We start from the raw sequence: 144,179 nt of genomic DNA on the forward strand, positions 1-144,179 counted from the left end.
TTGCCTATTCAAACCGAGGCGGCTCAAAGGAAAATCAAAAATAAAATCAGAAGTTTTCAGGGATTTGCTATTTGCTGACGTCTGTGCCTTAAATGCCTGATCTGAAAATGATCTGCAGAGCATCGTCAGTGACTTCATAAGAGCATGCTCAGACTTTAGCCTTAACCATTAACACCAACAAGACTGAAGTCTTATATTTGTCTTCTTCAAGGAAAAGGCTACACGGATCCAAGCTTTAAGGCAAATGGACATGATATAAACGCAGTGGACAGATTCACATATCTTGGCAGCACACTCCCCAGAAACGGAAAGATCGATAATGGAATCGACCTGCGTATCGTCAAGGCCAGTGGATCAACACAAATACAAAGCTAGAGATCTATCGAGCTGTCATCCTCCCTACATTGCTCTATGCCTCAGAAACGTGGACAATGTACAGAAAACATGCAAAGAAACTAAACCACTTTCACATGACATGTCTAAGAAAAATACTAAATGGCAAATGGCAAGTAAAAAATACCAGATACAGAAGTCCTTCGATGAGCGGGTCTGGAAAGCATCCATACAATCCTGATGCAGTCCCATCTGAGATGGGTAGGATAGGTCTGCGGAATGGAAGACCACCGCATCGCTAGGGTAAGGAAATCGCTCACAATGTAGACAAAGAAAACGCTTCAGGGACATGCTCAAATCTTCTCTGAATGCGTTCAGCATACACCCAACCGCCTGGGAGACAGAGGCACATGACATTGCATCATAGCGTCGCGCTGTAAAAACTTTAGCAAAATTGTTTAAGCAGTTTTCGATATACATGTCGACGCATCTTATTTTTTTAATCCACTTAAGAAGAGATTGCAGATTAGTAGTAACTTGGTTCTTATACCATTATGACAAATGGTCATGTTTAAAATATATTTTGAAACTAATTTCAAAAAAATTATAGGCAGCATTATACATGCTACACAAAACAAACTTCATAAATTTATATTAATAATTTAATTATAATGAAAAAGTGTAAAAAATTAAACACTGATTTTTTTTTTATATTCATTTTGCAACATATTTTATGTATCAATAAATAAAATAGTTGTGACTAATATGTATGCCTTTTATTATTAGGTGTGCATAATCAAAACTATGCCCCATAAATTCACCGAACACTACTTGGTAATGGCATACATTCCGTTGGTCATTTAACTGATAGAAAACATGAGCGTTACATTCTCTTTTCCCATAGATCAACATCTGAAAGGATCATTTTAACGCCTTTCAACTTTTATGCAGCTGTAATATATTACCAACTTTATTATTATTATCATGGGCGTAGCCAAGGGGGGGGGGGGGTTGGGGGTTCAAACCCTCCCCGAAATTAAATTCATTGACTGATTTTTTGCTTTCATTTTGTTTATTTTTGGTGTGATTTTAATACTAAATCATCACATATCACAGCATAGCCGAGGGGGTTTTGAATTTAAAAACCCCTACCAGGGGGTTTTGAGTTTTAAAAAAAACCCTATCAGAGGGTTTTGAGATAAAAATCCCTCTACCAGGGTGTTTTGAGTTTAAAACCCCCTACCAGGGGTTTGGAGTTTAAAACCCCCTACCAGGGGTTTTGAGTTTAAAGCCCCCTACCAGGGGTTTTGAGTTTAAAACCCCCTACCAGGGGTTTTGAGTTTAAAGCCCCCTACCAGGGGTTTTGAGTTTAAAACCCCCTACCAGGGTTTTGCAGTTAAAGCCCTCTCTTCTATAAACAAAACTAAAAAAAAGCAAAAGACAATCCTCAAATTCCAAGAAAACAGCTAAGGAAGATTTTGACTTTAAAACCCCTCAAAAAATTACGATAAACACCCTCTCAATATAACAAAAAAAGCAAATTACACATTCAAAATAATATGAGCCAAAGGGGTTTTGAGTTTAACCCCACCCCCTCCAGTTGGGGTTTGGAGCTAAAAAAATCCTATTCAATATAAAAAAAAAGCAAATTACACACTATAAAATCTATGCGCGTAGCCAGCCAAAGGGGTTTTGAGTATAAAAACCCCTGCCATTGGGGTTTGAAGCTGAAAAATACCTCTTCAATATTAAAAAAAAGCAAATTACGCACTGAAAATCTTATGAGCGTAGTCAAAAGGGGGTCTTGAGTTTAAATCCCCTTCAGATGTTTTTGATGCTAAAAATACCTCTTCAATATAAAAAAAGTAAATTACACTAAAATATTTTGAGCGTAGCTAAGCAAATGAGGGGTTTTGAGTTGAAATTCCCCTCCTCCAGATGGTTTTTTTTTAAATTTAAAACCCCTTCAGGTGGTTTTGAGTTTAAAATTCCCCTACATAGCGTTTTGAGTTGAAAATCTCTCTCTTCAATATTATTTTAAAGCAAACTACAGTCACCAAATTCTATGACCGTAGCTAAATGGGGTTTTGAATTAAAACCGCTCAACAGATGATTTTGACGATAAAACTTCACTTTTCGATATAAAATCTAAAGCGAAATACATGCATGTAATTCCAAAAGCGTAATAATAATAATTTTAATAATTTTATTTATAAAGCGCTGTTAACAAACAAAATGTAGGCTCAAGGCGCTGTAACAACATTACTAACAATAACACGAGAGCTAAAATGACAGTTAATCTAAAAAAGTTTTAAACAGATAGGTCTTAATGTTCTTCTTAAAAGTGGTGTAGCATGTTGTCTGTCTGAGATCAATGGGGAGTGAGTTCCAAACCTTTGGTCCGTGAACTGAAAAAGCACGCAGACCGTAGCTTTTGAGGGAGAAACGTGGCACTACTAAAAGCGTTGAGTCCATTGAGCGCAGGGCTCTCTGGGGAAATATGGAGTAATCAGTTCGCTAAGGTACAAGAGCATCTCATTGTTATATATACACTGATGACAAAGTGTGGCGATCTGGTAATCGATTCTCGCTTTCACGGAAAGCCAATGGAGCGTGCGCAAGAGCGTAGTAGCAGAATCTTGTCTTGTTTTTCTAAGCACTATTCGTACGGCGTTGTTCTGTATACGTTGCAGCTTGGCTATTTTGTCATCGGGTATACCTGGTAGCACGGCGTTGCAGTAGCCAAGGCTGGAGAGTATGAATGCCACAGCTAGCGTTTTTGTTGACTCTGTTGTTAAATATGGTCGGATCTGGCCTAATCTGCGCAGCTGCAGATAAAGACCTTTGCAGAGCTGACTTATGTGTGGGTCGAAAGATAGTGTTGAGTCGAAGAAAACTCCAAAATTCCGCACTACATGGACAAAAGGAACATGGCAGTTCGTGATAAAGAGAGAATCTGTGCTTTCAACTTTTGAGACATTGTTCCTAGTGCCAATCTTAATTATTTCTGTCTTGTCTTCGTTCATCTTGAGTTTATTTTCAACCATCCAATCGCTCACCCTTGCAACGGTACTACTGATTTTCTCTGCCAGATGCGACACCTCTGAGGGTACTGATGAATCGTATAACTGTGAGTCATCGGCAAAGAAATGGTATAAGATGCCGGTTGGCCGTATGACACCGCTGAGTGGATATGTGTATATAGTGAACAGTACTGGGCCTAGAACTGATCCTTGGGGTACTCCGTACTTCAAAAGTAATCTGATACACATATATATATATAATATTTTTTCGCTCTGGGGGGGGGGGGAGATTCTCTCCCCCAAAAACCCTCCCCGAAAAAAATCCTGTCTACGCCCATGATTACTATGAGCTTTAAACTTTTTTTAAAAAAAGGTTAACATAATAAAAATTGTTATAGCCAACAAAACAAACATTTACCTTGGCATTGTACTAAAGCTACAGCTGTTAAAAATATCCACCACATGATTAAAGATTTAGCTAAAACAAAGCCGAAATGACGAATGTTTATTGAAAATGGAGATCATGTTTTTTATTAAGCGAACATACGCCTACATATATGCACAAAGAGTATCTAGAGATGTGTCTGAATTTTTTTTCCCTGACTGAACTTTTTTCAGTTAAACACGGAAGTAAAATAAAATGCTTAGAGCAGTTGAGTCACTAGGGGATGGGAGGAGGGTGCGGGCAATGTGCGGGACACCTGTGTAACGCCCATAAAAAGGTGACACTTAATCGGGAAAAAAATACTGTTGCAATAGCAGACATAACAAAATCACATATCCGAACATGTTCTTATTAATGTTTATAAATATTTTTTTTTTCTGATACTAATAATTATTGCTGAAATTCCATCAATACGTCCAAACGTTACATCATGATTTACATCTTCGAATGTTATGCGATTAATAAAAGTATTTCTGAATATATGTCGCTTTCACTACTACTGTTTTAATCATAGCAAAAGATAAGAGAGAGAGGTATGTAACTGAAATGATTCAATGACTTTTCTGGGTCAAGGTAGGCTGAATAGTTTCGGTGGTATCTGACACGATATTCAGCCATTGGTGCATTTAAATAAAGTAGATGTGTTTTATTTTTTAGCGGCCCCCGAAAGGAAATTAGTTTTGTGTGGTCTGTCTGTCCTTCCACCCGTCCCGTTTAGATCTCAGAAGTATCAATGGATTATTATAAAATATATTTTCCATTTATTAATTAACTCATTGAAAGGAATACTTATTGAAATGTTGTTTTTGAAAAAAAGTATATTGATACGAACTTTGATTGCGTTATAAGTTAAAAAAAAAACTAAAAAAACGAACTACTTTTATAGCGTGCAGTTTTGACATATCCTCGTTATACACTTTACAGTTTTAATAAGACTTAATAGAGCCCAGATATATGCATATATATTAAAAATGTAATAATAATTTGAACAAAATTTAAATTATCAAGGCAATAGCTGACAGCTAAGGGGTGCAGATTTATTTATTATGTAAGCAGTAAATCACATTAAGGAGTAAATTGGATGCGAACAGCATAAATGATCTATTACCCGGTACGAGAAGGCCTACCGATCCTGATCATAATATTGGCCTAGGTCTAGTAATTTTAAGATGAAACGTGTAAAATCATACGAATTCTAGTCTATATCTTGATTCTAAATCAACATTCTTGTCTAGTTTTGATTCTAGATCTAGGTCTAGACCTAGATCTAGACGTCTAGAGACTCTACATCTAGCTCTAGATCTTTCTTAGATCTAGTCAATCTAGTTCTAGATCTAATTCTAGATATAGATCTAGGTCTAGACAATAGGAAGATCTAGAGCAGAGGTTCTCAACCTTTTCAGCTCCACAACCTCGTAATTAAATTTTTCACCAGGGCGCGACCCCCAACAATAAAAAAAAATTTGTCATTGGTTTAGGAAATGTGATTTATATAACTAATATCCATGATGTTAACTAAATTGTAACAAACGTAATCCTATTTATTTAGTGTAAAATAAATATGTGATTTAATTTTTAAAAAGCAGATTTTATTATTTAATTTTAATTTTTTTTTTTACTTTTCATAGCGTGTTTATAATATTCACATTACATACATATTTTCTAATTTAAAAAGTATTAAATCGTGGAAACTGTTGAGACAGTATTTTCAAACACGTCAAAGTTAGTGCGAAGATTGAGCTAGTTTTTATTTCACTAGTTTAAGAATTTCCATCAAGTTTATCTTTGTTGATCATTGACAGGCAGAAAAAAACAACGTTTCACAAAGATACAGTGTTGGAAATGAAAGAGGAAGTCTAGAATAATCTCTTATAGAACAGAATGACTGCAAACACTTGATCCAAAATTGTGTAACTGACATTGAAGAGAAATATTTAGATTCATTGCTACTGACGTTGCTAATATATGTCGATGAATCATTAATGAGTTACAATCTTATCTTATATAATACAGAGGTTACTTCAAAAAAGAAGAAGATTACGTCCTACGCGACATGCATTTAGTCATGCATATTAACCAATGACTTAAATTCTGCAAGTCACTAGTTTTCCTGGCTAGCTCAAGGCAACCCATTCCATGCTCTTATAGCACTAATAGGAAAAAGGAGTATTTGTACAAATTTGTCCTAGCATATGGGACGAGGAATGTACCTTTATTTTTGTGTCTTTTAGAGTATTTTATTAAATTTTGTTTTTGTATTTGAAGATTATGGTTCAGTGTTTTATGTATAGTTGCTACTTTACTTTTGAGTCTTCTGTCCTGAAGGCTTTCTAAATTTAGTGATTTTAATAAAGGTGTTACTCTAGTCAAATGTGAGTATTCGTTTGTTATGAATCGCACTGCTCTATTTTGTGTCTGTTCTAGTTTCTTAATGTTTTCTTGAGTGAGGGGTCCCAAACAGAGGATGCATATTCTATTATTGGCCTAATCAAAGTTAAATAACATTTTAGTTTTATGTTCTTATTTGATTTATAGAAATTTCTTTTAATAAATCCTAATGGTTTGTTTGATTTTTTTATAGTTTAATCAATATGGGGATTCCATTACAGTTTTTCATTTATTATAACAGCTAGGTATTTTGCGTTTTTAGTCTGTGTTACTGGTTTACCATGAATAAGATAAGTGGAATTAATTTGTTTTAGTTTTTTTGTTACTTTTAATAACTGACATTTTTTCTGGGTGGAAAGACTGCTCCAATTTGATTCCCATTTCTCTAATTCATCTAATTCTCTTTTTAAAATTTCTTTATCTTGTGTTGTTTTTATTGTTTTTTATATTATGCAATCACCTGCAAATAATCTAACTTTTGTTCCTGAACTAATGCAATTTGGTAAATCATTTATGTAAGCTAAAGTAGTAGTGGACCTAAGACTGTTCCTTGTGGTACACTGAGTTTAATGTTATCCGTGTTGATTTAGAGACATTTATTATTACAGTTTGTTCTCTCCCTATCAGAAAATCTTTAATCCACTGATGCAAATGGTGGTGAACATTGTCAAAAGCCTTGGAAAAATCTAGTAAGATAGCATCTATTTGCTCACTATTACCTAAACCTTTTGATAAATCAATTAGTCCTATTAGTTGTATTTCACATGATCTATATTTCCTAACGACATGTTGGTATGGTGTAAGGACATTATGTTTGTCTAAGTGGTTTAAGATGTTGCTACATATTATGTGTTCTAGGATTTTACATGTGATGCTGGTAAGAGATACTGGTCTGTAGTTTCCTGGGTCTGATTTATCTTTTTTTTAAATAGGGGGTGACATTAGCTCCTTTCCAGTCCCTTGGTACTCTGCCCTGGTTAACATGGTGGTAGCGGTGACAAAAGTTTAGAATATATCTAGATATCTGGCATGATATCATTGACGTAGCCAGGGAAGGGGGTTCAAACACCCGCCACCCCAAAATGAACCCGGATCGGCATTAAGTTAATGATTTTTTACTTTGATTTTCTTTAATTTAGGTGAGATTTTAGTACTAAACCATCACTTGCCCCAACACAACAAGGGGGGTTTTGAGTTGAAAACCCCCTTACCAGGGGGTTCGAGTTTAAACCCCCCACCAGGGGGGGTTCAAGTTTAAACCCCCCTACCAGAGGGTTCGAGTTTAAAACCCCCTACCAGAGGGTTCGAGTTTAAAACCCTCTACCAGGGGGTTTGAGTTTAAAAGAGTTGCAGTTAAACCCCCCTCTTCTATAAAACAAAAAAAATGCAAACGACAATTCCCAAATTCCAACTGCACAATTAAAGAAGATTTTAAAACCCCCTCCAAAATTTACGATAAACCCTCTCTTCAATATAAAAAAAAACGCAAATCACACACTCTATGAGTGTAGCCAAAGGGGTTTTAAGTTTACACCCCCCATCTTCTTCAGTAGCGTTTGCAGCTTAAAAATACCTCTTCAATAAAAAAAAAAAAAACAAATTACGCACTAAAAATGTTATCAGCGTAGCTAAATAGGTTTTGACTAAGTTTTAAGTTTATACCCCCCTTCAGCGGGGTTAGAAGGTAAAAATAAAAAAATACCTCTTTGATAATAAAAACAAAGCAAATTATACAATCAACTTGTTATGAGTGTAGTCAAAGGGGTTTTGAGTTTAAACTCCCCGCCAGCGGGGTTTGAAGCTAAAAAATACATCTTCAGTGTAAGAATAAAAGCAAATTACGCTCTTTAAATGCTATGAGTGTTCCCAAAAGAAGTTTTGAGTTTAAACACCCCTTCGGAGAGAATTGATGCTAAAAAAAATACCTCTTCAATATACAAAGAGCAAATAACTATAATTATTTGAGCGTAGCCAATCCGATTGGGGGTTTTGAGTTTAAAACCCCTCCAGATGGTTTTGAATTTAAGATCCCCCTACAGAACATTTTGAGGTGGAAAACCTCTATCTTCATATAATTCTAAAGCAAACTACAGTTACTAAATTCTATTACCGGAGCTAAATGGGGTTTTGAATTTAAAAAAAAACAACAATAACAACAGAGATTTTTTTAGTTTAAAGCCCCCAACAGATGATTTTGACGATATTACTTCCCTTTCTGATATGAAATCTAAAGCAAACTACAGTTACCTAATTCCAAGAGCGTATTCAAGAGAGGTTACACATTTCTACAAGTGGCGGGGTTTCATTAATAAATTGAAGTGAATAGTCATCTGCCGAAATTGGAAAAGACTAAATGTGGCTCAATAAAGATGGTTAAGACAGAATTTAGAAATTAGTTATAAAGATCGGGTCTAAATCAAGGAAATCTTATGCAGAACTCGGAGTCGACCCCTTAGTAAGATTGTGACAGAGCGTCGCATTAGGTTTGATGCTAAAAATTATCTCTTCAATATAAAAAAAAAATGTAAATTACACATTAAAATTCTTTGAGCTAAGCAAAACCAAAGGGGGGTTTTGAGTTTAAACCCCCACCTCCAGAATGCTTTTTTTAGCCTAAAACCACTCCAGATGGTTTTGAGTTTAAAATCCCCCTAAAGAGAGTATTGAGGTTGAAAACCCCCTTTTCAATATTATTCTAAAGCAAAGTACACTCACCAAATTCTATGAGCGTAGCTAAATGGGGTTTTGACTGTTAAAAAAAAAAAAAAAAAAAAAAAAAACAGAGATTTTTTTGTTTAAAACCCCACAAGATGATTTGGACGATTAAACTTCCCTTTTCGATATAAAATCTAAAGCAAACTACAGTCACCTAATTCCAAGAGTGTAGCTAAGAGAGGTTACACATTTCTACTAGTGGCTGGACTCCATTTATAAAGTGCATTGAAAAGTCATTTGCCGAAATTGAAAAAGACTAAATGTGACTCAACAAATATACATAAGACAGATTTTAGGAGTCAGTTATAGAGATCGGGTCTCAATAAAAAAAAAATCCAATGCCGAACTGTGAGTCGACCCCTTGGTAAGCGTCGCATGAGGTTTGCGGGACATGTATTCCGACAAAATGAATTACGCATAATAAGAGTTGCAATGACATGTAGGCCATTACGAGGAAATCGCAAACAGGAACATCCTAGTACAACTTCACGCCACACTTTGATTGAAGTCCTCAGAGCAGGCGGGAAGAGGCTTCAGACATTTCCAGTGACAGATTTTTATGGAAACAGCTTGCCGCCTAATGAGCCGAACGGCGTGTGAGGATCTAAGTCAGTAAGAATAGCACATGAGGTTTTGACATGAAACCTGTTAATAGCAGAACAATGCAATGTAGATAACTCAGAATATGTAGTTTTTAGGCTTTCAATACCGGAAATAGTGCTTGGCGGCGGGGCGTCTACCCGCGCTGGGGGAGCTCACAGTGCTTCCCAAGACCCAATTACAGACATGTGCTGGGAGTCTACAAGTTTTCCACTAACTCCAGGAAGAACCTATTCTAGGGGAACAATAAACGTCTTCCGAAAGAATGAAGAGTCAGAATGTAATAAATATTAATTATACACACACACACACAACCATATATATATATATATATGCATTGTTATAAGTTATAACCCTATTGGCGGCGCGATAGGGTTAACTGTAGGCTCAGTTAACACACGTGAACCAGGCAAATCAATGGCTATCAATGGCAAGTGACAGTACTGCTATTACACACAAATATGACGTGTTATGGTCATGTGATCGTATGCCTGCGTGAACCAGAGTGTGTAAGGCAGAGCAGTTCAAGATAGGATACGGAGGAGACCGGGACTGTTAGTCTGGCTATGAAGTCGGTCCTGGTTGAGTCCTCAAGTGAACGTACGAGTCCAGGAAGAGACAGTAGAGTTTATGAGTTTAGTTCGGTGATATACAGTCTAACGATTTGGCAGTTGATTGTGTTGCCAATTGTGTCGTATTGGCTGTTTGATTTGATCATTATTAAATTGCCAGATTATTGTAGAGCTCTTGTTGTCAAGTTCTTGATGTATTGTGTTGTGTTTAGCAGTGTTTACAGAAGGCCTGAGTATGGGAGATCGTTACAATATATATTGTTATAACTCTGCCATTCGCACCGCCATCTAAGCTAGAAGTTGCGCACTGTGATAAACTAGACTAAAAAGGATGTCAACATTAGAGGAGAACGATTTCCGCCCAAGTAGAGAGCTAATATGGAGAGATTGTGCCTAAGATAGATGTTGTTTTGTGTACCTGTGGTGTCGTGTAAATAAACGTCTATGTCTCGTTTAGTTGCCTCACTTAAGTTATTACAATATATATACCCAACCCCCCCCCCCCCCCCGAAAAAAAAAATCCTGGCTACGCCCATGATAGCGCTTAACATGTACATTATGCTGTTTGCGTTCCATCCCTTTCATATTGTTATACTACCCCCAGGGCCGGTCCTAACAATTGCGGAAACTGATTGCGCGGGGCCTAGTCTGGGTGGGAATAATGATAATTAGTGAAAATTAAGATTTTGTATTAGAAAATAAATTCGACTTTGAATTTTATTCATTTATAAAGTACAAAATTGCAATCGAATTAACTTTACTTTACGGACCTTGTAACCTATGGCATATTTATATGCCAGTGACTATAAAAAATAAAAGAAAGTATTGGAACTCCGATTAGGGTGAAAATTCGCCCGATTATTCCATCTTATTTCATGAAAGATGACAATGCCTTTTTTGCTTTAATGGCGCGTATAATTAAGACTAAGACTAAGACTATGACTAAGACAGCTTTATTGATCCTTACGGAAATTGTTGTGATTACAAGGACTCTTTTCTCATATAAAGACAACACAACAGAAAAATACACATAAATACAACAGACAACATAAAGAGTTCATTCAGCGACTACACACAGGTATCTTGGTGCATTTCATGTTCCCTGATCAATGAGTGGCGGTGATAGAGTCTGACCGAGTGAGGTACGAACGAGTTTTTGTACCGCTCCGTTCTTGTTTTGATTGACAGAAGTCGCCCACATCGCGACGACATGGAGATGTTTTTGTTGAATATTTTGTAACTCATAATAAGGCAGTGTGGTTTTTGTTCCTAGTCCAAGACAGTTGGACTTTTGGATATAGATATAGTCTAAGTGTAGACTCTAATTATTTTTCTGTTTTGTCACTATTCAGTCTATGGAATATTAAGCTGTTATATTTTTTAATTGATACCGGATACTTCAAATGTCTGAACTGATTCTGTATTATAGTACAGATAATGTAATAAACATGTTATATGTCTGTGAGTTGGCATTCTGAATCTTCGTTCTGTCGTTGTATGTGTCGTTATGGTATTGCCCAGGACTTGGGTATATTAGAGAGGAAACGAGTCTTGACAATATTTTACTTCTCCGACTGTATGTCCGAAAATAGATTTGGTGAAACCTTCTTTAGAACACTAAGGCAATGTCTTCAAGTCGATCAAGGAAAAGTGCATTTATTTTCTTAAGATATCTACACTTTACTATGTAACCTAGAGATTTTGCATCATTTGATGTCTAATAAAACTAAAAAGTTGTGCAAAAAGGAAAAAAAGTGACCAACGACTTTTCTAGACTGTAAGTGGGCCCCTTAAAAATAATTGTGTTTAAATTACATTGTACAATGACATATAGTAATAACAAGATTGCAAGGTCTAAAAAATGGAACTTTAGTTTTACTATATGTTTACTATATTGTAATAAAAGAACATACATACATTTTTTAGGAATGAAAGTGGTGTCTCCATGGCACATTTTCGTCATCACGAAAACGTTTCTAAAATGAGTTCGGCTCAAGATAAACTTTCCCTGGCAAATCATTCAACTGAGCGACTGATGTACTAAGTACTAACACTGGATACAGAAAATACAGTGACTATACAACCTGTTCATTTTATTGTCAAACCAATTCTTATAAAATTAAGACAAATTGACATATTTCGTTTATATTTCAACATTCTAAAGTTTCAATAGATTTAAGAGAGCATTGATACAACTATATATATCAAAAGTCTAACTAATATGTAATAAGAATATTACAAAGTAAGTATATAAAAAAACGCTGTCGTTTTATTAAACAAAGCAATTTCTGTATCAATAAACAAACATGTTTAAATCTACATTTTCAAAGCCACACTCTTGAGATACCCAATTCTAATTGTTACGTGGCATACGTTTTTGAAGTAAAAGCGGTTGTCCGTTTTGCTGGTCTTATGCCACCATCGTTAAACGTCGGCGCTAGAAATGGATCACATTTACATCATCTTCACTCATAGATCCTGATTGGGTACACATTAATCTTTATAATACAGCTTTAATATATTTCCATTGCTGAATGACTTATGAACTGAAAAAAAATATAGGTCCTAATGATTAACAATACATACTGCTATAGCCAACTACTTAGAACTACTTAGAATGCATTTACCTTGGCATTGCACTGAAGCTATAGTTATCTTATCTTATCTTATATAATACAGACGTTACTTCAAAAAAGAAGATGATTACGTCCTACGCGTCATGCATTTAGTCATGCATATTAACCAATGACTTAAATTCTGCCAAGTCACTGGTTTTCCTGGCTAGCTCAGGCAACCCATTCCATGCTCTAATAGCACTAGGGAAGAAGGAGTATTTGTACAAATTTGTCCTAGCATATGGGATGAGGAATGTGCCTTTATCTTTGTGTCTTTCAGAGTATTTTATTAAATTTTGTTTTTGTATTTGAAGATTATGGTTCAGTGTTTTATGTATTATTGCTACTTTACTTTTGAGCCTTCTGTCCTGAAGGCTTTCTAAATTTAGTGATTTTACTAAAGGTGTTACTCTAGTCAAATGTGAATATTCGTTTGTTATGAATCGCACTGCTCTATTTTGTGTCTGTTCTAGTTTCTTAATGTTTTCTTGAGTTGAGGGGTCCCAAACAGAGGATGCATATTCTATTATTGGCCTAACCAAGGTTAAATAACATTTTAGTTTTATGTTCTTATTTGATTTATAGAAATTTCTTTTAATAAATCCTAATGCTTTGTTTGATTTTTTTGTAGTTTCATCAATATGTGGATTCCATGACAGTTTTTCATTTATTATAACACCTAGGTATTTTGCGTTTTTAGTCTGTGTTACTGGTTTGCCATGAATAAGATAAGTGGAATTAATTTGTTTTAGTTTTTTTGTTACTCTTAACAACTGACATTTTTCTGGGTGGAAAGACATGCTCCAATTTGATTCCCATTTCTGTAATTCATCTAATTCTCTTTGTAAAATATCTGTGTCTTGTGTTGTTTTTATTGTTCTATATATTATGCAATCGTCTGCAAATAATCTAACTTTTGTTCCTGAAGTAATGCAATTTGGTAAATCATTTATGTAAATTAAAAATAGTAGTGGACCCAAGACTGTTCCTTGAGGTACACCTGAGTTTACTGTTATCGGTGTTGATTTAGAGCCATTTATTATTACAGTTTGTTCTCTCCCTATCAGAAAGTCTTTAATCCACTGATGCAGTGGACCATTAATGCCGAAATATTTTAATTTTTTAAGCAAACTATGGTGGTGAACTTTGTCAAAAGCCTTAGAAAAATCTAGTAAGATAGCATCTATTTGTTCACTATTATCTAAACCTTTTGAAAAATCATCAATTAGTCCTATTAGTTGTGTTTCACATGATCTATATTTCCTAAAGCCATGTTGGTATGGTGTGAGGACATTATGTTTGTCTAAGTGGTTTATGATGTTGCTACATATTATGTGTTCTAGGATTTTACATGTGATGCTGGTAAGTGATACTGGTCTGTAGTTTCCTGGGTCAGATTTTTCTCCTTTTTTAAATAGGGGGGTGACATTAGCTTCTTTCCAGTCCTTTGGTACTCTGCCCTGGTTAAGTGAAGCCTGAAAGAGTATTTTGAACACTGGGGCTAGCTCATTACTTAGTTCTTTGAGTAATCTAGCTGGAATACCATCAGGTCCAGAAGCTTTATTTGGTTTGGTGTTGGCTAATAGTTTTTGAATTCCATTTTCTTGTACTACTATATCTTCTATGTTGTCTACTTGGTTCAAATTGAGTAATATGTCTTTGTCTCCTGGGGCTGAGAATGCTGATGCAAAGTATTTGTTTAGAATGTTTGCTTTAGTTTCATTATCATTATGTATTATGTTATGTTCATCTTTTAATGGCGCTACGCCTGTTGTTTCCATTTTCTTAGACTTAATGTATGACCATAGGTTTTTGTTGTTGTCTTTAGATATTACATTGTTTATGTATTCACTCTGCAGCTGTCTGCTTACTTTTTGGGTTAAGTGTTTAATTTTTATATACTTTTTGTAAACTCTTTCTGCATTAGTTTCTTTAAATTTTCTATATAGGTTTTCCTTCTGTTTACAAAGCTTCTTTAGTCTATTATTAAACCAGCATTTATTTATTTTGTTTGATGTGTATTTAGTTGGTATTTGATTTTCTATAATACTTTTAAGATGGTTTTTAATGAAATTCCAGAGGTCATCAACTGGATGGTTAATGTCTTTTTCTAATAAGAAAGTTTGTTGAAAGTTTAATGCAGCTTGGTGTAGTTGTGTTAGGTTACATTTATTCCAGAGTAAGATTTTTCTTTTGGGTTTTATATTGGCTACTGCTTTTATCTGACTGTGTATTTTTATGATCTCATGGTCTGATAGACCAGGGATAATATCATAATCAACTACTAATCCAGGTCTGTTGGTTAAGAAGAGATCTAATGTGTTGTTTAATCTAGTTGGCTTTTTAATGATTTGATCTAAACTTAGGTTGTGTAAAGTTTCTATGAAAAGCTCATTTATGTCCTTAAGGTTTTGGTGTTTATCTATGGTTAGTGTTTTCCAATTTATATCAGGTAGGTTGAAATCACCCATAATCCAAAAAACTGCATTTTTATGCAGTTATTACAAATATCCACAACATTATGTCTTTTTTTGATAAAATAAAAGCCTAAAAACGTAGAGATTTGTCTTTCATAAAGTGAACAAGTTTTCTATTGAGCGAACACGGGCCTAGAAATAATGCACAGGGAATGGTTAAATATGTGTATATATTTTTATCAATCGTTTGGAATCCTGCTTGGAAACACGGAAGTAAAACAAATGCACGTAGGATATATATACTATAGTAATTTTAAAGCAAGCATTGAACCAAATGAGGTAATATTAGACGTTATGTTTTTATATACAGTTAGTTATAAAATACACTGTTAGTTCGAATAGTTCCGCCGGACTCAATATCTGACGTAAAGGCCAAGAGTTGAACTGGTTGTCAGGGTCTATTTAAGACGCATGCCATTAGGAAGCATTTTATAGGTACTGGAGTGTTTACATCCATTACCACTTCCGGCAATGACAACTTTGCTGGCTACCCACCTAGGAGAAGGAAAACTCTGAATTCAAACCTCTGTTGCCTTGCAGCTTTACCCAGTCTAGGGAAAGGCTTTGAGAGTCAACCTGGGGAACGAGCTGGAGCTGTCAACCCTAAGGCAGTTTGCAGCACCCAATGCCACATTCTAGCAGAACCTGAGACGCTGCTGACCTCAAACTGTATCGGCACTGCCGTTCCTTTGGATAGATCAGCTGCGTGGAGGGGAGGAAACTGATGTGTGGGCGACATCGTTCCGACCACAGCTAATGCCCAGGCGACTGAAGAAGGCCATAGTTATAATTTATCTAGACTGAATCTAGAACCAGAGATATGTCAGGCACCTATACTAGAATGTACATCTAGGTTTTAGAATTGAGATCTAGATCTAGATCTAATTGTGTAATCTAAATATAGATCTAGATTTTACTAGATTTAGATTGTCACAAACCGCTGTGAGTCCACAACCGTTTGTGTGTGTGTAGCAGAACAACCGCAGTCCGCTACCATGGCCTTAGTTATTGTGTAAAGTTTTAAGTTGATTTCTGTTATTTATATTTTAGATCTAATGTCATTATTTATGTTTTAATATATTTTAATTAGATTTGTTTTATTATTGGAAGTTTTATTATTGGAATGTTTATTTTGTTGTCACGGGACCAGAGTACCTAGGCTACAACGAGGGCGGGGTGATCTGGAAAATCTGGGGAAAGGGGCAGTTGGCGCGGCCTACGTCATCACTGGTCAGATACCGATAATGCATGTAGACGTAACCACTGATGTTATGCGTCACTGATGATGCAAGGGGACGTAACCACTGTGTTGCGGGGTAGTCCACTTGGGAGGTTTTTTTGCGCTGGAAACGCACAGTTAGTTGGCGTGGGTCTTGTAGAGCGGACGGTCGTATTTCCAGCTTCTGATCGTTTCCTAATCTGGTACGAGAAAACTATAGCAGAACGACTCCATGATTAGAGACATAGTCATTAGAGATCTGAGTTTAGTTTTAGTAGTTGATGTACCTGTATGTAACGTTTCATTTGGAAGATTATATGTTGTGTGTAAATAAAGTTACAGTTTAAAGTTATAGTTTCTAACTATATTCCGGTGTTTAGTTTCATATCTTAATTATATAGACTAACACCAAAATCGCGACAGGGCTAAAGCCACCAAAGTTCCAGCGTCAACAGTCGGGCCTCCAGAATCACCCTAGACCACGACCAGTTCAAGCAGGCGCCAGCACACTGCTAGCGTATTGTGACATAGATATAAAATCTAGATTATAGATCTAAAATCTAATTCTAGTCTACATTTTAGCTCTAGATATGACCAGGTGTGTAATAGACTTAGATTTAGACTACTGGCTAGATGTAGCAATCAATGTAAGCTGTAGGTTTAGATTCCACTCTAGTAGAAGAGGTTCCTCAAAAACTCAAGATATCTCTAATCAAACTATGTTCCATAACTTGCAGAATGTATCTTATGTGGTAGCTACTGTTATAGTCACTAGCGACTAGCTAGGTTCCATTACTTATGAAGGCCTAAGTTAAAAAAATGAGATCAGGGGCATTTAAGACAGACTCAGTAGCAAAACTTTTTTTTATATTAGAAAGAAGTTAAATTATTAATTAGGATTATCTGCCTGAAAAACAAATATTTAAAATGTTTGTTATTAGTGATTGTACAGGATGCCAAAGCTTTCATAGCAAACAGCAAAAAAAAAATCTGGAAGAAGAAAATCTGAGTGATATAAAATATTTCCAGTGGCTGGATACTTTGTAAATAAATTGCCTATAAACAAAATTACTTTTATAAAACTAGATGTCACTGATCCAGCTAAATGTTCTGTTTCCGCTATTTTGAATGTGAAGTACACAAGAAGCATTCTGATCATAAGATCATTGCCAGGTGACAAGAACGTTGTCATTCTAACATAGTCTAGAAAAGTCTAAGACAAAGATTAAAAGTGTAAATATTTTGACTTGTATACAAAATCTCTGATATAACTTTATGCTGTGTTAACTTTAGGATAGCTGCTTTTCATGTATGTTATGTGCTTGATTGATTTAATTTTAGTCTTTCCTGGGTATATTTTTTATATTTAGGAAAATACGCATTGGCACCTCAAAATATGCATTTTCAGGTCTGGGAATAAGCATTTCCATTTTGGAATGTAGCATCTCTGCTTGAGGACATAGATGTCTATGTAAATCACTTAACAAGGCTCCTTTAGTATTTAATAAGTTTAAAAAAAATAAATAAATATAAATGATACATTTTTATATGCATGACGCTTATTACGTGATTATCTTCTTTTCTGGAAGTAACGTCTGTATTATATAAGATAACAAGAAAATATAAGATCTGACTGTACTTAAATGTCCTTGTAAAATTCCAAAACTGTGATCGAAAGTGGAAATATTTTTAGCTTTTCCATCAACATGCATGGTTAAAAATGGATTTAGTGCGTGCTAAGCTTAAATAATAAGTAATTTGAAATAATGTGTGTATTATTGTCACGTACACTGTATCTATATTTAGCCATATTCTATAATTAGCTTGTCGGCAGAATTTTAGTTAGCTCGGGAATTTTCTATCACGCAGCAGGATTATGTTTTGAAATAAATATGATTGGTTTAAAGTATTAATTATTGTACTTTGAGCTGCATTTATTGGTTGGCCATGCAGAGAAGAGATCTTGGTCACGTGGTAACGCTCTAGAGCCCGGGAAGGATACTAGATTGCGCCAGTCTCGTGCGGAACGTGTTAGAGAAAAGATATACTAAAATCCTGTGCAGAACGTGTTAGAGATAACATGTACTAGAGTTAAGCGTTAGAACTCAATTACATTATTGTGTAGATCAGTTATTCTACATTTAACCATTGTAATTATTTGTGAATAGCTTTTTCAAGTTTTGAATTAAAGTAATTGTTTTAAACGAAGAAAAGTTTCTTCACTGAATAGATAATAATATACTTAGATCGTCTTGTCAACTAGTAACTTCTAGATGATCCTCTTATCAACTGGCAACTTCTAGATGATCATCTTATCAACTGACGATTTCTGAATCCTCGGCAATTACGATCATTGATTGTGCTTTAACGTGACATCTTGGCATCAAGTTTGATCGTAACATCTAGCACTATTGATGATCGTAACAGTTACAATACTTTAAGAACATAACATTCTGTTATTGATACTAAGAAAATTTATAAATAAATGACATATTCTTCAATTTTTTTTCTCTCGCCTCTTTAGATAGGGGCGCTGGCGGATTTTAGGGCAAAAAGGATTGAAAACCACGGTTCTATGGTGTTATTATAGTAGACTTTACTTGCACAAGATTTTTCGTACAAGCGCACATCTAGGTATAGGCAACGACAAAGATTATACAATGTATGGGAGTTTAATTACAAATCGTAAGTAAAGAAGTTTGAAATATACAGATTATGTTATTGGTTGTTGTACAATCTGAGGTTAATTTAAATTTCCTCATTAGATGTTATGGGCAAGTGGTTCAAGTGTCATTAGGCACGATGCTTTTTTTTTTTTTAGCCTGAGGGAGCAGTGTGTAGACAGGTGTGGGTAGTTGCTGTGGCTGTCTGCTGTTGGGCTGCTGGAGTAGATCCAGGCTGTTTGCAGTTCAGCAGTGGAGGCAGAGATCTGAGATGAACTCCAATTGGTGACAAGGCAGGGAGACCTAAAAGCTTTTTTTTTTACTCAGAAGTGGAACTTCATTTAGAAAAAATCTTTAACCGGGGCTTCCACATACTTAAATATGGTTCTGGCTGAATCATGATCACGTGACCTTTATGTTGGAACGAATAAAGGCAAGTATTGAGAAAAGCCAGTGGGGCTAATGTTATATCGTGGATAGATGAGTTGTCTTGAGTCCTGGAAAGTGTTGAATATATTCTTTAGTCTTAGGAAACATTAAGAAAAATCTAACATGGAAAACATAATTCAAGGTTCCAGGTCATTTCATACCCGGTCACTTCATCCCCGGTCACTTTACATGGTCGTACTATCACCACAGCTTGGCCTTTGATGATAAGTTATCAGCGGCACAGTCATAATTATTGTAATCGCACTTCTATCTCTCAAATAATTTTCACAACTTCCACCAAACCTTGGCCTTTAATTATTACGTCACGCGCAGGCTAATATTATATTATAACATCCAACAGAAGCGCTATAGCTAAGTACACACCCAGATTTACAATATATTATAAGATTTCTCATCAAGAATGCAAAGTGGAAGATGAAACACAATAAACGCATAAGTAACATGTCAAAAAGCATTCTACATAAAAACAAGATTACAAAGAGAGAGTTTGTGTGATCACACAAACTCAGATGCGGCCCCCATGAAATTCACCAATGGACGAGAAATATATTCAAGCCTTAGTCTTGTTTTGATCGTTTAAAGTTTAAAGAAATTGTAAATATTTGGCGTTATATTACACATAAAAGAAAACAAGATAACACGTCGTCTTTGATAAGACTCTTCTAACTCATCTGGAATAAGTAGAGCGGCGTTAAGTGATCACCTAAGATCAGCTAATGGTTGCGGCCGTTGCTACCGCACCCCTCGCACCACCTCCTCCTAGTGACTTTACTGCTCCAACATCTATCTCGAGATTTCATTTATATCTTTTCCAATATGTCTTCTTTTTGCCAAGTTAAATTTTTTTTTTGTAATTGGTTGCAACCCCAAAATGGTGTCGACCGGTGCGGACCGCATCCTCAGCCCGACCCCCCCCCCCCCCAATTGAGGTCACTGCTCTTAGATACCTACTTCTTCCCAACAATTTCGATTAATACATTGGAGTAGTCGTAGTAGATATAGGAAATAAAAAACAATGATCCGCACAACTAAACAGGTTTTCATACGAACAACATAGGCCTAATACACTATTACTCTAGGTCTAGACTAGATCCAGAATATAGAATGTATCTAGAATCTAGTAGTAAAGCGCGAAGTTTGATCGGATTAAGCCCGCTGGCAGCAATTTTGTTTGGATTTTTATAGCACTGTAACGGTCTGACATATGAAAAAAAACTGATGGTATCTCTGAATTCCTCGTCCTTTTGTCTATAAAAATAAACCTGACAAAATGTATCACTAGGCTTAGTTAAAATCAAATATGAGTTCAAAGAGGTGTAGGGTAAGTATCGCGAAGCGTACTTTACCTCGAGAGGATTTTTCCCCAGTTTTCCTTACTTTTTCCCCAGCTCGATCGGGTTGATGGAAGGTTCGAACAGATCAAAGAAAATATATCTAAAACATTTTTTAATCTTTAATTTTCACTATGAAGTCATTTTCTTTTTACTCCAGCGCAAGAACACCATCTACTGCCACCTTTCCGATGCTTCGCAACTTCAAATTGTCTCTTTGAGCTAATGAGCCATTAGACTCGAAAATAGCCTTAAGCCCATGACCCATTTCCTTCACTACCGGGTAGTAAAAAAAAAATAATTCCACACCTCTTGAGTTTGACCTCATCACGAACCACTAGCGGATCCAGAACTTTGGAGTGGGGGGGGCGATTTTTTTCCAAACCCTAACCCTAACGCCCAGTAAACCCTAACCCTACGCATAAACGTGCATATAGCGCACACGCACACACACAAGAACACACATATATATGTATATATATATATTTATATTTATATATATATGAGAGTAAAAAAAGCAGCATTTCTCAACCTTCGGCGAAAACCAAAACAACTGGGGCAGCGCTATAAGGTTCTCTGGTGAAGTTCGGGGCGAAGCCCCGACGCCATAAGCGTTTTCTTGCTTTTTTCACTGCAGAAACGCGTTCTCCTGACAAGTACAGCTCATTATTCATCAATGGAGTTCGGGGCGAAGCCCCGACGCCAAAAGCGTTTTCTTGCTTTTTTCACTGCAGAAACGCATTCTCCTGACAAGTACAGCTCATTATTCATCAATGGAGTTCGGGGCGAAGCCCCGACGCCATAAGCTTTTTCTTACTTTTTTGACTGCAGATACGCATTCTCCTGACATCTACAACTCATTACCCATAAATGAAGTTCGGGGCGAAGCCCCGACGCCAAAAGCGTTTTCTTGCATTCTTCTCTGCAGAAACGTATTCTCCTGACATCTACAACTCATTACTCATAAATGGAGTTCGGCCGGCGCCAAAAGCGTTTTCTTGCATTCTTCACTGCAGAAACGCATTCTCCTGACCTGAAGCTCATTATTCATACTATTAAAAAACGACCTTTCGAATAATGTTGTACTTGAAAAATATTCTAATTTGAATTTATAGACCCATAATACATTGCAAATAAAACCGATTTGTTCCTTGAAAAGATAGGATACCCCACGTATTTAGATTTTTGCTTTGAGGATCGCCGCCGAAAAAAAACTTATTCGATAAATAGTATTCAAGAAAACTCTAGCATAAATTGTGAGTTATAGTCCCAAATTTATTTAGCTAGAAAAATATCAGATTGAGTAAAGGTTGGGAAAAGGCGACTATGAAAACGTTATTTGAGTCTAGAACTCATCTCAATCATGACTTATACTGAAAAATTTCGTTTGAATTCTAACTTTTCAAATTCAAAGTCTTTCTTAAAATACTTATGATAACTTCATGTGAAATTACAAAAACTCTGTCTGGAAATGGGAATGGCGGTAGAGTGAAAACGATTAATCCTCGCTCCTTTACTAATTTCTGCTAAAGATTGCATTTGGCATTAAAGAATAGGTATGGGGTGACTCGATATAAGAATTTAATTTATAGTATATATAAATTATATTAGTGACAGATTTGTTTAATTTTGTAATTTCTTAACTATAATACAAAAAGAAAAAGTATTGATTTGTCCGATGGGGGAAATGCGATTGCATGTATCGCCCCTCCCACCTGGTACAACCCTTTTTCATTTAAATTTTCTAATGATACAATTTGAGATTAGAGTGTGGTACGACATATTTACAATGGGTCACATATCAATACGTAGTTTATATTATATAGATATTCAACTAATTTTATTCACAAACTATGATTCTCCACAAAAATAGGACCGCCCCCCCCCCAGCACTCAGAGGGCTAGAGTGGGGAGGGCAGTACTTGCAATCGCCCCCCCCCTTACCCCACCGAATCGGCCAAAATACCAGAAAGGGAGCGACATAATATAAAATTTATATATTAATTCAACTAATTTTGTTCACAAACTATGATTTCTCAATAAAAACGGACCGCCCCCCCCACTCAAAGGGTTTAGGTGGGAAGGGCAGAAGAGATATTCGTCCCCTCCCCCCACCAATCGGCAAACAGGGAACGACATAATATAAAGATCGGTTAAAATATCAATAACAAGTTACAAGGATATAGATATTTAATTGATTTTGTTAGCAGGCTGTGATTTCTACCAATAAATTGGACCGCCCCCCCCACTCGAAAGTTAAGGGGGGGGGGGGCGGGATTGATACCATCGCCCCCTCCCGACCCCACCAAATCGGCCAACATACTAGAGGGGGGGGCGAAATAATCTAAAAATAGGTTGAAATATAAATAATTAGTATATATTTTTAACATAAGTAATAAATTCGTATACAAATTGTGTGAATCCTATACTAAAGTTCGTCCACCCCCCCCTTTCGGGGGGGGGGGGGGTCGGCCGAGTGGGGGGGGGGCGATCGCCCCTACCGCCCCCCCCCCCCCTGGATCCGCCAGTGTCACGAACTTAGCCTTGACAAGAAAAAGGAAATAGTATGTGTCAGAAGTGAAGAAAAAAGGTGCATGCGCAGTAGCAATATAGTAGTAATTTGGTAAACATTCAAATAAAAAGGTTTTAGCAATAAAAGTGAACCAATCGAACCTCTATACAAATTGGGGCTTCGCACTTTAATCTATAGTCTAGATCTAGATTTAGATCTAAGAGTACATTATTAAATAAAACCATTATAACGTATATAAAATAACAGGGTTTTCGCGACCTCCTGATTTTCTAGGGCCTCCAAGAAATCTCATGAAAAGGCAAAATATACGATAAAGTCCTGAACTTTTTTTGAATTTATTCAAATCTCCTGAAGAATAGAAGAATAGAAGAATAGACGAAATTGACATTGTGGGGTGCCAATAAATAAAAAGTGGCATTGCGAGCTTTCATTTGATAAAAATTGCAAAGACGAAAGTAGGCCTATTTTCTAATTCAAAAAAATAATTTTGACATTATGCTTATCCCTACCCAGACTAGGCCCCACGCGATGTTTTTCGCATAGGGCCCCGCAAATGCTAGGGCCGGCCCTGCTAGTAGATATCCCTCTTAAGAACTTTAAAAGGAAGGGTGTGATAATAACTTCAAAAGGTGATAATATTATATGATATTACATCATTGTTTTTTGTTTATGTTTTGTTCGAAACGTAATGGCTGTTGGTCGTTGTGCTGGCCACATGACACCCTAGTTAAGCGTATGCCACAGAAACAGATGATCTTTACATCATCTGTCCTATAGGCCACAAGGTCTGAAAGGGGAACTTTACTTTACTTACTTACTTTGTTCGAAAGCAAAAGGATTAGATGGAAATAAAAAGGGAGTTTCCATTGGATTGAGGAAAGATGAATAGAGGGGTAATAACTCGAGTGTGAAGTTTAATTCTGAAAGTATAGACGCCACACCCGAATAATGGTTTATTCTAGCATTATCTAGAATAACTTTTAGATCTGTTATACTAGATTCTGTAAATTTTGCTTTAAGGTTAATTAGTGTAGCAATAAAATACTCGCCATTTAGATCTATCATTAGTAAAGGTAACAAGATACCTGGAATTCGCAGTATATCATGCAGTTTTTTTTCGGGGCAACAAAGTTTATAATGTAAAACTAACTTTAAAAAAAAAAACTTTGATCTTTGTGGAAAAAAATATGTTTAAAATGTTAACAAAGTCAATTTACTAATAGACCTAGATCTAGGTTTAGTCTTTGTGATAAATTTAATCCATAAATGTTGAAAAAAAAGACACCCGTTGACACTATTTGTCAATCAAATATATTAAATTTATGTATTTACAAATAAATTTCGGACACCCATTTGGGGTCCCCCGGATGGAGGCCCGGGGGGTAAAATTTTCCCCATCTCCCCCCTTAGGTACGCCACTGGCTTAAAGTCAAAGCCTTAACAGCGCAATTAACAATGAAAAAAGAAAAACACTTAATTTGGGATGAAATCACCGGGGGATGAAATGACCAGGGGATGAAGTGACCGGGAGATGAAATGACCAGGGGATGAAGTGACCGAGGATGAAGTGACCGAGGATGAAATGATCGGTCACCTAATTCAAGTTACAATTATTTTTTATATCTAATCATATAAAATAATATTAAATACAAGAGACTCCACAAAACGTAGAAATATATGGTATAAGAAAATAGATCTAAATTAAAAAGCGCTACCATTTGTAAGCTATTCTTTTAAGACAGGCATGCTCTATTGTATCCACACAAACTACACATAACAGAGATGTACGAAAACATGTATACATTTTCAGGGGCTACATATTTTGTATTGTATTGTATTTGGGTCAGTGCAACATCTTTCCGTCCATAGCTATAGCCTAGACATCTTATTTCTATGAGATTATCCATAGTTGCTTCGCGACTGAAGAAGGTCATCGACATCTACAATCAATAGACTTCATTGGATTGGTAATGTCGGTTAAATCTAATTCAATCAAACAATTTTGTTAAAGGTTTCGATTTGTGTCCAAAGAATACACCAATTTAAAAACATCAATCCACTAGCAAAGCTGTTGTATGCTCACGATTGCCTTGTCCTAGGAAAACAACACTGCTCTCGATGTGTGATTTCAATCCTGCGTTACGTAACGTAGTACAACGTAGAACACATAATGAATTGTTTGCGGCCCATTTTATTCTCTAATGGTTCATAACATTTACCAAAAATTTCAACTCTTTTTGATCTTTGAAACTATCAGCCCTATGCGGCGAGATCAATGTTTCCTTATAAAGAGACCATTCTCTATCCAGTCATTTCATCTTAGTGAAACCGCAATTCATACTCATCTTTTTAATATCACCTTCACCTAGATCTATCTCTTGGTCTCTTTGGCCGTTAGGATACCATACAAGATCTATTCACTTTGTCCATGCCTCTCTGTCATTAGCCTTCGATCTCTTTCAATGACAGGCTGGTATAGGCCCTTTTATTGTTTTCCTTTCGCTTTCTCTGTCTGACCTTGTAATATTATGGTTGGATTGGGGGGGGGGGGGGAGGGGGCAGTAGGATTCAAGGTAAAGAGGGGATGTTATTAATGTCAGGTACTTTTTCTTAGTTCACTCGGGGTTACTTACGCATTGATACTGTGAATCGGTAGTAAAAACGTATTGCTAACAAATATATTTCTAAAAGAGAATCCAGAAAAACTTGATCTCTCATGAAATTACAAATGTATTATTTATGTAGAAAAACTGCGTAATAGCAAACAAACATCCGTCCTCTTTTACTATCTGACAACTGGCTATCTAACTGCCTAACTAACAAGTCCAGCTAACAACTGTTCAACCTTTCTGAACTGGGAACGGGACCCCACTGACCTAACACACTCTCTCGCACACACAAGAAAGACTAAACCATTCAGTTCACATCACTTGCATGTCCACCTGGGAGTAAACCTGGGAGTATATAAACTAAGGGATATAACTCTTTCATATAAAAGTTACAACAATACATTCAAACTCTCTATACATACCCCTGACAATGCGTTAACCGCAGCAGTTTTGGCAATCTCTTGCAAATCCTTTAATTAGATTCTTTTGTTCATGAGACTGCAGCTTTTTGGTTACGTTCTGTTCAAAGTTATTTTATAAAAAATCAACATACGTCTACAATTAAACTATTAAGTTACGTTTTATGTTATATGAATATAAAAGTGTGCCTCTTAATAAACACACATACACAAGCCAAAATGTTTATTAAAGAAAATGATGTGAAAAACAAACACACATTTACATTTAGTACGTGAAATTTATGTCTTAACACAAACACTCAAGCAAAACATAGATATGAATAATTCTTTTAAAAGAAATAATACAATAAACGTACATAACGTATTTCGCGCCAAAACGTCCCGTCGCCAAAACGGCTCGCGCCAAAACGACCTTCGCGCCAAAACGGCGGGGCCAAAACGGCGTCGCCAAAACGGCGGCGCCAAAACGTCCTGCTTCAGTTATATTCACACCTACATGTTCATTTTTAGTAAAAACATTTCGATTTAATGAGTCGACTTCTTTTTTTTTCTACCACAGTTCGTTTGAATATATAGTCATATAAAAATGATGTTCGGATATTTACATTTAGAGATTTTTTTACGAATTACTCCTTCCGGCTTCGATACTGGTGCACACACACACACAAACACACACACACACCTCAATAATTAAGTCATCCCTTCCTCATCCCATATGCTAGGACAAATTTGTACAAATACTCCTTCTTCCCTAGTGCTATTAGACCATGGAATGGGTTGCCTGAGCTAGCCAGGAGAACCAGTGACTTGGCAGAATTTAAATCATTGGTTAATATGCATGACTGAATGCATGACGCGTAGGACGTAACCATCTTCTATTTTGAAGTAACGTCTGTATTATATAAGATAAGTCAAAATGCAAGAAGACTTGTCAGGAAATACGTTCTATGTGTGTGTATTGTCCTTGCCTGAATATTGTGTGTGTTGTCTACTATAACACTACATCACTTACTTTACTGCGCGAGTCAGGATACAGCCAAGGGACATCACAATTAATTATGATGTAAGTACGTGCGATTTGCGCGCTGGACTGTAGTTCGGACTTATCAATGGTCCCGGGTTCAAACCCTGCCCGCTCCCGTCCCTCGGTTTGGACTAGGAAATAAATTATCTTCAACTCTGAAGGAACATCCGAAACGGAAAGCACATTTTACAATATTTAAAACTGATAAAGACTTCGTCTGATATTTATTTACAGATGGGGAAGCTCGTCTTGTCTCTATCCGTCCTTTACTTATCAGTCCATCACTATAGACCTCATTCACCAATCGTAAACAAACAATATTTAGTCACGTGATAATATTGATCAAAACAACGATAAAAAAAACTGTCAGGTAATAGCCACTGTGTATAAATATAAGATCGTAATTTGTATAGAAGAGATAGAGAATCTAAATGTTGTTTGTTTACTATTGGTAAATGAGGTCCATTCTTCCTTCTCTAAGCCCTAGCCATCTTGTTATTCCATGTACCCGCATTCTGCAACGTCATTCGTCTACGTCAGCACATTTACTGTCTCTAAAAAACAATGCACAATATATTTATCTACAAATCTAACATAATCTCTAAACTAATCTCAGTTGTCACATTGACCTAGTCCTTTTGTGTCCTAACATTTACCAGTTCTCACATTGTTGTAGTCAAAGTGTTGTCTTTCAGTCACTTTATTTAAACATCACCTTACCCAGTGGAGTAATTAGGAATTCGCTACCTTTTGGTGGCCCTGGGGACTTAACCTCTTTAAGGGCCCCTGCATTTTAACATTCGACATCATGCCATGAGAAAATTGCATAATATTTAATGTAAAAAAAAAAAGTCATTTAGGGGGGTCCCTTCAAGTGGGGCGCAGTTGGGTTTTCAAATTCTCCCCCATCCCCTACCATAGCTACACCACTGCAAGTGCCTGGCCTTCTAAATAGGCTACATTACTGTAAAAAAAATGTGTTGAATATTGACTCAAAAACGAAGGACGGCAGGGAACGCCAGTTGCGGGATTTCAAACAGGGGCCATTTAAAGGACAGTTCAAAACGCAAGTTAACCATGTTATAGTTTGTTTGTTTTCTGATGTGGTGGCAGCGTTGTAGTCATCAGATCGCTGATAGTATTAAACTATAATGGGAAAAAGGAGTGGCCTAATTGTATTCCTAAAATCTTTGAGACTCGCTCATTTACAGACTCCGCCCCCGTTGACGTATCGTACTAGTTTACATCCTTTTACAACAGCCAATCCGAGCCAGTATAAGAGTTCTGAAGCTCTGACCCTTTATTTACCTGTGTTGGAAAATGTAAAATGACACTTACGTACAGGTAGCTTTATACACTACACAAGAACGACTCCATAAGGTAGTCCGTTAATTACTAACCAAATCATACTTTTTTTTTCTTTTCTCTCTCTTTCTCTCTCTCTCTCTCTCTCTCTTTCTCTCTCAAGTCAATATATGGCTCCTTTTGTCTCGAAAGGCAATGGATGCGCCCAAATGAGTCACTGGTTTTGGCTTTATCTTGAGACGGGGCAGAATCTGGTGTGGCTAATCAAGCCAATTCTAGAACGGCAGACTTTGCCACAATTCGTACATGTGTATGCCTCTGATTTAGGGCTAGCAGACAGGGCAGCTTTCTTTTTTTCCCTCTTGCTTAAGGCCGCTTCAATTTTTTTTGTTTTCAGCAAGGGTTGTCCCAGCACGCACAGTCTGTCTCCATGCACTCCGGTCTTTGGCTATGTTTTCCCACATACTTTCGTTGATGCCTGTGGCTCTCATATCTTGCTTGCAGACATCTCTATATGTTAGTCTTGGGCGGCCCTTGGGTCTGACTCCTTCCACAAGCTCGGCATATAACATATCTTTCGGGATTCTACCATCTGGCATGCGGGTGACATGTCCGAGCCAGCGTAATCTTCTTTGTGTCAGGAGACACAAGTCAATATATCTGCACAAAGGATACAAGATTATCTATATTTGTCGTGACATCTTTATTTTTTTTTAAATTTTTTACCTTAAATTTATAGATCTGTAAATTTAATCAGCATCTGGTTGCATGCGGCCTCAGAACGAGATAGCTGGAGGTCACTCACAAAGGCCGCGGGATACAATTGAGACCTAAAGGAAATCCTCTGCCCTGGACGGACGCAGACGGCGAATAGAGAATCGAAATCCACCCCCTGCGGACAATGGTTATACTTGCTCTGAATAAGGTTAAATATGTAGGTCACGGCTGGGGCTGCGCAGCCAGTGGAAATACTGCATTCCTCTGTAATCTTCGGACTCTAATTAAGACAAGCCTTATTATAATTATTTTAGTCAGCTATCGCATAAATGCAATAAATCTTTAGAATGATACAGAGCACATTTATCTTTCTCTGATTCTCTCTTTATGTAATAGTCTACTAGCTTTGCGTACTTTGGTGTATATCTGAAGACAACAGTATACACAACAGTTTCTCAGACTGTTGGGTGCGACTGCTTAGATGTCTTCTCAAAAGGGGGGGGGGGTCGTAACGTCATGATAAAATAGGTGGGGGGGGGGCGACTTTATGAAAGTCGAGTTCTGCATGAAAGACGGTCTGGACAAGGATTTGAAAGAGAACTGGTTCAAGTGCTGTATTAGGGCTGCCCTTGTAGGGTGGCAAGGCGACCTTAATGACCACTTCCTTTCACGTGCTCTCAGCATGGTTCGCTATTAATAAGATTTCTGATTGGGGGGGGGGGGGGCAAAGTGGGTTAATTTATAGAGGTGAAAAAAGAATTTGTATATTCATTGTAGTTATAAATGCGCATCTCTTGAAGGACCATGTCTCCAATCAGGAAGTTTTGAGATTGGCCGTCATACACCATACGTATGCTCTTCTGACACAAAGAAGACTACGCTGGCTCGGACATGTCACCCGCATGCCAGATGGTAGAATCCCGAAAGATAGTTTGTGGAGGAAGTCAGACCCAAGAACCGCCCAAGACTAACCTATAGAGATGTCTTCAAGCGAGACATGAGAGCCACAGACATCAACGAAATTATGTGTGAAGAAATAGCCAAAGACCGGAGTGCATGGAGTCAGACTGTGCGTGCTCGGACGATCCTCGTTGAGAGCAAAAGAAACGAAGCGGCCTTAATCATGAGAGAAAAAAAAAAGAAAGCTGCCCTGTCCGCCAGCCCTGAATCAGATGCACACAAATGCATCAATTTTCGCAAAGTCTGCCGCTCTAGAATTGGCTTGATTAGCCACACTAGTCTCAAGACTTAATCAAAATCAGAGACTTTCGAGTTCATTGACTTTCAAGACCAAAAAAGCAATATATATATATATATATCAAACCATGAATATTAAGCTAGTAAATGACATTATCACCAATGTTTTAAAACTTACAATATTTTATAAGATATCCTCTAATTGTATAATAAGAAGCTTTTCAAATGTCTTAGTGCTAGAAAAGTCTTAAACTTAGCATTAGTCTTAGTTTTAGTCTTAGCCTTAGTCTTAGTCTTACCATTAGTCTTAGCATTATCCTTAGTCTTAGTTTTGATCCTAGCATTAGTCTTAGTGTTAGTCTTCGTGTTAGTCGTAGTCTTAGGCTTCTTTGTTTCTACATTACACTTAACACCAGGTCCTCAGCTAGGTAAAGGCCGGGGGGGGGGCATTTTTTAATTTTAATTTTCGGAAAAGTGGGAAGGGCAATCAGTAAAAGTTTTAGAAAGACTGATCTACCTTTAATTAATATGTTGACATAAATAAGAGAATTAATAAATTAATACAATTCCCTACAATAATGAATAAATCATTTTTTTTTATTTAGGAAGTTCATTATCACTAAATCTGTATTGATCGTCAATACATTATGTCAGCGAAAAAATTGGAATCCACGGATGTCTGCGACAGTCAGCTAGACTTACTAGCCAGGCCTAACGACAGGAGCAGATGCCACATGTATGCCCTAGCAGGATTTGTCTTTTTCATTCTGGTTGCCACGGGAGCTTTTTGTGTTTGTGTTGTCATCTATTTCACAGGAGGCTATAGAGAAATGGTTAATAGATATGATCCTGAGACAGTAAGTGGAGAGAGGTCTGACTGCTTGAGACTCGCCAGTCAAGGATATAAAGAATTATGTAAGAGAATAGTGTTTTTATTTCGAAATATTTAAACAGTTTGCTCTCCTGCATTTTATGTGGAGAGTTTGATCATTTCAATTTCCAAATTGCCAAATACTTTTTAATGAAGTACTATTATTAGTTTTTTAATACATTTGGTATCTTTTCTTCTTCTTAATATCGCACAAGCAGAATGGTCTTTTGCTCTCCCGCGCTGGGGGAGCTCACAGCGCTCCCCCAGACCCCATTACTGCCATGGGCTGGGAGTCTACAATTTTCCCACTAACTCCAGGAAGAACCTATTCTAGATTCTAAGGTACAATAAACGTCTTCCGAAAAAATAAAGACTCGGAATGTTATAAAGATTAATTATACATAAACACACACAAATATATATATATATATATATATAATTCTCTATATGGCTCAAAAGTTTGGACACCAAGAAATGGAAAGATAACTTTTATTTGTGCAAGTCGGACAGGGTAGAGTTATCCCACGTAGTTTTTGGAGGCGAAAAAAAAAGATTGGGACGGGAGGGGGGGGGGGGGGAGAACACGTAGTATTCACCCGTCACTAAATAGCAGAGCGGACTTAACCATTGTTATCAAGATGTCATTGAAAGAGAACAAGTAATTTAATCTGTATTCACCCGTCACTAAATAGCAGGGCCGGACTTAGCCATTGTGACCAAGACTTCAATGAAAGAGAACAAGTAATCTAATCTGTATTCACCCGTCACTAAATAACAGGGCCGGACTTGACCATTGTGGGGCAAACTGAGTAACGGATTTCGCGGGGCCCAGTTTGGGTAGGGGTACGGAAAATAAGTGAATTTTAAGAGTTTCTTTTAAATATATTTGTCTTTGCATTTTATTCATTCTTTACTATGTACAGAATTACTACACGAGCTTTGCGTGTAGCGAAGTCTTACAGTATATCATAAACTAATTGTTTTTCCTACATTAGATCACTCTCAACAGTAAGAATGAGACTTTTTCGTATATTTTGCAATTTCAGATTTCAAGTAGCTCCTGATAAATTAGGAAACCGCGGGAAATATGTTATAAGTTATAAAAGTTTAATTTAATCATTTATATACCTAGAATTAGCGTGGGTCCTATGAAAGTGCGGAGCACAACGCGGACGCATTGGTTGCATTGGCCTTGCAAAAAAGCGGCGTATGCTACGCCTCCGATCGACTAGAATCATAAGAATACTGTTTCCTACATAGCTCACGCTTAATAGCAAGAATTACCAAATGTATTAGTCTATTTTTGAGAATTGTTGACCTTAAGTAATTTTTCATTAGTTTGAGGCATGAGAAGCTTCTTTCACTACATTCCACTATTACGGGTATTGCATAAATGCGTAGGATTGGCGTTTTCCATATTGAATGACACCCCAAAATGACAATTTCGGCTATATATTTTACGAGATTTGTATGAGTTTTCAAAAGATTTAAATAATTTCGGGATATTTTCAGGAATTTTTCCAGGAGCTTCTTCAAATAGCGGCGTTTGCTACGCCGCCTGTTGACTAGTATATATATATATATTTATAATATATATAAATGGTTATGAAACAGTGCACTAGAATGACTGCACCTTTAGTTCGTGGTTCTCAATGGACATCTCTTAGATTTGGGATCTCCACAAAAGAGATAAAAGTATATATCCGAATTTCGACGGGTCAGAAATTCTCAATTATTTTTTTTTGTACGCTCGGAATTAATAAAATAATTCCGGGTTTTCGAAAGTGAGTTTACCAAGGACAATCCCCTGCTCAAAATATAAATAAATATTCACATTTTAACTAAAATATGCATATTGAATATTTTTTTAAGCAAAGTGAGATTAAATTTAGTTATTTCCTATTCAATATAGCATGATCTTAGATAAAATCAATCATTAAAACTTTCGAAAATTGTTGGGGCCTCCACAAATGTCCTGCTCCGGGGCCTCTGCATTAATATATCCGGCCCTGATCTCTTCCTTTAGCTGTTATATGCCAGTACCTTGTTTTAGGACTATATTATGTTCTATCCTTCCCCAGGTGAGAAATGCCCAGCTCTTAATATCTCTCTCAAAGGACTGCATATGAAGCGGCAAGCGGTGCCTTGCCTGCCACTCGTCGACAATTCAGCCAGTTCAACACCTTCATTCAACATACAACAAACACCAACAGTGACGCCAAAACTGACCAACTATCGGATCCCCACCTCCTTGTACCCTACCCATTATAATATTGAAATACAGACTTATATCGCTGGCGATAACTCAGCAAATTTCTTCTTCAAGGTAAACTAGTAACAAAATAGTTTTTTTAAGTGACATTTTACGAAGCTGATGACTTTATGTTAGAGTGACTTTGCTTTACTTAGACTTAGGTCCTCCCGCACAGTTCGGCGCATTGAGCGGCAAGCTTTCTCCACAAAGATCTCAAAGCCTCCTCCCACCTGGTGTCCACTGTTTTGAGGTCCTCCAAGAGAGTGCGGCGCCAAGTTATACGAGGACGTCCCTGTTTGCGCTTTCCTCGTATTGGTCTCCATGTCATCGCAACTCTTGGTAGGCGTAGTTCATTTTGTCGTAGATCATGTCCCGCAAACCTCATGCGACGCTTTATCACAGCCTCACTAAGTGTTTGACTCCCGGGTCGGCATAGGGTTTCCTTGTTTGAGACCCGGTCTGTGTAACTGACTTCCAAAATCCGTCTCCAGCCTTTTTTGTTGAGCCACATTTAGCCTCTTCTCAATTTTGACAGATGACTTCCATGTCTCACATGCATATGTTGCTGTTGGGATGACAATTGTGTTGAGAAGGTGTATTTTTGTCTCAAGTACTAAGGTTTGACTCGTCCAAATAGGCTGCTGTCTTTCCTATTACGTCATAGTTGGATTCCCCATCGTTTGTTATGATGCTGCCAAGTTATGTGAACTTGTCCAACTCTTCATCTTTGACTCGCCAAGTCTGACTGGGGCACCCTTTGCCTTATATCCTACTAGCAAAATTTTAGTCTTATCCAAGTTTATGCGGAGGCAAATTTTGGGTGTCTCTCTATCTAGGCTCTCCGTCATTTCTTGTATGCATTAATTTGTAGTGATCGATAAAAAACAAATAAAAAAACATTAAACTACTTTTTTAAAGACAATACCTCCTTTATACAGTTTAAAGTATGCTGTTTTTTTCTCTTAAAAATTAAAGCATGTCATTCAGTGAAAAGTATAACAAATAAACATTAACATTTTTTTTGTAGATGTTTTATTTAATTACATGAAACACATTATTTCTTATTAGTCTTTCTTTTTCACTGGTATGTTTATTTTTATTTCTTCTTTATATTTGTTTATTCCATTTCTCAATTGTTGTAAGGAAACTCCTCACTTGTCCATTTTTGTTTTCACGCCAGGGCCATGTCAAGATTTGGTTGCGATGTGACGAGCCTTCGGACAACGTCACGCTTCACCTCAATGGACTCACAGTGGACTATTCAAGTCTAGGTTTCTACAGCAAGGACTTAGACCACAGTAGTCCGAACTACACGGATTGGTCAGCAGATAAGAAAAGAAACTTTTTTATACTAAACCTTGACGACTTCACGGAGGTAACAAAAAAAAAAGCCGCGTTTTAAACACTTTGTTAGCATGAAGACACTATATTTATGTACTTATATTTAAATTATTTTAGCGGGGTGGAAGTGAGAAAAAATCCCCCCACCCCACCCCCGAAATAAAATCCTTTCTACGCCCATGATACAGACACTATATATATATATATATATATATATATATATATATATATATATATATGCCTGAGTTTAATGAGGCCAGTAAATTACCAACAGATTCTACTCCCCCAAGTAAGCAAGTACCAATAGAGTTGGGTTCACTCCAAGATGTCTTTCAAATCGAAAGTCTGCACAAGGATTCAAACTCCCGACCCTTTCTATCGTAAGCCAACAGCCAAGCGCTTTATCGTTTGACAACCAAAGCCCTAATTATAGGAGATATACTGCATAGTCTTCTAATAAATAATCTATCATTCTATTCAGCCATGTTATTAACTCTATCTACAGGCTGGTAAAACGTATGTAATAGAAATGAGCTACACGTCGCCTTTTAGTAAGGAATTAAACGGATTCTACCTCAGTTCATACAAAGGAAAAAATAAGATCCAGTAAGTGACAAAAGTTTTAGCATTGAAATTTAACAATATAGAACTAGACATTTAAATAGAAATAATGTAATTATAATTTAATTATCTAGTAAACGAAAAGAGATAAACTTTCGGTCCATGGATCAGATGCAATGAAATATTGAAAAGCCATGAATGCTTTAATTAAAAATCCCATGTTTAAAAAATACGTTTATTACATCTGCTGGCTTCGCTGCTTTGCTATTTTGATTACTAAACACTGTAACTTTTAATGTTAAGCAGAAAATTTAAATGCACAGATTGACTTATTGACTTAATTATGTGCTTGAGGGCTCCATGGTCGTGAGGTTTGCTCGCTGGACTGTCGTTAGGACTTTTCGATGGAACGGATTCAAACTCTGCCCGCCCACATGACCCGTCGTCCTGCTGGAGGTTAGGACTAGGAAGTAAATTATCCTTAACACTGAAGGAACATCAGAAACGTAAAACAAAAGAAACACTCCCAGGCGAGCACAGGGCCGCCCCCACACCTCTCCACCCAACTCGGTTCTGAACAGCTTTCTTTTTCTGCTTCCATGTCATTCCAGTACCTTCAGCTTCACTGACTACTGACCTCTTCCAAGTTTGCTTGGGTCTGCCCACTTTTATTCATTTTTGTGTGTTTGTGTGGGTTTCAGGAAAGTGTAAAAGTTATGGTATCTATAACTGGGTTAAGCAGTTTAATTAATAACACTAATGAAATACAGTAATGTATTTGAGGGATTTTTATTCTGTTTAGATATCATTCTAGGTCTCATTATTTCCCATGTTAATTATATGCCAATATGGTTAAAGTATTGTTAAAGTATTGTACAATATTGTCAGAGAGATCTTCTCTGTTTTACAAGTTTAACGTGGGCTTAAACTTTTTTTTTAATCTAAAAAAAAAAAAAGAAAAAAAAATAATAATCAATTGGCAACATTTGTATCAAGAATTGGAAATCCAAAATGTATTTTTTTAAATGCTTATAAAAATACTAAGCTCTTTATTTCACTAACACCAAATCTCGGATGAGGTTAAAACTTAAAACCAAATATTTATTTTATGTAACACCAAATACATTACAAAACAACAAATTAATTATTGGTATTAGTTACGTAGTTTGGTATTAAAAATAGGGTAGTAACTTCTACATTATTGAGAGATATAGTTGTGGATGTAGAGACAGTGAAGTCCTTCCAATTAAGTAAACTTTGAAAAAAAAAAACGAATTTGTATATTTATCTTGTTTTCAATTTTAGCTATCAGGCTGTAACTCAGTTTCAACCCACTGATGCTAGAAAGGCATTCCCATGTTTTGATGAGCCTGCCATAAAGTCAACCTTCAATGTGACACTTATACGACCAAGCGAGTTTACCTCAATATCCAACATGCCTCTTATTGGCAATTCTACAACATTGTAAGTAGAAAGTAGATTTTAAAAAAAAAACTAGTTTGGTCTACTAAGTGTCTCGTAACTGATATTACATTTACACCTTAAGTTTCTCATGTATCGGAGCCACTGTGGCTGAGTGGTAAAGCGCTTGGCTTCCGAATCGGAGTTTTCCGGGTTCGAATCTTGGTGAAGACTGGGATTTTAAATTTCTGGATTTTTAGGAGCGCCCCTTAAATTCGCCCAGCTCTAATGCGTACCTGATATTAGTTGGGGAAATGTAAAGGCGGATTGTCGTTGTGCTATCCATCCACATGACACCCTTGCTAACCAGTGAAACAGATGACTTTTACATGATATGCTCTACAGACCACATAAGGGGTTACTGGATAGCGAAATTTATTTTTTTTATTTTTGCTTTAACTTAATAACTATTGTTATATTATATCATATGACAACTCAATAATAAAAAATATATATTGAATGTTGTCTAATGTTTCCGGGTTGCCATGGTAAAGGCAGCCATCTTGAAAATAAACAAAAATTTGTTCATATAGGAAAATTCTAAAATTTTTCAAAATAGATAAATTTCAAAGCTAAAAATACTTACACCTTAAAGTATAAAGGTGGCTGGAAGGAGCTAGCTAGATTTTATACATTTTCCCTTAGTATTGTGCATTTTATGATTTTTTAAAAAAGGGTGATTTTTTTCCTGTAAAATGCATTCACATTTTCTTTCCCAAAAGATCATATATTAAAAACTTCTTCAGCTAAAGTCATTAAAACTAGCTGATTCTCTGTATTATTTATCTCTGAATATGTGTACCAAATTTGACTCATTTATCTCTATTAGTTCTAGAAATTTTAGAAATATGTTACAGGGGGGGGTCACAAAAAATGCATTCACTCAAAAACAGTGAATTTGTATTAAGAAAAATATGAAAAATAGTGTTCACCACGCATCATTAAAATGCTTTTTTCAATAAAAAATGCTATTTTTTAGAAAATTTTTGGTGCCAGTTTATAAAATACATGTCCACCTATTTAATTACACCAAAATTGAAAAATCGATTTTTTTACCCAAAATCGGATCCAGTAACCCCATAATCTGAAGGGAGACTTTACTTTTGTTTTCCTAGATCTAACGTACAACATTTACGTGGTATTACTGCTTTGGCGATATTTTTAGGTTAGAAATAAAAAAAAATTAACTAGTTAATTGTATTCTAAATAAAGTCCCATCAAATTTGAATATTTAAAGATTTAAAGCCAAATAAATTAAATATATTATATCCTAGTGTTATGAGCGTAATGAAAACACAGTCGAGAACCATGTCTGTATAGTATGGCTTTAATACACTGAATGACTACACAACACACATTTCGTGAACACATTCTCACGGACGAGTTACAAGCACATGTAAACATAAGAACGACAACCGATACAATATATAATTTCACAACACCTAGTTAACTGAGCAAGTGATTGAATAGAAAAGACATTCAGGCATCCCCATCAGAGGAACATTACCTTTTTCTCTTTCTCCTTCAGTTTACTTTATCCCTTTTCTCCCTAAACCTACAGATGACCTTTTTCCTTTCTCTTCCGTTTTACCATCTTTTTATCGTCCATTTAACCTTCTCTATTTTTCCTTAAGTTAACCCTCTCTCTCTTTTTTCTTTCAGTTAACCTTCTCTCTTTTTTCCTTTAGTAAACCCTCTCTCTTGTTCCTTTAGTTAACCCTCTCTCTTTATCCTTCAGTTAACCCTCTCTTGTTCCTTAAATAAACCTTCTCTTTTTTTCACATCTATTGACTATTAAAAGTAAAATAAAAACAACGCAGTTGACTTTTTAGTAAGGGAGATAAGTATTTATTATATTTGCAGCACATTTATGCAAACTGTTTTAAGATTCTTTGTCATTTTTTTTTATGTATTACTAAATTAAATAATTTTCGTCATATAAACTACTACATTTACACTCACACACACACACAAAATCCTTTTTTTAAATTAAAAATCTATTTAATATGCATTTAAGTACAAAACAATAATTAATAACTAGTATTTTATTTTAAAGATGTAAAAAGCAGTATGAATGTATAATGTCATACCCGATATTAATTTAAGCTTTGAATAAGGGATTGGCTTTTTACAAAACAATCAGATTAATAAGATAATCATTGAATAACATAATTGACGCTAGGTTCACATTTAACTTCACTTTCACCTTTCCTCCTTGTCTGTTAGACCGTTGGGGCACAACACAAGATCTGTCAACCATTCTTCTCCATTTCTCTGTCCATTGTCTTGAATAGAACTAGTTGAAGTAACTATACAACAATATCGGCAACACTGTCGACACGAGCGGGTCTTTTCTTTTTGTATCGATGGAGATTTGAGTGTTATTGATGTTTGTAATTCAAAGATTCTAATCATCATCATGATCACTCCTTTGAGTTCCTCATGGAACATAGGGCCTCAACAAAAAAACACGCCACTCTCCACGGTCTCTTTCTAGCTTTTTTTTTATGGTGTCCCAGCTCTTCCCGGTCCTCTCGGCTTCTTCAAGTACACAGCATCGCCATGCTCTTTTTGGTCTTCCTCTGCGTCTTGTTCCCTGGGGGTTCCACTCTAAGGCCTGTCTAGCTCTGTTGCTGGTATCTTTTCTAAGGGTGTGACCAATCCATCTCCACTTCCTCTCTAAGAGCTGCACTTCTATATTTTTCTGTCCACTCATCTCCCACAGTTTGGTGTTTTCTACTTTGTCGTACCAGTGTATTTTTAGGATATTTCTCAGACATCTGTTGATGAAGGTCTGTATTTTTTTTTGTTGTCGCTTCAGTTGTTCTCCATGTTTCAGAACCATACAGTAGGACAGCCTTGACATTAGAGCTAAAGATTCTTAGTTTAGTCTTAGTTTAGCCTTCCTAAAAATGTTGAAACCTTCCCTTTTGGCTGAGCGGATCACTTCGAGTGCCGATTTAGAGTTTGTGTTTTTCACACCTTGTGAATTTTTAGTCTAGAATCTAGATCAGTTAAAAAATTAATTGTATAATTGATTCAAAATATTTAATGTATTTTCCCCTCAATATAAGACTGCTAATATTATGTTTGTTACATTGTTTGTTTAGCATGGAGGACGGTGTGACTTATGTTAAAGATGTGTATGCTCAGACCAAAAAAATGTCCACCTACCTACTAGCATTCGTTGTGTCTGACTTTTCCTATGTTCAAACTACAACTAAGGATGGAGTCCTGGTAAGCTTTTTATTAAATTACTAGACAGATATTACCCGCTGCCCGCGGGTCTTAACTTGCGTATTGCTGATATAGTCACTGATATAGTGCATTAGAAACAATTGACGAAAATAATAATGTTTTAAGTAATTATAAGATTATTTTTCTATTTAATCAATTTGATGAAACCAATTTTCTCTACTTAAGTCAATCTTATAAATTTATTCTTATAAACATTTTCTAACCGTTTATACCGTAGATGAAAATTATTTTAAACTTTTTATTATTCATTGAGTAAATCCAAATCTTTCTCGTGAAGCATTTTAAGAAGTTCATTCCCCCCCCCCCCTCTCCCGGCATCTTGTGAGAATTTTAGGAAGTAGTTCACCCCAGCCGAATCTCTATTCACATCCCCTTCGTCCCCCACCAGGAAAAAAAACAAAACAAAACAAAACAAAACCTATGTAAATTGACACACTTTTTTTTTTCTTTTTCTAGTGCAGAGCCTGGGCCAGAGAAGAAGAAGTCTCCAATACTGCGTATGCTTTGAATATTACTACTCAAGGTTTAGCCTTCTTTGAAGAACTCTTTGGTGTTAGTTTTCCCCTACCCAAACTAGGTAAGACCAAAGTAGGTCCAAATGTATGAAGGTGAGAGGACAGACAGTTGTCACAATGAACCTCAGTCACTCATCGTGAGCAAACAAGATTGAGTTTGGTGCTTCTCTATCTCTTCTATACAAATAACACGATCTAATTATAATGAAGAATACTTATCACGTGACATTTCATTTCATTGTTTTATCTATATTATCACGTGACCGTTTATTTTGGTGAATGGAGTCCATTATTGTTTGTAATAAAAATGTTTGATGTAAAATGTTTTACATGTTTCGGATGTTACTTCAGAGTTGAAGATAGTTTACTTCCTAGTCCAAACCTCCCAAAGGACGACGGGGGATGGGAGCGGGCAGGGTTTGAATACTCGATCATTGATAAATCTGAACAAAAGTCCAGCGCGCAAACCGCATAACCAGGCAGCCATCCGCCATACACAGAACTAACTATTTTATTCATATTATTATATCACTGCTCCTTTACTGGTGAACACAAGTGTACTGTTAAAGAGTTGTTATGAACGCAAGAAGAGACAAGATTGTTGACTGTTTATTCCGGGTAAAACAGTACTAGAGAAAGTTTAGAGCCGAATGAGTTGTAGAAGGGATCATTGCCGGTGTGGTCAGTAGATGAGAAGCAATGTAGATTGTCTGGTCAGGAAGAAGTCTTGTGATTAAAGCTGTTGAAAGGGTCCTTCTTGTTAGTAGAAGACATTCCTGTAGTTTATATAGACTGTCGTTCTACAGACATCGAGAAGGTAAGGAGAGGCCTTGTGTTAGTGGCGTTAAGATGTTGGCGAAGAAGTGGAGGCACAAGTGAACCTTGCAGGCCAGAGCTAGATGAACTCGTATCCAACAAAGACATGTATGTTCATTGTAATCGTCTCACATCTTTTATCCCATGTAACAAACAGTAACATAGCGTAACAACTAGTAACGGATCTCACTTCCTCAAAGCATGAAAGAACTAACACAATATAGGACAAAAACAATACATGCTTAATTGAGGAAAAAATATGTGATAAAAAGATGGACGGATTACAAAGTTGTATAACTTTAAAATTTCAGGAGATACAGAGATACTAGCTTCCCCGGCACTATCCAAAATAGACGATTATCCAATGCTACGCTTAGAAATAGCATCAGCAGTGAAAACCCTGAAAAGGGAAATCGGCAGGAGTTGACAACATTCCTGGTGAACTTCTACAGGCGGACAAAGAAACCATTATAAACACACTTTTTTATGATTTGCAACAAGATTAGGCAGTCAGGAGAATGGCCCAAACCCTGGACCCAATCACTCATCATAACCCTTCCAAAGAAAGACATTTATAACTCAGTCAAAACTATCGCACCATCAGCATCATAAGCTATCCAAGCAAATTACTTTAAAAATTATTATATTAAATCGACTAAAACCAATAGCAGACACAAATATATTAGAAGAATAGAATAGATTCGTTATACTATTATGTTTTCAGATATGATAGCTTTACCAGACTTTGTTACACTATTATGCTTTCAGATATGATAGCCTTACCAGACTTTGTTACACTATTATGTTTTCAGATATGATAGCCTTATCAGACTTTGTTACACTATTATGTTTTCAGATATGATAGCCTTATTAGACTGTGTTACACTATTATGTTTTCAGATATGATAGCCTTACCAGACTTTGCTGCTGCTGGTATGGAAAACTGGGGGCTTATGACTTTCAGGTAAAACAGTGAAAACGCTAGAATGAAATTCACCTTCGCATTGATTTCACTCTTTTTCCTCGAAATTATTTTCTAAAGGAATTATTATATATATATATGCGTTTATGCCTAGGGTTAGGGTTTACTGAGCGTTAGGGTTGGATTTTATAAAAAATCGCTCCCCCCACTCCAAAGTTCTTGATCCGCTAGTGGCATAAGAGGATTAAGCTCAAAACCCTTTGAAGGTAGTTTTAACTTAAAGTCCTGTGTACGAGTTTTTTTAAACACAAAACCCATCTTGTATACGCTCATAGTTTATGGTAACTGTAGTAGGCTTAAATTTTAAATTAAAGAGCGGATTTATCATAAACCAAAAACTGGAAGGGGTTTTAAACTCCAAGTCCCCCTTGGCTACGCACATTAACATTTCACCAAAATAAACAAAATTTAAGCAAAAAAAAAAATGTCATAAAAAATCTACACATCCTCTGCAGCGCGGGGGGAGGGGATTTTGTTTCGGGGTTGGGGTAAACCCCCAACCGTTACACACACTTTAACACAGGTTCTCAAACCTTTTTTTTTTACCCTGAAACCCCTTATACATAGTCAAAACCTGCCCACTGACCCATGAGTGAAAACAATGTACACAAATGCAAAGCATATAAATACGTTCGTCAAATAATAGTGCGTATTAAACATATAACAGCAGTGATGAGTAAGTTGATTCTTATAATACAATTGTCCTATCGGATAAAAGATATTTTTATTGTATACTATTTTCAGATTTCTGCATACCAATTATGGTTGTTTTACGTTGTACTCAGTGTCCGTAGACCACAGTTTGAGTGAGAACCACTGCACTTTAACATCCGACTCCCATACCCGTTATCCACAATATAGAATTGTATACACCATTTAATATCATTAATCTATAATATCATTAATCTTCCCCGTTACATACCTTAACATCTTAAACCACCCACCACCGTTACAGGCACTGTAGCATCTTACACCCCCCAGTTACAGGCACTTTAGCATCTTAACACCCTGTTACAGGCACTGTAGCATCTTACATCCCCTGTTACAGGCACTGTAGCATCTTACACCCCCTTTTACAGGCACTGTAGCATCTTACATCCCCTGTTACAGGCACTGTAGCATCTTACACCCCCTTTTACAGGCACTGTAGCATCTTACATCCCCTGTTACAGGCACTGTAGCATCTTACACCCCCTTTTACAGGCACTGTAGCATCTTACATCCCCTTTTACAGGCACTGTAGCATCTTACACCCCCTTTTACAGGCACTGTAGCATCTTACATCCCCCGTTGCAGGCACTGTACAGTCTTAGCCCCCCCAGTTACAGGCACTTTATCATCTTACATCTTCTGTTACAGACACTGTAGCATCTTACCCCCCCGTTACAGGTACTGAATCATCTTACACCCCCCCCCCCGTTACAGGCACTGTAGCATCTTACACCCCATCCCGTTACAGGCACTGTAGCATCGTACACTCCCTGTTACAGGCACTGTAGTATCTTACATCCCCCATTACAGGCACTGTAGAATCTTACTCCCTTTTCAGTTACAGACACTGTAGCATCTTACATCCCCCATTAAAGGCACTGTAGCATTTTACACCCCCCCCGTTACAGGCACTGTAGCATCGTACACTCCTTGTTACAGGCACTGTAGCATGTTACACCCCATCCCGTTACAGGCACTGTAGCATCGTACACTCCCTGTTACAGGCTTTGTAGTATCTTACGCCCTTTTCAGTTACAGACACCGTAGCATCTTACATTCCCCATTACAGGCACTGTAGCACCTTACACACCTTCCCTGTAGAAGGCACTGTAGCATCTTACCCCCTTCCCCGATACAGGCACTGAAGCATCCTACCGCCCCCCCCCCCCAACAATAGAGGCACTGTAACATCTTAACCCCCCCCCCCCCCGATACAGGTTCTGTAGCATCTTACATCCCACCTTACGAACACTTTAACATCTTACACTCACTATAACATTTTACACACCTGTTTCACAAACTATAGCATTTAACAACCCCCTGCCCTCACTATAACATCTAATACAGACTCTAAAATCGTATACACACTACACCACTCCCCACCCGTTAAAGTCTGAGGAGTATTATTCTAAAGACATGTTTATCAAAGCAACATGTACAATGTTACTGTCTAGCCAGAGTTCACCAACTTTGGAACACAATAAAGGTTATTTATAGATACTTTCATTGTTTATAATAATAAGGCTTTTCTTCGAGTTTGAAGATAAATGAGGAATGCAGTATTTCTCGTGGCGACGCAGCCACAGCTGCTACCTACATGTTTTGCCACATTTAGGGCAAGCATTTGTTAGTGACCTCTAGCTATTTTGTTCTGAAGCCGTATGCAACCAGGTTCTCTCTTCTATTCCAGCTAAGGGAAGTTGGCGCATAAGCTAGTCTTTAAAGGGTTTCCTTGGGGAACCTCTGTTTCGTCAACCACCTTTTAGCTCACAAAAAAAAATGCTTTTTGCATACTTTCGTCCACCATATGGATACGTTCCTTGCTTAACGTAACTATCGGACCATAAGAAGTCCCTATATACAGTCATTACCAGCGTTCGCAAGGACATCGCTGTCTTTCCACTGTATGTCCACAATGGAGCGCAGGCCTGTTTGGGAAAAGCGTTCAAGTAGTCTTAGTTGCTTTCTGTTACCTTTCTCTCCTAATCAGGCCTTCTGTAAACACTGCTTAACACACAACAACACATCAACACTTCAAGAACTTGACGACAAGGCTCCAAATAACCTGGTGCTTTAATAATGGTCAACTTAAACAGCCAATAGGACACCATTGGAAATACATCAACACTAAAAATGCTATACTGTACATCACAGTACTAAACTGATAAACTCTACTGTCTCTATCTCTTCCTGGACTCGTACATTCACTTTAGGTCTCTACCAGGACCGACTTCATGGCAGACTAACAGTCCCGGCCTACTCGCTGTCCTGTCTTGAACTGCCGCTTTCCTTCACACTGTGTCTCTGGTCCACGCAGGCTTTCGATCACATGACCATAACATTGGTCCTATTTTCGTGTAATCGTATAATCTGGAGATTATGTTCACTGTGAGCTATCAGGACGCAATCATCGGCATAGAGAAGCTCTGTCATGAAAGTGTCTTTTTTGTTCCTTGTATGGAACAGTAGATGTCGAAGATTGAATACAGTGCCGTCTGAACGAAACTTGAAGTTTTTGTCCCAATTGAAACTGTTTGAGAATGGATAGTGGGCATCCATACCTGATCAAAGTCCTCCATAATCCATCGCGACTGAAAGCCTCGGAAGCCTTGGTAAGGTCCTCAAAGGCAGCGATAAAGCTTAGGTTCTCTTTGCATTTTTCTTGTAATTATCGATGCACAAATTTCATAGAGATATAAAATAAAATGACGATTTATGCAAACTAGGAATCAAATACACCATGTTTTTAAATATCAAAATATTTAGAAATTGTGTTACTTACATATGCATGTATGTAAAACCATTTTTTTATTGACAATATCAGAGAATGGATCATGTTATATACTAAGGGAGTCACCAGTACGGCATACCAACAGATTGTGGCTCTTTATGTGTCTCACGAATTAGCACACCAGGTAATTGCCTTTTAAGAAATCTTATATCAACTTATTGGCGTCAGTGCGTCACTAGGGGGTGTGGTCCGCACCGGATGAGACCTAACAGAAGGTGATACCCAAGTGGGGAAAATGCAATTTCACAAATCAGAGAATTGTAACTAAAAAATGTATCTATGGCTTAATATCCGAATCTATATATGCACATCTCATATGTTTTTTTTCTGATTAATTTTTTTTTTGAAATGTTAACCATTGTCCAAATCGTTTAACACAATCAAAAGCAAAACAATACACCGTACTTTAAAATCTGTACTAGGTGCCCTAATTAACAACTCTTTCTTTCAAAAATATAATTTCTTGGTATACTAGAAGAGTTAGGGAAGAACCGACAGAACAGGAGGCACAGTGGCTGAGTGTTCAAGAGCTTGGTTTTTAACCCTCAGGGCCCGGGTTCGAAGAAATGTGAAGACTGGGATACTTAATTTCGGGAGCTTTGGGCGCCTCGGAGCCCAACCAACTCTAATGGGTACCTAATATTAGTCGGTGAAAAGTAATGGTGGTTGGTCGTTGTGCATGCCACTTGGAACACTTGTTAACGGTATGCCACAGAATCAGATGACCTTTACATCATCTGACCTACAGACCACAAGGTCTGAAAGGGGAACCTCATTTTACTTTACTGAAAGAACAGTAGATTGATTTATACTTATCAACGACATAATGGCCGAAGGTCCATCACACAAGACTTAACACATACTTATCACAAGCTCAAAGTCATATAATTTTTTGTAAATATGATATCTTTAAAAGCCTGGACAAGGATGTGCTTGACTTTATGATATCTCAAGCTCACGAATAAGACAATGCTACTACAGTGTCTGTAATCCATGGAGTACATGCAACTTTAAGAACCATAAGAACAACTATTTTTATAACAATATATAGAACATAAACATACGTGCATTATATGGTCAAAATTTTTTTTTTTCAGAAAATTCTTCTTGCATAAGCTTTTTGGTACAATTAAATTTTTTTTCGCGTTTTTTTTGTCTCTGAAAATATAGCCGCTTTATTATCAGACCAAAAATAATTCCCAGATGTCTGTGATATTAACTTTTTTTCGGTTATTTTCTTTAGTGCCAAACTAGAGGTGATTTAACTTTTTCTTAACCAAAAGTATCATAATTTAGAGCAAATATTATTGAAAACGCTAGCTAAAAATATATGGCCATATTACAAGGTCTTTGGGGTTCGCAAAGACCTTCCTTCGGGGAACAATACCAGGAAAAAAAAAGGCAGACAGAGAAAGCGATGGGAAGACAACGTAAAAAAAATGGGGGCGGGCCTGCCATTGAAAGCGGTCATATATATATATATATATCATCCCATTATCAAAGGAAGTTAGAAATACAAAAACTGAAATCCATTAATGATTAATCTAGTGACTTTTGACAATCCATTGATGATAGATCTATAGACATTTAAAATATACTGTCGAAAGATCTAGTGAATTTTCGACAAACCATTGATGACACATCTAGAGATCTTTAAAAATCTACTGGTGACAGATCTAGAGATCTTTAAAAATCTACTGGTGACAGATCTAGTGAATTTTCGACAATCTTTGATGACAGATATATGGACTTTCAACACTCCATTAAATACAGATCTTGTGGCTTTGGGCAATCCATTGATGACAGATCTAGTCACTTTTGACACTCCAATGATGATTGCTCTAGTGACTTTGAACAAAAATAGATGACACTTCAACAACTTTAGGTTCAAAATTCAAAAAGATTTCTAACACATTTTTGCAGTGGTTTGGTGATCTTGTCACACCTAGTTGGTGGGATGACTTGTGGCTAAATGAAGGTTTTTCTTATTATATGATGTACCTTGGAGCAGACCATGCACACCCAGAATGGAGCATCGTAAGTATAATGGTTAATATTAGAGCAGACAATGTACACCCTCAGTGGAACATTGTAAGTATGATAGTAAAGACTAAGACACTCAATGTACACACTTAGTGGAACATTGTAAGTATGATAGTAAAGACTAATGCAGTTAATGTACACCCTGAGTGGAACATTGTTAGAAGGATGGTTAAAATGAGGGTCAAATATTCCGTGTATAAATCTTATAATCTTATTGGATGGCTGCCTGGCCGTGCGGTTTGCGCGCTGGACTGTCGTTCGGATTTATCGACGGTCGAGGGTTCAAACCCTGCCCGCTCCTATCCCCCGTTGTCCTGCGGGAGGTTTGGACTAGGAAATAAACTATCTTCAACTCTAAAGGAACATCCGAAACATGTAAAACATTTTACAAAACAAACAAACAAACATAAATCATTTCTAGAATGTTAATATAGTTATTTTTAAATTTGTACATATATAAGATAACTAAGCGTGTAATGATGTTTTTAGATAAACATGTAAGGCAATTCTATATAGAAATAATTTATAATCTGTGAATAAATACTGTCAAATCTGTCACTATTTTTAGCGGGCAAGTTTCTTATTCCATACGCTAGGACAAACTTGTATAAGTTCTCCTTCTTCCCAAATCCCAAGTACCACAGAGCACGGAATGGGTTGTCTGATCAGTCAAATAACCAACGACTTGGCCCAGTTTACGTCACTAATTAATATGCAATTATCTTTCATTAAACGATTGGATTAATGAGTGGATAGAAAACCACCTACATGTTTGAGTACAATATTAGTATGCTATCTTTATTTAATTTTGATATCTATCTATCTATCTATCTATCTATCTATCTATCTATATATATATATCTATATATATATATATATTATATATATATAATAATAATAATAATATATAATTGCGACATGTCTATCATTTTTATCAAGAAACAAAAGTTTTTACGCATACATTTATTTTATAAATATTTTTTTAGAAAATGCAAATGATACATTTTTGGGGGATTTATTATATTTCATTAGTTCGAGTCATTTGCTACGTATGTACAAGAAGCTCTTGCTAAGGATGGTATGGTCTCCTCTCATCCGATTTATGTACCAGTTGGCCATACAGATGAAATATTTGCAATATTTGATACCATTTCATATGTGAAGGTAAAAAATCTTTTATTACTATACCTCTATTCAAGTCAGATCTTCATGGAACCAGCAGAACCTGAATCCAAAAAACAAGATAGCTGATCTCAAAAATAGCTCTATTTTAGATAATTTATCAGTTGATTTCTGTTGCTGAGAAAAGAATTACTAACTCGTCGGCCAAAAGGGGAAAAACTCTAGTTTAATCTTTATAATTTTTCACAGTAAAAAATAAATGTAAATTTGATTAAGACTGTATCTAGGTCTCTAGCTAACATTGCATAGTCAGCGATATTGCCCTGACTTTGAGACAACGCAACATTGAATGATGTTTTTAAGCATTGCTTATATTTTTACTCAAATTTTCTAGAGATTACTTCTAGATTCTATACTAGATATGAAGAGTTCTAATCCAGATATTTAGATCAAGTGTTAGATCTAGATGTCCACATAATGAACATACCAATAAATAATCTCAAAAGTACGATAAAAATAATAATAATCATATTGATCTTTATTATCCGTAAGGAAATTCGTGTCACAGTGTGTGCATTATATCAGTTTCTATTTAATGATTTGACTGATAGTGGAACAAAAGAGTTTTTTGTGTCTCTTTGTCTTTGCTATCAGTGTCTTTGTATCTCTGTTATGATGATTAAAATCACAAAATCCTGATACAAAGGGTGATTCTTTATTTCTATATTTTTTTTAGTTTTTTTTTTTATGGATGTTTGTCTCTACAGCTGCCCAAAATGAGGTTGTTTTTTTTTTTGCCAATGACTTTACCAGCAGCATTTAGGATTTCTATGAAGTTTATTTTTATTTTTAAAGTTGAGATTGCCATACCAGGCAGTGGTATTAAAACTTAAAATATTGCAGATGTGAGCGTGATAAAACATTAGCCAGACCTTACTCGCTGGCCGAAACAACAGAAAGGTATAAGTTCTAGCGGCTGACGAGATACAAATTCGAATTGACCCAGAATTTATTTTTTTTAAAAGTATTTTACTTTATTGAAGTTTACTAATGTAGGTATTATCTATTTTTAATAAAATATTTTTAGTATTTTTTTTTATTCTGTATTGAAAAAGCGTGACTGAATACAACTGGCTGCATTTAAAAAAAACAAATATGAAAAAAAAAATTGTAAAAAATAGATTTATTTTTCCCATCAGTTGTGCATGTATAAATTTTACTACAAATGTGCCATTTCTGGTGTAGATTTGATTTATTTTACAGGTATTAGAAGTTTCTTTATTTTATTTTAAAATTTACCATCTAGCCTAAACGTTGCACAGGAACGAGCTCAGAAACTTTAAAATGACTGTATACATATTTTTTGTTTAACCCTCAGGGAGCGGCAGTCATCCGTATGATGAAACACTTTCTGGGGGATGAAACATTTACAAAAGGAATGACCGTAAGCAATAGTACATTGTAGTCTTTATCTAGATATTAACTCTTTCTCTCCTGACGATACCAGCGTTGATTCCACCAGAATGTTGTAAATAATTACGGAGAGAAAGAGTTAAACTACGTCTACATGTGAATGTGCTTGTCAATCAAGCGATTATCTTATATTATGTTGAAATATGATTAGAGCGACGGAATTTTATTTTCCATAAAATATCTACAAATATTTTAAATAATTTTCTAAATAAATAATAATAAAAAAAAACTATAAATTGTTTTAAAGAGTTGATTGGCAATGCATTATTGTATGGAACATTACGTAAAACATCTTTTCAAACATTGCATTCAGTTTAAGATCCATCATCATTTCAAACACAAAATATGATATAAAATATCACATCCAAAATAATTTTCAATTTCATACTAAATTTTAAGTCCAAGATCAAACTAAAAAAAAAATATTAGAAAAAATGAGATTAAACATCAAACATCAAATATATGATTAAGAAGATTATAAATATATTATCTGCTTCACCCAAACCTAAAGGTATAAACTTTGTCACATGTAAATTATGAGTGCGTCTGGTGTGAATGTACACTTTGGTTTCTTATAGTTATAATGTTTTTTGTTTGGTGTAATGCACAAATTGTAAGACAAATTTCCTTACGGATAATAAAGATTATTATTATTATTATTATTATTATTGTATAATCATCTTTCTCTATGTACATTATTTTTTAAGAAAGAAAATTTATTTTCGAAAACAAAAAATAAACACTAGTAGTTTTTACACAAGAAAACTCAGACATTGTGTATCAGTTAAAGTTTATATATAAATGCTCCCAAACAGCACTTTTTCTTAATTCAAACTGATATTATTATTACCATTATTATTATTATTATTATTATTATTTAAAGTAAAGACTATATGTCTTTTATGTATTGTTTTAAAATATATTTTTCTATCGAAATATCTGATTTAAAAAACAAAAATGTTTTTTTCCAGAGATACAAAATATTAGAAGCTACAAAATATAAAATAAACATCTTGCCAGTTTTCTTTAGTTTTGAGCACTCAACTTGAAAGACGGAAGGACACATACATTTTCTTGCACACATCTAATAGCTTTTCCTTTTCCATTATTTTTATTGTCGCATCAAAAATTAGATCAATTATCAGAAAATACAACAACCCACCACTCAATGAGACACCAGATCAAACATAAATATTTAATAGATCAGATCAAATATCGAACTTTGGAAAACAATGTAATTTTTTTTTAGTTAGATAGAAAATCAGAGAACTAAAAACAGGATAATTCTAGGTTTTTAAGAAATGTAAATGTGTACATCTTATTAATGTTTTTTTGTATTAGCACCTATATTGTCATTGTTACAGTAGTTATGGTCAAGTGTTGTCAAACTGAATTTTCATTTTATGCTATCAATAAAAAGTATCTTATCTTCTTCTTATTTTCTTAATATTTTGAAACAGTTGTACCTTACAAGCAATCAATATTCTGATGCGTCTCACGATGATCTTTGGGCATCCCTCACAGAGGTAAGCTATCATCAGAAGCGTAGAAAGGGGGGTGGGCAAGGGAGATGATGCCGGGGGGTACCCTCAGGCGCCACAAACTTGGCAATGGACTAGTGGGGCACCAATAAAGCACATTGCCCGGGTTGCACGTTTCATTCACTACGCCTCTCTATCATGTATCTGAAGCGCAATAGTTGGCGTATTTCTTTTCTTCACCTAAAAAACATACTGCATACATTTTAAATATATATTCAGGGTCGTAATAAGAATGTGGTGGCCTGGTGCAGTATTTTTATGGCGACCCCTTTAGTTTTTGTAAAGCTTTAATACAAATCCACTCACTGCTGCTGGCAAAAGCATTGGCAAAAAACAAACCCCATTTGGGCAGTTGTTTGAGACAAACATCTATAAAAAAGCTAACAAGGTCCTCGAAATAAAGAATCACCCTTTGTGTCAGGATTTTGTGATTTTACCATCACAAAAGAGATACAAGACACCGATAGCAAAGACAAACAGACACAAACACTCTTTTGTTCCCCTGGCAATCAAATCATTAAATAAGAACAATCTGGTATAAACTTTGTCACATGTAAATTATGAGTGCGTCTGGTGTGAATGTACACTTTGGTTTCTTATAGTTATAATGTTTTTTGTTTGGTGTAATGCACAAATTGTAAGACAAATTTCCTTACGGATAATAAAGATTATTATTATTATTATTATTATTACTAATACTAATACTTATATCTTAAAGCATGCCATATTTTAGTAGAAATAAAATAGGTATTCGTAAATTTAATCTATGTATCTATATGCTTATTTTAGTCTAAAAAATTACATTTTTGTGGTTTATGCACTTACTGAAATCCAGAGCTACTTTTATACATTATGAGCTACGTTACAAATTGGCTCTTCTTAACCACGAGAGTGTTGCCAACTGTAAGATTTACATGTTTAAAAAAAAATAATGATCTACTACCTTATGTTTTCATTTTCTCTATTGTGGAGGCCCCTTGGCAGTCAGACCTTTCAATGTTACGTCGCTATGTCCCTGTGGCCTACAGTTAGCGAGGGTGTCATGTGGCTAGCACAACGACCTTCACTTTTAGCCAACTAATGTCAGGTGCCTATTAATGCTGGGTGGACTTAGAGAACTCCTAAAGATCCCGAAAGTAAAAATCCCAGTTTACATTGAGATTTGAATCCAGGATTCCTCGGTTCGAAAGCCAAGCACTTTACCACTTAACCACCTCGCCTCCTTATAATTTGATGTGGTCAGATCAACGATGGTATCGTCAATTCGGAGAGAAAGAGTTAAAAATGTCACTTGAAAATGTGTATTATCATTTTAGCAAGTAATACTGGACAATAAAACGCTAGACGTGAAAGAAGTGATGGACACATGGATTCTACAAATGAACTATCCCTTAGTTACAGTGACACGTGACGACAACAGCAATGCAACTCTTAGAGTGCGACAGGAGAGATTTCTACTGAATCGTAATGCGGCAGATCCAGGAACATATACATCACCTTTTAAGTAAGAATTGATTTACCATTTAAGTACAATTTACTTCACCGTTTAAGTAAGATTCACTTCACTATTTGAGTAAGATTTACTTTACTAATCAAGTAAGATTTACTTCAGTCTTTAAGTAAGATTTACTTTACTAATCAAGTAAGATTTACTTCTGTTATTAAGTAAGATTTACTTTACTAATCAAGTAAGATTTACTTCAGTCTTTATGTAAGATTTACTTTATTAATCAAGTAAGATTTACTTCACTAAGTAAGATTTACTTTACTAATCATTTAAGATTTACTTCACTATTTAAGTAAGATTTACTTCAATATTTAAGTAAGATTTACTTCACTATTAGAGTAAGAATTACTTTACTAATCAAGTAAGATTTACTTTACTATTTAAGTAAGATTCATTTGACAATTCAAGTAATATCTACTTAGCTATTCAAGTAAGATTTATTTCACTATTAAGGTAATATGTACTTATTAATTTTAGTAGGATTTTTTTCACTATTCAAGTAAGATATACTTCACTATTCAAGTAAAGCTTACTTCACTATCAAACTAAAATGCCACTTACGGCTAACGAGGGTGTCATGTGGCCAGCATAATGAACAGCCGCCTTTACTTTTCCCCAACAAATTTCTTCACCAGGATTCCAACCCAGGACCCCGGTTCAGAAGCAATGCGTTATACCACTCAACCACCGCACCTCCAGTGAGTGACTTAAACTTTGCCAAGTCTTTGGTTTTCCTGGCTGATTTAGACAACCATTCCATTTCCTAGTGGCACTGGTGAGAAAGGAGCACTTGTAAGAAGTCTCTTTACATATGGAATAAGAAATGTGTCTTTCTGACTATGGTTCATCTCGTCGAACACTTGTTCATTAGACTGTGGAGCCCTGTTCTCGATATAAATCCTGGTCTACATGTATCCCAGGTTAAGGTGGCTTTTCTATCTGAGCTGAATGCAAGGCCTTGTCAACATCTCACTCCACGTATAGAGATCTATGACTATGTCTTTTCGGTAGTCAGCATTAATGCTTTGTTAACATCTCTCTCCACGTATAGAGATGTATGTCTATGGCTGCCTGGTCGTGCGGTTTGGACGCTGGACTGTCGTTCGGATTCATCGACGGTCGAGGGTTTAAACCCTGCCCGCTCCCATCCCCCGTCGTCCTGCGGGAGGTTTGGACTAGGAAGTAAACTATCTTCAACTCAGAGGGAACATCCGAAACACGTAAAACATTTTACAGTAGTCAGCATCAATGCTTTGAGGTCCCGTTTGATTTCGTCCATGTATCGGAGGTGGGGATTGCCAGGTTTTTCTTGAGCCTGTCACGAGTTGACCATAAAAAGAACACTTTTGAAATATGATTTTCCTCTATCCTGCGAATATGACCTAGCCAGCAAAGGTGGCGTTATCTGAGCATTTCAATTGTAATAATCTTGATTTAGATTTTATATGAATATGACACTGCTGTGTCTTTGAGTCAAAATTATGAAGTTAGGATTACACTAGACTTACATTCCAACTTCCTATTCCTATGTTACCTGTTTCTTGAGATAATTTGTCTGTTGATTACATTATTTACTCTAAGATAATAAATAAATAGGATGGCTGCCTGGTCGTGCGGTTTGCGCGCTGGACTGTCGTTTGGATTTATCGATTGTCCCGGGTTCAAACCCTGCCCGCTCCCATCCCACGTCGCCCTGCGGGAGGTTTGGACTAGAAAGTAAACTATCTTCAACTCTGAAGGAACATCCGAAACATGTAAAACATTTTACAAACAAACAAACATCTTACATTAAATAACAAGTGGAACTTACTTTAATCATCCTCAGTTATACTTGGAACATTCCCTTGACATTTGCAAGTAGTTTAACCCTAAACTTTGATCCGACAGATGAAGATGTTTACTGGCTTTGGAAAGATGAGGAGTCAAGTAAGTGCATTACTTTAGAACACTAAGATATGTACATTTGTACTTACCAACTGGACTTCATTATTTAATGCCACTTTTGTCAAGTAAATTGTAAGTAGTTTTTAAATCGTGGATAATAATCTTTACAAAGCTTATATCAACTTACTGTCTGTATGTCTTATAAGAATTATGTACACGTTATTTCTCCCATACCCATTCTTGGTACAATTACTCATTGACATAGACAAAACATGAACCAATTAAAGGTAACCACCTAAACAAATAATTACCGATAATTCATTATTTTGTTTAGTAGCTACAAGGAAAACTAATACTGAAGTATTCACAGATGTGGCTAAATTTGTTGTATTAAGTCCCCTTAAATAATTCTTTGGTCAAGTTGATTTTTTAAACAATTAGTTTTTTGTACCTAACAAAACATGAAATTAATAAACAGAAATACTCAATTAGGCAATTAATTATTGGTTGATTTGTGTATGTTGCTCTATCCAGAGTTTCTTCTTTCCATTCATACTTAGTCGATTGCCTAAACTCACCCCATTTGGACAACAGTGTTTTTCATGAAGTGTTCAACCGTTACAAAATAGCGGTGTATGCTACGCCGCGGTCCACTAGTTATTTTTTATTTTTTTTTTTAATTTTGCTTCTTTAAATACGTTTTATACATTTGTGTCTATTAAATTTAATTATTAATTATTGATTTTAAAAAATGGTTTAAGTGTAATTATCTGATCATATGGTACACCCTTTGAACTATTGATTAATGGTCTAGATCAGTGTTTCCAAAACTGTGTTCCGTGAAATCCTAGTGTTCCGCGAGGTCTGAATAGGTGTTCCTCGAACTGCTAGAATATTTAACCATTGGGATACCGCTTGAATAAATCACTCTAGAAAAAAGTAAGCGACATACTCAGAATGTGCAAAGTGTGTCTTAAGGAAAACGTTTGGGAACCACTGGGCTAGATGATCCTGGTTTTGAACCCCTCCCTACGGCCATCCTGCGATACATTTGGGATAAGATGTAAGTATCTTCAAATCTGAAGAAACATCTCTAACTTCATCTGATATACAGAGCTGGCCGGTAGGAATACTTGTTATCATTAAGATAAGATAGAAAAGATAACTTTATTGATCCAAACAAATGGAAATTAATATTGACTACAATTGACAACGTCAGCCTAACTACTGTACAATAACAATATAGATGCAATATATACATGCACACGGAAAAAACGCATACACACTCATAACCAGCGCTTTATAAATAGACTTCTATGTACTTCTCGATGACGACAGAATGTTAATTTTTAATGTTGGTCATCCAGGGTCTATTATTACTGAATGTTTTTAATTTTATTCTTTGATATAATCATCTTTTCACACAACTGGATGTACGAATTAACAGTTGTGTTAAGATTGTATTTGTGAAAAAAAATTTTTGTTAGCTTTTTTGGTTTTAACGCCAAAATAAATAGTGACAAATATTCTAATGTATATGTATTTCGCTTTTGGTTTTTCAGAGAGTATATCTTACGGTGATTTGGCACCAAGTGACTCTGATATGTCGTGGTTTATCTGTAATGTCGATTTAATTGGATTTTATAGAGTTAATTATGACTTATCCAACTGGCAAGCTTTGGCCAAGCAACTGAAGACAGATCATTCGGTTAGTAAAAACTTTTTTTTTATTTACAAATTATGTTTAAAAAAACATTATATTAATATTTTCTTATGGCTTTCTTCAGTCGCGATGCAATTATGGATTATACCATAGAATTTAAATGAGATGGAAGCCTGGGCATTAGCTGTGGTCGGAACGATGTCACCCGCAAATTAGTTTCTCCTTTTCCACGCAGCTGATATATCCAAAGGAGCGGCATGCGCCTATACTGTTTGGGGTCAGCGGTGTAGCAGGCTCTGCCAGGCTATGGCACAGTGTTCCACAAACTGCCTAGGCTTCACCGGCTCCTCATTTTTCATATCTTCTCTTAATAAATGTATGTTCCCCTGTCATGGCCGGCCTTAGGGCTCAGTAACCTATGCTGCCGTAGTGGGCCACGCACTTTTATTGGCCCCGCGCTAACATTAGTAGTAAATTATTAAATTAAAGCCATTTAAAATTATAACGTATCCTCCTGATTTTCCAGGAGCTCCTTGCCATCTCCAAAAATGCAAAGTATACGAAGAAAAGTTATGAAAATAGCCTGACACTATTTTAAGTTATCATGAAAACTCATAAAAATGTCCTGAGAAATAGACAAAATTGTCATTTTTATGTGGCAATAAATATGGAAAAATGCTAATCCTAATCGCGTTAAATAAAAAAAAAAATCATTATCATTTTTCATTTAATAAAAAATAATAAGGTGAATTGAAACCAAAACAGGAATTTCCAATACTTAACTCACAGTAATAATAATAATAATAATAATAATTTTATTTATAAAGCGCTGTTAACAAACAAAATGTAGGCTCAAGGTGCTGTAATAACATTACAAACACAAACACGACAATGGAAATATAAAAAACTAATCTAAAAAAGTTTTAAACAAGTAGGTCTTAATGTTCTTCTTAAAAGTGGTATAGCATGTTGTCTGTCTGTGATCAATGGGGAGTGAGTTCCAAACCTTTGGTCCGCAGACCGTAGCTTTTGAGGGAGAAACGTGGCACCACTAAAAGCGTTGAGTCCATTGAGTGCAGGGCTCTCTAGGGTACATATGGAGTAATCAGTTCACTAAGGTACAAGGGCATCTCATTGTTATATATACACTGATGACAAAGTGTGGCGACCTTGTAATCGATTCTCTCTTTCACGGGAAGCCAATGGAGCATGCGCAAGAGCGTAGTAGCAGAATCTTGTCTTGTTTTTCTAAGTACTATTCGTGCGGCGTTGTTCTGTATACGTTGCAGTTTGGATATTTTTTCATCACGTATACCTGCTAGCACGGCGTTACAGTAGTCAAGGCGGGAGAGTATGAATGCCACAGCTAGCGTTTTTGTTGACTCCGTTGTTAAATATGGTCGGATCTGGCCTAATCTACGCAGCTGCAGATAAAGACCCTTGCAGAGCTGACTTATGTGTGGGTCAAAAGATAGTGTTGGAGTCGAAGAAAACTCCAAAATTCCGCACTACATGGACATAAGGAAGCTGGCAATTTGTAATAAAAAGAGAATCAGTGCTTTCAACTTTCAAGACGTTGTTCCGAGTGCCAATCTTAATTATTTCTGTCTTATCTAATAGTCAGTGGCATGTAAATATAGATTTAAATCTATCTCGATCTCTTTAAAAAAAATTATAAAAAGCGATATTTTGATAGTCTATAGTAAATCAAAAAGGCAGATTCGAATGTTGAAAAACTACCTTTTTTTTTAAATGGCTCATACTTTAATTTGACCGTGATTTTGCAATTAGTAAAGAATGAATAAAATGCAAATGAAAAATTTATTTTTTAATAAAAATTCTTAATTTCCACGTATTATCTTTATCTCTACCCAGACTTGTCCTCACGCTTCGCATATGGCCCCGCAATGTGTAGGACCGGCCATGTCCCTTGTTTATATAACCTAACTTTTATGCTTACGTACTGTGAAATTCCGTAATAGAATTTATTTTATATTGTTGGTGAAATGGATTGTTTGTACTATTCCGCTTTCGGTTATCCGGACGATCGAGTATACGGACTGACCGCTTTCCCAATTAATGTTCTACCGTATTTTCTTTTTAGCAGGTTTACACAAACACATTGTAAATGTATATCACTAATTTTTTAAAGCACTAACACACCTTAAGTAGAGTTTAACATTATATTAGGAATAAATATATTAATAATTTCTATATAGATGTAAATAATTAATTACTGGTATTTCAATCAATCAATTGTTAATTTTAGGTTATACCAATCGTAATTACTGGTATTTCAATCAATCAATTGTTCCTTTTAGGTTATACCAATTGTAAATAGACTTCAACTCATTAATGATGCCTGGAACTTGTATAAGTGAGTAACATATTCTGTTCGCTATACAGTCATCTAACTTGTTCCGTACACAGTTTCTACTATTACACATGAGACTGGTCACTATTAATGTGTCGCGAATATCGTAGAGTGTTGGGTTCGTGCTTCCTGGAGTCACACTTAGCACGAGACGAATATAGATGTTACAGATTAACATGAATCCTCTTGGGCAGACAAAATATAAAGTTTATTTGATGACAATAATAATACTACACTTCTAGGCAGTTACATGATCTAATAAGAAACAAAGTCACATCCGTATAACAGCGGTATCAAATATATCCGAAATGTCAAATTTTCCAAAATAGACTTCAAGTAATGTCCGCATCACAGTGGGTAACAAAGACTTCAATAATAATAATACAGAATAATAACTACTAGAAATACATGTCTCAAGTGACCACTGGCTTCGACTGCCCAAAAGATATTTCTTAACTCAAATTACTACTTGACTCTTTAGGTCATTACTACTGACTGCACTGGACCAAAGGATACCACTTGACTGCCTGAACTAAAAGTCAATTTAGTCATCATTACTTCCTGTTTCTATATCAGGAGTGTCACATGTCTTTTCACCCTCTTAACCAGGGGTGAACATTGAACAGGCAATGTCAACTGAGACTGTGACACATTATTCATAGATATAGTATTAAAGGCAGAGTTCTTTCCCTATATCCCTATAAGTTAAGCTTTCTTTCTAACAAAAATATTTGTTACAGTGTGCTTGTCTTATTTTTTATAATACAGACGTTATTGTAAAAAGAAGCTGGTTACTTCCACGCGTGACTCTGTATCAAACTAGTCATGCTTTAATCAATGACATAAGCTCTGCCAAGTCATTATTATTCCTGGCTGATTCAGGTAACCTGAGATGAACTCCTATGAAAGGACTACTTATCCCGTAGTGCTATGGCAAGAAACTGGGCCATTTGGAGTAATGCCTCGTAGCTACCATGCATGTCGAGTGACTGCACAGACACGCTCCCCATCAACTCTCGGAGCTGGGGACACTTGTACAAGATATGCAGCGACACTATTTCGACGCTTTCTCTTGAGTGACGGCATCGATAGTCGTAGTTAGGACTGAATTGGGCAAAGGATGTCCCAACAGGACAATGTTTCGTCTTACACTGTGCAATAATTGTTTGTTCTGACCTTTTCAACCGCTTCCACTGATCGTCGCGATCAGGGTGACGCATATGCTGCCAGACACCACTGGTTCTGTCGAATACCTCCCAGGACTTTATTAACCACTTCTCATGAATGAGTGCTCGGATTTCTGCCGTAGCTTGTCAAAATGTGCTTGGTGCTTCGAGGTGAGTGGCTGCTAAGGCTCCCTCGCGTGCGAGGATGTCAGCCACCTCATTGCCCATTACACCGCAATGAGAGGGCGCCCACTGCATGTAAGTGATTGCTTCAAGGACTCAGCGGATGTTATTTGAATCGCCGACTGCCTCTTCTTCTACGTCGACCCACCACCGCCACTACCCGTAGCTAGTACACTGGAGCCAGTGTCGGTTTCGTTTTGGTTCATTCGGGCTCTAATAGCCTCAAATACCCTAGTTGTCCCTGTTAATTCAGCGTCCATGGAACATGCAGCGAAGCCGCATGCGACAGACAGTCGATCAGGTTCTGGTCGGTCTATGTAGTCTATTAGTTTTCCAGGCTGGCTATGACAACCAATGCCATGCTCTACTAGCACTAGGGAAGACGGAGCATTGGTACACATTTGTCCTAGCATATGGAACTTCGATCGTACACTATCCTTGTGTCTTTCCGAATATTTTATTATATTTTGTATTTGTGTCTGAAGAATATGGTTCAATGTTTCATGCATAATTGCAAAGTAAAAGTGGAGAATTGGCAAGTTTTTTTGTTAATATCATTGAACAAGTTATTATTTATTGTCATTTGATTTGAGTTAATCATGCAGAATAGTATTTCTTTCCAAGTAATATTCATTTAATTTGAGTGTGTCTTGTATTGTTTAAAATTAATGTTACACTCTAATTTGTATCTGACAGATCGGGCTACCTAGAATTAGAAACAGCTTTCTTAATTATGGAATACCTTGAACATGAGAAAGAAAATCTACCGTGGACTGTTGCAACTACGGAATTGGGTTATATTGGTCGAATGCTGACATTGACTCCTGCATATGGCAGGTTTCAGGTCAACCACCATGGTTATAAATAGTACAAATCTTAAGCCTAAAATAACTATTGCAAATTTACTTTGTAATTATCTTATCTTATCATATTATATAATACAGACGTTACTTCAAAAAAGAAGATGATTACGTCCTACGCGTCATGCATTTAGTCATGCATATTAACCAATGACTTCAATTCTGCTAAGTCACTGGTTTTCCTGGTTAGCTCAGGCAACCCATTCCATGCTCTAATAGCGATAGGGAGGAAGGAGTATTTGTACACATTTGTCCTAGCACATTTAATGGACCTCATTCACCAATCGTAAACAAACAACATTTAGCCATGTGGTGCTCTATCTTTTATATATAATTTACGATCTCAAGTTTAATTCATGATGGTTGTCACGTGACAGTTTTTTTTCGTTGTTTTATCAATAAGATCACGTGACTAAATGTTGTTGTTTATGATTGGTGAATGAGGTCCATTACTCTGTATACGAGAACTTATCTTATATAATACAAACGTTACTTCAAAAAAAAAAAAGATGATTACGTCCTACGCGTCATGCATTTAGATCAAACGAATTCTGTACGGAAGCTTTATGCAGGAAAGCGCTCACAGGGAAGAGGGGTCAATACAAACGCTATAAATACACCCTTAAAAGCTACCTTAAAATGTGTGATATTGTCATTCACAGCTGGGAAGCACTAGCTATATGTATTTATATAGTGTTATAAACCTGGTGGTGACACAGTTGGTCGTAGGCTGTGTGTGTTTTTTAGCCTTGGCAAATCGCACCAATCCGGCACTGGACGAGCGGTCAACCGTGTTCGGCAACGACCTGTGTGTTAATATTAGGCACGCAATTCATGGCGAATGTATTCAACTGGAGTGGTCAAGCAACGTTCCATCCGGTTTAAGAAGGCCAGTAGAGACCCTGTATAAGCGAGTGTGTTTGAGTCTAGACACTTTACGTTACCTCGCAATGTGACCAGTACGAGGCGAGAACCAGCACGGTGTGTGAAGTCAGTGCGGAGCAGAGACTAGGCTTTTGTAAAGACAGTGTTAATATCGTTGCCAATTGTGATGTATTTGAAATTAAACTGACTGATACTTTGGAGCCCTGAGTTGTGAGGTTCTTTCAGTTTGTTATGTCGTGTGGTGCAGTTTGAAGAGAGCCTGGTTAGTAGGAGAGACGTAACAATATATATATATATATAAGAAATCAAAATACCTCTCTCTAAAAAAATATGAAAAGGAACACATATATTCATGAACACAAAAACCAATTCTGTCTTTAGGTTTGTGTTGCACTTTTGGCTTAAAATGCCATATTAGATTATGGGCAGCATTGAAAATAATATCATAAACACGTAGCGTAATTCTTAATTTCCACATTAAAGTCCGAATGTGCGGATTTTAGATAGAAAGAAAACAAGCATTGTCGGGTAACCAGTCGTCCGACTAAAGAAAGACATGTTCTCTTTTTTTTCGGCTTTTATCTGTCAAAATCCAGGCATTGTTCTCAAGTGTAAAAATGCCCGGGTTTTTTAATGCTGTTTGCAGCAATGGAATAGGTCATATCTTCTGGTTTAAACACAAACACTTCTTTAACATTGCAAGTTCAATGAAAAGTTATCTTATCTTATCTTATAATACAGACGTTTCTTAAAAAAAGAAGATGATTACGTCCTACGTATCATTCATTCAGTCATACATGTTGACCAATGACCTAAATCATGCAAGTCACCGGTTTTCCTGGCTAGCTTAGGCAACCCATTCCATGCTCTAAAAGCGTTTCACTACTAGACCAGCGGCGTAGCTAGGATGTGGAGAGGAGGGGGAGAATTTGAAAATCTCCCGGGCCTCCATATGAGTGTTTTTTTACATAAAAAATAAAATACTACGCAAAATGCAGGGTCCCCAAAGAGTTTAATCCCCTCGGGCCCCCAAACGATGGAGTATTCCTAGCTACGCCCCTGTAGTAGACTCGGGTTCACTTGATTTGTATAGTCTTTATATATTTAGTGACGTGATAAAAACACGTGACTACAAAGTTTCCCTTTCAGATCTTTATGGGGCCCATGATGTAAAGGTCATCCTTTTAAGTGGCCTACGGTTAACAAGGGTGTCATGTGGCCAGCACAAAGACCAACCTCCTTTACTTTTCCTCAACTAACGTCAGTTACAGGTTAAAGTTGGCTCCCAAAGATCCCGAAATGAACAATCCCAGTTTTCACCAGTGTTCGATTCCGGGACCTCAGGTTCGTAAGCCAAGCGCTACCACCGGTCCAGCCCATGACTATATGTTTAATCAAAAAACTAAATTCCAGTTTTTTTTTTATTAATTTACTTTGTCTAATTATTTTGTCATCTATAGTATCACTTTGTCCTCCTTTAGGTAAGTAGGTGTCTGGTACACCTAGCATTATGGTACCATCCTTGATAAAGAAAATTTAAGAAGAATATTTTAAGATAAGGGTAGTTACATGAAAACTATTTAATTACAATTAAATTAAACAAGTCTTTTTCTTTTGATCAGGCATTCATGCGAAAGCTAGTGAAAACTCCTTTTCAGAACTACGGGCTTAACTTCTCAGGCGTTTCACCCTCAGAACAGTAAGTACTCAGACCCAAACCTGTTCAGAATATTCTATTATAGCAAACACATTAGCATATTCTCTATATTTTCTAACTGTTTGTTATGATCGAATATTTGAAGCGTTTGCCCTCTTTCCTTTTTTTAAGTAAACACAAAAAAAAAAACATTTTTGAAATCCTGAAAACTCCCAGATTTTTATGCATGCTGTACAAATCTATATATATATATAATTCTCTTCATGGCTCAAGAGTTTTGACACCACGTAATGGAAAAGTCACTCTTTTATTTCTGGAAGTCGGATGGATTAGAGTTACCCTACGTAATTTAAGAGGAGTAAAAAAAAAAAGGGGGGGGGAGTAGTATTCAACCGTCACTAAATAGCAGGGCCGAACTTTACCATTGTGACCAAGAAGTCATGGGAAGAGAACAAGTAATCTACCATGTATTCATCCGTTACTAAATAGCAGGGCACTTAACCATTGTGGGGCCAAATGCGGAACTAATTTCGCGGAGCCCAGATTAGGTATTCTTTTATATTTTGCTTGTAGTTATTTATTTCCGTTACAAAACTTGTATCTCATCTGAGAGTTAATCGTGTCTTTCTACACGTTGTCAGTGTGGGGTATTTTTTTTAATTAAACTAAACATTGACCAGTAAGTTGCAGCTTTTACACTGCCATTATCCATATTTTATTGAGTTCTGTTACCCTTTACTTGCTATGACTTAGATCATCCCTCGCCGTTCAGCGCTTTGGGCTGCAAGCTTCAAAGATCTATCACTTTTAAAACCTTTACTACAAGCTTCAAAAATAAATTATTTTAAAAATACATGTTTACTACACAGAGCTTACACATTAATAGGTGCTACATATCTCAGCACTTTTAAACTTGATCTGTGATTTCCATGGTTGTAGCTGGGCGTAGCTAAGGGGGTCGGATATCAGCGTCTACGCCCATGGTCATATTAGCATGGCATCTACCATTATTATTTGTTTGAAAGTTCAAGTATGCACTGTGACAAGTCAAAAACTCGCTGTCAGTCACTCAAATTTATCACAGCATTAATTATTATTTTTCATTATTTATTTATTTTATTTTAATTATTTCCCCATCCTACCCCTAAATTATTCACCCGCCACACCTTTTCCGCTCCAGGCTAGACTTAGTTGACCACATTGGAGATAGTTAAGGCGCGTCCTTTCATTTATCTGCCCTTGACCGGGGCAAAGATACACACGGACTCTTTGATCTTATCGCAGGATGTCTGACAGCCGCAGTGAACACCACCTTGTGTGGAATGCAAGTCACTCCCCCCCCCCCCCGATCTCCTATGTCTCTCTTTGATCTAGGAGACCACGAGGACAAACACGCCCCTTGACCTCCCAATGTGCGAATCCCATCTCAAGTCTACTTCACCCACGTGTAAGATAATTCTAAGCCTAGGACATTTCCTGTGTCCGCCCACATTTTCCAGGCCTTTGTATATAAGGTAAATTAAATCAGGCTAGACTCTCTTTCTCATTCGAGCTGAGCTATCGAGTCTGGACTATATCATTTATTCTCCCTCCTAGAGGAATACCTGGTGCCTCCCTCAGGTGTCTGCCTATTTATCGGATTATTTACCTGCCTATTTATCTATTGGATTAATCACCTATTTGCTATCAAGAATTACTTACCTGCCTATTTATGTACTTAGTGCTATTCAGCACTGCACTTGCCTACTGAGATCTACTCAACTCTACTACTTGGCGCTATCGGCATTGCCCGCCTATTCGACAGCCCACCTGTCAAGCTATTAGGTGCGACGTCCCTATAGATTCAGATCTGTGTGAGACGTCATAGCTACGCCAACCCTCTGCAACTCACTGGACATATACTGTCAACTACGCTGCCCACGGCAGATCAACTCTGCCCGCAGTAACCTTGTGCCCACGGTAGTCGGCCACCCGCCCTACTGTGCCCACTACAGATATTAGATTTTGGGGATTGAGACTCCACAAGAACTATATCACCGGCGTCCCTCTATCCGCTAGAGCGCCACCTCCAGCTGCAGAACCTCAAGCCAGGACACAGCCAGCTGCGACATCAACAGGAATACCAGCTAAGTCAGAGGACAAAGTGACATACTCTCTTATTAGATGCAAGAGTGATGATTAGACCTAGTATTATTTAGAGATAGATGCAACCCCCCCCCTTTTTTATTCTTATATGTATATTTATGTAAATAAATATTCTTTTATTTTAACTTTTGTATCTATCTTTCATTGCTTGTTACGTTGCGTGCCTGCTCCCGATTCATATGCTGATAGGTTGGTGTGTGATAGCTTTAAAAATAATCATCCCCTAGACATAAAACGCGCCAAACACACGTCACATTTCCCCACCTGTCACATGCACATAAAAATATCAGTAAAATGGACTGCAAGTTTAGGATGTTCCTTCACAGTGCCGTAGCTAGGGTGGAGGGAGGAAGGGGGGATTTGAAAATCCTCCAGGCCCCACTTGAGGGGGGGGGTCAAATAAGTTTATTTTTTACAATTAATACTATATAACTCAAAATGCAAGGGCCCAACAATTTTGCCATATATATGAATAACAAAGTATTAGTATCTCTTGTTAATGAATTATCAGTAATTAACTTTTTGAGAGGGGGGGGGGGGGCTTAACACTTTATTTCTCCCACATCCATTCTCGGATCAATCTGAAACTTTGCATAATTATTCATAGACAAGTCATGAATCTATAAAAAAAAAATAGTAATCAAAAAGTCAATTACTGATAATTCATTAACAAGAGATACAAATACTTCATTAGTCAATTTATTAATTAATCTGTTTGATATCAGACAATAGAAATAACTCTTACATTATTGGTAGATATAGTTTTGATAGTTGTGTTACTTTGTTTATATTTCTAAAACATTTGATATATATATATATATATATATATATATATATATATATATATATATATATATATATATTATAGAAAGTAAAGCTACCCATTCAGACATTGCTTTCTGTTGGACTGATGATGTAAAGGACGTCTGTTTCTTTGGCCAACGGTTAGCGAGCAGGATGTCATGTGGCCAGCACAAATGACAAAACGCCTTTACTTTCCCCAACTTTAGTCAGGTATCCCCATTAGGTGGATATATATATATATATATATATATATATATATATATATATTTATATTTATTTGTTTGTTTGTAGTAGCAAGGGCGTACTTATAGCTGGTTTAGCATGTGTATACCAAGTTCCTGAATGTATTGATGCTGTCAAAAGCCTGTACAAAACATGGATGGATAATCCCAAAATTAATTTGTAAGTTGTTTGATTTTTTTTTGACAAACCTCATATTAAAATTAACTCAATCTGCCTGTCCGTCTGTATGGTCAAAAGTTTCTACATGTTTTGCTTTATACGCTCAATCTTAAAATGACTAGACTTAAATAAGAACAATGTCTTGTTCAGGATTAATAGGCTTGCAGGTAATAGTGTACATCAGTGATGACCAACCTAATTTGACCAGCGGGCCATTTTAATTTCCGACACTCGTGTCGTGGGCAACAAGACCGAAAAGGTAAAAAAAATGAACTAAAAATGAAATTGACTTTAAACTAATTTTATGAGAAACCCATGGATGTAGTACTTACATTAATTAATGGGATATTGGAATGTTATTGTTTTTTTCACGCGTCGGAAAATAGGTTCATTTCTCTACTTCAAATGTGAGCAACATTTTAACAAGTCTTACCACCGACTCATTTTCTTCTCTCTTTTTGTTAAATATTCTCACCAATGCCGCCATATTTATTTCATAATGCTGTTCATATGTGTTCTTGTGTTTAAACAGCCAGACACGTTCTTTCTAAAACAAATATGTTGGCTTATTATCATGTTCCACAAAAAGTAAAAAATCCGTTCACTTTTCCTGGTACATTTCCCATTAAAGTGTTCAATGTTGTCGTACCAATTAGATTAAATGAGGGCCCTTACGTAGGTAAAGCTTCATTTTTAAACCTTTTTTTTTTTTGAGTGGGGGCGGGGGGATTTTTCTAAACTTTGAATCGACGTTTCGGCATGCCGGATAGAACCACTTCGCGGGCCGGATCTGGCCCGCGGGTCGTACTTTGGGCATCACTGGTGTACATTATGCTGGTTACTCCCAATACTCATCTTAATGTGATACTACCATATACTTAATACATAAATCTCCACTCCTGAGCTGTCGAAAGATAAGCTTTTTTTTTTTTTTTTTAATAAGTAGTAGATGTAATTTGTGTTGAAATTATTAATACAATTATATCTAGATATATATATGTATATATGATCTCTATTTAGTCTGATTGTTGTCAAGTGTGTAACGAGGATGTGTCAGACTACGTGTTATGAAGCAGTAATTTTTTTTACTTTACTAATAAAGGAAATGTCAAAAATATTTTTTAAAGCAAAGTTTAAATCGGAATTTCATTCAATTAGTTAGTTAAAAAACATAAAATGTAAATTTTCCATTGTAATTTTATGCAATTTTTTCTGTACCATTGTGCGAATAATGCTTGGATTATTAATGAAAAAGTCTGTAAACATTTAAAAAAAACAGACATGTTTCATTTAAAGTGGTGTATTTTTATGAAAAGTCTTCTTGCATAGTTTATTTTAAAAATTCAATGTTTCACTTTCAGAAACAAAAAAGTAGCCGTTGCATTAGAATTGTGAATGATTTAAAATATCATGATTTACAATTTTCAGTTGCTGTTTTAGTTTCTGATATCTAAACGGGTAGGACGGACAGACGGACAAACCACACAAAACTAATACAGACTATTTCCGTTTAGGGTAACGCTAAAAATACAGTCCAATATTCATTTGAGCTGTGGTTCTATAGATTTTGGTGGTAAACTAGGCAGTATAAAGCTCTAAACATGTATGTACTCCTCAAGTAATAACTTTAAGGGTTAACAACTTAATAATAAATGTATTCTTGTGTCCATAGAATTAGTCCCAACATAAGGACGCTCGTCTATTGTAGAGCCATTGCTGCTGGAGGATTAGAAGAATGGAATTTTGCTTTTAAGGTCAGTTAAATATGTATCGTTATGAACGATTTTAAAAACCAACTCTGGAACATAATACCAAGAGGGCTTCAGATACATCCTAGGTATTGATACTTATCCATTTTTTAGGTATGATCAAACTACTTAAACTAAACTGTGTGAACATTTGCAGTGATTTGCAGTGATTAAGAAAAAGAATTGCGATTTTAAACATGAAACGCCAAAGGTTTCTGACTAATCCTAGTGCATGGAATGGGTTGCCTGAATCAGTCAGGAAAACGAAAGACATAGCAGAGTTAACTGATTAACATGCATGACTAGATTTACATGTGAAACGCGTAATAAGTTATTACCTTTTTTATAGTAACATTTGTAATTTATAAATAAGATAATTAAGTAATAATGTGTATTTTTCTGTTGTGTTGTCTTTATATGAGAAAAGAGTCCTTGTAATCACAACAAATTTCCGTAAGGATCAATAAAGCAGTCTTAGTCTTAGTCTTAGTCTTAATATTAGATGATATAAGTAATGTACGTAGAATTGGATATGGGACATACTTTTTAAACAAAACTTTTCTTGTGTTATAATCATTTAATATCAACTGTAATTACAACATAAGTCAATGCTCCAATAGAAACACTTTTACTAGCAATATGCTATAAGGGGGGGGGAGGGACAATTAACGTGTGTGTGTATAGCTGGACACCATGATGTAGAATGCTGGGTTCGTGTGACCTGCAGCTACACTTCATACGTAACAAACATAAAATGTAGAGATTGACTGGATTCCAGCTTTAGCAAACAAATATATATATATATAGTTCGTCCATCGTGGTTCGATGATGACCACTTTGTCATCCAGAGGGCTGAGGGCTTTGCACTGGGGTTTTATGCCTCCTCATGTGGCTGGTGAGACCTATGTGAGCCCTGAATGTTCGGCCGCACACTTGGCAGGTTATTCTAGCTGGAGCTAGTGTCGTTTGCCTTGCTTTTCTTCTCTGGCGTTTTTCTTCTGCCAGCGTTGTTCTTTTTTTCTTAGCAACCTGTGTGCCAGTTTTCACAGCACTACGCCATGATGCTCTGTCATGTGCCTCTGTCTCCTAGGTGACTTGGTTTATTCTTAACGCCTTCAGAGAAGCTTTGAGGGTGTCCATGAAGTGCTTTCTTTGACCACCTTGCGAGCGCTTTCCTTCGCTTAGTTGGCCTTACAAGAGTTTTTTTAGGGATGCGGTGGTCTTCCATTCTGCAGACGTGACCTGCCCATCGCAGCTGGGAATGCATCAGGATTGTGTGGATGCTAATGTTAATAATATTTGGCAACTTCAAGCATTCAATTACAAATCACTGGTTAAATAAGAAATGGCCTGATATCCTTCATAGCAGATACATAAACATAGTGAAGATGTTGTAACACAGTTACATCCGCATCACAGCGATATCAAATATATCAACTATACTAAGTTCTAGGATAGGTGAACATATAATTTCATTTCTAAATCACATTCGCATCCCAGCGGGGACAATACAATTCTATCAACGTCTGTACTGCTCCAAGTACCTAAGACAACTGCCACATACAATATGTGTACTGTCTCAAGTCCCCCCAAAACGACTGCTACCAACCTAAAATGAATTTAGTCATTCTTACTTTCTCTTTCTATATCAGAGGTTTCTCGTGCTTGACTGAAATCTACCTTTTTTTCGGTCAGAATAGTCCTATCCCTGTACAGCACATTTTCAGTAGACTCGAAATCCTCTTGTGGAGAGTATTTATAATAAGGAGGAGTGTCCTTACCGATCAATTTGTACTTCAAAGCCAGGTGTTGGTGTATTAACTTTGCAACTTGGTTATAGCGAAGTAGGTAGGCTGATTCTGATAGGGCTGGACATCTTGTCATAATTTATTCAATCGACTCGCCAACATTTCCACATTTTCGGCATTTGTCGACAACAGTTAGTTTCAGGATATGCTTCTCGTATTTTTTTGTTTAGATAAGGATATAATTTGTTGAATTCCTGGAAGAGTTGTTGCCTATAATCTGGAAGAGGTTTATCATCACAGTTGTTTATATGGTGGAACGATTTGATATTGTCAATATTCATTTCTCTCGTCAATTTGATCCTTTTGGCTCCTCTTGTTCTACCACCTGATTCAGATGTCGTTAAGGTCCGAGAACGTCCCGTTCCCTTTTATGGACCTCTTGACCAAGGAAAAGTTTTTATCCATGGCCAGGATTAGGCATCGGCTCTTCACTAATCCCTCTGTCCGAAGTCCCGCCTTATCCGAAGTGATCATGTATTCACACCCGGCGTGTCGCTAGTCACGACCCCCTTGAGCCAAGCACGAGTTCCCTCTCCCTTCGTATGCCTATAATGTCCCACCGAACCCGTGCGAGGGTCCATCACAACGCATATGGCCCCCGTTAGGGAACGAATCGATGGGGGGTTGGACGGGTTAGCGAGCCTTTGTTACATCCCTACCACGTGCAGTGTACAATCTCTCGACCATACGTGTGGTAGCCCGCTGAGAGCTATGTGTGCTACCTTACTTGGCCTATCCGTTTCCCTTGGCGACGGGAGCATTCCTCCTGTGTTCTACCACCAACAGCACCTCCCAATTGTGTGGGGTGCGAATCAGGGAATAGACCGACCTCTTGGGTTTGGTTATTATTATTATTACTATTATTATTATAGTTATTGATATTGTTGTATTACTTTTAAAAAGAATGTACATTTTTTTGGTAATGTGTATGTTACAAATTAGTTTTGCTCTGTCCTTAGTTAAATAAAATGTTACTTATTATTTTTTTTTATTATTTTTCTACTCTCATATGTACACAATTAGGACCTAGGTTTAGGCAAAAGGTTTAGAAGATAATAATAGACATTTTTCATTATAGCCCAATTGGCTGTTAAAATATTTCTTTCAATTTTCTATAATCCCGTATGTTTCTATTTTTTCCATTGTATTGCGCCCATTGTGTTCCAAGTTGTTTACCCCCTTTTTTCTTCATCAGCTGTTTTTAAAAGTTGCTAATTATCATCATATCTTTAAAAAAAAAGTAAAGTTGCCATCTTATAGGAAGATGATTTAAAAATCATGTTTTTTTTTGTCGCTTACGGATAACGAGATTGTCATGTGGCCAGCACAACGATCAACCGTCTTTACTTTTCCCAAACTAAAGTCAGGTACCCATTAGAGCTGGGTGGACTCAGAGGCGCCCACAGATCCTAAAATTAAGAATCCTAGTCTTTTCCAGGGTTTGAACCCTGGACCTCGGTTCGGAAGCCAAGAGCTCTTCCGCATAGTCCCTACGTCTCCCTTCCTATCTATGCTAAAAACTTCTTTTTTTTCATTTCATAAAAACACTAATATTTAACATAAAGACAAAACAAAACAAAAACCTATAGGTCATAGAACATTTTTATAATAGAATTACAAAAAACAATCAAATAAATAATTAAAACATGTCCTTATTATTTTTAATTAGATGTACAAGGAGACAGATGTGGCCTCAGAAAAAAGCAATCTTCTAACGGCACTATCTTGTACTAATGAGCCATGGATTCTTATTAAGTAAATATGTTTAAATGCTAAATGTTAGTTTCTTGAGTCAAATACATAATAATAATAAATAATAATGATAATAATGAAAATGATGATAGAACAAAGAAAATATGGGAACCTAGGCTTGGAGATTAAGCGTCTATGGAAATTATCTAAAATAACAATATACCCCATTGTCATATCAACCGAGGGAATAATAACAACTGACCTGACAGATACCTTCAAGGCCCTTGTCATTCCTAGGAACATTTTCGTTGCCTGTCAGAGGGCGGTACTTCTGCAGACCTGCCACATCACCAGAAAATTCCTTGGTGGAAACTGATAAAGGGACTACGATGAATTTTGTTTTCCTTTAACGAAACTCGACCCTGGCTTCGCCAGAGAATGAATACTCTTTCTTTTATAATAATAATAATAAAAATAATTATAATAATAAGGCTTGTCTTCTAGTCTAAAGATTAATGACGAATGCAGTATTTCCCATGGATTCGTAGCTCCAGCTGTGAGCTACATATTTTGAAACATCCAGGGCAAGCATAACCATTAACCGCCGATAGTTCATTCGAATACAATTTCTTTCCCTTGTTTAATACCAAACAACTTGCCTTAGCTAACATAGAAGAGAGCACCTGTTTGCACGCTGGAGCTGAAGGTCACTCACAAGGGCCGCGGGATACACATTTGTGACCAAAAGAAAATAAATTTGCAGCCGAGGATAGACACAGAGGGTTAAAAGATATTATAATTAATACTAATGATTATTGGTGGCCTCAAATGTTAATAACCTCTGTAAGAGTGACAGCTGCGTTTAGTTTTAAGGCCTGTCTAGGACTCTTCTATCTTAGAAAGCTAAGAATATTAAAAATCGAAAACAAATAAATAATTAAACTTTTGTATACAGCTACCATCAGCAATCTAATTAACTTTGCCATCACTTGCTGGTATGGTAATCATGGGCGTAGCTAGGATTTTTTTTCGGGGAGGTTTTTTTTTGGGGGGGAACGGCAGAAAAAAATTATATATATATATGTGTGTGTACATAATTAATCTTTATTATATTCTGACCCTTTCGGAAAACGTTTATTGTGCCCTAGAATAGGTTCTTCCTGGAATTAGTGGTAAACTTGTAGACTTCCCGCCCTTGCCCAGGCACGGGGAGAAGCCCCGCCGCCGAGCACTATTTCTGGTAATGAAAGTCAACAATATGCATATTCTGAGGTATCTACAATGCATTACCTTGCTTTTAAAAAAGTTTTATTTCAAATACCTAATGTGTTTTTCTTACTGACTTAGATCCTCTCACGTCGTTCGACGCATTTTCCGTCAATCTGTTTCCACAAAAATCTGTCACTGGCAATGTCTGAAGCGTCTTCCCACCTTCTCTGAGGATCTCCATGAATGTGTGGCACCAAGTTGTACTAGGATGTCATTGAAACTATAATTATGCGTAATTCATTTTGTTGGAGAACATGCCCCGAAAAACCTCACGCGACGCTCTGTCACAACCTTACTAAGGGTTCGACTCCTAGTTCCGCATTTGATTTCTTTGATTTAGACCCGATCTCTATAACTGACCCCTAAAATCTGTCTTAGCCATCTTTGTTGACCCACATTTAGTGTTTTTCAATTTCCGCAGATGACTATTCAAACTTTATTAATGGAGCCCAGGCACTGGTAGAAATGTGTAACCTCTCATGATTACGCTCTTGGAATTACATGCATGTATTTCGCTTTAGATTTTATATCGAAAAGGGAAGTATTATCGTCAAAATCTTCTGTTGAGGGGTTTTAAACTAAAAAATCTCTGGATTTTTTTTTTATAAATTCAAAACCCCATTTAGCTACGGTCATAGAATTTGGGGACTGTAATTTGTTTTACAATAATATTGAAGAGAGAGGTTTTTATATCAAAACGCTCTGTAGGGGAAATTTTAAACTCAAATCTACCTTAAGGGGTTTTAAATTTTTTAAAAGCCATCTAGAGGAGGGGGATTTAAACTCAAATCCCTCATTCACTTAGCTACGCTCAAAGAATTTTAGTGTAATTTACTTTTTTTATATTGAAGAGGTATTTTTTAGCATCTAAAGGGGGATTTAAATTCAAGACCCATAATGCCTACGCTCATAGCATTTTCAGTGCGTAATTCGCTTTTTTTTTTTAATATTGAATAGGTATTTTTCAGATTCAAACCCCGCTGGCAGGGGGTTTTAAACTCAAACCCCTTTGGCTGGCTACGCTCATAGATTTTATTGTGTGTAAATTGTCTTTTTTTATATCGAATAGGAACTTTTTAGCTTCAAACCACAATTGGAGGGGGGGGGGTTTTAACTCAAAACCCCTTTGGCTCATATAATTTTTAAATATGTAATTTGCTTTTTTTTATATTGAGAGGATGTTTATCGTGATTTTTGGAGGGGTTTTAAAGTCAAAATCTTCCTTAGCTGTTTTCTTGGAATTTGGGGATTGTCGTTTTTGTTAGTTTTGTTTATAGTAGAGGGGGCTTTAACCGCAAAACTCCTGGTAGGGGGGTTTAAACTCAAACCCCTGTAGAGGATTTTAAACTCAAAACCCCTAGTAGGGGGGTTTAAACTCAAAACCCCTGGTAAGGTTTTTTAAAACTCAAAACCCCTTGGTAGGGGATTTTTAACTCATAACCCCCCTCGGCTGTGCTGTGGTAAGTGATGATTTAGTATTAAAATCTCACCTAAAATAAGCAAAATGAAAGCAAAAAATCAATCAATAAATTTCGTCACTCCCCTGCGGGGGGGGGGGGGATTTCATTTAGAGGGGGGGTTGAGTCCCAACCCCCCTTGGCTACGCCCATGATGGTAATACTTTACTGGCACAAGGACTTAGACTAAATAGACTAATGAACAGCTACCAACTCTTGAAGAACATTTTCAAAAGACTTTAAAATTTAAAACCAAAAACACTATTTTTGTGTGATTATTACAAACTATGTCGTTGTTGTTTTTCCCAGTTATTTGAATATTTTACTTGAAGACAATTCTCCATTTCCAAAACAAGATTCTCCTATTGTTGTGATCTCTGCATCTAACAGACCATTGGGAAGATTCATTACTTGGCATTTCTTAAGAGAAAATTTTGAACAGCTGAAATATTTGTAAGGTTCTTTATACACATAATTAATTTTTTGTAAAGTATCTGATTATGTTGATTTATTTTTTCTTATCTTATAAATTACAGATAGACACAGTGGGCTAAATGGTAACGCGCTTTGCTTCTGAAGTGGTGGTACTGGGTTCAAATCCTGGCAAAGATTTTTAATATCGGGGTCCACCCAGCTCTAATGGGTACCTGACAGTTGGGAAAGGGTGAAGGCAATGGGTCGTTGTGCTGACCAAATGACACCCTCGTTGACCAAATAAACATATGACCTTTACATTATCAGTCCCTATACATCGCAAAGTCTGTGAGGGGAACTAAGGAAATACAGACGCCCTTTAAATGGGTATATAATTACGTCCTTTTTAAGTTCATAACAAGGATGTACTATTTTAAAGTTCGATGTTTGTGCTTTATGGAAATGAACTATATGCTTGTTTATTGTATTTTACATACTCAATTTCATGTTTTAATTTAGCTTTGCATTATTTTATTAAATAACGTTAACGTAATTATAGCTGAAACCACTAATTTTAAGGTTCCTTTATTTTAGAGTAGCTGAAACTTTCCACTGGGGAAATGTAATACTTTCTGTTACTGAATCATTTAATACAAAGACTCAACTTGAAGAAGTAAGTAAAATCTGATGAAATGTACAAATATTAATCATTCAGAGGAATATCTCCATCTTTTTTTCAAGACTAATCCAGCATCTCAGTCTTTACAGAGATTGGAACCACAGATCTTTCGGTTCTGAACACTTAGTCTTAACCAATCAACCACCATATCCTTCCAGAATTTTTAATCTTTAGTATATCCCTTTTCTGTAGGACAGTGTGGACAGTCTAGAGGCACTAAAATTGGGTCGGACACTTATTCTTTATGGGGATAACCATATTCCAAAGCCAATTTTTTTGGCAAGTTTTAAATATTCCTAAAGCCCAGGAAGAATCAAAGGTAAACTCAGGACCGTCTTAGGTGCCAATACACCCTTTTGGCAAAAGAGAAAAAAAGATGACCTCTGAAAGAGAGAACTGGAGAATTCTCATGAATGTGACAGGACACATTTCGATCCAAAACAAAGAAATTTCCAAAAATATAGGCAGGTGACAAAAATAGATCTAAAATAGAAAGCTGGTGAAGATCTTTTTTGTGTAATATACGGCAAAATATGCTGGTCGCAACTAGGTCTGCGTAGTTTCGTGAAATACTTTAGTTAATGTATAGTGTTGATGACAATACCATATAATTTTTGGGAGTTGGAATATATTTGTGCAAAGCATACTTGTGCCAATCTGGCCGCAGCAGAATATGACCAGGCCATACACCTATCCCGAGGAGGAGCTCCAGCATGACGCTAAAATGAAAAGTCTTTTCACGACTTATTATATTGTTATAAATCTGGTGGTGGCACAGATGGGGTTAGTGGTGTGTGTGTGTAGTTAGCCGACGCAAATCGCTCCAGGCCAGCGCTAGACGAGCGGTCAACCGTGACGAGTTACGACAATCGGCCGAGACGAGTGTCAACATGATGGTTCGGGAAGGATCGACGTCGTGAACAGAGCTCAGAAGTGTCACGAGGGATGTAGTCATCTGACCACCCAGAATGGTCGAGCGACGTTCTGTCCGGTTCTAGAAGGCCAGCAGGGACCCTTTATAAAGAGCTAAGGTATCAGAGACCAGTCAGTCACAGCTTCCCGATCTACAGTTCGTTACAACGGCTCAGTACAAGTCCGAGACGAGACAGAGAGACCAGTGCAAGAGTTGATACGGTGGAGAGATATTTGTACAGTCTTATGTTACGTGCTGCCAATTGTACAGTATTGGCTGTTATTTATTGACATTAAACTATAACGTTATTTTGAAGCCCAGAGTTGTCAAGTTCTTTAAGTTGGTGGTGTCGTTTGGTGCAGTTTGCAGAGAGCCTGGATAGTGAGATTCGTAACAATATAAAGACTATTTTTTTTTTAAATATTGAATAAAAAATGAGTTCCTTATTTACCCATTTCAATAAAAAATTTTATGACACATAAATCAAGTGGATTAATTAACATGTTCGAATCCGTACCTTACACTGACCAGACATTGGTCTATTGGTGTAGGGGTTTCCCCAGAGAAAAAGTGCAACACCTCTTCTTATTGGATTTATAAATAGCATGCGACCTAAAAAGGATTAACGTACCTTGATAAGACCTTGCTAAGACGACATGAGTTATGAATTCATGCTGCTGTCACATTTGTTTGCTTGGAGATGGACTATAGGACCCATACATACTCGTGTGATCTTTGCCTTTACCTATCCCTAAGTCTGTTAGACCATCGGGGCACCATGCAGGATTTGTCGACTGTCTTTCTCCATTTCTCTGTCTATTTCCTTAGTTAGAACATTTTTGAATGGCATGACCGTCCATTCTTTTATGTTGTCTTCCCATCGCTTTCTCTGCTTCTTCTTTATTTCCTGGTTCTGTTCCATGAAGGAAGGACTTTGCGAGCCCCTAAGATCTTGTAATATGGCCATGTATTTTTACCTTGCGTTTTTTTACTATCGTTAGCAGGTCATCATGGGGTCCGCACGCTCCAGTAACCCTGTCTCTAATCTCTTGGTTTGTGATGCAGTCTTTAAATGTGATACCTAGCATCCATCTCTAGGATCTCAATTTCATTGCTACCGCACCATTAGCATCGTGTGACCAACGCATTTTTAATATTCTGTACTTTTTAGTACAATTGGCATATATATATATATTTTTAAATTTTAACATTTTTCAGGTTTGTATTTTGAGAATCAGAGTTAATTAGTCAGTAGTTAAAGACCTTTTCAGATTTTTAGAAGTGAGGTTGAAAGGCGCTTACAATTGTGTTTAAAATTTGATTATTTGTTTTGAATTGGAATAACAAGAATATAACACATCTGTTCAGAAGAGGTTAATGTATGCTACTTCGGGTATCAGTAGCACGGACCTAGTCAAGAAATAATGTTGGTTGTTTTTTTTCTAAAGTGATATTAAAAATTGTTAATTCCAAAGCTTATAACAACTCACTCTATCTCTGTCTGGCCAAAAGTTTGTACACGTTATTTCTCCCACACCCAATCTCGGATCAAATTTAATTACATGACTGATCAAAACTAATTAATACACTTATTCTACGCAATTTTATTTTCTACTTTTTGGGGTATTTTGCTTGTTTTTCTTTTATAAGTTACAATTATTGATATTTTACCTGATAATTTGTTTATGCTACCATATTGCTGAATATGATGAATATCAGGACATGTAATTTTTTTGAGCCAGGTGTGTTTCATAGTTATGTAAATATACAGGCACACATACAAGTACTCAACTGCCTGCTGCAGTTTGGATTCGTGCATATTAACATTATTTAGTTCATAATTATTATTGTCGAGTAACCTTTCTATTGTGGGTGTGGTGGCTGAGTGGTAAAACGCTTGGCTTCCAAACCAAGGGTTGTCGGGTTCAAATCTCGAAGTAGACGATAGTTTGGGATTTTTAGAACGTCTCTAAGTCCATACAACTCGAATGGGTACTTGACATTAGTTGGGAAAATAATAAAGTCGAGTGTCATTATGCATGTCACATGAAACCATTTTTATATCATAGCTATTGTTATACAATGTTAGTAAAAAGTGATTTTGTTAGTCTCTCCAAAATGTAAATTGTAATGAATAACTGTAATCTAAGATTTTATGTCTGCTTTAGAAAACAATAAAGCATATTATTATATGCTCTATTAATTATTTTTATATATCAGTAATTTTTAGTTTTTCGGTTGTTACAAAGCTTAAATCAACTCACTCTATCTGTCTGCATGGCCAGAAGTTAGTACTCATTACTTCTCTGACACCCAATCGCGATCAGATGAAATTTTTTTTTTCACAATTATGTCTTTTATCTGACAATACATGAATCAATAAAGAAAATTAACCAATTAGTTAATTAAAAATTGGTTATTTATATCTTTTTTTTATATTTCGAACAAGAGAAAGAAATTGTAATTGATTAAATTACTTTCAATTATAGGTCACTCCTTTGAAGTTAGTTTGAAACAAAAAATAGATAACTATATGATCTTCTATTTTCATAAGCACTTCACTAGCAGAGTGGTTAGTATGCCGGATTTAGTACGCTTTAGCTATGAGTTCGAATTCGAATTCACATAGTTCCTCCATTTTTTTAAATTAATAATTGTATTAGTTTTTCAGTTGCTTTTTTTTTTATTTTTTTTTTACTAATAATATTTCATTTTATTTTCAGCTCCGAAGTTTCAAGGCAAGTCGTGAAGGTCAGTTTGATAGTGGACAGACAGCCATCATACAGGCTATTGAGAACGCTGAGACCAATGTGAAATGGATGAAGAGGAACTTCAAGCGTATTAGCGCTTGGTTGTCAGCTCATACTATTTAATTTTCTTTTCAACTATAGCAATTGACTTTGATTTCAAAATACTATCGAAGACATTGTTTTTACTTAGATTGTAGCAATAGGATAAAAAAACATTTTTTTTTCATACATAAATATTAATCCTTGGAAAATGTATTTGGTAGCCCTAAATGAAATTTAAAAAATTTAAAATATGCAGCGAACAATTAAAATTACTCAATTTATTTAAAAACCTGCATGTGTCTATATCTCAATTGACAAACAACTGAAATTCGTATATTGCAATTTCCATAAAAGAAATATAGTTACACTAGTAAGCATTGAGTCATTGTACTGTACTAGGTTTGAGATTTTATCAAAGTTTCGCAACTGTTTCTTGCGAAGCACTTACTAATTGGAGGACCTAGGTAGCTGCCTGATTTACCTCTACCTCAGGCCGGCACTGATTAATCACACTGAAATATCATTTTTATAAGTTGGACTCTCTAATCAAAAAGTGATTAAAAACCTTACAAAGAACATCTATTTTGTAGCAATAACTTTCTTTCCTTAAAGCTTAAAGATATTTCCTTAGATTTAATGTAGAAATGCTTAAAAATGTACGATCCAATGTGGCCACTTCATACTCTCAGTTACTTCATAAGCATCACAATATTTTTTTAAATCTTTGGATTACTGCCTAAGATAAATCTAAAGATTAAGCTAAGAATCTAAGTATTTGTTTAGTATTATAAATTCTTGTTTTTGTTTTCACACTTTGTTACATTAATTGATGGTAGAAACTTGAGATTATTTATTAGTTTTTCTTACTTTTTCATGCTAGAATAATTAAATTTAAATTGTAAATTTAAGATTATATATGGAAATAAATGTTATTGATATTTAAAAAAAAAATCACATTGCGTATCACTGGCTTATATTATTATCATGATTAAAAATGTTGTTTTAAAATGTTCTACTGGATAAAGACAGGAATTTGTCACCAGTTGTGAGCCTGAGGGCCCCTAAATTGTGTGTAATATTTAATATTTAATGAAAAAAAACTTAGTCAGTTGGGGGTTCCAATTAAGTGGAAGCCCAAGGGGATTTTCAAATTCTCCCCCTTCCTTCCCCACCCTAGCTACGCCACTGCTTGTTGACTGACAATACCAAAGCATTAGTCTACCGGACCTGTGTAATGATATACGGAAGTGAAACATGGTCAACATGCTCATGGCAGGACAAAAAAGGTAAATGTCTTCCATCTTTGATGCCTAAGGCGGATCTTTAAGGTGGTAAGATACACTAATGAAGAAGTGTTACTAAGAGTAGGGTGCCGGGACATCAGCCATGTTATCAGTAGCAGACGACTTAGTTGGCTTGGCCATGTTCATAGAATTCCAGAATGTCGACTTCCACAAGACATTCTGTATGGCGATCTAACAGAAGGCAGGAAGATGTATGAAAACACGACACAAAGCTTTCAAAATCGACACTAGCAGCTGGGAAAAGGTGGCACTCGATAAACCCACATGGAGAGCAGGCATAGAAGAAGGGTCCCAAATTGCATATGCCATACACAACAGTAGTAGAAAGAAGGGCGAAAATACAACGGCGCCTGGTGATTACATATGCCCAACCTGTGACCGCGGCTGTATATCAAGAATTGGCCTCTTTAATCACATAAGAAGTTGAAGTGTGAAAAGTTCTGTATCCAGGAACCTAAGAAGCTGCTCTCAAAAGCTGCTCTACCGATTTACCTAGAAATTAAGTAGTTGCATATCGCTGAGAAAAGACTTACTAGTTCGTTGGCCACATCGGAAAAAACTCTAGTGCGACTCTTACTTTTTTAAAGTAAAAAAAAAATTATTTATAAATTTGGCTAGAGCCTAAATCTTGATCTAGGTCATCGGTTTTGAAAAGACTCATGTTTGTATTTTTTATTTAAGAGTATAATACAATTATATTTAGGAAACAATTGCTCATCATTTTTTAAGTCTAGATTTCATGGCGCATCTTTTGGAACTACCATTTAAAAAAACTTAACTTCGCCAGTAATAGTGTAGTGATTATGCGATAACTTAGTAAATCTGATCTTTTATCGCCTGATCTGCACACCAGCCCAGTACTCAACACAAAAAAGGATAATAATGTTGAAAAAGTGACATATTGAATCCTTCAGCCTAAAGCAACAGACCATGATTACAAAGTCTAGTGAAGAGAAATAAAACAGCTGGCATCTGATCCTGATGTGAAACTGCATTAGGTATTGTTGCTTTGAGAAAGGTCAGGCAGAAAGGAAATTAGACTACGGGCGTGAATTTGAGTTTTAAATGATTTTTGTATTTAAAAGGAAAAAAAAAACTTTCATTAGCTGATTACCTTCGTTGAGTTGCCTCTCATAACGTTTGTACAATATTTAAAGCGTTCATTAAAGATAAGTTTAGTAATTTTCATGAAAACTCAGATCTGGTTACGACCCACATAATAAGCCACTAAGACATTTTAAGCGCAAGTCTTAGTATTTAAAATTCTGTTAGTTTCAAATATCCCGCATGAATGTGTCAGCTCGGCTCTAAGAGCCAATGTAAAATTTGAGTCTTTTATTTCAACTTAAGTTCGTCTGTTTTTTTGTACCTCTCGTATGTTTCCGGCTTATGTTTGCTTATTATTATTAACACTCAAATGTTTCCGGCTTATGATCGCCTTTTATTCTAACTCTCGTATGTTTCCGGCTTATGATCGCCTATTATTCTAACTCTCGTATGTTTCCGGCTTATGATCGCCTTTTATACTAACTCTCGTATGTTTCCGGCTTATGATCGCCTTTTATTCTAACTCTCGTATGTTTCCGGCTTATGATCGCCTATTATTCTAACTCTCGTATGTTTTTGGCTTATGATCGCCTATTATTCTAATTCTCGTATGTTTCCGGCTTATGATCGCCTATTATTCTAACTCTCGTATGTTTCCGGCTTATGATCGCCTATTATTTTAACTCTCGTATGTTTCCGGCTTATGATCGCCTATTTTTCTAACTCTCGTATGTTTCCGGCTTATGATCGCCTATTATTTTAATTCTCGTATGTTTCCGGCTTATGTTCGCCTATTATTCTAACTCTCGTATGTTTCCGGCTTATGTTCGCCTATTATTCTAACTCTCGTATGCTCCGGCTTATGTTCGCCTATTATTCTAACTCTCGTATGCTCCGGCTTATGTTCGCCTATTATTCTAACTCTCGTATGCTCCGGCTTATGTTCGCCTATTATTCTAACTCTCGTATGCTCCGGCTTATGTTAGCCTATTATTCTAACTCTCGTATGCTCCGGCTTATGTTCGCCTATTTTTCTAACTCTCGTATGCTCCGGCTTATGTTCGCCTATTATTCTAACTCTTTTATGTTTCCGGCTTATGTTCGCCTATTATTCTAACTCTCGTATGCTCCGGCTTATGTTCGCCTATTATTCTAACTCTCGTATGCTCCGGCTTATGTTCGCCTATTATTCTAACTCTTTTATGTTTCCGGCTTATGTTTGCCTATTATTCTAATTCTCGTATGTTTCCGGCTTATGTTCGCCTATCATTCTAATTCTCGTATGTTTCCGGCTTATGTTTGCCTATCATTCTAATTCTCGTATGTTTCCGGCTTATGTTCGCCTATCATTCTAATTCTCGTATGTTTCCGGCTTATGTTCGCCTTTTATTCTAAGTATCTTTTTTTTCTTGTTCAAGTTAGTCTTCTTTAATAATTGTTTATTATGGGAAAAAGAAAATCCACCTCTGAGGACAGACGTAGACGCGAAGAGAAAATCTAAATCGACTAGCGACTGACAATGGTTATGCCTGCGCTATCTGTGGCAAAATATGTAGGTGGCAGCTTAAGCTGCGTAGCGACGGGAAATACAGCTTTCTTCTATAATCTTCTGACTCGAAGATAAGCCTTACTATTATTATGAGAAAAGTAATAAACAAAAATAAATAACAGCTGCAACACATAGAAATAAATACATTAGTTTTTCTCTGTGTAAAGCTGTTACATGCGAAGTATTAATTTACATTCTCTGCAGTATCCACGCTCGGTATCTTGTAACATCTGTGTACAATGAGGGTTGGCCTGCTGAAATATTAACAATAAAAACACAATGACACATATGCATAATATTAGCTGATTACACTTTTCTTCTTATTGGATAAACTCAAACAATTAATTAAAGGCACGTGAACTGTCTTTATGTATACTTATTTGATGGTTGTGCTGCATCCGAAGGATCTTGAAAATTACATGGAAAGAAAGAGTATGCAATACTGAGATCGTCACTCGACCTAGCCTCTTTACAGTCCTCAGGCAACGCCGCCTCCGGTGACTCAAAACATGTTCACCGGATGGAGGACTATCGCATCCCAAAAAATCATTCTCTTTAGGCAACTCGCGTCTGGCTCAAGAAAAACTGTTCGCCACCAATTCCGTTACGTGGATGTAATTAAACGGGACATCAAATTAGTGAACATTGATACTGACCATTGGGAAGACATAGCCCTAGACCGCAATGGTTGGAGAGAGACGGTGACCAATAAAAGCTATGGACAGCGAGAAAACATGGGCCTCAGCTCTTAAAGAAAAGCTAGCCATACGAAAAATGATTAGCTTCTCTACCACCAAAGCGAAAGCCACCTTGATCTGCAATAAATGTGGATTGGAATCCATCCACCATCGCAGTGGCGCTACAGCCCATGGAGGGCTCTGGCCTGCTTTAACACATCCTTCCATTCAGATCTCTCCTGGGCCTTTCGTCTCCACGCCCTAACCCCAAGCTGCTTCAGATCTGCTTCCACGTCATCTATCCATCGCTTGTATACGATTTGCCTGTATACGATTTTCGCCCCTCTGTTATCTGACATTCTTTCAAGGTGACCTGCCTAACGTAATCTGTTCTTTTTTATTTCGTTCACTATTGGTGAGTCTTCATACAATTGATATAATTAGATTGGAATATCTCTCCGAAATAGGGCTCCATAGCTATAAGAAAAAGTGTTCGAGATGAACCATATCCGTTCTACGACTGTAAGAGGCCAATAAATATTTAATGGTAATGCAGATTTATTGCATCGAGTTTATCTAGATGTAAGCAGGTATTAACCTTCCAGGCTATGCTATTCTGCCTCAATTCGTCCCCTGGGTGGAAACAATTACTTGAGGAAGTAATTAAGCTAAATGAATAGCAAAACAAAACTTCTGTGGGAGTGTCCAAGGTAATGGAGAGCTTTCCCATTGCACGGTGCGGAGTTGAAAGAGAGCTTCCACGTCTCTGTCGATAACCTATGCAACGATCCTCAAGGGACTGTTATATTAATGACGAGTCCTGCAAGGTTACCTTGATACAATATAAGACAATGGTGGGGATTCACGGTGTGCTCGACCTTCGACCATGTATTCTAGTCCATGCGCTGGGAAAGCCAGATTCGTCGGAAATAGCAATGTCCTACTTATGCATTGACTTGTACCTCATCCAGACAGAACGGTTGGTTCATGCAGACGTACACGCCTAGAGTTCGAAAAACCTTAGGATCAGATCTTTTGACAGTGAGACAGTATTAACCTTTGCATACATTTTACATATGTCTTATTGAAAACAATAAATAGTAAAAAAAAACAACTTTATTTTAATTACATACCAAAAATGTACAATAATGTTATGTGTCCATACTTTAGGGACATTACAGACAGGCCAAGGGGTGTTGAACAAGGAACATTGCTGCTAATGCACGCATTATGACCAATGTTATGGTCATGTGACCAGATAGCCTTTACAGACAGGAGACAGTGTGTTAGAAAGGACAGTAGAGTCCAGGACAGCAAGCAGTCAGGACTGTGTGCTACGAAGTGAGTCCTGTAGCTGTACGAGCTAGAGAGACTTGTAGTGACTAGTTAGGCAGTTCTGTTGTGTAGCAAAGCATTAGAAGTTAGTGTAGTCAATTGTGTTTATTGGCTGTTGTTGATGTAATTGTAAATAAACCGCCACCTTGTTTATTGAAGTTCTTGTTGTCAAGTTAATGTTTTAGATGTGTTGTGTTGTTAGGAAGTGTTTACAGAAGGCCGGATAGAGAAGATCGTGACAATATAATGAATATATATATATATATATATATATATATATATATATATATATATATATTAGACGTTTCGATTCATTTGTCCTGTCGTAAACCGATTTTCGTTATAGGTCGGAAAGCAAGAAATGGGGGATAAGCGGCAAAATGGGCTGTGCATACTGGGGTGGGAGAGAGGGCAAGGGAATCTGGAAATGCACAACCTGAGGAAGTTGCCAGAGATACGTCCACCATCTTGTTCCTGCACACTTTAGGACACCCTAAGGAAGTTGCCAGAGATACGCCCACCAACTAGTTCCTGCAAACTTTAGGACACCCTGAGAAAGTTTCCAGAGATACGCCCACCAACTAGTTCCTGCAAACTTTAGGACACCCTGAGAAAGTTGCCAGAGATACGCCCACCAACTAGTTCCTGCAAACTTTAGGACACCCTGAGAAAGTTGCCAGAGATACGCCCACCAACTAGTTCCTGCAAACTTTAGGACACCCTCTGGAAGTTGACAGAGATACGCCCACCAACTAGTTCCTGCACACTTTAGGACACCCTAAGGAAGTTGCCAGAGATACGCCCACCAACTGGTTCCTGCACACTTTAGGACACAAATCACTTAGGTCAAAACAAAGCTTAATATAGTATACGGTAGATGTGTTGTAACCACAAAACAAGTATTTAAATAGTAATAGGTCGTAATAATACTCTGCTTGTTTAATATCAAACAACCCAATTCTCTGATTTTTTGACTGAATATGACAGTGTGTTTATTATCACAGGTCTCCTCATTCAAATTATTTCATTAACTTATTAATAGTTTTTTTTTTAATTGATTCCTGTGTCCATCGACAATACATAGTTTCGCAAATTGTGAGCTTAACCCTAAAATGGGAACTTGGATAAATATCGTGCAAAATATTCCATCCAGACAGACACAGTTTGTTTATATAAGCTTTGAAAAAGACACCTACCTTTGCAATACACACCCATCATTTTCGCAATTCCAACAAGAGTATCCTTGTTCGGACCACACAACAAAGGGGTGCCTAAATTGCCCATACAAGGGGCGCTGTTATCACCTGATTAAAGAATATGGATATTAACCTAACCCTAAAGTGGCCAAAAGTATGTTACAATTAGAAACAAAAAAATATCAATTTAATTGCAATACATAATCGAGTTTCCGAAAGACTTTTCTTTTTCTTTTAAAAAAAAGGTCACACATTTCAACACGCGGTTACTAATAAGTCCACTCATATTACGCAACTTTTTATTGTACCAGACAAGACAGAAAACACTTAAAACAATTAAACAATTAGTTCATAAATTGAAGGTGATTAATTTAAATTCTTTGATTTCGAAATATGGGGAATAAATGCTGCTTATTGATATATATATATATTCACAACAATAAGAAGAATTTATGTATAGATATTGTCACGAATCATTAATAGTGCTAATGTCTATTGAAGATTATCTTGATCTTTATCGCACTATTAATGATTGTTTTTACCGAGGATTCAGAAATCATCACTAATAAGATGATCATCTAGAAGTTGCCAGTTGATAAGAGGATCATATAGAAGTCGACAGTTGATAAGAGGATCATCTAGAAGTCGCCAGTTGACAAGATGATCTAAGTATATTATTATATATTCAATGAAGTAACTTTTCTTCGTCTATAACAAATACTTTAATTCAAAACTTGGAAAAGCTATTCACAAATAATTACAGTGGTTAAATGTACTTGAATAGAATAGATGATCTACACAATAATATAATTATGTCTTCTTTCTTGAGTTTTTACACTAAACTCTAGTACATCTAATATCTAACACGTTCCGCACAAGACTGGCGGTAATATCTGTCAGCTTACAAAGCTTGGGCGTTACCACGTGACCAACATCTATCCGCTGCATGGCCAACCAATAAATGCAGCTCAAAGTAAAATAATTAATAACTCCAACCAATCACATTCATCCCAAAACATAATTCTGCTGCGTGATGTAAAATTCCCGAGGTAGCTAAAATTCTGCCGACAAGCTAAATATAGACTAAGCGTACGTGACATATATATATATATATATATGGATTTAGTCCCTTTATTATATTTTGACACGTTTTTTTCTCCCACTTCCAATTCTGCACTCAGGTTAAAATTTTGAATAAGTCCATAGTCAATAACAACAATAACAATACACAAATCAATTCAAAGATTAACCAGTTAGTTAATCATTTACTACTAATTAATTAGTTTCGTTTTCTATAGGAAAAATGAGAGAAAAACTTTCGTAATTTTCAGATAGATAACTGTACTTAACGATCTGATACACTTTGTTTTTAAAAATGTTTTTTTTTTCTATAGATTTTTTTTTATTATTACCTTTTCGGTTTAAAACACAAATTATAAGTCCAGAACTTAACGGATACTGGAGGTCTTTATAGGATCTCTCTATGCACTCGTTCTTTGAGAGCAGCGTTTTTGACACTTGTTCCACCCTGCTTCCACTCCAGCCGTATGTCATACACGATGTCTCTACATAGATAGAGCTATTAACTGCAAGTTTGGCTACCTGAGAAAGGAAAAAGATAAACTTGACCAGTAATAGATCTAGTTTTTTTTTTTTTACAAACTTCTGGACTTACCGAACACTTATGTAAGATTATTCTTTGTTGATTTCTCATCAGCTTTCAACACAATACAACTTCATTTAGCAAAATGGAAAAAAGTGAAAGCGTTGAAGATGAGTCCATATATAATACTATGGGCAAATGAATTTTTGACCCGAAGACCTCAGAAGGTAAGGGTAAACTATGGGTTTTTATTTGCACGCATAGTTAACACAGGGGCACCCCAGGGGTGGTTCATTTTGTACACCAATGATTTTCAATCCTTCACAAAATTCGCTGATGATGCGGCTCTTCTTGCCATGCTCTCAGAGAGCTCAGAGGTAAATGAGTATTTCAGAGAAATAGAACACATTGAAAAATACTGTAAAGATATATTTTTATTATTAAATGTAAAAAAAACAACAAAGAAATGATAATCGATTTTCGTAGGGACAAGAAGGAAAATGATATTGTTTCTGTAGCTGGAGAGACTATTGAAATTGTGCAAACCTTTAAATACCTTGGTGCTATCCTAGACAATAAACTAAATTTTACTGCAAAAACTGATTATATCAGCAAAAAAGGGCAGCAAAGATTACGATTACTGAGAAGACTGTCCTCGTTTAATGTTAGCGAAAAGGCCTTGGCTATGTTTTATCACGCTCACATCTGCAATATTTTAATTTTAATATGACTTCCTGGTATGGCAATCTGAGCATTAGAAATAAAAATAAACTACATAGAATGCTGCTGGTAAAGTCATTGGTAAAAAACAAACCCCATTTGGGCAGCTGTTTGAGACAAACATCCATTAAAAAGTTAAAAAGATTCAAGAAATAAAAAATCACCCTTTGGGTCAGTATTTTGTGATTTTACCATCACGAATAAAACACAAGACACCGATAGCAAAGACAGACACAAACACTCTTTTATTCCCCTGGCAGTCATATCATTAAATATAAACAATTTGATTTTGACATTTTTATACATGTAAATTTTGAGTGAATCAGGTATGAATGTACATTTTGTTTTTTTTATAGTTACAATGTTTTGCTTGGCGCAATGCACAATTTGTAAGACAAATTTCCTCACGGACAATAAAGATTATTATTATTATTAGGAAGCGTGGTCGAGAGGCTAAGTGCGCTTGAACTTGGCTTGTCTTGACTACCTAGAATGGGACTCGAGGTTCGACACCCGACTCGGGCAGAGTTACGTTTACTGAGCGCCTAAAGGCAGCACGGAAAACCAACTCCTAGATACCTCCTCCACCCTACTGGTCCACAAATAAGATTGGACCAAAGCGCTCTGAGCATGCTATAAGCATGAAATTAAAGCTATATAAAATCTATAATAATAAAAAAAATTATTATTATTATTATTAGTTTACATGTCTTCGTTTATGTCCACAAATTGTCGAGAAACAAAGGAAACAGCTACAAAATGTTCTATCCGAATTTAGAGAAACTTTTAGACGGAAGAATAAAAAATTGAATTAGAAATAATACTAAACCATAATATACAACTAGAAAAACCAAACCTAATGACTTACTGTTATAGGTTTAGTTCATCGGGAATTTGACGAGACTATAAATAGACTCTTTAGACGGAACTAGGGAATTAATTAACCGGATAATGAATGATGAGATTATTTGACAGTTAGAAGTAAAGGACTCACTCTTTAATGGCGTAGTCAAAAACATCTGTTGATATATGGACTGTGCCCCTTCGTTTTATGGATTAAAGACTCTTTATAAGTTACACAGTTTTTATCAATTAATTCATACAATTTAATATATGTTGTCTGGTTGAAATCGAACCCCATGAGTTAGTAAGAATGACTTCATTATTATAGACCTAGATCTAGATCTACTTCATAACTATTACGAAAACTACCATAACAATACTCAGAAAGACACAAAGATAAAGGCGCATTTCTTATTCCATATCCTAGGACAAAATCGTACCAGTGCTCCTTCTTTCCTAGTACCATTAGAGAAAAGAATGGGTTTGCTGGATTTGCTAGGAAGACCAGAACTTGCCAGAGTTTAAGTCACTGATTAACATGAATGTCTCGATGACATAAAAAGTATTAGAAATACTGCTTGAGAATTTCAGACATTACGAAATAATCTAAAAGTGGACAAAAAAGATGACGATGAATTAAAAATAATACTGCTGCGAGATTTGCTTTCCCCCTGGAAACGTGTAGTGGTGACAAGAGGAGCATTAAGTTATTATTTGTGTACCATATACCATAAGTTTACAATGGCAACCTATCCTTCTAAAATCTCTCTCTTATCTCTATTTCTTTCTTTATATATATATACAATGTGACAGTATCGGGAAGTCCTTCACAGTGTTCTTCACCTGGTGTCAGAAGTGGGATCTAATTACGGCTGGACAAACTTGATTTGTAAGAACGTAAACAAAAGCTTTAAAAGCGAGTACAGAAACGCTTTAAAAGAAACACTTAAAGCTCTACTCCTAGTGGGCCTGTTTGGAGACACGAAGATAGGTGCACTGTAAATACTTGTTTTAAATTCAATAAAATATTAAACATGTGAAGGAACTATTAACTGTACGCGTTGTTAAGCTTATCCGTGCGGCCCGTGCATCCCTAAGGTCGATGTAACAAACATTGTAATTTCCAACCATTGCTGCCGAAACTGTCAATAGCTTTACTAATGAATTGCTTCTTGTGGTGATGGACAAACTGTCGATGAACTCGGATCATGCACTAAGCGGAAATTCTTCTTCCTATTCCAGCTATAGCACCTTTTATGAAAGAGTTAAAACAATTATTACTGCTAGAAAAGTGAGACGTCAATGAAGAAAATAACCAATCAGATTACGGATATGTTTTTGTAATAACTCCAAAAAATCCAAACATGTACTTTAATTTAGGTGTGTGTGAGTTGACCGCTAATTCTCGGCAGCACCAACTCAGTATCAAGTTTGTCTGCAAGTTGTCTCGCCTGACTCAGAATGCCATCCCTGAAGTGTTTCTCAGCCTGGTCAGTGTAGTTTTTGAATGAATAAATTAGATTGCTGATGTGCCGATGAGTGGCGAATATGTTAGACAGATTGCAACATTGGTAAAACTGGTTTAAGAAGCGATTAGCATATGACGAGAATAAAAAAGACCAAGTAGACACACATTAGCAGCAGACATTTGTTACACATGTGCTGTTTGATTGTTTTCACTTACAAGGTTAAATCTCTGAGACGCCCTACGGACTACAGCTGCTTTAGAATAGTTTTCATTAATACTGTCATGAAAACAGTTCTGAATGCTAGCCATCAAGGGCCAGCCATCGAAGCCTTGTTCGTGTACTTTTGTCCAAATCTAGATTTACTTAATGTATTCGATGACAATGACGTTAGACACAGGCAGTGCGTCACGCTAATGAAGCCTTCTCAAATACAATTGCCATCAACAAACCCAACAACAACAACAAAACAATGTGTAACCTATTCTACTAGTTCTAGGCCTTAACTAAATATAATAATAACTAAAGGTATGTGCAAAAAAAAACAAATCGTCTCGACTAATGTGCTAAGAATATTTCATACGTTTTATAGTATAAAAAATTGCAAGCCCATAGTAAAACTTACATGGTCGGCCATCAACCCCTGATTAGCCAATATGAGTTAATTACAATATTACGTTATCATTACCGTTGTAGGTCAGTGGAAGCACAACTTGTTGAATTGCTACTTAGAATATTTTTTTTAAAAGAATAAGCCAAAATTTGGCTACCGGTTCTAGAATCTAGAAAGGTGCACATTCAAGGTCATTGATCTATTCCCGATAAGCCTAGGCTAGTCTACTATTGCATTACCTTATCCTAACAATGTACTTCAGTGGAGGTACTACTTGTTCAATTACTACTTAGAATTTAATTGATTTGATGATTAAAAAAATGACTACAATTTGACTTCTAAGAATTCTAAAGGGGGGGGGGGTTAAAATGCATCAATTTGCTCCACCCTACAGGCGCCCATATATATATATATATTGTTCTTTACTAGCGAACCGAATGATTTTTTGGGCGCCCCAGAAATAAATAAAAACAACTGTAATGGAAATGAACATTGATTGAAAAAAAAATGTCAAGGTGGCTGATCGTTGTGCTGGCCTAGAAGAACCATGCGTTCTACGTGCGCCTCAAGATGGCCGAGTTAAACACATACCTGCACATTCTTGTCAAGTTTGGCTGGAGTGGACAGTGTCACAATTGCGATGTCGTTTGGCCACTCATACCATTGAAAATCTTCATGCTTGTCTACTCTTGAGACGTAGATAATTTGTTGGTGCGTTTTATTGACCTTCCCTAGAGACACTCGAACATCCTTGGGTAGATGATATTTTAGGCAATTTGCAGGCGCAACGACCTACGAGCCAGAAAATAAATTCAACATTGTTGTTAATGACTTCACATACCAAGACTAAATTAGATCGATGAATTTTGATTCAATTAATATTAACATTAAATACCACTTATATTAAATATTGTTTTAATTACTCAGATGTAAATGTGTCTGCAGTGCAAGAACTTCAATCATAGTGTCTAATTTGGTATAAAGTTGCTGAAAAATTTCGCTAAATTGTGGAAAAAGGAGATAGTTAGATTATTATCTTTATGTATGTTATCTTTGACACGATTTACGAAACAAAAAAAAAGCAATTGATGTAGAGAGAGAACGTTTAATATGTATACGTTGTCCTCCTGTCTTGAGGACCTATTTAGTGGAGGATTTGTTACAAGTAATAGAAGTCTTTAAGACTACATATACATCTTTATTAAGGTAGGACCTATTTAGTGGAGGATTTGTTACAGGTAATAGAAGTCTTTAAGACTACATATACATCTTTATTAAGGTAGGGCCTATTTAGTGGAGGATATGTTAGAAGTAATAGAAGTCTTTAAGACTACAGATACATCTTTATTAAGGTAGGGCCTATTTAGTGGAGGATTTGTTACAGGTAATATAAGTCTTTAAGACTACATATACATCTTTATTAAGGTAGGACCTATTTAGTGGAGGATATGGTGACGATCACACTTGCCGGGGATTATATTATCAAACTTGACAATTCAATGAAATGAAGAAAGAAACATCTCTCTGTATTTTATTAAAATTTCTCCAATAATACTTCTTCAACTTTCACATAAAATTAACTTCTTAATTTAACAACAACTTGACTTGATCCTTCATTAATAAAACTTGAAGATACATGAAACTTCACTTAGTTATAACTTCAACTTCAACTAATAAAACTTTAATTAATGGACCCGCTAATATCACAAAACTTATAACCATTACTAATCGAGGACTAATCGATGACCATCGCTCTACAAGAACTACTACTAAGCAAGGACACCGTCTAAATGACTTTCCCTTAATTTATACCTTTCTTAATCGTACATTCCAGAATCAAGGAAACTTCTCCCCTAATTATTTTAGTAGCTTTAACCTTCTAGAAGCTGACGTGTGCTATTTCTATCCCTTAAAATCTTTCTGTGATTGGATACCGAAAATTAACTTGTTTACGCTAGTCAGTTGCACTGGTTTGACCTCGTTTCTAGAAACTGGGCGAAATAGGTCACAGAATCGACTCGTGACAGACATGTTACAAGTAAACGAAGTCTTTAAGACTACAAATACATCCTTATTACGGTAGCTGCTGAAACTACAAACAAGAATTTTGGTGTAGAAATGTAAATGATAGCATGTTTGAAGTTTGGTAAAAGAGGTCACAGTTCAAAAGAATGCTATATGGAAAGTACGAGGGTAAATCGACTGAGTTAAATTTATAAGAGAGCCTGACATGTGGCAAGTGCTAGAGATGTAACACATGGTGGATACCAGGAGCAATCTGACAATAGAAGTAGAAGAATAAATGACAGATGCTACTAATTACAATGATGCAAAGTTTAGATATAATGAAACAGAAAATGACAAGACAGAAAGAAATTCGTAATTTGTAATTCTGGTAAAGAGGGAAATACAGAGAAACCGAAAAAAATTGAACAAGTTTGTGAGCAAAGATGACTTAGTTACAAAATTTTTATTGCGGTCGTGTTGAATAAATGGAATATTTTCCGCCATGTGAGCAGTTAACAATTTGATATATGGTAAAAAAACTTAACAAGTAGATCGATAGGAGGTCACTCAAAAAAAACTCCAAAAATATTGGGATAAAAAAGTCACGCGAAAAAAAACAAAAATTAGGATAGAAAAGTCAAGGGAAAAAAACAAAAACCAAAAATTGGGATAGAAAAGTCACGCGAAAAAAACAAAAACCAAAAAAAATTGGGATAGAAAAGTCACGCGAAAAAAACAAAAAACCAAAAAAAATTGGAGTAGAAAAGTCACGCGTAAAAAAAAAAAAAAAAAAAAAAAATTCGAATAGAAAAGTTAGTACAGAACTTTTTGCTTAATGAGATACGAAATATAAATACATGCCTATCGCTGTTTCAGACAAATTATTTTCTTTTTCTGGTCTTGATAGATTTAACTTCAGTAATCAGTTGCTCGGTCCATTTATCTTTGTAAGTCGAATGAGCACCCACTCCGGTACTAATATGGTCTGGTTGACGTAGCTACTTGTATTTGGGGGATGAATCGAGTGCGTCATTCCGCCTGTTAAAAGCCTCTTGACTTTCAAGTGTTCCATTAAATAAATACGGTGAGTTTTATGTGAGCTCATAAAGGACATAACAAAAAGTAAGAGAGCTTTGGCATGTGCAGTCACGTGGTGGTCATGTTATTGGTAGCCGATTTTCCGTTTTTTTAACTGGCGAATGTTTTCCTGGTAGTCAAGAGGACTACTTAGGGCACATTTTTCCTGTCTAGGTTGAGAACCCTCGTGCAGATTTAACACCAGTTGTCACATCGTACAACGGGTCCCACGTTTTCCTCTTCCGGAATCTTCTTGGCCAGCGTTCTTTTCATACCTTTAAAACACTGTTATGGCGTCGTTAGACATTGTCCTGAACCACTGCCAACTCTCATTATGACTATTCTGTTGGCGGCACCACATGATTGAACTAATACCTTGTCTTCGCTGGTTTTGCGCTAGCTACTAATTCTGATAGCTTTCTTTAACTGTGGATCTCAACTAGCATTAACGCTGGCAGCAATGTCTTGATAGTTTCATATTATCTGGAGCAGTTTGTTGACCTTACCACTCAACTAAAATTAACGCAGGCAGCAATGTCTTGATAGTTTCATATTATCTGGAGCAGTTTGTTGATCTTACCACTCAACTAAAATTAACGCAGGCAGCAATGTCTTGATAGTTTCATATTATCTGGAGCAGTTTGTTGACCTTACCACTCAACTAGCATTAACGCAGGCAGCAATGTCTTGATAGTTTCATATTATCTGGAGCAGTTTGTTGACCTTACCACTCAACTAGCATTAACGCAGGCAGCAATGTCTTGATAGTTTCATATTATCTGGAGCAGTTTGTTGACCTTGCCACTCAAATAGCATTAACGCAGGCAGCAATGTCTTGATAGTTTCATATTATCTGGAGCAGTTTGTTGACCTTGCCACTCAAATAGCATTAACGCAGGCAGCAATGTCTTGATAGTTTCATATTATCTGGAGCAGTTTTTTTTATCTTACCACTCAACTAGAATTAACGCAGGCAGTAATGTTTTATTTTATTTGAAACTTTTTTTCTCCCATTAAACCCCTTTTCTTGTTCATGGACTTTCTCTTATCATTCACTTTATCAGTGGTGGCGTTTACCCATTTGTATACTGAAGGTGATTAAGGTTGGATTCGTATGTCTATCTTCTAGTTTCTTTCTGTCTTTGATTGAAACTATCATACCTCGTGTGGTAGTCATTTGTTTAGCCATTATGTTGACGGTCGTTGACTTGTAGCACCAAACTGCTGGTAGACAACAAAACCGCTATAGACGTATTGTATCTTAGCAAATAAATCTTGAAATAACTGGAGTAAATTCTTTGTTACTATATTGAATTATGTTGCAATTCTTGGGTAGGCACTTAACGAAAAGGCAGGCAACTCAACACAGTTTAACAGGAAATAAATACAGGTGTTTATTCACTAGGGCAAACACATAACATCTTTCAGCTTACTCAGAGTCTCACTACTAAGTATACCAGTCCTTTGCTTCTTAACCCGAATGTGGACCAACGACAGCCTTTCCCGCTTCGCTTCAGGTCTCTTCCACAACCTTCAGGCAGCACAAAAGTTGGTCTCTTAGTTTTCCAAACATTCATACTCTTCACAATCCCTGATGCACTGTTCTTCTCGCTATCCATAGACATATATATATAGACTGGACGATGAAGTAAGAATTATTATGGGAAACATTTGGGAAAAGATAAGTTTGTATGAGTTATACAGCAGTTATGTGCAGTGTAAAATTAAAAGTATTTATAGTTGTTGTTTTTTCAGCCATAGCCTATATAATTGATAGAACCCCTTCTGTATTATTATATCTCTTATTGTGCCTACAAAATTTATTAAATTTACATAATTAAAATAATTATAAATAGTTTTAAATACTAGATTTAGATTTAGTCTATATAAATACTACAGTAAAAAAATACTACCTACTACTAGTAATATACTACTACACTATAAACTATAATTGTAATCTGTATAATCTAGTCTATAGTTGGTATATAAATAGTCTAGGACTATATTGTCACTATATCTATAATCTATACTTATACTAGATCTAGTCTATAGTCTGCATGCATAGATGATAGACTGACTAGTTTAATAGTTAGTAGTAAAAAGTATGAAAATTATTAGACCTATTTATTACAAATATTAGTCATATTTATTAGATTTAGATCTATCAATATTAAATTAGTGACAATTACAGTCACAGTGATACTGAATTATTCTGACTTACTGAAACTGAAAGTTACTGTGTATAATTTTCATTTTTTTTTCAACCTTTAGAATGTATCCTCTGGCTTATCGTACTACGAACATTAGAGCACGTTCTGCTCATTTTCTTTGACGTTTTTGACTAAAAACTAATTCTAACAATTTGAATCAATAAGACGACCGCCATACATTAATAAAGAAGCCATGTCACAAACCTATATATATTTGCCTATGTCTTGATTATGAAACAAAGGCAAAATATTGGGAATACGGCAGTTTTGTACTTTTCAAACCTAAAGATCATAATTATATATTGGCTGAAATGTTAGTCCTAGAATTTATAGCTCAATAGCCGCCGTTTGTTTTTCACATAGATATAGTACATCAAACATATTTGACTTCCCCCAAATAAAAATAACTTTCTACTTCCAGTCTAAATTTATTTATGTCTATGTCTCTATCCTTGTGTCTTCCTGTTTACGTTCAACAGTGCGCTAGTGTGCACCTGAAGCACTGGTGCAAGGCAGGGTTACAACAGTATTATTACTATTATAGCAGGAAATAAATCATGTTGATATGAAACAAAATACATGTACTAGATTAGGAGTGCTCAACTATATACACTAGTGACAATAACTAGAGACTAATATTAGTGGTTTCACTCTGTTGCTAAATGTTTTTAGTGGGACGTCTAAGCAGAAAGTGTTGATGTATATCTTATCTTATTTTTTTAGAACGTCCAATTATATATCACTTTCAAAGTTCTTGCTAATTAGTTCGTCTCATAATTCTATTAATTAGTTCGTCTCATAACTCTATTAAAATATATGAGTCTTAATACTCAGTGCTATATTTATTTCTCTTTGGTAATGTAAATTTATGATTAAGATCGACAGAAAAAAAAATTACTTTGTTTAATGCAATCAGAACTCCGTTACAAAAAATGTACCATAGGTTGAAATGTGAATACCATACAGAAACCTCTACTTGGGAAGGGAATAGCGGGCCATCTGGCTCTGAAAACAGGACAAGAAATAGTGTTAGGAAAGAAAATATTTAAATATTTCATTTACTGATAAGCGGGACTGTCAGACATTTTTAACTTGGTTGCTGGCTTTTGTTCCACATTTATTGTATCATTCTATTGTGTCCATTTCTTTTTTCTTCAAAAACAAGCCCATAGAATAGATAGTGAGTATACATTTGTATCGCTATTCATCACATAAGAAACAAATCTTAATGCAAAACAAGCGAAATACAAACAAGATTACAAAGAGAGTTTGTGTTATCACATAAACTCAGACGCTGCCCCCCTTCGGATGCTAAACTTTCTAATAGAATCTAGTGCTTACAAACAATACAAAGAATAGTGAAAGAAAATATTGGAATATTTTAGATACTGGTAAGCAGGACTGGCGGACATTGTGGACTGGGTAGGTGGCTTTTGTTCCTCTCCAACTGTCACAGTCTCGGTTGACATTGCTTGTTATTTCTTCACCTCGGGTCATTGATTGAAAAAAAGGAAGTAAGAATGACTAAATTGACTTTTAGTCGGTAGTATCCTTTAGGCAGCCGAAGACAGTAGTAGTAGTAGTACCTTGAGGTCACTTTAGACGGTTTTTTTTTTCTGTACTTAGAGCTGGACACATATTATTGAAGTTGATTGTTGACCTGTGTGATTGGCCTGAGTCATGTGTATCAGTAGGCCGCACACACATTAACCCTTTCAGTCCACCACTGGAGCTACAACAATATAAACATGAATAATCTTACCCTGTTCGCTGTTCACAATGCCTAAAATAATGAAGATATGAAAACTGGTTGAAATAAACGCGTTCATCGTAAGAGTGTTCTTGTATCTTTTGATGTTTCCTCTGTAGTCGCTGAATGAACTCTTTATGTTGTGTCTTTAGTATTTATGTGTTTCTGTTGTGTTGTCTTTATATGAGAAAAGATCAATAAAGCAGTCTTAGTCTTAGTCTTAGTATATACTTAAAATTACGGACTTCTATTCTGATTTATCAAACTGACAGCAGCTTGTCAATATTTTTTTTAAAGCCAGTCTTCAACGTATAGGCAAAAATTTATTGTTAAATCGATTAAAACGCAGATAACTCTGGTAAATCCTTCACATAAACATTAGAGTCAAAATGACAAATCTAAATAGTGTAGTCGTATATGTCTTTGATTTGTTCTTCTTGAATTAGTAAAGCAATATGTCTAAGTGATAGCACAAGGGTGCGGGTTCAAAACCTCTGGACCATGCACTAAAAAACAAATTCAGCAAACCTTGACTGCATAGATCCAGTGTGGCACAACATGAAGATTTTTTGTTTTACCCACTAGAATAATGTTAGAAATTAATAATTTGTTAATGTAAAAGCCTGTTATTGTGTGTTAAATGTACAGGAAACCGGGTAAGTGTGTGTGTATATATGTTTGTCTGTTAGTGTTTTCTAAGTTTCCAGTAAAGAGATCCCATGAGGAAGTAGAATAATATGAATGTATGTTCCATGTACTAACTTTAAAAAAAATTTTACTTTATGCCAATGATTTAGATTACGTCATACAAATGTCTTCTTTTATTACGTAATACCAATGTCTTCTTCATTACGTCATACCAATGTCTACTTTTTTATGTCATGCCAATGTCTACTTTTTTATGTCATGCCAATGGCTCTTTTTATAACGTCATACCAATGTCTACTTTTATAACGTCATACCAATGTCTACTTTTATTACGTCATACCAATGTCTACTTTTATTACGTCATACTAATGTCTACTTTTATTACGTCATACCAATGTCTACTTATATTACGTCATACCAATGTCTACTTTTATTACGTCATACCAATGTCTACTTTTATTACGCCATACCAATGTCTACTTTTATTACGTCATACCAATGTCTATTTTAATTACGTCATACCAATCTCTCCTTTTATTACGTCATACCAATGTCTCCTTTTATAATTTCTTTTTTTACGTCAGGTTTTGCTCTTAGCATTTCTGATCTCAGTCTCTCCCTTTTGTTATTTGACTTCCTCTTCTTTATTTTATCTTTTTTGCCTCTTTCACTTCTTTCTTTTTTTTTTATTTCTTTCTCTTTTCTTACGTTTTCTTTTTTTCTCTCCTTTTTTTCATTGTCGTTTTTTTTCCATTTCTCTTTCACTTTTTTTTTTCTTTTAAAATATTTTTCTCTTTCATCATTTTTTTTTCTTTTTTTTATGTCTTTTTTTACTCCCGTCTACTGTATTTTATCTGTTTTTTAATGTTTTTCTTCCTTCTTATTTTCTCTTTTTAAATCGTGATATTTATGTCTTTTTATCCCTTTCTCTCTCTCTCTCTTTTTGCTTTCTCTTCTGATCTCTCGATTATGTCTGTCTTTTTTTTCTTTTTTTGTTTTATTCTTTCTCTCCTTATTTCTGATTTTCTCTCTATCACTTATACTCTTTCTCTTTTTCTTGTTCGTGTATGTTTTACAATAAGTTTCGGTCTCTTTTATCTCCGGTTTTTATTTTTATCTCTCAATCTCTTTTTTTTTCTTCTTCCTTCTAATTATTTATACCTATTACAATTTTCTCTGTTTTCTCTCTATCATGATATGTCATGTGAGGTGAGGGCTTAATGTCTCTTTTTTTCTCTTTATGATGATCTTAATCATGCAAGGTAAAGGCTGAATGTCTCCTTTTTTCTCTCTCTATCATGATATGTCTTACTTATTACTTAATCATGCGAGGTACGTGTCAGAGCGATAAAGAGCTTGGCTTACAAGTTGGGGTTCTGCGTTCGAATCATGGTTAAGACCGAAATTTTTAATTTTGGCATCTTTGGACGCCTTTGAGTCTACATAGGTTTAATGCTTACATAACAGTAGTTAAGTAAATAAAAGGCAGTTGGTCATTGTACTGGCCACATGACACCATCGTTAACTGTAAGACACAGAAACAGATGACCTTTACATCATCTTCTGTATAGATCGTTAAGTATGAAAAAGAAACTTTACTAATTTTTTAAAAATTAGCTGTTCATACCGGCCACCAGCTGATCAAGTTATTTCAATGAAGCTGTAGAAGATGAAAAAAAATTGAATAGGCATACAATAGGCATCAAATAGGCACCCGATAGGCACTCAATAGGCATCCAATAGGCATCCAATAGGCACCCAATAGGCATCCAATAGGCATCCAATAGGCATCCAATGGGCACCCAATAGGTATCCAATACGCATTCAATAGGCACCCAATAGGCATCCAATAGGCATCCAATAGGCATCCAATAGACATCCAATAGACATCCAATAGGCATCCAATAGGCACCCAATAGGCAACCAATAGGCACCCAAAAGGCACCCAATAGGCATCCAATAGGTATCCAATGGGCACCCAATAGGCATCAAATAGGCATCCAATAGCCACCCAATAGGCATCCAATAGGCATCCAATAGGCACCCAATAGACTTTAATAGGCATCCATTAGGCACCCAATAATAAACTAATTGGCATCCAATAGGCGCCCAATAGACATCCAATAGACATCCAATAGGCACTCAATAGGTACCCAATAGGCATCCAATTGGCACCCAATAGACATCCAATAGGCATCCAATAGGCATCCAATAGGCATCCAATTGGCACCCAATAGGCATCCAATTGGCACCCAATAGGCACCCAATAGGCATCCAATAGGCACCCAATAGGCATCCAATAGGCACCCAATAGGCATCCAATTGCACCCAATAGGCATCCAATAGGCATCCAATAGGCACCCAATAGGCATCCAATTGGCACCCAATAGGCATCCAATAGGCACCCAATAGGCACCCAATAGGCGACCAATAGGCATCCAATAGGCACCCAATAGGCATCTAATAGGCACCCAATAGGCATCCAATTGCACCCAATAGGCATCCAATAGGCATTTAATAGGCACCCAATCGACATCCAATAGGCATCCAATAGGCACCCAATAGACATCCAATAGGCATCCAATTGGCACCCAATAGGCACCCAATAGGCATCCAATAGGCATCCAATTGGCACCCAATAGGCTTCCAATAAGCACCCAATAGGCATTCAATAGGCATCCAATAGGCATCAATAGGCATCCAATAGGCACCCAATAGTCATCCAATAGGCATCCAATCGGCACCCAATAGGCATCCAATAGGCACCCAATAGGCATCCAATAGGCATCCAATAGGCATCCAATAGGCGCCCAATAGGCATCCAATAGGCACCCAATAGGCATCCAATAGGCATCTAATAGGCATCCAATAGGCATCCAATAGGCATCCAATAGGCATCCAATAGGCGCCCAATAGGCATCCAATAGGCACCCAATAGGCATCCAATAGGCATCTAATAGGCATCCAATAGGCATCCAATAGGCATCCAATAGGCATCCAATTGACACCCAATAGGCACCCAATAGACATCCAATAGGCATCCAATTGGCACCCAATAGGCATCCAATAGGCATCCAATAGGCACCCAATAGGCATCCAATAGGCATCCAATAGGCACCCAATTATCATCCAATAGGCATCCAATAGGCACCCAATAGGCACCTGTTACGACACAAGACTCTTTGAAATAATAATAGACTCTCAGGTTATTACTCTATAAATACTTTAATATTACAACAAGTTATGTAAATACGAACATTTCATTTCTCTTCCTGTCAATTTCTCCCGGCTTCCCTTTTTCAACATCACTTCCATTCATTACACAAATTCGCACCATTATTCATGCACACCGTGCTGCGCTACGACCGTAACAGCACCCAATAGGCATCCAATAGGCACCCAATAGGCATCCAAAAGGCATCCAATAGGCACCCAATAGTAAACGTATTGATTTCTTCTCGCAAGCTCCAGAGATTTACCAAGTTTATGATGACAGCAGTTACAAATGAACAGGCTTAACGTCACTAATGCCAAGACGACAAAGTTATTGACTTAAGTCGAGATACAAAGAGGCTTTGTTAAATATGAGATTATATTGACAGCATTTATTCCACTTAACGTAAGGATATTACAAAACACGTGTACTTGTTCTGTTGTGTGAGTGTGTGCTCTAAGATGCAGTCAAACAAGGTTTTTCAAGTTATTGAGAAAGCAGTATATGTGAGTAAAGCAGGGGTTCTCAACCTGTGGATCGCGACTCCTTGAGGGGTCGATTGAAGTTTTTGTCAGGGGTCGCCTAAGACCATCGAAAATATGGATTGTATTTTCTGTATTGTTCTATCGCTGTGTGTGTGGGGGGGGGGGGAGGGGTTGCGGCAGATTGGGGGATATTAAAAAGGGGTTTTGCGATCTATAGGGCAGATGATGATAAGGTCATCAGTTTCTTTGCAAATGGTTAACAACTTAAGTCAGGTAACCATTAAAAGTTGGGTGGACTCAGGGTAGCCCCAAAAATCCTAAATTTCAAAATCCTAGTCTTCATCGAGATTCAAACCCAGGACCCAAGGTTTGGAGGCGCTTAACCACTAAGCCACCGAATCCAATGACCTTGTTAGAAGGGCAGTTAAATGATGGAGGATGAAGAAGTATATTTGTAAATTGAAGTTCATATGTCTGAGAAAAAGGCGAGGAGTGAAAGTGAATCATAAACAATATGTTCGTTGTTGGAGTATCCTCAAATGTCTCACATCGCTCCCCCAGACTCCCTAGCAGTCTTTGGTGGTGTGTACTGTCTTTCCTCTAATTAAAAGTAGAACTTATTCTAGGCTAAAAAAAAACGCCCGAAAGAATGAAAAGTCAGAATGTAAAGAAGATTATTTACATACATATGCATTGCATTGTAGATACCTTAGAATATCAGAATATGCATTTTTAAAGCTTAAAAAAATAAAAAATAATGCACAGCGCTCCCCCAGACTCCCTAGCTGTCTTTGGCGGTGTGTACTGATTTCCACTAATGAAAAGAAGAACCTATTTTAGGCTAAAAAAAAAACGCCCAAAAGAATGCAAGATCGGAATGTAATAAAGATTAATTACATACATATGCATTGCAGAGGGGGCTGAAAAAAAATAACCTCCGAAAAATCCTGGCTACGCCCATGATATGACATGCCATTCATTTGTGGGCCGGTTCATATGATAATGCCTGGGCCGATTTTAGTACCCAGTCCGCCCCTGGGTTGACCCGTGTCTTTACCCACTTATAACACTCTGATTATTATATTAATTAAAAACTCTCTAATATTCATTCTATGGAAGTGACAGTGTCGAGATTCGTTAGGGAGAAACAAAATTCAATGTAGTCCGTTTGACTCAGAGGCGCCCTAAATTTCCAGTCTCAACCGGGATTCGAACCCGGGACCACCGGTACATCCAGTTATTTCACAAACAATTTATTACTGAACCGATAATGTTTTTATAAATGAAGCATACAAATTCAACATTTTATTACTTCATAACACGTTTTAATAATTTAAATACAAAGAAATGTTTAAAAAAAATACCATACCTTGCGCTAAAACATATCTATTTCTCACGATAAACAGACAACATAGTATATACATAATATGCATGATTAGGATAATACCCAAATAGAATTAATAATACGATTAATGCACATGTATTCATTGAAACATATTATGTCCATCTGTTAAGTAACAACAGAGTAGTAACAAGGAAGAAAATAAACAAAAGACTCCTGCTCATTTTCAATGTGACACAAAACCCCACTTATAGATTTCTTTGATCAGGATGTACAGTTGAATCTTTTTATATATCCATGACATAATTACATAATTTTAGAGCTTAATAGTTCTGTACACCAGACTCTACTTTTATGACTAGACAATATAATTATTTAAGTGCAGTGGTTCACATGATTACGCAAAGCCAATTGCGACCTGCATATTTTTCACATTTGATGCAGGCAAAACCGCTGCCTATTGGATGCTTATTGGATGCCTATTGGATGCCTATTTGATGCGTATTTGATGCCTATTTGATGCCTATTGGATGGCTATTGAGTGCATATTGGATGACTATTGAGTGCCTATTGAATACCTATTGGATGCCTATTAAGTGCCTATTGGATACCTATTTTAAGCATACTAAGTGCCTATTGGATACCTATTGGGTGCCTATTGAGTGCCTATTGAGTGCCTATTGGATACCTATTGAGTGCCTATTGGATGCCTATTTGATGCTTATTGGGTGCCTATTTAATGTCATCTGTTTCTAAGCCTCCCGGTTAATGATGGTGTCATGTGGCCAGTACGCATTAAACCTATGTGGACTCGGAGGCGTCCAAGGATGCCAAAATAAAAAATTTCATTCTTCACCAGGATTCGAACTCAGAACCCTAATTTGTAAGCCAAGCTTTTTATCGCTCAGCCACCTCACCTCGCGTAATAAAGTAAGTAATAAGTAAGACATATCATCATAAAGAGAAAAAAAGAGACATTAAGCCCTCACCTTGCATGACATATCATGATAGAGAGAAAACAGAGAAAATAGAATAGGTATAAATAATTAGAAGGAAGGAAGAAAAAAAGAGATTGAGAGATTAAAATAAAAACCGGAGATAAAAGAGACCGAACATTATTGTAAAACATACACGAGCAAGAAAAATAGAAAGAGTATAAGTGACATTGAGAAAATCAGAAATAAGGAGAGAAAGAATAAAACAACAAAAAGAAAATAAAGACAGACATAATCGATAGATCAGAAGAGAAAGCAAAAAAGAGAGAGAGAGAAAGGGATAAAAAGACATAAATATCATGATTGAGAAAGAGAAAATACGAAGGAAGAAAAACATAAAAAAACAGATAAAATACAGTAGACGGGAGTAAAAAAAGAAATAGAAAAAGAAAGAAATGTATAAAAAGAAACATATTTAAAAAGAAAAAAAAGTGAAAGAGGAAGGAAAAAAAAGAGAATGAAAAAAAGGAGAGAAAAAAAGAAAACGTAAGAAAGGAGAAAGAGATAAAAAAAAAAGAAAGAAGTGAAAGAGACTAAAAAGATAAAATAAAGAAGAGGAAGAGAAATAGCAAAAGGGAGAGACTGAGATCAGAAATGGTCAGAGCAAAACCAGACGTGAAAAAAGAAATTATAAAAGTAGACATCGGTATGACGTAATAAAAGTAGACATTGGTATGACGTAATAAAAGTAGATATTGGTATGACGTAATAAAAGTAGACATTGGTATGGCGTAATAAAAGAAGACATTGGTATGACGTAATAAAAGGAGACATTTGGTATGACGTAATAAAAGGAGACATTTGGTATGACGTAATAAAAGTAGACATTGGTATGACGTAATCAAAATCTTTTGCATAAAGTACTATTTTATAAAGTTAGTACATGGAACAAACATTCATATTATTCTACTTCCTCATGGGATCTCTTTACTGGAAACGTGGAAAACACTAATACACAAACATATACAACACACACACTGTACATGTAACACACAAATATATACACTCACACTTACCCTGTTTCCTGTACATGTAACACACAATAACAGGCTTTTACATTAACAGACTATTAATTTCTAACATTATTCTAGTGGGTAAAACAAAAATTCTTCATGTTGTGCCGCATTGCCTAAAGAAAGTGAAGGTTCGCTGAATTAGTGCATGGTCCAGAGGTTTGGAACCCGCACCCCTGTGCTATCACTTAGACATATTGCTTTACTAATTCAAGAAGAACATATAAAAGACATATGGGACTACACTATTTAGATTTGTCACTTTGACTCTATGTTTATGTGAAGGATTTACCAGAGTTATCTGCGCTTTAATCGATTTGACAATAAATTTTTGCCTATACGTTGAAAACTGGCTTTAAAAAAAAATAATTGACAAGCTGCTGTCAGTTTAATAAATCAGAATAGAAGTCTGTAAATTTAAGTATATATTAAGACTAAGACTAAGACAGCTTTATTGATCTTTTCTCATATAAAGACAACACAACAGAAACACATAAATACTAAAGACACAACATAAAGAGTTCATTCAGCGACTACAGAGGAAACATCAAAAGATACAAGAACACTCTTACGATGAATGCGTTTATTTCAACCAGTTTTCATATCCTCATTATTTTAGGCAATGTGAACAGCGAACAGGGTAAGATTATTCATGTTTATATTGTTGTAACTCTAGTGGCGGACTGAAAGGGTTAATGTTGTGCGACCTACTGATACACACGACTCAGGCCAATCACACAGGTCAACGGGTCAACGGCTGTCAATAGACAAGGGACAGTACTACTAGTTCACGCAAGTATGACCTGTGTTGTGGTCATGTGATAAAGAGCCTTCACGGTCGAGAGACAGTGTGTCTACAAGGACAGTTGAGTCCAGGACAGCAAGGCAGTAAGGACTGTGTGGTACCTTTGAATCCTCGAAAATGTAGCTGTACGAGCTAGAAAGACTAGTAATGTTTAGTTAGGCAGTTCTGTAAAGTTCAAGAAAGCATTTGAATTTGATGTAGCCAATTGTGTTGAATTGGCTGTCGATGTATTTGTAATTAAACCGCCACTTTGCTACTTGAAGCTCTTGTTGTCAAGTTCTTGTGTTAGATGTGCTGTTGTGTTGTTGTTAAGTAGTGTTAGCAGAAGGCCTGATTGAGAAGATCGTAACAATATAATATTTTAATTAACCTGGTGGTTACACAGATGGGGATAGTGGTGTGTGTGTAGTCAGCCGACGCAAATCGTCCCAGGCCAGCGCTAGACGAGCGATCAACCGTAATAAGTTACGACGGTCAGCCGAGACGAGTGTCAACATGACGGTTCGGGAAGGATCGGCGTCGTGAAAAGAGCTCAGGAGCGTCACGAGGGATATAGTCTTCTGACCACCCAAAATCGGTAGAGCGATGTTCTTTCCGGTTCTATAAGGCCATTAGGGACTTTATATAAAGAGCGGAGGTGTCGCAATTAAGAGGGTTCAGAAAAGGGTTTACTACAGCCCGGTTCAAGACAGATCCTCCCGCGCCTTTCGGCTCATTTGGCGGAAAAAAATCTATCCCTAGCTATGTCTAAAGCCTCTTCCCACCTGCTCTAAGGACCTCCATGAAAGTGTGGAGTGTAGTTGTACTTAGATGTCCCTGTTGGCGCTTTCCTCGTATTGGTCTCCATGTCATAGCAACTTTTTGTATGCGTAATTCATTTTGTCGGAGAATATGTCCCGCAAACCTCATTTGTACTCCTTTACTAATGGGTCGACTCCCAGTTCGGCATTGGATTTCCTTAATTGAGATCCGATCTCTATAACTGACTACTTAATTTTGTATTAGCTATCTTTGATGAGCCACATTTAGTCTTTTTCAATTTTGGTAGACTATTCACTGTTCATTATTAGCGGAGCCCAGCAACTAGTTACAATTTTTAACATCTCTTGTCTATGCTCTTGGAATTAAGTGAACGTAGTTTGGTTTAGATTTTATATGGAAAAGGAAAGTATTATCGTCAAAATCTTCAGTTAAGGAGTTTTAAACTAAAAAATCTCTGGAGTATTTTTTTAACAAATTCAAAGCCCCATTTATCTAAGTTGATATAATTAGATGAGTTTGGTTAGTTTGCTTTAAGATAATATTGAAGAGGGGGTTTTCAACCTCAAAACCCTCTGTAGGGGGATTTTAAACTCAAAACCATCTGAAGGGTTTTTAAACTTTAAAATAAGGCCATCTGGAGGAGGGGGGGTTAGAGGGGGGTTTAAACCATTAAAGGGGTTTAAACCATTAAACCCCCTTGGCTTAGCTACGCTCAAAGAATTTTAGTGAAAAATGTACTTTATTTTTTTTTATTAAAGAGGTATATTTTACCTGCAAACTCCGCTGAAAATGAGTTTAATCTTAAAACTCCTTTGGCATCGCTCATAGCATTTTGAGTGCGTAATTTGCTTTTTTTTTATATTGAAGAGGTATTTTTTTACCTTCAAAACCAAGCTGAAGTGTACTTTGCTATTTTATAATGAAGAAGGGTTAGGGGGTAGCTTAAATTTCGGAGGTTTTTTTTTTAATCTAAATCCTCTTTAAACCCCCTCTTCTATAAAACAAAAATAAAATAATGCAAACGACAATCCCCAATTTACAAGAGCATAGCTGCAAAACCTTCTGGTGTATGTGTGTGTGGGGGGTTAAACTTAAAACCCCCTTGATGGCGCTGGGCAAGTGATGGATTAGTATTAAAATTTGACCTAAAATAAACGAAATCAAAGCTAAAAATCAGTCACTTAATTCTGAACCCCCCCCCCCTCTAAGGGTGGGATTTCATTTTCATTTGTGGGGGGTTGAGCCCCAACCCCCTTAACTGGCTACGCCCATGATATATATATATATATATATATATATATATATATATATATATATATATATATATATATATATATATATATATATATATATATATATATAGGGAATCGGCCGGTAGGCGCCATTTCCCTATTGATCGTTAGAGGTTTTTATCAAACAAACAAGATTGGACCCAGAGCTCTTCACCTGTCTGAGGGCTTCAACGTGTAATGGCCATGGACCAAGTAGGAGTTATTACCCTACCGCATACATGTGGAGTACAGGACAAGACACATAGAAAGTCTCTGGTCATCCACTGCACCCAAACTTGTCCCCGGACGTCTTGACCAAATCTTGCTTCCGGAAAAGGACGGTTTTTAGGGCGAGAGAGTGAGGTCGACGTGTTGCGCAAATCCTCCTCACTTTAATCCAAATTCCAGCGCAAGTCACTTGTCATCCCCCCCAACACAACTACCAAAGTCCTGTGGCGACAGGCAAGCAGTGAAGCGGTAAGTGTGGGCACACTGGAAGCCGTAGCTGCAACCCTGCACACAGGCGTCTCAGGCCATATGGTCGTTCACCACTGATACAGAGCAGCAGTGGAGTCCGGCAGCCCCCTGAGTGGCTGAGCAGCCCTATTTAGGAGTGCACTGCTCACCTCCATAGCATGAGGACAGGGCTAGAAAAGGTGCCCCAAAAATTGACTGCTCAAAACTACCCTAGCCAGCCTACCGCAGTTGGCGGGAACCCTACTCAAGCGGTCGAAATTCAAAGAAAAAGACGAGGATAGTTACTCTTACCATAGGCGCATGGAATGTGCACACACTACTTGACAACGACACATCTGATAGACCACAAAGACGAACTGCACTAGTAGCCAGGGAGCTCCACAGATACAACATAGACATAGCAGCACTAAGTGAGACTCGGCTTGAAGATGAAGGTGAACTCTGCGAAAGAGGAGCTGGATATACTTTCTTCTGGAGCGGTAGAAGCACTGAAGTACGACGTGAATCTGGAGTCGGCTTTGCCATAAAAACATCAATAGTATCTAAACTAGTCGGGCCTCCCAAAGGAATTAGTGATAGGCTCATGACCCTAAAGCTGCCTTTACAAAACGGAAAGAAACATATTTCCATTGTTAGCTGTTACGCACCCATCATGACCAACCCAGATGATGTCATAGCAAAGTTTTACGAAGAACTAAACTCCACCTTGCTTAATATTCCAAAAACAGAAAAGCTACTCATTCTCGGTGACTTCAACGCAAGAGTCGGCTCTGACCATCACATCTGGAAAGGAGTCTTAGGCAAATTCGGGATAGGTCAATGCAACAGCAACGGTTTATTACTACTCCAGACCTGTGCTGAACACAAGCTGCTCATATCGAACACAATATTCAGTCTTCCAATGAGAAAGCGAACTTCCTGGATGCATCCCCGCTCAAGACACTGGCACCTCATAGATTACGTCATCACCAGACAATCTGACCGTCAGGACATTCGTGTGACAAATCTTGCTGTGGTGCAAAGTGTGGAACAGACCACCGCCTCATCATCACAAAACTAAACATTCGTATCCAACCAAAGAGACGTCCGAAAAAATCAAAACCCCTAAAAAGACTAAACACGGCCAGCTTAGCAGATGACAAAACTGAAAAGTCGCTTGCAGATGCAATAGAGAACTGCCTCAAGTCCACCGTTCTAACTGAATGAAATGTAGATAAAAGCTTGGAATGCTTCAAAGAAGCTATCTATAGCACAGCATTAAACATACTCGGTCCTATGGAGAGAAAGCATCAGGACTGGTTTGATAAAAACAGTATTGAGATCAGAAAACTATTAGACGAAAAGCACAAGCTCCACAAATTGTGTCTGAACAACCCAAACTCCCAGTCCACTAAAGATGCATTCACTAACATCCGCAAAAATGTGCAAAAACAGCTACGCCAAATGCTAGATACCTGGCTTAGCAAGAAAGTGGAAACAATACAGGAATTTGCTGACAAGCACGATATGAAGAACTTCTACCATGCCATAAAAGAAATCTATGGACCCACAAAGTCAGGCTCATCCCCTCTTAAATGCTGATGGGACAATCCTATTGACAGATAAGGAAGAAATCCTAAAACGCTGGGCAGAGCACTTCGAAAAGGTTCTCAATACACCTTCCATCATAAATGAAGCGGCCGTAGACAGGCTACAGCAAGTACCAATAAATGAAAAAATAGATGACCCATCTACGCTAAAGGAAACCGATCTTGCCATTCAACAGCTCGCAAGCGGAAAAGCCCCAGGAGCTGACTCCATTCCCGCAGAGGTCTCCAAAAATGTGGATTAGCCCTGATTGAAAGACTTCATAAGCTCTTCTTAATTATGTGGGAAAAAGAGTCAATACCACAAGACTTTAAAGATGCCAAAATTGTTCATTTATACAAGCGAAAAGAAAACCGCCAGATCTGCGACAACCACAGAGGAATATCTCTTCCCTCTATTGCTGGGAAAATCCTTGCACGCATCCTACTAAATCGGCTTATGCAACACATAGAATATGGTCTACTACCAGAAAGCCAGTGCGGCTTCAGAAAAGAGCGTGGAACCATTGACATGATCTTTGCAGCAAGGCAGCTCCAGGAAAAATGCCAAGAACAAAATGATGACCTGTTCTCAATATATGTCGACTTAACAAAGGCATTCGACACTGTTAGCAGAGAAGGACTCTGAAAGATCATGTCAAAGTATGGCTGTCCACAAAAATTCATAACCATGGTGAGACTATTTCATGATGGCATGAAGGCTCGTGTCCAAGAAAGTGGAGAACTATCAGAGCCCTTCGAAGTATCAAACGGGGTAAAACAAGGCTGTGTCCTAGCACCTACACTGTTCAGTATCATGTTCTCCGCTATGCTGACAGATGCATTCACAAATAGAGAAAACAACATATATCATACAGATTTGATGGTGGCCTATTCAACCCGAGGCGGCTTAAAGCAAAATAAAAAACAAATGCAGCAGTAATCAGAGACTTGCTATTTGCTGATGACTGTGCCCTAAATGCCTGCTCTGAAAACAATCTGCAGAGCATCGTCAGTGACTTCCCAAGAGCATGCTCAGACTTTGGCCTTATAAATCAATACAAACAAGACTGAAGTCTTATATCTACCTGCTCCTGGGAAAGCCTACTCGGATTCAAGCATTACTATAAATGGACAGGATATAAATGCAGTGGACAAATTCACATATCTTCGCAGCAAACTCTCCAGAAATGGAAAATTCGATAGTGAAATCGACCTGCGTATCGCCAAGGCCAGTGCATCCTATGGCAGACTGTCTACAAATGTCTGGAACAGACGTGGTATCACCACAAACACGAAGCTAGGGGTCTACAGAGCCGTCATCCTCCCTACATTGCTCTATGCCTCAGAAACATGGACAGTGTACAGTAAACATGCAAAGAGAATAAACCGCTTCCACATGACATATCAGAGAAAAATACTAAATGTCAAATGGCAAGACAAAATACCAGATACAGAAGACAGCCGCATCCCAAAACGACTTTGTATAGCCAACTAAGCGAAGGAAAGCGCAAGGTGGGCAAAGAAAGCGCTTTAGGGACACCCTCAAAGCTTCTCTGAAGGCGTTTAGCATAGACCCAGGCACCTGGGTGAATGAGGCACAGGACAGAGCATCATGGCGTCGCGCTGGGAAAACTGACGCACAGGTTGCTGAGGAAAAAAGAACAACGCAGGCAGAAGAAAAACGCCAGAAAAGAAAAGCAAGACAAACGACACTAGCTCCAGCTGGAATAACCTGCCCAGTGTGCAGCCGAACATTCCGGGCTCACATAGGTCTCACCAGCCACATGAGGAGGCATAAAACCCCAGTGCAAAGCCCTCAGCCCCCTGGATGACAAAGTGGTCATCATCGAACCACGATGGACGAACTATATATATATATACACAGCACACCGCCTTTCGATCCTGGGTGCTCTCGCTATAAATGGCCGCATCGCTAAGCTTGGAGAGTTTGCCTAAAATTCTTTTACAGTAACCGCTACGGCCCTCTCTGAAGAACTGTTTGGCAGATTTTTTGGGGTTAGGGTTAGGGCTTTAGCCCCATCGCCTCAGCGTGGCAGTTTCCGTGGAAACGTCTAGTATGGAAATAGATAGTCTATGAACGGGAAGCGAACGGGGTCTTGGTTGGTTACCCTGGGTGAGCTTTTTTTTGTGTGTTCTCTTACTCTGATTGGTGTAAAGGTTACGCTTGTAATTTATGTGTGTAGTGTTGATGAATGCTGGGTTTGTGTGTCCACTTAACTAGCATGCAAAGACGAGTCGATCTTCAGCAGACAAATGTGATGTTTATTCAATAATAATAATGTACTGCACTTCTAGTCAGTTGTCAATTGTCTGACAATTGTCAGTAACCTAGACTTAGACATCGAGCTGACTAAAAGGATAGGAAAAGCTACCACAGCATTGACAAAACTCTCCAAGCGCGTCTGGGAAAATGATAACTTGACCACAGCGATCAAATTCCTAGTCTACAACGCCTGTGTTGTGAGCACTTTCCTTTATGGCAGTGAAAGCTGGTCAACATACATGTACCAAGAGCACAGATTGAATAGTTTCCACTTGCGATGCCTGAGACGCATAATGGGCATTTCTTGGAGGGACCATGTCTCCAAACAGGAAGTTCTGAGATTGGCCAATATGAACAGCATGTATGCTCTCCTGACACAAAGAAGATTAAGCTGGCTCGGATATGTCACCAGCATGCCAGATTGTAGAATCCCTAAAGATATCTTATATGCTGAGCTTGTGGAAGGAGTCAGACCCAAGGGCCGCCCAAGACTAACATATAGAGATGTCTGCAAGCGAGACATGAGAGCCAAAAGCATCAGGAAAGTATGTGGGAAAACATAGCTAAAGATCGGAGTGCATGGAGACAGACTGTGCGTGCTGGCACAACCCTTGCTGAAAACAAAAGAACTGAAGCGGCCTTAATCAAGAGGGAAAAAAAGAAAGCTGCCCTGTCCGCTAGCCCTAAATCAGAGGCATAAACATGTATGAATTGTGGCAAAGTCTGCCGTTCTAGAATTGGCTTGACTAGCCACACCAGATTCTGCCCAGTCTCAAAATTAAGACAAAACCAGTGACTCATTTGAGCGCATCCATTGCCTTTCGAGACAAAAGGAGCCATATACTGCACTTCTAGTTGTAACAACAAAATATTCAGTTGAAATATAACTACATTCGCTTAACAGAGCTATCAAATATACAAGTCCCTTAAATTATAACTTCACTACTGGAATACGTTTGCATCACAGCGGGTAACAATCAACTTCAATAATATGTGTCCAGCTCTAAGTACAGAAAAAGAAAACGTCTTAAGTGACCTCAAGTTACTACTACTACTGTCTTCGGCTGCCTAAAGGATACTACCGACTAAAAGCCAGTCCTGCTTACCAGTAACTAAAATATTCCAATATTTTCTTTCACTATTCTTTGTATTGTTTGTAAGCACTAGATTCTATTAGAAAGTTTAGCATCCGAAGAGGGAAGCGTCTGAGTTTGTGTGATAACACAAACTCTCTTTGTAATCTTGTTTGTATTTCGCTTGTTTTGCATTAAGATTTGTTTCTTATGTGATGAATAGCTATACAAATGTATACTCACTATCTATTCTATGGGCTTGCTTTTGAAGAAAAAAGAAATGGACACAATAGAATGATACAATAAATTTGGAACAAAAGCCAGCAACCAAGTTCAAAATGTCCCGCTTATCAGTAAATAAAATATTTAAATATTTTCTTTCCTAATACTATTTCTTGCCTTGTTTTCAGAGCCAGATGGCCCGCAATTCCCTTCCCAAGTAGAGGTTTTTTTATGGTTCTCACGTGTTAACCAATGGTACAGTTTTTGTAACGGAGTTCTGATTGCATTAAACAAAGTAATTTTTTTTTTCTGTCGATCTTAATCATAAATTTGCATTTCCAAAGAGAAATAAATATAGCACTGAGTTATAAAACTCATATATTTTAATAGAGTTATGAGACGAACTAATTAGCAAGAACTTTGAAAGTGACATAAAATTGGACGTTCTAAAAAAAAATAAGATAAGATATACATCAACACTTTCTGCTTAGACGTCACACTAAAACATGTAGTAACAGAGTGAAACCACTAATATTAGTCTTTAGTTATTGTCACTAGTGTATATAGTTGAGCACTCCTAATCTAGTACATGTATTTTGTTTCATATCAACATGATTTATTTCCTGCTATAATAGTAACAATACTGTTGTAACCCTGCCTTGCACCATTGCTTGAGGTACACACTAGCGCACTGTTGAACGTAAACAGGAAGACACTAGGAGAGAGACATAGACATAAATAAATATAGACTGGAAGTAGAAAGTTATTTTTATTTGGGGGAAGTCAAATATGTTTGATGTACTAGATCTATGTGAAAAACAAATGGCGGCAATTGAGCTATAAATTCTAGGACTAACATTTCAGCCAATATATAATTATGATCTTTAGTTTTGAAAAGTACAAAACTGCCATATTCCCAATATTTTGCCTTTGTTTCATAATCATAGACATAGGCAAATATATATATATAGGATTGTGATGTGGATCTCTGTTTGTTGACATGACTTCTGTATGAATGTATGGCGGTCGTCTTATTGATTCAAATTGTTAGAATTAGTTTTTAGTCAAAAAATACAAAGAAAATTAGCAGAACGTGCTCTAATGTTCGTAGTACGATAGGCCAAGGATACATTCTAAAGGTTGAAACAAAATTGAATATTATACACAGTAACTTTCAGTTTGAGTAAGCCAGAATAATTCAGTATCACTCTGACTGTGACTGTCACTAATTTAATATTAATAGATCTAAATCTAATAAATATGACTAATATTTGTAATAACTTAGTCTAATACTTTTCATACTTTTTACTACTAACTATTAAAGTAGTCAGTCTATCATCTATGCATGCAGACTATTGACTAGATCTAGTATAAGTATAAATTATAGATCTAGTAACAATATAGTCCTAGACTATTTATATACTAACTATAGACTAGACTATAAAGATTACAATTATAGTTTATAGTGTAGTATATAGTACTAGTAGTAAGTAGTATTTTTTTTACTATAGTATTTCTATAGACTAGATCTAAATCTAGTATTTAAAACTATTTATAATTATTTTAATTATGTAAATTTAATAAATTTGGTAGGCACGATTAGAGATATAATAATACAGAAGGGGTTCTATCAATTATATAGGCTATGGCGGAAAAAAAACCAACTATAAATACTTTTAATTTTACACTGCACATAACTGCTGTATAACTCATACAAACTTATCTTTTCCCAAATGTTTCCCATAATAATTTTTACTTTATAGTCCAGTCTATACATATATATGTCTATGGAAAGCGAGAAGAACAGTGCATCAAGGATTGTGAAGAGTTTGAATGTTTGGAAAACTAAGAGACCAACTTTTGTGCTGCCTGAAAGTTGTGGAAGGGACCTGAAGCGAAGCGGGAAAGGCTGTCGTTGGTCCACATTCGGGTTAAGAAGCAAAGGACTGATATACTTAGTAGTAAGACTCTGAGGAAACTGAAGGATGTTATGTGTTTGTCCTAGTGAATAAACACCTGTATTTATTTCCTGTTAAACTGTGTTGAGTTGCCTGCCTTTTTGTTGAGTGCCTACCCAAGAATTGCAACATAATTCAATATAGTAACAAAGAATTTACTCCAGTTGTTTCAAGATTTATTTGCTAAGATACAATACGCCTATAGCGGTTTTGTTGTCTACCAGCAGTTTGGTGCTACAAGTCAACGACCGTCAACATAATGGCTAAACAAATGACTACCATACGAGGTATGATAGTTTCAATCAAAGACAGAAAGAAACTAGAAGATAGACATACGAATCCAACCTGAATCCCCTTCAGTATACAAATGGGTAAACGCCATCACTGATAAAGTGAATGATAAGAGAAAGTACATGAACAAGAAAAGGGGTTTAATGGGAGAAAAAAGTTTCAAATAAAAAAATAAAATGAACAAGGCACGTGTTACTACTACACGATTACTAAAGTTTATAATCTTCGGGGGGACGTAGACACCTGTGTTTTATAAATATATTTGTCTGCAAAATACCTCTCGAAACACCGATTCGTCTTTTTAGGTGCAACAATTGCGCAATAATAATGACTGCAATTAGAGCTAAGTGGTAAGATCAACAAACTGCTCCAGATAATATGAAACTATCAAGACATTGCTGCCTGCATTAATGCTGGTTGAGTGGCAAGGTCAACAAACTGCTCCAGATAATATGAAACTATCAAGACATTGCTGCCTGCATTAATGCTAGTTGAGATCCACAGTTAAAGAAAGCCATCAGAATTAGTAGCAAGCGCAAAACCAGCGAAGACAAGGTATTAGTTCAATCATATGGTGCCGCCAACAGAATAGTCATAATAAGAGTTGGCAGTGGTTCAGGACAATGTCTAACGACGCCATAACAGTGTATCAAAGGTATGAAAAGAACGCTGGCCAAGAAAATTCCGGAAGAGGAAAACGTGAGACCCAATGTACGATGTGAGAACTGTTGTTAAATCTGCACGAGAGTTCTCAACCTAGACAGGAAACATGTGCCCTAAGTAGTCCTCTTGACTACCAGGAAAACATTCGCCAGTTAAGAAAAAAGGAAAATCGGCTACCAATAACATGACCACCACGTGACTGCACATGCCAAAGCTCTCTTACTTTTTGTTATGTTCTATATGAGCTCACATAAAACTCACCGTATTTATTTAATGGAACACTTGAAAGTCAAGAGGCTTTTAACAGTCGGAATGACGCACTCGATTCACCCCCCACATACAAGTAACTACGTCAACCAGACCTTATTAGTACCGGAGTGGGTGCTAATTCGACCTACAAAGATAAATGGACCAAGCAACTGACTACTGAAGTTAAACCTATCAAGACCAGAAAAAGAAAATAATTTGTCTGAAATAGCGATATGCATGTATTTATATTTCGTATCTCATAAAGCTAAAAGTTCTGTACTAACTTTTCTATTCGAATTTTTTTTTTCGCGTGACTTTTCTATCCCCATTTTTTTGGTTTTTGTTTTTTTTCGCGTGACTTTTCTATCCCAATTTTTTAGGGTTTTGTTTTTTTCGCGTGACTTTTCTATCCGCATGTTTGTTTTTTGTTTTTTTCGCGTGACTTTTCTATTTCCATGTTTGCTTTTGGTTTGTTTTTTCGCGTGACTTTTCTATCCCAATTTCTTAGGGTTTTGTTTTTTTCGCGTGACTTTTCTATCCGCATGTTTTGTTTTTTGTTTTTTTCGCGTGACTTTTCTATCCCATTTTTTTGTTTTTGTTTTTTTTCGCGTGACTTTTCTATACCAATTTTTTGTTTTTGTTTTATTCGCGTGACTTTTCTATTCCAATTTTTTTGGGTTTTTGTTTTTTTCGCGTGACTTTTCTATCCCAATTTTTTGGGTTTTTGTGTTTTTCGCGTGACTTTTCTATACCCATGTTTGTTTGTTTTTTTCGCGTGACTTTTCTACCCTTATGTTTGGTTTTTGTTTTTTTCGCGTGACTTTTCTATCCCCATGTTTGGTTTCTTGTTTTTTCGCTTGACTTTTCTATTCCCATGTTTGGTTTTTTGTTTTTTTCGCGTGACTTTTCCATCCTAATTATTGTTTTTTTCGCGTGACTTTTTTATCCCAATTTTTTGGAGTTTTTTTGAGTGACCTTCCTATCGATCTACTTGTAAAGTTTTTTACCATATATCAAATTGTTAACTGCTCACATGGCGTAAAATATTCCATTTCTTCAACACGACCGCAATAAAAATTTTGTTACTAAGTCATCTTTGCTCACATAATTGTTCAATTTTCTTCGGTTTCTCTGTATTTCCCTCTTTAGCAGAATTACCATTTACGAATTTCTTTGTGTCTCATCATTTTCAGCTTCATTATATCTAAAACTTGCACCATTGTAATTAACAGCATCTGTCATTTATTCTTCTACTTCTCTTGTCAGATTGCTCCTGGTATCCACCATGTGTTACATCTCTAGCACTTGCCACATGTCAGGCTCTCTTATAAATTTAACTCAGTCGATTTACTCTCGTACTTTCCATATAGCATTCTTTTGAACTGTGACCTCTTTTACCAAACTTCAAACATGCTATCATTTACATTTCTACACCAAAATTCTTGTTTGTAGTTTCAGCAGCTACCGTAATGAGGATGTATTTGTAGTCTTAAAGACTTCGTTTACTTGTAACATGTCTGTCACGAGTCGATTCTGTGACCTATTTTGCCCAGTTTCTAGAAGCGAGGTCAAACCAGTGCAACTGACTAGCGTAAACAAGTTAATTTTCGGTATCCAATCACAGAAAGATTTTAAGGGATAAAAATAGCACACGTCAGCTTCTAGAAGGTTAAAGCTACTAAAATAATTAGGGGAGAAGTTTCCTTGATTCTGGAATGTACGATTAAGAAAGGTATAAATTAAAGGAAAGTCAGTTAGACGGTGTCCTTGCTTAGTAGTAGTTCTTGTAGAGCGATGGTCCTCGCTTAGTCCTCGATTAGTAATGGTTATAAGTTTTGTGATATTAGCGGGTCCATTAATTAAAGTTTTATTAGTTGAAGTTGAAGTTATAACTAAGTGAAGTTTCATGTATCTTCAAGTTTTATTAATGAAGGATCAAGTTAAGTTGTTGTTAAATTAAGAAGTTAATTTTATGTGAAAGTTGAAGAAGTATTATTAGAGAAATTTCAATAAAATACAGAGAGATGTTTCTTTCTTCATTTCATTGAATTGTCAAGTTTGATAATATAATCCCCGGCAAGTGTGATCGTCACCATTTCCTTCACTAAATAGGTCCTACCTTAATAAAGATGTATCTGTAGTCTTAAAGACTTTTATTACTTGTAACAAATCCTCCACTAAATGGTTTCTCAAGACCGGAGGACAACGTATACATATTAAACGTTCTCTCTCTACATCAATTGCTTTTTTTTTTTGTTTTGTAAATCGTATCAAAGATAACATACATAAAGATAATAATCTATCTCCTTTTTCCACAATTTAACGAAATTTTTCAGCAACTTTATACCAAATTAGACACTATGATTGAAGTTCTTGCACTGCAGACACATTTACATCTGAGTAATTAAAACAATGTTTAATATAAGTGGTATTTAATGTTAATATTAATTGAATCAAAATTCGTCGATCTTATTTAGTCTTGGTATGTGAAGTCATTATGAACAATGTTGAATTTATTTTCTGGCTCGTAGGTTGTTGCGCCTGCAAATTGCCTAAAAGATCATCTACCCAAGGATGTTCGAGTGTCTCTAGGGAAGGTCAATAAAACGCACCAACAAATTATCTACGTCTCAAGAATAGACAAGCATGAAGATTTTCAATGGTATGAGTTGCCCAACGACATCGCACTTTTGACACTGTCCACTCCAGCCAAACTTGACAAGAATGTGCAGGTATGTGTTTAACTCGGCCATCTTGAGGCGCACGTAGAACGCCTGGTTATCTAGGCCAGCACAACGATCAGCCACCTGTGACGATACGAAACTTGCATGCAAAAGTTCATTTGAGTTTTTCCCAGCAAACCGTGAGAAACTTAATTTTTAACTTAAACAATTATTTTCTTGTCCACCCATAACTAATTTATTGTAGGATTTATCCCCCCTCGCAAGTTTCTCACGGGACGAATCTAGACGTAAAACATTAACTAGCCTCTCGAGGGCTAACTTTTAATTATTGACCGCTGGACAGCGCTGCACCCGCGCTACACGCCGCGGCCTAATAACTTTTCACACCTAACCCCCCCCCCCCTCCCCCCGCAGGATACACATCGCTCTAAGAATAGCATTGCACTCGGGCTGGACAGATACATATTCGCTTAAGACTTTACTCCCACGGTAGGCAACGAATATTGACCATAAATCTGACCTGACGCCTGACATCTCCGGTACATCGATACATGTGAGAAAATCAGTTAGCTTTCTTCCCCACCCGGTAAACGAAAAGTCCCATCTATATATAGAGAGAGACCAAAGCATTCCAGATTAGGCCCGCTAGGATTCATACAGTCTCCTCTGTTAGGAAGTTTAGTTGTGAGATTTCATTAGGGACAAACGGCCTGGTTGCTACCCCTGATTGCTACCCCTGATTGCTACCCCTGATTGCTACCCCTGGTTACTACACACGATTGCTACGACTACCAGATCTCCACAGAAAGCTGTAACCGAGGGAGACCACACCAGATACACCCCCCCCCAATTACATACCTGTTAGCAAGAAGGCATTGCCTACTGTCCTTGGCCCTAACATATTGCCCAGTGTCCACAGTGCCCTATACTGCCCAGTATCATCTGCCCAGTACCCGGCCCAAACTGTCCACTGCCCAATAGTTAATGCCTAATGCCGACAGATTAGAGCAACCTTCGCAGCAGAAGATAAACTGGTGTTGAGTTAGCACGGCTCTCTACGAGCTAGAGATCACAGCTGAGAGATCGTCCCACTACAACTTAGTCTGCAGCACCAACCATCTCTATTGCTAAACAGGCAGCGGCCTCACCCTAGAGCCAGCTTGCCTACAGCATAGAGAATATCCCGAGCCGACGTCCTAAGACAGAGCCGGATGACTCATCCTTCTGAGTGCCAGTCTTACGACCGCCAGAAGACGACCCAGGAGCTAGCAGCTAAGAAAAATAAGTAGCAGACTTAGGAACATTCTTCTCCTCCAATCACTCAATAATTAGCAATCTATGATGAGCAGTTATTTTAGATATTAGCACCTTTACTTCTTTTATTTTCTTAATTATAATTTTATTTAATCATTTATCTCTTGTAAACTGTCATTTATTAAATTATTTTATTTATAAACGTATAATATTGGTCTGTTCTTACTGTTAGTTGCGGTGTGCCTGTACAAAATCTTATATGTGAGCGGGATAAAATTAATAAAATTTCCCCTAGACATAAATAAACAAGCCAAATAATAACTAATTAACATCTCGTCACACCACCTTGACATTTTTTTTTCAATCAATGTCACATTCTCATTACAGTTGTTTTTATTTATTTCTTGGCCGCCCAAAAAATCAGTCGGTTCGCTAGTAAAGAACAATATATATATATATATATGGGCGCCCGTAGGGTGGATCAAGGGGATGCATTTTAACCCCCCCCCCCTCCTTAGGATTCTGAGAAGTCAAATTCTAGCCATTTTTTTAATCATCAAATCAATTAACTTCTAAGTAGTAATTGAACAAGTAGTACCTCCACTGAAGTACATTGTTAGGATAAGGTAATGCAATAGTAGACTAGCCTAGGCTAATCGGGAATAGATCAATGACCTTGAATGTGCACCTTTCTAGATTCTAGAACCGGTAGCCAAATTTTGGCTTGTTTTTTAAAAAAAAATATTCTAAGTAGCAATTCTACAAGTTGTGCTTCCACTGACCTACAACGGTAATGATAACGTAGTATTGTAATTAACTCATATTGGGTAATCAGGGGTTGATGGCCGACCATGTACGTTTTACTATGGGCTTGCAGTTTTTTGTACTATAAAACGTATGAAATATTCTTAGCACATTAGTCGAGACGATTTGTTTTTATTTGCATATACCTATAGTTATTATTATATTTAGTTAAGGCCTAGAACTAGTAGAATAGGTTACACATTGTTTTGTTGTTGTTGTTGGGTTTGTTGATGGCAATTGTATTTGAGAAGGCTTCATTAGCGTGACGCACTGCCTGTGTCTAACGTCATTGTCATCGAATACATTAAGTAAATCTAGACTTGGACAAAAGTACACGAACAAGGCTTCGATGGCTGGCCGGTGATGGCTAGCATTCAGAACTGTTTTCATGCCGGTATTAATGAAAACTATTCTAAAGCAGCTGTAGTCCGTAAGGCGTCTCAGAGATTTAATCTTGAAAGTGAAAACAATCAAACAGCACATGTGTAACAAATGTCTGCTGCTAATGTGTTTCTACTTGGTCTGTTCATTCTCGTCATATGCTAATCACTTCTTAAACTAGTTTTCCCAATGTTGCAATCTGTCTAACATATTTGCCGCTCATCGGCACATCGGCACTCTAATTTATTCTTTCAAAAACTACACTGACCAGGCTGAGAAACACTTCAGGGATGGCATTCTGAGTCAGGCGAGACAGCTGGCAGACAAACTTGATACTGAGTTGGTGCTGCCGAGACTTAGCGGTCAACACACACACACACCTAAATTAAAGTACATGTTTGGATTTTTTGGAGTTATTACAAAAACATATCCGTAGTCTGATTGGTTATTTTCTTCATTGACGTCTCACTTTTCTAGCATTAATAATTGTTTTAACATCTTTCATAAAAGGCGCTATAGCTGGAATAGGAAGAAAAATTTCCGCTTAGTGCATGATCCGAGTTCATCGCCAGCTTGTCCTTCGCCACAAGAAGCAATTCATTAGTAAAGCTATTGACAGTTTCGGCAGCAATGGTTGGAAATTACAATGTCTGTTACATCGACCTTAGGGATGCACGGGCCGCATGGATAAGCTTAACAACGCGTACAGTTAATAGTTTCTTCACATGTTTACTATTTTATTGAATTTAAAACAAGTATTTACAGTGCACCTATATTCGTGTCTCCAAACAGGCCCACTAGGAGTAGAGCTTTAAGTGTTTCTTTTAAAGCGTGTCTGTACTCGCTTTTAAAGCTTTTGTTTCCGTTCTTACAAATCAAGTTTGTCCAGCCGTAATTAGATCCCACTTCTGACACCAGGTGAAGAACACTGTGAAGGCCTTCTCGATACTGTCACATTGTATATATATAAAAAGAAAAAAATAGAGAAGAGAGAGAGATTTTAGAAGCGTAGGCTGCCATTGTAAACTTATGGTATATGGTACACAAATAATAACTTAATGCTCCTCTTGTCACCACTACACGTTTCCAGGGGGAAAGCAAATCTCGCAGCAGTATTATTATTAATTCCTCGTCATCTTTTTTGTCCACTTTTAGATTATTTCGTAATGTCTGAAATTCTCAAGCAGTATTTCTAATACTTTTTTATGTCATCGAGACATTCATGTTAATCAGTGACTTAAACTCTGGCAAGTTCTGGTCTTCCTAGCAAATCCAGCAAACCCATTCTTTTCTCTAATGGTACTAGGAAAGAAGGAGCACTGGTACGATTTTGTCCTAGGTTATGGAATAAGAAATGCGCCTTTATCTTTGTGTCTTTCTGAGTATTGTTATGGTTGTTTTCGTAATAGTTATAAAGTAGATCTAGATCTAGGTCTATAATAATGAAGTCATTCTTACTAACTCATGGGGTTCGATTTTAACCAGACAACATATATTAAATTGTATGAATTAATTGATAAAAACTGTGTAACTTGATAAATAGTCTTTAATCCATAAAACGAAGGGGCACAGTCCATATGTCAACAGATGTTTTTGACTACGCCATTAAAGAGAGAGTCCTTTACTTCTAACTGTCAAAATATCCCATCATTCATTATCCGGTTAATATCCCATAATTCCCTAGTTCCGTCTAAAAAAGTCTATTTATAGTCTCGTCAAATTCCCGATGAACTAAACCTATAACAGTAAGTCATTAGGTTTTGTTTTTCTAGTTGTATATTATGGTTCAGTATTATATGTATTATTTCGGTTCCCGGTCACTTCATCCCCGGTCATTTCATCCCCTGGTCATTTCATCACCTGGTCACTTCAACCCCCGGTCACTTCATCCCCCGTTCATTTCATCCCCAATTAAATATTTTATATATAAATATCATTATGTAGAATGCTTTCTTTTTGACATTTTATGACATATTACTAATGCGTTTATAGTGTTTCCTCTTCCACTTTGTAATCTTAATGATAAATCTAATATTGTATGGTAAATATGGATGTGTACTTATCTATAGCGTAATGATCAAAGGCCAAGGAGTGGTGCAAGTAGTGGAAATCTTTTGAGAGATAGAAGTGCGATTACAATAATTATGACCGTGTTGCTGATAACTTATCATCAAAGGCCAAGGTAGTGGAAATCATTTGAGAAATAGAAGTGCGATTACAATAATTATGACCGTGCCGCTGATAATTTATCATCAAAGGCCAAGGTAGTGGAAATCATTTGAGAAATAGAAGTGCGATTACAATAATTATGACCGTGCCGCTGATAATTTATCATCAAAGGCCAAGGTAGTGGAAATCATTTGAGAAATAGAAGTGCGATTACAATAATTATGACCGTGCCGCTGATAATTTATCATCAAAGGCCAAGGTAGTGGAAATCATTTGAGAAATAGAAGTGCGATTACAATAATTATGACCGTGCCGCTGATAATTTATCATCAAAGGCCAAGGTAGTGGAAATCATTTGAGAAATAGAAGTGCGATTACAATAATTATGACCGTGCCGCTGATAATTTATCATCAAAGGCCAAGGTAGTGGAAATCATTTGAGAGATAGAAGTGCGATTACAATAATTATGACCGTGCCGCTGATAACTTATCATCAAAGGCCAAGGTAGTGGAAATCATTTGAGAAATAGAAGTGCGATTACAATAATTATGACCGTGCCGCTGATAATTTATCATCAAAGGCCAAGTTGTGGTGAAAGTACGACTATGTTTTACTTTATTTGATTTTTCAATCGCTCTTTCTTGAAAATGGGCGAGTCATGTTTAGCCTTGAAATAAGGTTTTATTTTTTTCTAATAAAGGCGGACTTCCTTTTAAACATTAAAGTTACAAATTGTGTTATAGGACTTTATTTCTATCGATATTTCTTTCCTACATGTATATGTAAGTATGTATTTTGTTTATTGATATTCATTCTAGATATTGAAACTGGTGGAGGGCCTCTAGTTATGTGAACATACCCGTCATGATGAGGTTCCTATATCCTTAAAATTAATTGTTTGAGTTTGTATGGAGATAATCTTGCATGTATATTTAGGGTGTGACTCTCTCTCTCTCTCTCTCTCTATCTCTTTCCCTCTCTGTCATTTAAATAAAAAAGGAATACATTAAATATTGCTCATTTAATGCTTTTTAAAATTACAATTTGTTAGATAAAATTATCAGATAATGTAAATATCAGGGGATGAAGTGACCGGGGGATGAAGTGGCCAGGGGATGAAATGACCGGGGATGAAGTGACCGGGGATGAAATGACCGGGGATGAAGTGACCGGGGATAAAGTGACCGGGGACGAAGTGACCGGTCACCCAAAATTTACATGTGAAAAAGTTAAAATCAAATTTTTTATATTTAATGATATGACTGCCAGGGGAATAAAAGAGTGTTTGTGTCTGTCTTTGCTATCGGTGTTTTGTGTTTTATTCGTGATGGTAAAATCACAAAATACTGACCCAAAGGGTGATTTTTTATTTCTTGAATCTTTTTAACTTTTTAATGGATATTTGTCTCAAACAGCTGCCCAAATGGGGATTGTTTTTTACCAATGACTTTACCAGCAGCATTCTATGTAGTTTATTTTTATTTCTAATGCTCAGATTGCCATACCAGGCAGTCATATTAAAACTTAAAATATTGCAGATGTGAGCGTGATAAAACATAGCAAAGGCTTTTTCGCTAACATTAAACGAGGACAGTCTTCTCAGTAATTGTAATCTTTGCTGCCCTTTTTTGCTGATATAATCAGTATTTGCAGTAAAATTTAGTTTATTGTCTAGGAAAGTACCAAGGTATTTAAAGGTTTGCACAATTTCAATAGTCTCTCCAGCTACAGAAACAATATCATTTTCCTTCTTTTCCCCTTGAAAATCGATTATCATTTCTTTGTTGTTTTTTTTTACATTTAATAATAAAAAATATATCTTTACAGCATTTTTCAATGTGTTCTATTTCTCTGAAATACTCATTTACCTCTGAGCTCTCTGAGAGCATGGCAAGAAGAGCCGCATCATCAGCGAATTTTGTGAAGGATTGAAAATCATTGGTGTACAAAACGAACCACCCCTGGGGTGCCCCTGTGTTAACTATAGAAACCCGTTGTTTACCCTTACCTTCTGAGGTCTTTGGGTAAAAAATTCATTTGCCCATAGTATTATATATGGACTCATCTTCAACGCTTTCACTTTTTCCATTTTGCTAAATGAAGTTGTATTGTGTTGAAAGCTGATGAGAAATCAACAAAGAATAATCTTACATAAGTGTTTGGTAAGTCCAGAAGTTTGTAAAAAAAAAAAAAATACTAGATCTATTACTGGTCAAGTTTATCTTTTCCTTTCTCAGGTAGCCAAACTTGCAGTTAGTAGCTCTATCTATGTAGAGACATCGTGTATGGTATACGGCTGGGGTGGAAGCAGGGTGGAACAAGTGTCACGAACGCTGCTCTCAAAGAACGAGTGCATAGAGAGAGCCGATAAAGAGCTCCAGTATCCGTTAAGTTCTGGACATTTAATTTGTGTTTTAAACCCCAAAGGTAATAATAAAAAAAATCTATAGAAAAAAAAACATTTTTAAAAACAAAGTGTATCAGATCGTTAAGTACAGTTATTTATCTGAAAATTACGAAAGTTTTTCTCTCATTTTTCCTATAGAAAACGAAACTAATTAATTAGTAGTAAATTATTAACTAACTGGTTAATCTTTGAATTGATTTGTGTATTGTTATTGTTGTTATTGACTATGGACTTATTCAAAATTCAAAGTCCGGAATTGGAAGTGGGAGAAAAAAACGTGTCAAAATATAATAAAGGGACTAAATCCATATATATATATGTATATATGTCACGTACGCTTAGTCTATATTTAGCTTGTCGGCAGAATTTTAGCTACCTCGGGAATTTTACATTACGCAGCAGAATTATGTTTTGGGATGAATGTGATTGGTTGGAGTTATTAATTATTGTACTTTGAGCTGCATTTATTGGTTGGCCATGCAGCGGATTGATGTTGGTCACGTGGTAACGCCCAAGCTTTGAAAGCTGACAGATATTACCGCCAGTCTTGTGCGGAACGTGTTAGATATTACATGTACTAGAGTTTAGTGTAAAAACTCAAGAAAGAAGGCATAATTATATTATTGTGTAGATCATCTATTCTATTCAAGTACATTTAACCATTGTAATTATTTGTTAATAGCTTTTCCAAGTTTTGAATTAAAGTATTTGTTTTAGACGAAGAGAAGCTACTTCATTGAATATATAATAATATACTTAGATCATCTTGTCAACTGGCGACTTCTAGATGATCCTCTTATCAACTGGCAACTTATAGATGATCATCTTATTAGTGATGATTTCTGAATCCTCGGCAACCACAATCATTAATAGTGCGATAAAGATCAAGATAATCTTCAACGTGACATTAGCACTATTAATAATTCGTGACAATATCTATACATAAATTCTTCTTATTGTTGTGAATATATATATATCAATAAGCAGCATTTATTCCCCATATTTCTAAATCAAAGAAATTGAATTAATCACCTTCAATTTATGAACTAATTGTTTAATTGTTTTAAGTGTTTTTATGTCTTGTCTGGTGCAATAAAAAGTTGCGTAATATGAGTGGACTTATTAGTAACCGCGTGTTTAAATGTGTGAACTTTTTTTTTAAAAAGAAAAAGAAAAGTCTTTCGGAAACTTGATTATGTATTGCAATAAAATTGATATTTTTGTTTCAAATTGTAACATTCTTTTGGCCACTTTAGGGTTAGGTTAATATCCATATTCTTTAATCAGGTAATAACAGCGCCTTTTGTATGGGCAATTTAGGCACCCCTTTGTTGTGTGGTCCGAACAAGGATACTCTTGTTGGAATTGCTAAAATGATGGGTGCGTCTTGCAAAGGTAGGTGTCATTTTCAAAGCTTATATAAACTAACTGTGTCTGTCTGGATGGAATATTTGCACGATATTTATCCAAGTTCCCATTTTAGGGTTAAGCTCACAATTTGCGAAACTATGTATTGTCGATGGACAAAGGATTAATCAAAAAAAAATATCAATAAGTTAATGAAATAATTTGAAAGAAGGGACCTGTGATAATAAACACACTGTCATAATCAGTCAAAAATCAGAGAATGAGGTTGTTTGATATTAAATAAGCAGAGTATTATTACGACCTATTACTATTCAAATATTTGTTTTGTGGTTACAACACATCTACCGTATACTTTATTAAGCTTTGTTTTGACCTAAGTGACTTTGTGTCCTAAAGTGTGCAGGAACCAGTTGGTGGGCGTATCTCTGGCAACTTCCTTAGGGTGTCCTAAAGTGTGCAGGAACTAGTTGGTGGGCGTATCTCTGGCAACTTCCTTAGGGTGTCCTAAAGTTTGCAGGAACTAGTTGGTAGGCGTATCTCTAGCAACTTCCTCAGGGTGTCCTAAAGCGTGCAGGAACTAGTTGGTGGGCGTATCTCTGGCAACTTCCTCAGGGTGTCCTAAAGTGTACAGGAACTAGATGGTGGGCGTATCTCTGGCAACTTCCTCAGGTTGTGCATTTCCAGATTCCCTTGCCCTCTCTCCCACCCCAGTATGCACAGCCCATTTTGCCGCTTATTCCCCATTTCTTGCTTTCCGACCTACAACGAAAATCGGTTTACGACAGGACAAATAAATCGAAACGTCTCATATATATATATATATTGTCACGATCTTCTCTATCCGGCCTTCTGTAAACACTTCCCAACAACACAACACACCTAAAACATTATCTTGACAACAAGAACTTCAATAAACAAGGTGGCGGTTTATTTACAATTACATCAACAACAGCCAATAAACACAATTGGCTACACTAACTTCTAATGCTTTGCTACACAACAGAACTGCCTAACTAATCACTACAAGTCTCTCTAGCTCGTACAGCTACATTTTCAACGACTCACTCCGTAGCACACAGTCCTTACTGCTTGCTGTCCTGGACTCTACTGTCCTTTCTAACACACTGTCTCTCGTCTGTAAAGGCTTTCTGGTCACATGACCATAAAATTGGTCATAATGCGTGCATTAGCATTGTTCAACACCCCTTGGCCTGTGTGATTAACCTGAATCATTTGTGTCAGTAGTCCGCACAAACATTAACCCTTTCAGTCCGCCACTAAGATTATAACAATATATATATATATATATATATATATATATATATATATATATATATATATATATATATATATATATATATATATATATATATATATATATATATATATATATATATTGTTACGAATGAACAGTGACAGGTAGAGGTCACTATGTGTGACCCCGGCGAGATGACACAGCACCGAGTGTTATCTGGAATCTATGCATGTAAACAAAGACAGGATGGGACGTGCCTCACGTGTTGTTCCAGAGGACGAACAGATTTACGAAGGGGGGCATTGTGACAAATGAACAGTGACAGTTAGAGGTCACTACGTGTGACCTCGGCGAGATGACACTGCAGAAGGCATCCTCTGGAATCGACATGTATAAACAACAACAGGATGTGATGTTTCCTCCCATGTTGTTCCAGAGGGTACTAGCAGTGTTTTTGCAACAATAGACAAGCGATTAGGGACTCTTTATAAACCAGAGATGTTCATGTGAAAAGAGTCAGTACAGTCGTCGATACTGTTCTCTACTGTGCGAGACAGTAGAAGAGAGTGGACTTGAGCCGTTACAGTCGATACAGTCGATGTAAGACGTATACGCTACATGTTACAGTGACGAATTGTTATAGTTATAATTCAATAAAGTTATTTAAAGCTGAAAGTTGAGTCGTCAAGTTCTTTGCAGTGTTTCTTTTATTTGTGTGCCTAGTACATTTAGCCAGAAAATTAGAAATACGTAACAATTGGTGTCAGAAGTGGGATGTTTTCTGGCTGAAATGTCTTCGAGGAAACTACTTAACCAGCTGTTGGTCAAAGAATTAAGGCAAGAACTTCGTGAGAGAGGTCTGCAGCTCAATGGTAACAAAGAAACACTAACAGAACGCCTAAGACAGGCCCTTATTGAGGAAGATCAAGATCCAGATGAATACATATTTGAATTAAACCCAGATATGACAGAGATCCTGAGTAACATGCAGGGCCAGATGGACTTAATGAAGGAGAGCCTCAAGAAAATAAACGCCATGAATGAAAAAGTAAATGAACAGATGAGCTCTATGAACGAGAAGATTGACCAGAGAGTCAACACTGTGGAAAAAGAAATGGAAGAGATAAGGACTCATGTCCAAGAACAACTGAGTAAGGAACGGGGTACTAGAACAAAAACATTAGTGCCCGAAATCTCTGGGAAGATAAAGCCGCCTGTGTTTGATGGATCCATCTCATGGACTGTTTACAAAAGACAGTTTGAGTCAGCGGCCAAGGTTAATAACTGGAACACTGAAGAAGAGAAAGCGACTGCTCTGGTGTTAGCTTTAAGAGGGAAGGCAGCAGAACTGCTTCAGTCAATAACAAATCAACAAGATTACGCTGCCATTGTTAAGGCTATGGAGCTCCGTTACGGAGACGAACATTTACAAGAAGTTTATAGAGTTCATTTGAAAACCCGACAACAACGCTCCGGTGAAACCTTGCAAGAGCTAGAGGCGGACATAGAACGTCTTGCTCATTTGGCATATCCAACAGCAGCACAAGACTTTCTGGACGTCATTATCACTGATGCATTCATTGATGCTATTCGAGATCCAGAACTGAAGAAGGCAATAAGAATCAGTGGTAAGCGCAAATCCAGCGAAGCTCTGGTCTACGCCCTCTCCTATGAAGCCGCCAAAGACGCCTCTAAGAATATCCATCATGGGCGTATGCTGGAAGTCCAAGAAGAAGATCTTACACAACTTCTCAGAAGGGTAACTGAAGTGCTAGAAGAACGCAGACCAAATAAGAAGCAAGAAGGACAGAATAGAACCAGTGTACGTTGTTGGAATTGTGGAGAACCTGGCCATCTACAAAGGAACTGCACGAGAAGATTTCCCCGACAAACAGAGTATCAGCACAGACCGGAGACAGATGCAAGGTCAGGTGCTCATGTCTACCAGGGAAACTAACTTTCGCCGGTTTTATGGGGCAAAAATCGGCGATCAAGAACATGACAGCCCCTGCAACTATAATTCCAGTCGCTGTGTAGGGAAGAATAAAAGTCTGTACATCAATGGTAGAATTGGATCTCGAAATTACCGTTTTCTTCTAGATACTGGTGCCTCACGTTCAGTCATTCGTCCAGACATTGTCAAAAAGAACGAAATCAAGAGAGTGAACTCTTACTCCTTGAAGACGGCCAGTGGAGAGATGATGCCTATACATGGACTGACAAATATAAACTTTGAGCTCGGGCATCAGTCATTTATACATGAATTTCTGATCGCTAACATTACGGATGACTGTATTATTGGGCTCGATTTTATGCAGAAATGTGAATTCTCTCTGAACATCGGAGGTGGTACTTTGAAATGTGGTGATGTTGAGATTCCCTTGCTCGGGGATGAAGATGAAGAGAATGGTCAAATAAGAAGAATCCTTTTAACAGAAGATACAAGTTTGCCAGCTCAGTCTGAAGCAATTATCTGGGGAAAGTTAGAGCATGGTCAAACTGCAACGATGACGGCGATAGTGGAAGGCATTGAAAATGACAACAGCGGAATGGCAGTAGGAAAAACATTGGTCCTTGTCGGAAAAGATCAAAAGGTGCCCGTCAGAATCATGAACCTCGGCCTACAGGAGAGACATCTAGAGAAAGACAGCCCCATCGCAATATGTAATACTCTTGACCTGATAAGAAACTGTAATAATGATATCACGATCGTTAATTCCACCAAACCTTTCAATCCACAAATTACCAAGGTCCTGACAGAAATGAAAGTGAATTTATCAGATGAGCAGTTCAGCAAAGCGAACAGTTGATCATTGAGTTTAAAGATATTCTGCCATCTGATGAAACAGACTGCGGACGGACAAACATGGTACAACATCGAATAGACACTGGAAACACCAGACCGATTCGACAGCCACCACGTCGCTTGCCGCTAGCAAAGCAACAAGAAGCTATGGACATGATAGAGGGCATGACGCAGCAAGGAATCATTGAGCCCTCAAATAGTCCTTGGTGTTCGCCTATTGTCTTAGTAAAGAAGAAGGATGGATCTATGCGATTTTGTGTAGATTACAGAGCTCTGAATGAAGTCACACATAAAGATAATTATCCACTTCCTAGAATCGACGATACTTTGGACACGCTTGCAGGGTCCCAGGTATTTTCTACTCTCGACCTAAAGAGTGGGTATTGGCAAGTTGAAATGCATCCCAATGATAGAGAGAAAACCGCCTTCTCTGCTGACAATGGCCTCTGGCAATTTACTGTGATGCCATTCGGTCTCTGCAACGCACCAGCCACCTTTGAACGATTGATGGAGAGGGTTTTACGAGGACTTCATTGGACTACATGCCTTGTTTACCTTGATGACATTATTGTCATTTGCAAAACGTTTGAAGAGCACCTTGCAAATCTGAAGGAAGTATTTCAACGGATAAGAAGTGCGGGAATGAGACTCAGCCCAAAGAAGTGTTCCTTATTCAGGAAAAACGTTAAGTACCTTGGTCACATTGTGTCAAATGACGGAGTCAGCACTGACCCTGACAAAGTTGAGGCAGTGAAACGATGGCCTACGCCAAGTAATATCCATGAGCTGAGAAGTTTCTTGGGACTCTGTACATACTACCGACGTTTCGTACCAAATTTCTCAAACATCTGTAAGGTCCTTCATCAACTGACAGAGCAAAAGAGGCCATTTATTTGGACATCTGAATGTCAAGAAGCTTTCGAGAGGCTGAAAAACACACTATCCTCATCACCAGTATTGGCCTACCCCATTCCAGGGAAGACATTCATACTCGACACAGATGCAAGCAACACTGGAATAGGCGCAGTCTTGTCCCAAAAGGTGGATGAAACTGAACGAGTCATCGCATACTTCAGTCGAAGCCTATCGAGAGCTGAAAGGAACTACTGTGTGACGAGACGTGAATTGCTGGCTGCTGTGGATGCAATAAAACATTTCCACAAGTACCTATACGGGCAGAAATTTATCTTAAGGTCAGATCACGCAGCTCTGCAATGGTTGCTTTCGTTTAAGAGCCCTGAAGGTCAGGTGGCAAAGTGGATCGAACGTCTTCAAACCTATGAATTTGAAACTAAGCACCGAAAAGGGCAAATTCACCAAAATGCTGATGCACTGTCTCGACGACCCTGCAAAGCAGAATGTAAGCACTGCAAGAGGGCTGAAGAAAAGGAGGTAGCTGTCCATTGTCTTCGGCTCGGAGTAGATGTTTCCGGACCCTGGTGTGATAAAAGGATTCGAGAGGACCAAATGCAAGATGAAGATCTGGCTCCCATTCTTCTATGGAAAGAAGATGGACAACGGCCAGATTGGAAAGACATCTCTGAGAAGGGGGTAGCCACCAAGGCGTACTGGGCTCAGTGGGACTCGCTGACGTTAGTCAATGGTGTCATCAAAAGAGTTTGGGAATCTGCTGATGGAACATCCAATCGCCTTCAGCTGATGTTACCGAAGGTGAGAGTTGCTGAAGTACTGAAAGAGATGCATAATGGCGCTAGCGGGTCTCATCTTGGTGTCAATAAGACTCTGGAAAAGGTTCGTCAGCGGTTCTACTGGTTCAGATATAGAGAGGATGTAGAGGAATGGTGTCGAAGGTGCGACATATGTGCGGCAGCAAAAGGCCCTCGACGCAAAACTAGGGGTCTTTTGCAACAGTATAATGTTGGTGTTCCATTCGAGAGGATCGCAATAGATGTAGCAGGCCCATTTCCTGAAACCAAGAAAGGAAACAAATACATCTTGGTAGTCATGGACTATTTCAGCAAATGGCCAGAAGCTTATGCCATACCAAATCAAGAAGCTATCACAGTGGCCGAAACACTCGTGGATAACTGGATCAGTCGCTTTGGTGTACCTAATGAGTTGCACTCTGACCAGGGCAGGAACTTCGAGTCCAAAGTTTTCCAGGAGATGTGCAAGACACTTGGCATCGAAAAGACTCACACGACAGCTCTCCATCCGCAATCTGATGGGATGGTGGAGCGATTCAACAGAACCCTAGAACAACATCTGTCTAAGGTTACTGATGACCGACAAGACGACTGGGACAGCCATATCCCCATGTTCCTCATGTTATACAGAGGATCCGTTCATAGCACCACAGGATATACCCCAGCGAAGATGTTATTTGGTCGTGAGCTTCGTCTACCATGTGACCTGTTATTTGGGATTCCGAGAGATACGCCAGTGTCTTCAACTGAATATGTCACCAATCTCCGAAGACGATTGGAGAATGCTCATGTATTGGCCCGCAGAAACATCAAGACCAACAGTGACCTGATGAAAACGAGGTATGACAAACGGGCCAATACGTCGGGGTTCCATGAGAATGATCTAGTGTGGCTCTATAACCCACAGAGACGAAAAGGCAGATCCCCGAAACTCCAAAGAGACTGGGAAGGTCCATACCGTGTCGTAAAAAGAATAAACGACGTGGTCTACCGGATACAGAAAAGTCCACGGTCCAAGCTGAAGGTTGTCCACGTTGACCGACTCCATCAGTACCGTGGTGAAATAGAATCTGTTCGGGACGAACAGATCTAAGAAGGGGGCAGTGTTACGAATGAACAGTGACAGGTAGAGGTCACTATGTGTGACCCCGGCGAGATGACACAGCACCGAGTGTTATCTGGAATCTATGCATGTAAACAAAGACAGGATGGGACGTGCCTCACGTGTTGTTCCAGAGGACGAACAGATTTACGAAGGGGGGCATTGTGACAAATGAACAGTGACAGTTAGAGGTCACTACGTGTGACCTCGGCGAGATGACACTGCAGAAGGCATCCTCTGGAATCGACATGTATAAACAACAACAGGATGTGATGTTTCCTCCCATGTTGTTCCAGAGGGTACTAGCAGTGTTTTTGCAACAATAGACAAGCGATTAGGGACTCTTTATAAACCAGAGATGTTCATGTGAAAAGAGTCAGTACAGTCGTCGATACTGTTCTCTACTGTGCGAGACAGTAGAAGAGAGTGGACTTGAGCCGTTACAGTCGATACAGTCGATGTAAGACGTATACGCTACATGTTACAGTGACGAATTGTTATAGTTATAATTCAATAAAGTTATTTAAAGCTGAAAGTTGAGTCGTCAAGTTCTTTGCAGTGTTTCTTTTATTTGTGTGCCTAGTACATTTAGCCAGAAAATCAGAAATACGTAACAATATATATATATATATATATTTATATTATATATATATATATATATATATATATATATATATATATATATATATATATATGTCTGTAATGTCCCTAAAGTATGGACACATAACATTGTTGTACATTTTTAGTATGTAATTAAAATAAAGTTTTTTCCATAAGACATATGTAAAATGTATGCAAAGGGTTAATACTGTCTCACTGTCAAAAGGTCTGATCCTAAGGTTCTTCGAACTCTAGGCGTGTACGTCTGCTTGAACCAACCGTTCTGTCTGGATGAGGTACAATTCAATGCATATGAAGGACATTGCTATTTCCGACGAATCTGGCTTTCCCGGCGCATGGCCTAGAATATATGGTCGAAGGTCGAGCACACCGTGAATTCCCACCATTTTCTTATGTTGTATCAAGGTAACCTTGCAGGACTCGTCATTAATATAACGGTCCCTTCAGGATCGTTGCATGGGTTATCGACAGAGACGTGGAAGCTCTCTTTCCACTCCGCACCGTGCAATGGGAAAGCTCTCCATTCCCTTGGACACCCCCACAGAAGTTTTGTTTTGCTATTCATTTAGCTTAATTACTTCCTCAAGTAATTGTTTCCACCCAGGGGACGAATTGAGGCTGAATAGCATAGCCTGGAAGGTTAATACCTGCTTACATGTAGATAAACTCGTGGCAATAAATCTGCATTACCATTAAATATTTATTGGCCTTTTACAGTCGTAGAACGGCTATGGTTCATCTCGAACACTTTTTCTTATAGCTATGGAGCCCTATTTCGGAGAGACATTCCTATCCACATTTATTGCAGATCAAGGTGGCTTTCACTTTGGTGGTAGAGAAGCTAATCATTTTTCGTATGGCTAGCTTTTCTTTAAGAGCTGAGGCCCATGTTTTCTCGCCGTCCATAGATTTTATTGGTCACCGTCTCTCTCCAACCAGTGCGGTCTAGGGCAATGTCTTCCCAAATGTCAGTATCAATGTTCACTAATTTGAGGTCCCGTTTTATTACATTCACGTAACTGAATTGGTGGCAAACAGTTTTTCTTGAGCCAGACGTGAGTTTCCTAAAGAGAATGATTTTTTGGGATGCGATTATCGTCCATCCGGTGAACATGATTTGAGTCAGCGGAGGCGGCGTTGCCTGAGGACTGTAAAGAGGCTAGGTCGAGTGACGATCTCAGTATTGCATACTCTTTCTTTCCATGTAATTTTCAAGATCCTTCGGATGCAGCACAACCATCAAGAAAGTATACATAAAGACAGTTCACGTTCCTTTAATTAATTGTCTGAGTTTATCCAATAAGAAGAAAAGTGTAATCAGCTAATATTATGCATATGTGTCATTGTGTTTTTATTGTCAATATTTCAGCAGGCCAAGCCTCATTGTACACAGATGTTACAAGATACCAAGCGTGGATACTGCAGAGAATGTAAATTAATACTTCGCATGTAACAGCTTTACACAGAGAAAAACTAATGTATTTATTTCTATGTGTTGCAGCTGTTATTTATTGTTTGTTTATTACTTTTCTCATAATAATAGTAAAGGTTTTCTTCGAGTCAGAAGATTATAGAAGAAAGCTGTATTTCCCGTCGCTACGCAGCTTCAGCTGCCACCTACATATTTTGCCACAGATAGCGCAGGCATAAACATTGTCTGTCGGTAGTCGATTTAGATTTTCTCTTCGCGTCTACGTCTGTCCTCAGAGGTGGATTTTCTTTTTCCCATAATAAGCAATTAATAAAGAAGACTAACTTGAACAAGAAAAAAAAAAGAAACTTAGAATAAAAGGCGATCATAAGCCGGAAACATACGAGAATTAGAATGATAGGCGAACATAAGCCGGAAACATACGAGAGTTAGAATGATAGGCGAACATAAGCCGGAAACATACGAGAGTTAGAATAATAGGCGAACATAAGCCGGAAACATACGAGAGTTAAAATAATAGGCGAACATAAGACGGAAACATACGAGAGTTAGAATGATAGGCGAACATAAGCCGTAAACATACGAGAGTTAGAATAATAGGCGAACATAAGACGGAAACATACGAGAGTTAAAATAATAAGCGATCATAAGCCGGAAACATACGAGAGTTAGAATAATAGGCAAACATATGCCGAAAACTACGAGAGGTACAAAAAAACAACAGGCGAACTTAAGTTAAAATAAAAGACTCAAATTTTACATTGCCTCTTAGAGCTGAGCTGGCACATTCATGCGGGACATTTGGAACTAACAGAATTTTAAATACTAAGACTTGCGCTTAAAATGTCTGAGTGGCTTATTATGTGGGTCGTAACCAGATCTGAGTTTTCATGAAAATTACTAAACTTATCTTTAATAAACGCTTTAAATATTGTACAAACGTTATGAGAGGCAACTAAACGAAGGTAATCAGCTAATGAAAGTTTTGTTTTCCTTTTAAATACAAAACTCATTTAAAACTCAAATTCACGCCCGTAGTCTAATTTCCTTTCTGCCTGACCTTTCTCAAAGCAACAATACCTAATGCAGTTTCACATCAGGTTCAGATGCCAGCTGTTTTCTTTCTCTTCACTAGACTTTGTAATCATGGTCTGTTGCTTTAGGCTGAAGGATTCAATATGTCACTTTTTCAAGATTTTTATCTTTTTTGTGTTGAGTACTGACCTGGTGTGCAGATCAGGCGATAAAAGATCAGATTTACTAACTTATCGCATAATCACTAAACTATTACTGGCGAAGTTACGTTTTTTTTATTGGTAGTTCCAAAAGATACGCCATGAAATCTAGACTTAGAAAATGATGAGCAATTGTTTTCTAAATATAAATGTATTATACTCTTAAATAAAAAATACAAACAAGAGTCTTTTTAAAAAAAGCGATAGTCATTTCAAAACCGATGACCTAGACCAAGATTTAGTCTCTAGCCAAATTTATAAATAATATTTTTTTTACTTTAAAAAAGTAAGTGTCACACTAGAGTTTTCCCGATGTGGCCAACGAACTAGTAAGTCTTTTCTCAGCGATATGCAACTACTTAATTTGTAGGTAAATCAGTAGAGCAGCTTTTGAGATCAGCTTCTTAGGTTCCTGGATACAGAACTTTTCACACTTCAACTTCTTATGTGATTAAAGAGGCCAATTCTTGATATACAGCTGCGGTCACAGGTTGGGCATATGTAATCACCAGGCGCCGTTGTAAATTGAGTAATTTTAATTGTTCGCTGCATATTTTAAATTTTTAAAATTTCATTTAGGGCTACCAAATACATTTTCCAAGGATTAATATTTATGTATGAAAAAAAAATGTTTTTGTATCCTATTGTTACAATCGAAGTAAAAACAATGTCTTCGATAGTATTTTGAATTCAAAGTCAATTGCTATAGTTGAAAAGAAAATTAAATAGTATGAGCTGACAACCAAGCGTTAATACGCTTGAAGTTCCTCTTCATCCATTTCACATTGGTCTTAGCGTTCTCAATAGCCTGTATGACGGCTGTCTGTCCACTATCAAACTGACCTTCACGACTTGCCTTGAAACTTCGGAGCTGAATATAAAAGGGAATATAATTACTAAAATCGAAATAGAAGAAAACGCAACTGAAAATCTAATCCAATTATTAATTTTAAAAAAAGGGGAGGGGAACTATCTGAATTCGAACTCATAGCTAAAGCGTACTCAAGACGGCATACTAACCACTCTGCTAGTGAAGTGCTAATGAAAATAGATCATATAATTAACTATTTTTTGTTTCAAACTTACTTTAAAGGAGTGACCTATAATTAAAACTAATTCAATCAATTACATTTTTTTCTCTTGTTCGAAATATAAAAAAAATGATAGGAACGACTAATTGTTAATTAACTAATAGGTTAATTTTCTTTATTGACTTATGCTTTGTCAGATAAAAGAAGTAATTGTGAAAAATTTCAGCTGATCGCAATTGGATGTCAGAGAAGTAATGAGTACTAAATTTTGGCCAGACAGATAGAGTGAGTTGATTTAAGCTTTATAACAACCGAAAAACTCAAAATTACTAATATAGGAAAAAATAATTAATAGAGCATAAAATAATATGCTTTATTGTATTCTAAAGCAGGCATAAAATCTTCGATTATAAATTGCAGTTTTTCTTAAAATCTGCAATGCAGAGAGACTAACAAAATCACTTTTTACTAGCATTGTATAACAATAGCAATTATATGAAAATGGTTTCATGTGACATTCATAATGACACTTTATTTTTTTCCCAACTAATGTCAAGTACCCATTAGAGTTGTATGGAATCAGAGAAAATCCCCAAAATATCATCCCTTCCTAGATTCGAACCCGACACTTCTGGTTTGGAAGCCAAGCGTTTTACCATTCAGCCACCACACCCACAACAGAGCTTGCTTATAAAATTTACATACCATGATATTTAGCATATTCAGCAATATGGTAGCATAAACAAATTATCAGGTAAACTATCATCAATCGTAACTTATAACAGAAAAACAAGCAAAATACCTAAAAAAGAAGAACTTTACAAAAAAAAAAATAACGTATAATAATTGAGTCAATTAGTTTTGATCAGTCATGTAATTAAATTTGATCCTAGATTGGGTGTGGGAGAAATAACGTGAACACACTTTTGGCCAGACAGAGACAGAGTGAGTTGACGTAAGCTTTGTAATAAATAATATCTAATATCAATTTAGAAAATAAACAACCAACATTATTCCTTGACTAGGTCCGCTACTGATACATGAAGTAGCATACAATAACCTCTTCTGAACACATGTGTTATATTCTTGTTATTCCAATTCAAAACAAATAATCAAACGCCTTTCAACCTCACTCCTAAAAATCTGAAAAGGTCTTTAACTACTGACTAATTAACTATAATTCTCAAAATACAAACCTGAAAAATGTTAACATTTAAAAAAAAATATATATGCCAATTGTACTAAAAAGTACAAAAAATTAAAAATGCGTTGGTCACACGATGCTAATGGTGCGGTAGCAATGAAATTGAGATCCTAGAGATGGATGCTAGGTATCACATTTAAAGACTGCATCACAAACCAAGAGATTAGAGACAGGGTTACTGAAGCGTGCGGACCCCATGATGACCTGCTAACGATAGTAAAAAAACGCAAGGTAAAAATACATGGCCATATTACAAGATCTTAGGGGATCTCAAAGTCCTTCCTTCAGAGAACAGAACCAGGAAATAAAGAAGAAGCAGACAAAGCGACGGGAAGAAAACATAAAAGAATGGACGGTCATACCATTGAAAAATGTTCTAACTATGTAAAGGCAAAGATCACATGAGCGTGTATGGGTCCTATAGTCCATCTCCAAGCAAACAAATGTGACAGCAACATGAATTCATAACTCATGTCGTCTTAGGTCTTATCAAGGTACGTTAATCCTTTTTAGGTCGCATGCTATTTATAGATCCATTAAGAAGATGTGTTTTACTTTTTCTCTGGGGAAACCCCTACAAACACCCACACCAATAGACCAATGTCTGGTCAGTGTAAGTTACGGATTCGAACATGTTAATTAATCCACTTAATTTATGTGTTATAACAAATTTTATTGAAATGGGTAAATAAGGAACTCATTTTTTATTCAAGATTTTTTAAAAATTAGTCTTTATATTGTTACGAATCTCATTATCCAGGCTCTCTGCAAACTGCACCAAACGACACCACCAACTTAAAGAACTTGACAACTCTGGGCTTCAAAATAACGTAATATTTTAATGTCAATAAATAACAGCCAATACTGTACAATTGGCAGCACGTAACACAAGACTGTACAAATATCTCTCCTCCGTATCAACTCTTGCACTTGTCTCTCTGTCTCGTCTCGGACTTGTACTGAGCCGTTGTAACGAACTGTAGATCGGGAAGTTGTGACTGACTCGTCTCTGATACCTTAGCTCTTTATATAGGGTCCCTGCTGGCCTTCTAGAACCGGACAGAACGTCGCTCGACCATTCTGGGTGGTCAGATGACTACATCCCTAGTGACACTTCTGAGCTCTGTTCACGACGTCGATCCTTCCCGAACCATCATGTTGACACTCGTCTCGGCTGATTGTCGTAACTCGTCACGGTTGACCGCTCGTCTAGCGCTAGCATGGGGCGATTTGCGTCGGCTTACTACACATACACACCACTAACCCCATCTGTGCCACCACCAGATTTATAACAATATAATAAATCGTGAAAAGACTTTTCATTTTAGCGTCATGCTGGAGCTCCTCCTCGGGATAGGTGTATG

General features: G+C 36.8%; 3 protein-coding genes across 3 annotated transcripts; 2 read left to right on the forward strand and 1 right to left on the reverse strand.

Annotated features, from left to right (window-relative positions):
- The first annotated feature begins 31,229 nt into the window (after positions 1 to 31,229).
- Positions 31,230 to 80,859, forward strand: LOC106075181 (aminopeptidase N-like). Its single transcript, XM_056028641.1, has 25 exons — positions 31,230 to 31,550; positions 33,588 to 33,832; positions 34,941 to 35,135; positions 35,607 to 35,707; positions 36,968 to 37,126; positions 40,234 to 40,360; positions 40,838 to 40,958; positions 42,613 to 42,676; positions 46,230 to 46,320; positions 48,120 to 48,233; positions 49,272 to 49,403; positions 50,740 to 50,805; positions 52,295 to 52,360; positions 53,692 to 53,879; positions 55,708 to 55,808; positions 57,329 to 57,474; positions 59,751 to 59,806; positions 61,849 to 61,996; positions 64,520 to 64,596; positions 67,795 to 67,905; positions 69,578 to 69,659; positions 73,131 to 73,216; positions 76,189 to 76,332; positions 76,888 to 76,966; positions 80,609 to 80,859. The coding sequence occupies exons 1-25, from the start codon at positions 31,283 to 31,285 to the stop codon at positions 80,756 to 80,758; spliced, it is 3,117 nt and encodes a 1,038-aa protein (XP_055884616.1). The 5' UTR covers positions 31,230 to 31,282; the 3' UTR covers positions 80,759 to 80,859.
- A 3,856-nt stretch (positions 80,860 to 84,715) lies between these two features.
- Positions 84,716 to 100,261, reverse strand: LOC106051129 (serine protease 28-like). The gene is made up of 6 exons (XM_056028301.1): positions 100,087 to 100,261; positions 99,223 to 99,329; positions 93,622 to 93,822; positions 89,198 to 89,387; positions 87,786 to 87,893; positions 84,716 to 84,831 (listed from the first exon to the last, which is right to left on the reverse strand). The coding sequence occupies exons 1-6, from the start codon at positions 100,151 to 100,153 to the stop codon at positions 84,767 to 84,769; spliced, it is 738 nt and encodes a 245-aa protein (XP_055884276.1). The 5' UTR covers positions 100,154 to 100,261; the 3' UTR covers positions 84,716 to 84,766.
- Positions 100,262 to 108,229: 7,968 nt separating this feature from the next.
- LOC129926476 (trypsin-like) lies at positions 108,230 to 139,400 on the forward strand. The gene is made up of 6 exons (XM_056030716.1): positions 108,230 to 108,411; positions 116,422 to 116,528; positions 121,926 to 122,126; positions 128,925 to 129,114; positions 130,382 to 130,489; positions 139,283 to 139,400. Exons 1-6 carry the CDS (start codon positions 108,345 to 108,347, stop codon positions 139,345 to 139,347), a joined length of 738 nt encoding a protein of 245 aa, XP_055886691.1. The 5' UTR covers positions 108,230 to 108,344; the 3' UTR covers positions 139,348 to 139,400.
- The last annotated feature ends 4,779 nt before the right edge of the window (positions 139,401 to 144,179 follow it).

The sequence above is a fragment of the Biomphalaria glabrata genome, chromosome 5, assembly GCF_947242115.1.
Source record: "Biomphalaria glabrata chromosome 5, xgBioGlab47.1, whole genome shotgun sequence".
NCBI classification, from domain to species: Eukaryota; Metazoa; Mollusca; class Gastropoda; family Planorbidae; genus Biomphalaria; species Biomphalaria glabrata.

What these genes read in the sequence shown, in the direction of transcription:
- LOC106075181 (XM_056028641.1), top strand. Translation starts at nt 31,283, where the DNA reads ATGTCAGCGAAAAAATTGGAATCCACGGATGTCTGCGACAGTCAGCTA. An exon ending in AACTGAAGACAGATCATTCG is followed by an intron (nt 57,475 to 59,750) that starts GTTAGTAAAAAC and finishes TGTTCCTTTTAG; the next exon opens with GTTATACCAATTGTAAATAG. An exon ending in TTTGAACAGCTGAAATATTT is followed by an intron (nt 76,333 to 76,887) that starts GTAAGGTTCTTT and finishes CCTTTATTTTAG; the next exon opens with AGTAGCTGAAACTTTCCACT.
- LOC106051129 (XM_056028301.1), bottom strand. Translation starts at nt 100,153, where the DNA reads ATGAACGCGTTTATTTCAACCAGTTTTCATATCTTCATTATTTTAGGC. An exon ending in TTCTGATTGCATTAAACAAA is followed by an intron (nt 93,823 to 99,222) that starts GTAATTTTTTTT and finishes TCTGGCTCGTAG; the next exon opens with GTCGTTGCGCCTGCAAATTG. An exon ending in GATGGGTGTGTATTGCAAAG is followed by an intron (nt 84,832 to 87,785) that starts GTAGGTGTCTTT and finishes TTAATATTTCAG; the next exon opens with CAGGCCAACCCTCATTGTAC.
- LOC129926476 (XM_056030716.1), top strand. Translation starts at nt 108,345, where the DNA reads ATGAATGCGTTTATTTCAACCAGTTTTCATATCCTCATTATTTTAGGC. An exon ending in CAATGTGAACAGCGAACAGG is followed by an intron (nt 108,412 to 116,421) that starts GTAAGATTATTC and finishes CCTTGTTTTCAG; the next exon opens with AGCCAGATGGCCCGCAATTC. An exon ending in GATGGGTGCGTCTTGCAAAG is followed by an intron (nt 130,490 to 139,282) that starts GTAGGTGTCATT and finishes TCAATATTTCAG; the next exon opens with CAGGCCAAGCCTCATTGTAC.